This window comes from Copadichromis virginalis, linkage group LG23 (genome assembly GCF_057382275.1).
Source record: "Copadichromis virginalis isolate Kocher_CV1m ecotype Utaka linkage group LG23, C_Virginalis_male_GT1.1, whole genome shotgun sequence".
Taxonomy (NCBI): domain Eukaryota; kingdom Metazoa; phylum Chordata; class Actinopteri; order Cichliformes; family Cichlidae; genus Copadichromis; species Copadichromis virginalis.
The window spans coordinates 33,560,586-33,703,519 of record NC_140639.1 but is presented as its reverse complement, the minus strand read 5'-3'; the positions used below and the strand labels follow the sequence as shown (position 1 = coordinate 33,703,519).

Here is a 142,934-nt window from a genome sequence, read left to right as displayed (position 1 = left end):
TTGTACGCTGTCTATCTTGCGTGCTGCACAATATCGTTTATTATTTAGTATCTACTGATATCTACTGCTAGCTAGTTTATTGTGATGGTGCCGTTTTTTTTATTATGTTGCTCTTTGTTGTTTGCTTTCTCTTCTGTTTTTTTTCTCCATACAGGTGACCCAGGTGTTTTGTTTTTTTTGTTTGTTTTTCTTTCTTTCTTCTCCCCCTTCTCACCGTCTCTTCTCCCCTTTGGTTTTCTTTCTCTCCCTCTCTTTCTTTCATTCTCTCTCCCTGTCCTATCCCCCAGTCATGTCTGTCCCGTTTGTAGCAACTGAAAATAAAATAAATTCATAATTATAATAAAGGTCAATCAAATGGACCAATATGGCAAGGCCATGATGATCCACTTGGTAAAATAAATCCGCTTGGCATCTTTCTTGGCCTTAAGACAACAATTCTGATGGCTAAAGATCCAAACGGGACACAAAAAAAAAAAAAAAAAAAATTAAAGGAATTTGAAATGTACATTGTGCCGGTGGGTTTGTTTAATCAAACTTTGAAATGAAATACGGTCACTGTAGTTCAACACAGAAAACAACATTCAGCTCAACTGCTGTTCATTTGGTTCTTTTATTTTTTATACAGTGAGGTTGAAGTTGTTACCAATTTAGCAATTCCTATTCAATTATTGGTATCACTTTAATTAAATTCCTTATCAATTCTCTTATTGATACTCATTGGATTCTCATTGGCTCCACTTTGAGAGTCACCACCATTGCTAAGCAACATATCAAAGACATTACATGCACGTTACGTTATATGTTGCAAATGATTTGCATGCTGTGTGGTCAAATGTTTGTGCATGTCGGAGGTATTTCCCCTCTCTGTTGTGATCAGTGTTTGGTCATTACTCAGAAAAAGTAGTTATTACACATATTACACAGTACACTTTTTTAAAAACTAATGTAGTATGTTATTTAATTACGCAAGTGAAAGTGGACTTGAGAAGTGGGATTGATAGACAAACAGACTAACAATTCCAAGGGGAACCACTGGGAAACGGTTCTTCACCTCCTTAGTGAGGTGTAATGAGCTGCTCTTTTATGTGTCCTGACCTTATCAAGTAAAGTCAATCAAACATGTGGTGTGTGTATAATAAAACTGTTTGCTATCAGGACTTTGTGTCTGACTCACTGTAGGTTTATGCATCTAGCATATTCTATCTATCATGTTTAAACAGGGTTTCCAAGGAATGCCAGGATACCCAGGGCCTATAGGAGAAAGGGGCCCCCCAGGTCCTGTGGGACCTACGGTAAGACCTAGGAAATAAATATCACATAAAAGTCTGACCTGTCCTTACAGCTGGTTATTTATCTTTACACTCTACACTACAGGGCTTGCCAGGTAATAAAGGGGAAAGAGGAGAAAAGGTGTGTTATATCATCATTATCTTCTTTTTTTCATATAGATCAGCTGTAATGGCATCTGATCTTCTTTTTAAATACCTTCTAAAATGTTTCAGTTTCTTTTCAATTGACTTTATCTGGACAAACAGTTTGTAACTCTGTTTTTTTACAGGGAGAACCTCAGTCCATGGCTATGATCTACCAACTGGTCACACAGGCCTGTGAACAACTAGTACATAGTAAGCACTCTAAAAGCAAGCATGTCAGAAATGCATACTGTCTGCAGTGCTGTTTGCCCTCCTCACTGTGAGGAAGAGTCCAATAAGAGTGCCAAAACATTTTTATTCTTTGCTTTTTCAGAGGAGGTGTTAAAACTCGACATGTTCATTAACGAGATCGGTCGTAAGCCAGTTCCAATTGAAGAGCCAGTGGGGCCTCCAGGGGAACCAGGAATACCAGGGCCCAAGGGCCCACCGGGTGAGAGGGGCTCACAGGGTCGTGTAGGCCCAAGGGGAACACCTGGCAGGCCTGGATATCCAGGAGAGCAAGGTAAGCTTAGTAGATAGTTTGTTGGAAGCAAAACATCACTTACAGTTTGATGTTTAACCAAAGTTATCACATTGATTTGTCTCTTCCCTCTCTGCAGGAAGGAAAGGTGTGCCTGGGGACAAAGGTGATGCAGGGTCCAATGTCCAGGGTCACCCAGGGGTCAAGGGATTAGCAGGTACCTCTGTATAAGTAACATAATAAAAGCACACACACATTCAAAGTTACCAAACTTGAAATGATGTCAATGGTCAATGGTAACTTTATTGTCCCCAGTGGGAAGTTGATTTGCAGTCTGTCCATACACAGAAAGACAAAAACAAACAAAGACAACACACACACAAAAAAATAAATAAATATATATTTTTTAAAAAGCCCAGAGAGAACAGCCCAAATTTTGTCATCAACAAAGTGCAATGTGTAATGGCAACAACCCTTATGTTTAGTATTATTATCCATGACAATAGCAACAGGTACAAAAGACACTCTGTCTCTTGGTCTTTACTCCAAGCACTTTATATTGACGACCTGAGGGAAGCAGCTGAAAATTCTTAAAGAAAGGATGGTCTGAACACAACATGACAGAGGTTGTCTTCGACAGCACTTGCCTGTTATAAAAGTCCACAAGCTGGACCTGAGACTTCCCTGAAATCTGACCAGCCACTTTACCCAGATTACTAAGTCTGGTCTTATTGTTCAAACACACATTACCATACCAAGCAATGATACAGACCATTAAAACAGATTCAATAAAACCTTTATAAAAAAGGGTCATCATTCAGTTAAAACCTCTCAGTCTCCTTAAAAAGTACACTCGTTGTTGATCCTTTTTCACTGTAGCAGCAAGACATGACTCAAAGGACAGAGCCTTATAACGAACAACTCCCAAATACTTGTAACTGTCCACCAGTTCAATGGCTGCACCATTTACTACTGTCAGTGCAGAATGGGGGGAATGGTTCCTGAAGTCAATTACCATGTCCTTAGTTTTCAAAGTGTTGATCTTTAAGAATGACTGATCACACCAAGAAGCAAACTCATCCACAACAGGCCAATGGGAATCCTCTTCACCATGAAGAAGGCTTACAATGACTGTAAGCTGCATATGTAATGAAATGCCTGTTAGCCTGTGTACTGCGACAGTCATTAGTGTACAAAAATATAGTAGAGGAGAGAGACAACAACCCTGTGGTGAACCAGTAGAAGAATTCAGCTGTTTGGAAAAGCAGCCGTTGCTATATGTGCTAATAATGAATAATGATAAACTCCTTGTTTTTGACTGTCTCGTAGCATGAGTGTTTTGATAAGCACCTAAAATAAAATGTAGTATTACTGTTTTAAAATGTGTATCCACAGGACCTCCTGGTGAGTCTAAGCTGGGAATCCCAGGTCCCAAAGGAGAAAATGGTATGCTGGGGCCATCTGGGATCCCGGGAACACCAGGTCAGCCGGGCGAGATTGGACCACCGGGTGTTTGTGACAACAGCGGAGGCTGCCACATGCTTCCTCAGCAAACAGGTTAGCAGCTAGAGAAAGGCTACTAATCATGCAACCCTGTGAATGTAATGAGTATGAAGATCCAGGCCTGTTTTTTGTTTTGTGTTAACTAATGAAGTACATGTGTAAGTACATGCATGTTTGTCTGGTGTAAGAGGAGCGCTACAGTAGGCAGGATTTCTATTCTCACATTCTGGTGTGTGTTTTTTGTTGTTGTTGTTGTGGTGGTGGTGTTTCTTATATAGTAATATGATCATTTTGGCTGAGAGTGCTGAAGTCCCAATCTGCTGTCCACACCTTACGTTTATGAGGTGCAGCCAATCAGAAGACAGATGGTTTAAAGAATGGTTGACTTAAAAGGAGATGAACTAAACCAGCTTGTTTTAGTAGCTGCACGTGACTAAATCACTGTGGACTGTGTTCAGCTGTGAGCCATGCAAAGCTGCAAAGCACTTCTCATTTGACAGAATTGGGTAACTTTGACATCATTTTCACTTATTCGGCATCCTTTTCAAGTTTCTTTCTTCACACAGAAGACTCTTATGATGACTACCAGCCTTGAATGGAGAAAACATGCAGGAGGCAGTGGTAAGGTGACTGACATCTGTAGGAAATGACTGGTTAATTTGGAAGTGAGCAAAAGACTGACACTGGAGCACAGAAGAACTTTGAAGAGGTTTGAAGAGGTTTGCTGCATTGAAAAAGAAAATAGTAAGGGAAGATTGTGTCTCTCTCTTCTCTTATTAAAATCTTCACTCATGTTTCAAATCAGCTAAGAAATTATTCACTTAAGAACAATTAGGGAGCTTTTTCGTACAAAACCTACCAGTTGATGGATAGCTTCATAAGAGATCTTTTCCCAGTGGAATCAGTAAAGTCTTGCCTTAAACAATGTATTCGCACTGAAATCTTTGTTGCCACGTTTCTGTATTCATGCACTGTATCAATGCCAAATAGTTTAGCTGCATATGTTATTTTCTGTGTATTTCATTTGCCATTCTAACCTTAACTGCCTCAAGAAGAATGAAATTGCATAATCCATGGTGGAAAAGCTTCTTTTTCTTCCATGGTATAAATGATGCTGTGAGAACATTTCTTTCCACGTGTATGATAATTGTTATATTGTTAATTATATTAACTGTATCTGGATATCCATGTTTATTTTAAACTGTATGAATTCTAATTGCTTATTTGTGTTTACATTTAATGATTTTCAAAGCTTTGGTGACAAGAATTTGTGTATAAAAGAAAGAGAAATACAGTGTCAGATAATATTTCTTTTGGTGTATCTTTTTTGTTGCTTTTTCTATGTTTTTTTTAATCTTGTTAATAAAATGTATAAAAATGTGTGTAATTAATCACAATGTGTTAGTGTGTAATCACCCTGAGACATGCATGCCTGTCTGCCAGCATCAAATCTAAAGCTGGTTCTGATTTGCAGATGCAGCCTGCGTAATTTGTCCAGATTATCCGAGCTCTGTTCACTACACATCCAGTCTTCACTTATCAAATCTGTAAGATTCAAGGCTGGTCCTTAAAAGCTCCCAACAACGCAAAACTGCAGTTTTGTGTTGTGTCACTGGAACAAAAAGTCATAATGTAATGAAATTCTGTTAGGAGGGTGGAAAAAAATAACATGATAGTGTTATAATTCTTCATTCAACCATCTTGAGGAGATCATTGTTTCCAGTGGCCTCTATTTTGCAGAGCACAGCCAACCTGTAAGTGACAAGCAAAATGTTGTCAAATTGCCTGCAGTAGTAGTCTCGGGCTGGGGGGCTGCAGTAATCCTAGCGTATTTGTCAAAATAAAGGGAGATCATTTGGACCGAAGTGGGGAAATTCTTGTTCCCTTCAAATACTTTGCACAACACTGCAGAAAATAAACTCTCGGTTACTGGTTGTAACAGGGCGGCCCTTAGCGGCTGGAAACACAGTGAGATGGACCAAGGCAAGTGTAGTGGAACCAAAAAACGCATTTATTTGCTATACAGCTCTCCTTACAACAATTAATTTGTTAAGCTTCTTCACAGCACAAAAATCCATCCTCTAATGACAACTGGCAGCCTTAAATATGTTCAGCTGTCACAGACTTAACCATTATTCCACTCTCAGGTAAATTCTTAAATCCCAACCTTCCATCACAGTATACAATATATCAATAAGAATAAATAAATACATTTTCACATTTACATATTAATAAATATTTCACACTTAATGTTACACCAAACCCAATATTATAAAAACCCAAGCACAAAAAGATTCACCACACTCTCTTTACCAATGGTCTCTCCCGGAACCTTTAAATGGTGTCTGGACCCCCAGGGAAACATTTGCCCAAACACCTTGAAAAGGACACAGGCAAGAAAGGTGAGTAATCATTATCTTACACTTATTTGCACCACTTTTATCCCTAGATTTCACACACACATTTGCATTAGTTTTCCTTATTGGTAAACCTTAATCACAATCTCGATCACCATTCTTCTCTCCTGACAGACAACCACCACATTCCTTGATGAGGAGCAGCTGTGCAGGATCTGAAATAAGGCTACCAACTGATTTTAAAATTCCCAATAAATAGTCAATAAATATTTAAACTTCTTGTGTGCAAATCCATGCTTAAAGTGCAATGCTAAATAAAGTGCTTGATAAGGTGCTTTTAATAAAGTGAAAGGTGTGCTCTAAAGTGCTATACAGATAATATAATATAAATAAATGCGGTAAGGGAGTCCTCTTCCTTAAACTGGTCTTACGTTTAAATAGTGAAAGTGCTGAAATATATATATTTAGAAATGTTCCTTTTGACTTTGTCATGTTATTTGATCATTATTGTTATTGCATTCATGTACAAGCAGGATATTGAAGCTGTAGTTCGGTTTTATTGTGGAATATTCTGCTTGCCTTGAATATTTAAATATTCAGCAGACTCGGCAACAATGCAGAAGAGCTGAAGGCCACTATCAGAGCAATCTGGGCTCTCATCACACCTGAGCAGTGCCACAGACTGATTCCATGCCACGCCTTATTGCTGTAGTAATTCAGGCAACAGGAGCCCCAACTAAGGCTACGTTCACATTGCAGGCGAAAGCGCATCAAATCCGATTTTTTTGACGCTATGCGACCCATATCCGATCATGGTATGAAAGTGTGAACGGTACAAATCCGATATTTTCAAATCCGATCTGGGTCACTTTTGTATGTGGTACTGAATCCGATACATATCCAATGTTTCAGAAAGCGACTGCTGTTTGAACGGTCATGTCGCATTAAATCCGTCTTTTACGTCACTGACACAAGACAGACGCCAATTATCAGCGCCCGATAAGACATTGCGAAAGCTTCTTGGCCATCCGGTGAAACTGCTGGGAAGACAACGTTGGAGAAACGTTAACATTTTATTTGTACTGTATAATCTGCAGATTAAGACAGAAATCTGCAACTATCCTTTGAAGCACCGCTCCTCTCTAAAACAGCGATAAGGATAATTATTAGGTTATCTACATTATTATGTAAATAACAAAATAACTTAAAGCAAAAATTGGGAAACGTGAAGTCCGAAGTCTTTATATTAAGGGCCATCAGTCAAACAATATTGTTTGCTCTGGGTCTAAACAGAGCGCGTTGTGTGTGACATCTTCTTTTGCGCATGCGGGCCGCTTTGAGCGTTCACACTAGAGCGCGTTTGCTGTCGCATTTTTTTTGTAGTGTGAACAAGCAGACAAAAAAAATCAGATTTGATCAAAAAATCGGAATTGAGCATTAAGACCTGCAGTGTGAACGTAGCCTACGTATTGAGTGCTGTACATGCTCATACTTTTCGTGTTCATACTTTTCAGTTGGCCAAGAGTTCAAAAAATCCTTTCTTTGTATTGGTCTTACGTAATATTCTAATTTTCTGAGATACTGGATTTGGCGTTTTCATTAGTTGTCAGTTATAATCATCAAAATTTAAAAAAATAAACACTTGAAATATATCAGTGTGGAATGAATGTATTCATTTTACAACTTTCACTTTTTGAATGGAATTAGTGCAGGTGTGGAGATATTTCTAGATGTTCTGGAAGTGTAGTTTTTTTCATTATTTGCTTTTGTGGTATAGTCCTATATTAGCTGTTAAATGGCATTTATTAATATGATTGGATTTGACTTTAAGGTTTGAATTATGGTATTTCAAAGCAGCAAAACATTGGATCCTGGTTAAGTTGTATTTGTTTGTCTGATTGTTGAATTGTTTCTGTATTATTTTGTGTATTTTTCTTATAAGATTCGCAAGGGAAATGGCAGGACCACTGGGTTGCTTCTCAGAAGAAGATAGTCATAATAATACTTGTTTTTGTTGTGGTATAAAACTGTATTGCCTGCTTACAGGGCCATCCTTTTTGTGAAGCAGATCGCTGATTCACATCAAGGTCCAGCATGCTGCAACTTGTCATTTCAACTGCTACAGCAAATGAAGTCTTTTAAAAGTTAGTCGTTCTCCTGTACTTCAGAGAAGAAAACGAACACAGCAAGTACAAAAACCTTAACTCACCACTAGGTAAAGATCACCCTGAGTGGCTTTAACTTGCATTATTCAATATTACAATATTGACCAAATAAATATTATGTTTTATTGCAGCTTGAAAAACTAATGGCCTTGGCTACAAACCACTGCTGCTTTCTGGGAAGAAGAGCAAAAAAGGAGAAATCAGATGTGAAATATTAACCCCTGGCTGCAGACTTACAGCCTTTGTCAAGGAATCCCTTCAGAAGATGTGCTGATGTTATCAGTACTGTTGTGAAGGTAAGATTCAGATCCTGCATTTGTAAAGTTATGATTTATGTTTTTGGTGTAAAAAAAAAAAAAAGTTTCTTATGTTTACCTGTTAGAAGACCATTTTAGTGTAAAACCAGAAATTAAATCATCAATTCTCCCGTTTTCACATAAGCCATCTTTAATGTCCTCTTCTCTGCCACTGTCACCAGAGTATCCAGCTTTATGCCAGCCACCTTGTTGATTAGTTTTTCCAGCCTGGATGAGTCCATCTTTGCTGTGCTGCTCCCCCAGCACACCACAGCATAGAATAGTACTCCAGCAACTGCCAACTGGTAAAACATCCTCAGGAGCTTCCTGCAGATGTTGAAAGACCTCAGTCTCCAGAGGAAGTACAGTCTGCTTTTTTTGCATGACCAGTCCAGTTTGTTGTCCACCCACAGCCCGAGGTATTGTACTAGTTGACCACCTCCATCTCCTCTCCCTCTATCTGAACTGGCAGTGGACCTGGTATGGACCTCCTAAAGTCCACAACCAGTGGTCTTTGAGGTGTTGAGTTGCAGGTGGTTTGTGGGACTCCATGTAACAAAATTCCTCAGAAGCCTCCTGTACTCCTCTACCTGAGCACCCTGTGGTGCTCCTGTGCTGCTGACCACAATGTCAGCCCTGATGTCCTTCAGCCTAATGTACTGTGGTCTGTTGGTGAGATTGTTGGCGATCCAAGCAACCTGGCAGGGGTCCACCTGCATCCTGTTCAGCTTTTCCTGGAGCAGACGGGGCCCTCAAAGGCACTCAAAGTCAAGAAACAGGATCCTGACCGTGCCTTTTCCCTTGTCCAGGCGTGAGCGGGCTGTGCTGCTTTCATCTCCTCTTTCACTTTGCTCCAGAAGGCCTCCTCCTTCATGTTGAGGACAGCTTTGACTTCCTGTGTTACCCACGGTTTTATTAGGATAACACCGTACCACCTTAGCAAGGGCGACCGCATCCACACAAAAGTTGACATAATAAGTATGACAGTGTGTCGCCGCCTCTGTCCTCACCATGTGGGATCAGAAGCACATCCCAGTCTGTGGTGTCATAGCAGTCTCTCAGAGCATCCTCCTTTTCTGGGGTCCATCTCCTAATGGAGCAGGTTGTGACAGGCTGCCTTTGGATGAGGAGTCCAAAGGCAATCTATCTATTGTATTGACATCATACCCTGCAGAATTAGAGACGAAGCAGCCGGGCTATGTAAAAAGCGTAAGGGGGCGTGTTCGCGGTCATGTCCAGAGACGCTCCACCACGAGTTACTACTGAGCAGACTCTGGCTCCAAAAGTGGAACATGGCAGCGCCCACAAGCGGGATATTTTGGCTTCATTTTCCCCCAATGGGAGGAAGTGCTGTCGCATCATTCATCTTTTTATACAGTAATTGGTTAGGACCAATCAGCCAAACAGCAATCTTCTCCTTAAGGAATTTCAAAAATATACAAAACAATATATATAACGTCATAAGTCGACAAAATAAAATCCAGAAAAATCATGTCGCTTTTCAGATTCATGATTCTTTCGGTTGCGTCATGAAGATGTTTTTTTCAAGTTCAAGTTTATACATTTAACCTTAGGTTGAGGTCTTTCATGTTTCTTTAACAAAAAAAATCCGTATTCAGAAATCTCTCTTCTATATGATGGTATGTGTGTGGAAATGTGTATGCGTGTCTGTGTGTGTACAACGGATCACACAGCAAGCATTTGTTTGGCCTGCTAATATGGCGCCTCAAGCAAAAATCCTGGCCACGCCCCATCCCTTAAGATCCCGCTCCAAAGTCCTGTTAACCTACAGATCTACAAAGAAGACGCTGCACTTTTAACTCTGAGGGAGATGGAGAATGAGCCCATTTCCAAAAAAAGTGGAGTGTGTTCCTTTAAGTACTATATTGTCAAAAACTAAAGTGTACACACATACACACACATACCATCGAATGGAAGACAGATTTCTGAATGAGGATTTTGTTTTTGTTAAAGAGACATGAAAGTGTACATAAACAGTTGTATCTTGTTTACTGTATCACTGACAGATAATTAATTTCAAAGTAAAGTTAATGCTACATTATAGTGAGATATTTTGTAATGTGAAATACTGTAAGCAAATGAATAAACAACCTCATTCTTGCTAGACCTTTGACTCAGATGTACATAAAACATTGTTACTTTTATTATTATTGTTATCATTATTATTATTTCACTAAATATATTTTAAATGATACTTTGATATACATTCTACTGTAAGGTTGTAAATGTATTTTCTTCGCCCTAAAATATCTTTTGAAATGTATTTTGGTCTGAAACTAATAAAGATCACACTAAAGTGATGGTTCATCATAGAAAGGAAGGCCTTCTCTGAATGAGACAAACTCAGAATCTGTGTCTTTCTTTTCTGGTTTAGAGACTTCAGGAACTTATTTTTTTCCATATATGATGATGATCATGATGAATGAATGCAGTACTGTAAGTGAAAGGCACTCTTGAGTTAAGAACACAGTATGGTATGTATTCCTCCCTCAGCTCCTTCCTCTCAGCTTGGCACCTATTCAGACACTCTTTGCACAGGAAGCTTTCTTTGACTAGGTAAAAGCTCTCTGAAATACTGACTGGTTTCTCAGTGGGTATCTTCTCAGCAATATTCCTGTCCATCTTGATACTCTCCAGCTACAAGTGGCAGCCGGGGCTGAATCTGTTATCAGAATGGCCAATGTGGCAGAGCTCCTTAATATATCTTAAGTCTATATACTGCAGAAATATACTAACCCTAAAGCTATAAAAACTATTGTTGTATGTGAAAAAAAAAAAAGATCCTTCAATCACTTTACTCTCTGGCTTAATTAGATAAACTCCCCCCCCTCTCTAGCGTATGTGTATTGTATGTTCTGGCTAATGCTTGTTTGTTTGTTTGTTTGTTTCTCGTACACAATTTCTGGAAGTACAAAACCTTTAATGCAATACTGTTTAATTTTACTTTGTATTGTATTTAAAGATTAAATAAAGATCTTTAAAAAAAACTGCACGAGATTAACGTTGCGTTTTTTGACATTTAGGTTCACACTCCACACCAGTTGGTGGCGGTAATGCACCATTTTGCTGTTTGCTAACCACCTATAAATAATATAAGGAAGAAGGAGCACAAGCTCAACGTCGCCATGGCAAGCAGGAAAACTTCCCGGCCAAACCGAGACAGCGGGGACAAATACTCAGTACTATTACCCACCTACAACGAAAGAGAAAACCTGCCTTTAATAGTGTGGCTGCTTGTCAAGTATTTCGGGGAAAGGTGAGTTACTGGGAACTAGCAAAGGCTTTCCGCTTGTGCTAGCTAACGGTGGAAGTCAATGATGAGCTGTCACTAAAGTAGTGTCAGCTGCTCGGCTTCAATGGGTCAGTGTAAGAGTTCAAGAATATAAGAGCTGTAAGGGTAATGTTAAGCTTACTTATTGCTGCCGTATTCTTATATTTCATTTGCCTTTTGTTTTTGTTTTTTTGTTTTTTTTGCAGTGGGTTTAACTACGAGATAATTGTTATTGACGACGGAAGCCCAGATGGGACACTGGAGGTGGCAGAACAGCTTCAGAAAGTCTATGGGGAGGACAAGATCGTAAGTATTAAAGCCGTAAAGATAGATATGTTACTTTAAGAAGTACCAACAGTACATCACGAAAGTTAGATACATTTATGAAATAAGAGCGCATTTTATATGTCATAACGTTGTTTTGCTTGGGAACTATTTGCCATAGTATTTACTGTCCATGCCAAAGGATTTACTTAAACTATTTTGTGTTTCAGCTGCTACGACCAAGAGCAAAAAAATTAGGCCTAGGTAAGTATTAAACTATGTCAAAATGAGTGTGTAAGCTTTAGTACATTTTGTTATCTGCTCATAAGAATGTTTGTCTTGCTTTCAAAGGCACTGCCTACATTCACGGCATGAAGCATGCTTCTGGGAACTTCATCATCATAATGGATGCAGATCTTTCCCATCATGTGAGTGGAGCATGTTTCAGTCATACTGTCTGTGTTCGTCTTTTAATTGCTTGACGACAGTAAGTGGTAAAATTCTACATGTCTAACTTACAGTCTCAACATCAACTCTTAAGGTTATCTTTCTGATTAAGAGGTTAATCGTATATCAGCAGTTACTTCTTTTAGATCGGCTGACAATTCGTTACCATTCCCTAAAGCAGGGGTCTCAAACTCGCAGCCCGGGAGCCACTTGCGTCCAGAGATGGGCAGTAACGCGTTACTTGTAACGTGTTACTGGTACTTCTTACTTGTAACGGGTTACAGTAATCCGATTACTTTTTTCAAGTAATGAGTAAAGGGATTACTATTGCAAAAACGGTCATTAGATTACCGTTACTTTCCCGTAGGAACGCTTCATTACTGCGTTATTAAAACGGTGATTGTTTTGCAAGAATGTCTCATGACAGTGACGTAAGCGAGTGCGACGTTCGTGACAACAGCTGTGTGCAGATCAACAATGGATAACATCGAGTGCGGGAGAGAGTATGAGCATGCAGCGTTTAAAGCGTGGAAGTACTGACCTTACTTTAAGTTTGATTCCATAAAAAGTGACAAAAACATTAGTGTCCATTGTGCGTGGGAAGAAAACTTCTTTTTACAGCGAAAAAAACCCCTAAACTTCCAAGCAAGCACTGAATGCGCTACCATGTAATGGGAAACTCACAGTGGAGATTCTTCCACTGAACGCTGCGGCACACCTGCACCAAGGCAAACCTCCGCCTAACCTACTCCTGCTTTACAGGTGAAAATGGAGCAAAAGGACCGCCAGTCTTTGACTTTATTTATTTTCTGCTGTGTTTTACTTGCATCTATTTGAAAGAATGAGTGTTAACACACAAAAAAAATTATTTTATGTGCTGGAATGTGCAGAAAATAGGTTTAAATATTAAACAAATTTCTTCCAATGTTGCATATAATTACATTTTTGCTTGATGCATAAAGTTAAAAGATTAAAACTAATAAAACAAGTTTTAAAAAGAGACTTTTCCATTTGATTACATTTTGTATGATGGATTATGTAGAAGAAGTTGAATTGGGCTGAAAGATCTATCGCTTTATCACCTATTCAGGTTCGTGTTTTTAAAAAGTAACTAAGTAATTAATTACTTTTGAAGATAAGTAATCAGTAAAGTAACGGGATTACCTTTTTGGGGGAAGTAATCAGTAGTTAGTTACTGAGTACTTTTTTCAAGTAACTTGACCAACACTGCTTGCGTCCCACGTCACCCCTATTTGCGGCCCCGTATATTGACGTGAAGAAATAGAATGCAGTTTGGCTCTTGAAGTTACTGTTTGTTGTTGAGTGTTAATATAATAAGTTTTTTAAAAAGCAAAAAACTATTGGGGCAATCGTGACTCCAGAGTTGGGAGTTCGCCTTGTAAGGTTGCCGGTTCGAGTCCCGGCTTGGACAGTCTTGGTTGTTGTGTCCTTGGGCAAGACACTTCACCCGTTGCCTACTGGTGGTGGTCAGAGGGCCCGGTGGCGCCAGTGTCCGGCAGCCTCGCCTCTGTCAGTGCGCCCCAGGGTGGCTGTGGCTACAATGTAGCTTGCCATCACCAGTGTGTGAATGTGTGTGTGAATGGGTGGATGACTGGTTGTGTAAAGCGCTTTGGGGTCCTTAGGGACTAGTAAAGCGCTATACAAATACAGGCCATTTACCATTTAATATGCAGACAACAAGAGCGAGTATAAACATGTTCAGGGATTGATTGACTGTGTTAGTTCAGTGAGAGAGTTATTTGTAAAGAAAAAATTTTCACCAGCACTGAAGAACTAATGTGTGAACTTATGTCTGCTTATTTGGTAGGTCAATGAAGGGCTAAAAAAATGTGTATTCACATTTGCAGTTTTGTCTTGTTACACAATATTTGAAATTTAAAAAACAAACAAACGAAACACTACATTTTCAGAAATATTTGTGGGTGTTTTCAGGTTTGTTTGTTATTGTACTACTTGAACACTAAAGTGGCCCTCCAATGAAATGACCGTACCAGCAGTGGCCCACAGCTCATTTAAGTTTGAGACCTGCCCTGAAGCCTAAAACGTCAATTGTTCTTACCTACAAACCAGCAAGATACCAGGTTACTGGTATACATTCTGCCATTTCTAATGTGCCTAAAATGTTATGTACAACATGTTCTCTGTCTGCTATTTATTGTCAGCAATAATCTTAATGTTTTTCTTTTCCATTTCAGCCCAAGTTTATCCCAGAGTTTATTCAGTAAGTGTCTCTGAATTCCCATTTCCTATATTTTTATTTCTGTAGAGCCAGACTTACCTGGCTGGATTTTAGGGACCAATGCCAGTGGTGATTTACAGGGAATAAAGAAAGAATCTACAGTTGTGAAACGGGGGGGGGGAAGGCTGGGATATGGTGGACTGAAAATCAGTGGCGACAGAACTGCAAACACTGTGATGAAATATGAGGAAACTTGGATTTTTTTTTATTTTTTATTTTTTTAAATTCTAATCATCATCAACATATGAGAAGTCAAGGTAGCGCTTGAGTGTCTACAGACACCAGTGAATCTGTGCATGGCTGCATGTTGTTGTTTTTTTTGTTTGTTTTTTTAAGAATGCCAATGATTTTTAGGCTACATTTAAGGTGGTTACACCCAAATATTCACTTCTAAACTTCTCAGAATTGTACAAATTATGTTTTGGCACAACTCCAATAGGCACCAACAACACAAGCATGATGGAGAGGTTCAGCTGAATAACTGAAATCCATGTAGGTGTGATGTAGCAGTGAGCTGTGTGATGTAGCTGTGTGCTGCAGCAGCTACAGCATTTTGAATTTCATCACAAATTCTGCTTTAGAGTAATGTGCGCGCTGCCTTTATGTGAAGCCAATGCTCATCTACATTCTTTCTAATGGCCAGCAGGGGGCAGTCCTTTTGGATGCAAAAAGACTTGCTTTTGTACTGGGTCATAGGAAACCAAGCCTCACTGTCTGCATGTTGTGTATGAAAAGAGTAAAGTGTTGGTTCAGGTAACATATGTTGATACATACAGCACAGTCACAGAATAGCAAACAAGTGTTAATGTTAGACATAACCTGAGTAAATAAAAAAATTAATTGTTTGTTGATCTGACGGATGTAGAGAGAAAAACTTTGCACAGCACTGTTTGTCTGTCATAGCTCAGTATCAGCCAAATATTTCAGCTAACAAATACTAAATCAGCTCCAAGAGATTAATATTTGTTCAGTACCTCTGCCTCGGATGACAGTTTTTAGTGTCTTTCCTTTATTTCAAATACCTTTTTGTTTCTGTTATGTCAGGAAGCAGAAGGAAGGCAATTACGACCTGGTTTCTGGTACTCGATACCGAGGGAACGGAGGGGTTTACGGCTGGGACCTTCGCAGGAAACTCATCAGGTCACTACGGGTTAACACTTTGTAATCAGTTTCCACTCACCTAATAGGCAAGAGGCTGACGTTTTATATTTCTTCATTATTTTTTTTTTCTCCTCCCCTTCCTCCTCTTGTTCACAGTCGGGGGGCCAACTTTTTGGCTCAGGTGTTGTTGAGACCTGGTGCTTCAGATCTCACAGGCAGCTTCAGGTAATTGGTGTTACTGTTGTGATGCTGTGAATTAAGTGCTACTGACTCTTACATTAGAGCTGTATTTTCTTTCACTACTGCTGTGTTTATTTTTATTTTTTTTTGTTATTGTTTATTTAATTTATTTATTTTCCTCCACTGACTGACTTCAGACTATACAAGAAAAAGGTGCTGGAGAGTCTTGTTGAGCAGTGTGTGTCCAAAGGCTACGTCTTTCAGATGGAAATGATCGTCCGAGCCAGACAACTAAACTACACAATCGGAGAGGTGAGGTTCTCTCTCTCTCTCTCTCTCTCTCTCTCTCTCTCTCTCTCTCTCTCTCTCTCTCTCTCTCTCTCTCTCTCTCTCTCTCTCTCTCTCTCTCTCTCTCTCTCTCTCTCTCTCTCTCTCTCTCTCTCTCTCTCTCTCTCTCTCTCTCTCTCTCTCTCTCTCTCTCTCTCTCTCTCTCTCTCTCTCTCTCTCTCTCTCTTTCTTTCTTTCTTTCTTTCTTTCTTTCTTTCTTTCTTTCTTTCTTTCTTTCTTTCTTTCTTTCTTTCTTTTTTTTTTTTTTTAATTTTTTTATTAATGTGTTTAATTTTCAGGTAGTTCAGTGTGAGAGAAATCATTTGTGTGTCATTCGTTCTCTTGTTTGTTTGTTTCTTTAAGTTGAGGATTAAAAATTGGGGATTAAAGAAAATGTGGGGTTTTTTTGTTATTCATGTCTTTTGAGTGCTTTTTTCCTCTTGATTTTATGCTAATAGAAAAATGAAAGCCAAGAAAACGATTTGATTCTCATATTTAATCAGTCTGATTTGTGTGAGCAGGAAGCTGCTGACTTGTTTAAAGGAGTAATAAGTATCTCTTCTTTTTTTTTTTTTTTTTTTTTTTTTTTAATGATTTACAGTTTTTGGCTTGCTATTGGGAGCTTTAAAACTGCATTCTGCTTCATTACTCACTTTTAGAAGTGCTGTAATAAATTTTAAAACCAGTTTTTAGGGCAATTTCACAGCTTTGTCTGTGTCCAGACCACATAGCTTCAAAACCAATATGCGTATATGGGTCATATACACACAGAAATAGACTTCATAGCATGTTTGAGACGTGTGTGTGTGTGTGTGTGTGTGTGTGTGTGTGTGTGTTTTTTTTTTTTTTTTAAATATAGGATAGAGGAGCAATTTAAAAAAAATAAAATAAAATCTGCATTAAATATCCTATTAGAGCAGGTGTAGCTTAAAAGCCACTACTCTTGCTAGAAGGTATACAGTGACATTTACGGGTTAGTCAGATGACAGTCGCTCTTTTTCTCTGGCTCGATGACTGTGGTACTCATGCTGAAAACACTGTGTCCTCACTGATTTGTTTTACTTATAATATGCTTTAATTGTGATAGAAAGTCTCTTTATTTTATTTATTTATTTTTAGTCTGTGCTTTTGTTGTTATGTACTTTTGGCTATTTATTATTTCCCTAGGGATTTTCACAGTGGATAGAAGTGCATGAGTTCTACAGCAGAGGGGTATACTATGAAACAAGTTCAACACAGCCAGCTTTCATTGTGTTAAGTAGTGTGAAAAAAATCTAAAACTGCTTTCAGCATGCTCACATAAAACGAGGTGTTTGACACGTCATGTGACTCTTCTGCTTACAAAGATCCCTTTGAATAACATTATTAGACGATGATGATGATGATGATAAATTGGTCATTTAAAATCTATAAAAACATAAGAGTGAAATGCAGCACTGTTGCAGATAATTTATGCTGTAGAAGTTATTAATCTTGGGATTTAGTGCACAGAGCAGTAAAATAAACATTTTAATTTAAGGGAATTATTTTAATGATGAGCGCGCCTTCGGTGCTGCTGTTTACTTCTGTTTTCTAGTAGCTGCAATTCCAGGAGTGTAAAATAGTTAGCAGTAGATCAGAATCAAATATAAAAACATTTAACTCCAAATTAATACATGCATTAATTCATTCCCATAACATGCACATAGGAAATGTGTTCTATATCCATAATAACTACTCTCAGCTCCTCCAATGTCACAAAGAGTCACTGCAGCTTGTAGCTCCGCAATATGTGATTCTGCAGTTTTCTTTCCTAACACAACGAGAGAGGGATTTGAGTCTTTAGTTCAGCCTTTTTCCTGTTGAACAAGTGTGTTAACTGCTACACTGTGAAATCACCCAAGCAGAGGATCCATATTGCACTTAAAACATGACGTGAATAATAGAATCTGTGAAAATTTCTGGCAGTTTTAAACCGAAACCCTGAACACAACTCGCTCCCAAGCAGGTTGTGTGTTCAGCACAAGTTACCATGGTGATTTAGCCAGGTAAAAAGAGATCCACTTTCACCCACAGAAACCTCAGACTTTAAGCTCCAGATAGCTCGCTAAGAACTTGATTTTCCCTCTTATTACACCCCTCAAGAGTGCAGTAACTTGTACACTCCTTGAGGCTGACTTTGTGCCTCCTTCTGGTATCAAACCCATGATGTCCACACTATGGAGTCACTTCCTGTAGTTTAGGTAAAGTTAAATATTATCTCAGTGTTCATGTACCGTAAATCCCAGACTACAGAGCGCAAATGATTAAAAGCCGCATGCTCTAATTTTAGAAAGAGAATCAATTTTGTACTTGTACAGGCCGCACCGGTTTTTAAGCCGTATGCTTATTACACGTGAGAATTTTTAACATTTAATTTAATCTGTAAGGTAACATAAACATGGTAACATAAACGTTATGGTAACATACAAAAATACACACATTTCCTCGAACAGTGCCTGTAACAGTATACGTACGTATCAGTAACGCGCTAATTACGTTGCTTATGGGTTTTTTTTATGGAACAGTGCACATACAACATTACAAAAATGTATACCGTATATATACTACTTATCAATTTTATTGGTCTACTGTTATCAGGCAAAATGTTTTTGGCCTCATGGAAAAAAAAAAAAAAATGCATTAGCCGCACGTCAGTATAAGCCGCAGTGTTCACAGTGTGGGGGGGGGGGAAGTAGCGGCTTATGACCCAAAAACTACGGTAATTTCTTTTCGGAAAGCTTCATTTTTATTTCAGTTAAGATTTTTTTTATTTTTATTTTTTAAATGCTTTTAGTTTTTGGTTCAGTTTTAGCCATCTATATTTACCATGTGCAGAGACAATTTGACACAGTTTCACATTTGTGAAGTTATTATTTTGTTATATTAAACATATAAAACAGGTCTAGGTCAAGTGTGTGTGTGTGTGTGTGTGTGTGTGTATATGTGTATATATGTGTGTGTGTGTGTGTGTGTGTGTGTGTGTATATAAAAATCTTATACAGTTTTTATCTGTCTTGTATGAAAAGCATACAAGAGTGAAAACACATAAGATCCCTTGAAAAATTATATAATGAAACTTGTATGTTTTGTATACTTACTAAAAAACTATATGAAAGTAATGAGAAAGTGGCCACTTTCATGAGTAAATCATATGTTTTTACTATTTCTCTTCCATATGGGCACCTACAGACAGTTTTCTAGATATGAATAAAGTCTGCTTTTTAAGCTAAAGGAAGTGTTCAGAATAAATTAAACTAATGTTAACTCTTCTCTTAACTAGTGAATCCTCTGATTTTTTTTATTTTATTTATTTTTTTATTTTTATTTTTTTCTTGTAAAACAAATCTGTTGTTCTTCCAACAGGTACCCATTTCCTTTGTGGACCGAGTTTATGGAGAGTCCAAACTAGGAGGGAATGAGATCGTATCGTACGCAAAGGGACTGCTCATGCTTTTTGCCACAACATGATCAGTTTGTAAAATCCACAGGCCTGTAGTCTTACTGTGTTTAATACAGTTCTATCAGAATTGTAATGAGGAAGGGGGGAAAAAAACTCCACTTGCCTGTGGTCAGACAGCAAATACCAAGGGAGACGTCTCTCCCTGTTAGGTGTAAATATAAAAGAAGTCCCTGTCAGTAGACCTTCAAGAATACAAAAGAAACATAGTGCTTTACATTCCCATCATCCTCTTTAATCAGTTTCTGGCAAAGCGTCTCATCACTCTGCATTAACAAGCTGTCACATGACTTAAAGTGCACACTGAAGTGCTCCACCTATGCTTGATTGTATAGAATTAAACTGTTTTTTTTATCACTGGCCTTGAGAGATTTTTTTTTCCTTTTGGGATGCAGGCAGCTTCTCTTACTGATGTTCTTTAAGGAGTTTAAAGCCTGAAATAAACATGATTGTTTATTAATATTTTGGACACAGAACCTCCGAGATTTTTTTAGTAAATTGGGTTTTTCCTGATAATTGTTGTAGTAGTGACTCTATACGGCCCTTATGGAAGTTTAACTCTGTCATTCTCAACAAATAAATATTTTTCTTCCCATTTCTTCATTGCATATTAGGGGGGAAAAAAGTTCCATTTGTAGATTGTTTACTGGTTTTCAGATTGCTGTAAATGCATTTAATCACAACACCATTAACCTTTTGGATTCCACTGTTATCACGCGAGTCTACTGACAAGTCTGCGTGTATTAGCAGAATGCTACCATTTAAAGAACAAAATGAGCTTCAGTGTAAGAAAAAGTCAAGGACATAAGTTGTTTCATTATGGAGAATGTCGCCAGTGCCCCCTGCAGGGCCCCCACTGAATTGCGACCAATTCCTGAACAACGGAGTTAACGGGAGGTGGAGTAACTACATCCAAACTTTTGGACCACCCTACAGTAACTCCGACCGTGTTCTCTTCAGAGGGTTAGGCTGATGAGGAGTTGATCAGTGATGGTGTTTGGCCACTGAGTAACCTTTTCCCTTGTGTTATTTAAATTTCAAGTAAAGGAATAATTTTGTGTTTTATTATTTTGTGTTGGTTTCTTTGTTTTACAAACATAACACTCATCATCCATATTTCTGTATACAGTTGGTCCTGTTAAAGAGGGACTATTAAAAAAAACCAAAACCTTTACCAAGTCTCTTCGAAAGTGTAGGCTTTTTTTTTTATTAGTTAAAAACTCGAGTTGGGTTTCACATGCATAAAATCAAGAACTGTGTACACTGATCACAGCTCTGTGAGTGGTTCAATACTGTTGATCGCACATGTGGCTTTATTTTGAATCCGATATATAAAGAGAAGTAATTCTGGACTTCACTGATGTTTGAACCCCAGCTCTAAAACTACTTATTTAAACTGAAAACAGAAGCCAGATGTTGTGTCTCACCAGAGGCTTACCCAGACATATGGTAAGTAATAAGGTAATATGGTAAGGTTCATTGCTGGCCTTGAAACAGGAGTTTGGGGCATTCAATTATATCTCATAGTTCTCCCCCACTACGCTTTTACATACTGCTCCTGAGACTTTAATGGTCAAGCCTCTACAGCTCTGATATGCTACATGGTATAAATGTGCTTTAACTGGAAGAACACATTATTATTATTGCGTCTGCCCCTTGAAAACTAGCTCATAATGAACAACCCATTCCACAGCCTCAGCCAGTCAGGAGACTGAACATCAACACTTGACATTAAATATCACATGCAAGGCTGGCAAGCAGCTGCTGTATTGCATTGCCCTCCACAGCAAACCTGAATACAATAGAGTGGCATGAGTGTGAGTGACAGCGATGATGGGGTGAAAAGGTAGGATGTGCAAAAATCCACCCGACCTGATGGAGAACTTTTGCCTCACTTTATCCATGTGAATGCAGTGACACTCTGGACGAGTGCTGATAACAGAACTATTCTTTGGAGCAGCCTTTCTCCTGGCACTGTACAGGAAAGTAGTCCCGGCCACTTCGGTAGGCTCGGGCAGCTATAGTACAGCGCCACCTAACGTTGCCTCAGTCGTTCATGGCACTCCAGCTGAGTGCTGAGGCACTGTGTTCATCCGTCCCTCCACAAGGGAGGGGATGGGGTGGGGGACGCCAGATGTAGCCAGAATGCGCGTGCGCACTACTCCGGTGGAAACCTACTCCGGTAGGACGCCCGCTATCGGTGAGTTCCCGCAAATACTGTGTTGGGTTGTTTACCCCACACAGTCAGACACCAACACCAAATGCCTGCCGCAGGGTCTGATAGACGACACGGGTTTTCCTTTGAACATACATTTGGTTAATTGGTTAAGTTGATTGACAGACCAATCAAGAGTTTCTAATGAGCCGGCCTCGCGAGGTTCTCACAATTTATGCTAATCAAGTCGATGTCACTTCCGCCCCTTTTATTTGCGCCATTTTGGATAGGGCAGTTTCTAGGCTGAATGTGTATTGTCTGTCAGAGAAGAGAATGGGCAAAGCGTTATCGGCTAACAGGCACTCGTAGGTAGAGTTAAATGCGATTTATTTGAACGAGTAGTTGTTCCTCAAAAACAAGGCATGTGCCCACCCTCACCACTCCAGGGAATGGAGCTTTTAATTGTCTAATGAAGCTGCAAGGCTTTTCGCTCCCGTTGGCCGACCGGAGGGAAGAGGATAGCCCTTGTCGGCGAGGGACAGTCGGGTTTGGAGGATAGACTCGCTCTTCTGGCGAAGCAAGCTGTCACCTTAAAGGATATTGGCGGAGATATCCGAGCAAGTGAAAGTGTCTCTACATCGCCTCAGCCATCCTGAGGTGACACATTTCACTGAGACGGGAGCGCTGGATGTGAACGCAGGTAAACTTGTCTGTCTTAGTGTTCGGCGTTACCCTGAGGGAGTGAGAGTTTGCTGTTAGCCGTAGCTACCTGCGCTGATGCGGTGGGTGGCGATGAACTACAGCTAAGGTAACTTGGCTGTCGATATTCTGTTACTCCCTGTAAGGGGCGCAAGCTCAAGTTGAATTACTTGTCCAGTAGGTTTGTTTATAGCAGCCAACAAAAACTAAATGCAGATAGGTGTTGTTTGTGGTTAAATAAGGGCACAGAAGGTGGAACTATTATTATTGTTATTATTTCAGCCAGTGTTGTTAGTGCGAGTTTGGCTAGCCTAGCATGCTAACTTAGCGCGGTGTGTCCCCATTCTTTGTCAGTGACAGCATCTCCCTGCCAAATCGATTTGGATTTTGCCAGATGTTTATCACTGACACCAGCGTGGACCCAGCGCACGATTTATTTGTCTCCGTCGCTCATGACGCCGGGCTTGCTGGTCTTTGATGCGAAGAAGGCTCCTGGTGTCGAAAGTGTAGCTGTATTACTGGACACAGAGTTGTCTTCAACCCGGTATAGGCTGTGCATTTTACTTGTCTACAGCCGTACCCGAGATCATGCGGGTTTGCATTTGAAGCCTCAGAGATGATTAAAGCGTGATCAGAGGTCAGCCAGGTGAGAAGAGGGTTGTGATGCACTAGTAACGCTGAGAGGATGGCTGTCACTTGACTGGGACAAGAGTCAGGTTATGATCAGGAAATATCAGCCTCATATACATCTGTAATAGCAAGTGCTGCAGGCAAGCATCAAGTTCAATGATACAACTGTGCATTGAAAGCTTGAAAGCATCTCAAACTTTTTCTGGTGTCAGAGTGGACATGGATGTCACCAGAAGCTTCTGCCCTCATCCCTACATTGAATGTAGAAGTGTAAACAGCAGTTGGGAGACAGGTTTTTGTGTCCTGGTGAAGGACTGAGTGAGGAATTCTGTGGTTGAAGGCTTGAAGGCCTCCTGTTTTCTTCTCTTTTTTTTTTACACCACCATGATTGGGTAGGGGGGCCTTTTTCTTCTCCCTGATCTGAGAAAAGCAGAGAGCTGCCTCCTATTGCCTTTCCTTCCTTTCCTCTTCCTTCTCTCCCTCCCTTCCCTCCTACTCAGCCTCTCCTGTTTCTTTCTTTTTTTTTTTTTGTTGCTCCTTTTCTTACCCCCTTCACTTCTATCCATTGCCCACTCTCTCACCCTCTTCCATTTTCTCTCTCCCCTTTCAGCCTCTTCCCCGCCTTTCCTCACCCTCCCCTCTGAGCCTGTCTGTCCAACCTCCCTGCCTCCCCATCCCTTCCCCCTCTCCACTTCCGTCGCTCACTCTGTCCTCTCTGCTTTCCTATCATCTCTCTCCTCACACTCCTTCTACCCTCACTCACTCCCCCACCCTGCCTCTCACTCTCCCTCCTCCTTCTCCCTGCTCCCTCACCCACCACCACCTCATCCTCTCACACTCGCCCTCCCCCTTCCCTGATTTCTCTCGCTCCTTCTGTCCCTCCCCTTCCTCCCTTTCTACCCCCACCCCCCACTCCCCTTCTCCCACTGCAGACATATTGTAGAGGCTGCTGCTGACTCAATAGGAGGCGCCATTCTGTGATGGTATTGCGAGGCAGGGAGGAGAAAAAAGGGGGCAGGCAGAATATAGGGAGGCTTACATAATGGAATTCCTCTCTAGCGCCATCTACAAGTAATGGGCGGAAGCAGGATAGAGACACATAGAGGGGAAGTGGGCAGGGGTGTGTGAGGTTTGCATTCCCTTTTGCTCAGTTCCCACTGTAAGACCAATGTGAGGCAAGTAGAACTGCGGGGCTGCTGGGCGGATTGACAGAAAGGTCTCCTCACTGGACCAACAGATGGTAGAATCCACAGCCCCACTCAACTTGCGTTTTCTAGAAGGGGAAATAAGCTGAGGTGTTCACAGGAATTGTTTGGGAGTGTACTGTTTATTGTCGCTGAGCTGCCTTCATGCTGTTGTACATCAGTGACCTTTGACCTCAGTAGTTTGGAGCTTTGATTTGAGTAGATGCATCAGACTGTTTGGTAAATACATTAACAACACTTGTGTCCTTTGGCTGCCTCACTTTATTGATAAGTGATATTGATAATAACAGCTGGGAGGATCTGTGTGCTTCTGTCTTTGCATTAGCAATGACACTTCTAACTCGTTGAGCTCTGGCTCGCCTTGTGTAAGTTGTATCCTGGCATCCATGTGCATTCTTGTGCAAATGAATGAGATAAAGCAGGAACCCTGTTATGAAAAATCCCACAACTCGATGTCATTAGCTCTGCAGGGTAACATTTACATTTTGTTATTCTGGGGTAGAGCTGGGCGATATGAGATTTTTTCATATCACGATATGTTTTTTTCATTTCAGGCGATAACGATATCTATCACGATATAAGCCAAATAACTATATTTGTAAGATTTAAATGTGCCGTTGCTCACAAGTAAAATGTGAAATAATCAGCAGCTTGTTTTTAAATATTTTTTTCCCATGATAAGTTCAACAGGGTAGATGTACTTAAGGAACATGAGACTTTTTCAGATAAATAAAGGCAAATATTGCAAACTACACAAAAGACAGCCGCTAAAGCGTTTAAGTTTCAAAATAGAACAAATGAAACAGACTAAATTGTCAATTCCACTTAGAAACAAAATATTAATTCTAAAAATAAATCTTAGTTTGTTTTACAGAAGAACAGACAAAACTGACTAACTTTTGTCAGTATCAAATAAACTGAGAACTAAAAGGAAATTCTCAATCTCTCCTTGTTGTATAGCTGAGCTTTTCAAACAGTTTTAACAGTTACTTTAGTCTGACAAAAGCCGAATGACGAATTAGCGCTTCCAGTCAGAGACTGAGGCTACGTCCACACGTACACGGGTATTTTTGAAAACTGAGATTTTCCGTTTTCGTTTTAAAAAATAATCCCGTCCACACATAAAGGCAGAAATGAAGGAAAACGCTGCTATGAACATGCCAAAGCAGCAGGTGGCGCTAGATTCCTAACCGTGCAGAAATGTTGGCCAATCAGAAGTCTAGAAGCCTCGGTGGGAAAAAGTAAACAAAGCTGGGGCATAGAAGCAGAACCGAGTCGTATGTGTGGAGGGACAGTAACTGTGTGTATATGTAAGCATTTAAACACTGCAGAGAGTAGAATTAACAGTATTGTAGAAATTCATTTCACCGAAACAATAACGTGGCGCACAGTGTGACGCATGCACCAGTTTATTGTATTTCCAGACTTGCTTTCGGCACAATTTACAGTGCACGCTACTCTGTTTTTTGTCAGACTTGAAATAGCTTCAAACTACGGAACTTCTATGGCTCTTCCGTTCGGCAATCTCTCCGGCATTGGAACCATCATCTGTTTTCTCTTCGGTCACGCTCGGTTGATTTTTCTAGTCGGCACACTCATTTCCTCCATTATGCGCTGGCTCCATTACCCGCTGGCTGCTTCCCAAACAAACACACGTGCGGCTTGGCACTTGTGCTGTACGTAACAAGTCACGCGACGTGACGCTGCGGCTGTGATTGGTTCGGCTCTGCGCTACTGAATTTGGATCGGCTGACCTTTTTTTTTTTTTTTTTTAAGAGAACAAGAGCGGCGAGGTCTATCGCGATAGCTTAATTTCTCTATCGAGTAAAAGTTATATCGCGATACATATCGTTATCGTTCTATCGCCCAGCTCTATTCTGGGGTCTGAAAAGGTTTTCTGGAAACATGTTTGCATCACCCTATTAACCTCTGTGAGAGAATAAAAGCTTTGCTGCTAGCTATTTCTGACAGAACTTGGTGGCATGTGTCAACGTAGAGAAAGCCCAAGTGTGAGTTATGAAAAAAAAAAAAAAAATCATTACAGCCGAATTCCATTTACCTGCTCCAGTTGTGTGGTTCTTGTATTGTTTGCCCTGGCCTACTGGGGTATTTTAATAAAGCAGAGCTATTGCTCAGAGTATTGCTAACACCTCATGTGTTTTCTGCCCTGTCAAGATGAGTGTCCTCTGTGGAAACTGCCTTTGTAATTAAGACAGGGGTTAGTCTTAACTGAGTGACGAACATGCAGAAATTCCACAGGAAAAGTGAATCTTTTTAAGGACACAGGTTTAGTTGGGTCATTGAATTGTAGTGTCTTGCAGATGAGTCCATATAGTCACAATAAATCATATGAACATCTGCACAAAACTTTGCAGTCACAACTCGTTACCATGTCTCAGTAAAGTGATAATAAAGTCAAAATACAAAAAAAGACATTACTTTAACAGTTGAAAGCTGTGTTCTTCGTGTCTGAAAAGAAGTTTTGAACCCACAATCTTTTTTTAGGATTTATGAAAGGCAGGTTACATCACGTAAACTGTGCATTTCAGCTAACTGTTTATTCCCTGACCTTTGGCTTCAGTTACCAGACACCTGTCCAAAATCTGACCTGCACCTGTTGATAGCATGGATGTGTTTGTGTTTTCTGTTCAGGCAGGCAGAATGTTCCAGCTCCCCGTCAATAACCTGGGCAGTCTGCGGAAAGCAAGGAAAAATGTCAAAAAGGTCCTCGGAGACATTGGCCTGGAGTTCTGTAGAGATCACCTAGAGGTGAGTGTGCAGGCTTTGGTGTTTTTTACAGTTACGCATGCAGCATCTATGTAGATAATTTCTTGAAGTATTAACTGGATTCTTAAAATAGTATTTGAAATATTATGATGGTAAGATTAGTTTACTCATTTTTTTTGACATGTCATTTCATTTAGGAGAAAGATGATCCTCGTCATTAAAAAAACAGTGCAGTGGTCAGAAAAACATCTCAAACTCCACATGCCTCAGTCAGTATGTTAAAGTTCATAACACTACAACTAGGAAACGATTGAGAAAGCTATGAGAAAGTCTCTTCTCTCTAAAGCAAATGCCTCACAACAGCTGTCTAGCACGGTGGTGGAGGGTTGATGATTTTGGCTTTTTTGCAACAATAGGACGTGGGCATCTTTAAGTCCCTTAGTCAGCCTTCAACTCCTCAATATACACCAACGTATTCTAGAGTCAAATCTGAGGCCTTCTGTCCAACTGTTAAAGCTAGGCAAAAACTGTGTCTTGATTCCTAGCAGATCAGGAAATCTACAGCAGAATGACTTAAAAATAATAGAATCAAGGTTCTGCAATGGCCCACTCAAAGTTTCGAGCTTAACCCAGTTTGAAATGCAGCAGTGTGACTTTTAAGAGAGCTGTGCATAAATGAATACCCACTAACTTCAGTGAATTGAAGCAACAGTGTAAAGAAGGGTGGGCGAAATTCTTCTACAAATATGTAAAGGAATGAAAAAGTCACAATGAAAACAATAAATAAAAGTGTGTGCAAACGATATCAAAAGCATCACCAACTGAGTTCTTTAGACACAGTTTGCAGTTACGTCACTAACTGCTGCATGCAGCTTGTAAGTTTAGGTGTAGGAAGCATAAAAAAACCTGCAAACTGTTGACCCTTGATTTTTTGTTTACTTTGTTTGTTAGTTCCCCCTCTAGCTACTGATGCAATACTGAGCAAGCTTTTTTCAGTCTGTACTGGACTAATATTGGGTCCAAATATCTGATTGGTAGATGATGATGATGATGAGAGACCTTAAAGTAAGTGTTTTTCAGATAACTGTAAAAGGGTGCAGTCACAGGTGTGAGTTACTTCAAATAAAATGGAAAACTCAAATCCTTCATCTAGTTAGTGTCTGATTGACATGCAAGAAGGCAAAAATAACTTCTCCATATATACGTATGTTTCATTCTTTGTCTTGTGACAGTTTCAAGTATTGTTCTGCTGAGTGATTGAATCTTTTCACTTATTTATGTTAAATTCTTTGTTTGCTAGGACTATAAAGACTTCACTCCTCCTGAGGTGTATATAAAGCACACTAGCTGGGAGGATGTCTGTATGTGGGAACCATCGCATACCAAAGCCCAGGTGTGTGACATGTAATCACAACTTCTTTTGCACATATTGTAATATATTACTGTGATTTTTTTTTTCCTCCATTTTAAACACATGTATAATATATAATTATAATGATATGTTTAAATCACAAAAACAACCTTTTTTTTTTTTTTTTTTTTGGTCTCCTACCATCTCTCTCTCCAGGACTACCGCTCAAAACCTTTCTGCTGTTCTGGCTGCCTCTTCTCATCCAAGTACTTCTCTGCGTACAAAAGCCATTTCCGCAATGTACACAGCGAGGACTTTGAAAACAACATTCTGCTCAACTGCCCCTACTGCACTTACAATGGCAACAAAAAGACTCTGGAAACACACATTAAACTTTTCCACATGCCCAATAACACTGTGCGGCAGGGCCCCGGTGGTATGGCGGGAGCTGGTGGGATCATGATGAAGGACGGGCTGCTGAAGAGAAGCGGGGACAGTGTGGAACAGGCGGTGTACTACTGCAAAAAGTGCACCTACAGGGACCCTTTGTACAATGTAGTGCGAAAGCACATCTATCGGGAACACTTTCAGCAGGTGGCCCAGCCCTACATTGTGAAACCAGGAGACAAGGCTAATGCTCACAACGGTGGCACAGACGGTACTAACACGAACAACGTGAGCAGCAACCAGATTCACTGCAAGAAGTGTCTGTTTGTTCCACGGACCTATGAGGCACTAGTCCAACATGTCATTGAGGACCACGAGAGGATTGGTTACCAGGTCACTGCAATGATTGGACACACCAGCGTGATCGTCCCCCGTCCCAAACCCATCATCATGATGCCCCCAAAAACCCAAGGAGACAAAACCATCATTGGGATGGGCCCTAAAGGTGCAGTAATGGCTTCTACCAGGTCTCCTAGCTCACAGCAGCTGGGTCGACTTGTCATGGCATCAAAGACTGGTTTCAACTCTCAGAGTCTTCTGTCGGGATTGAAACACGATGCTATAGGATTAAAGGCTGGTACCACGCAGCCGTTCTCTATTGGCAGCCAGCAAGTTCGAGTTACTTTGCCTGGTAACGCCCAGGTTTCTGTGCCACAGCAGTCACACGCAGCAAAGCAGCTTATTTCTGGTGGCAGCCTACGGAGCCCAGTTATGCTCGGTGCTTCTTCCTCACTCAAATCAAACCCTCTTGGTTCACGTGTTCAAGCAGCAGCTACTACTGTAGCCTCTGTTACGGCTAAGAAAGGTGGCTCATCTGTCCTTGGCACATCCTATACCCAGAAGTGGAAAATCTGCACCATCTGCAATGAGCTCTTCCCGGAGAATGTATACAGTTCTCATTTTGAGAAGGAGCACAAAGCAGAGAAGGTGCCTGCTGTGGCCAACTACATCATGAAAATTCACAATTTCACCAGCAAGTGTCTGTACTGTAACCGCTATCTCCCCAGTGACACATTGTTAAACCACATGTTGATCCACGGTCTGTCTTGTCCACACTGCCGTGCAACCTTCAATGACGTTGAGAAGATGGTGGCCCACATGCGGCTGTCGCACCCAGATGAGAGAGTTGGCCCACGCACAGATTCTCCTCTGACTTTTGACCTCACTTTGCAGCAGGGTAATCCCAAAAACGTTCAGTTGATTGTTACTACATACAACATGAGAGATGCCCCTGAGGAGTCAGTGGCATTTCATGCTCAAAATAGCTCCTCTGTATCATCAGCCTTGTCTGCCTCGCTAATATCAGGTAAGAGGTTAATGCCTCCGCACCCACCCAAAACACCTTCAGGGGCTGCTGACAGTGTACCAGCAAAGATTGCCCCACAGGCATCTGTACCATACAAGAGGGATGTGGGCAAGACTTTATGTCCTCTTTGCTTCTCTATCCTTAAGGGCCCAATCTCAGACTCACTGGCCCACCATCTGAGAGAGAGGCATCAGGTCATACAAACAGTTCACCCAGTAGAAAAGAAACTGACTTACAAGTGTATTCACTGCTTGGGAGTTTATACAAGTAACATGACTGCCTCCACCATCACACTACATTTGGTGCACTGTCGAGGTGTAGGGAAGTCCCAGAATGGGCAAGATAGCCGGGCAGCCCATTCTTCTCGGGTCAGTCCGGCTCAGAGCAGTGCCCTCAAACGGGCCAGCTTTGATAGCTCTGAGGCTAGTGCACCAAAACGAAGGAGGCCAGGACCGCCTGGGGAAAGGGCCCACCCCAGGGATATCAATGGTCCGTCTGGATTTGTAGAAAACCCGGATGAACCTGTAGTCCTGGCACTTGACCCCAAAGGACACGAAAACCTGTCATACGAATCCAAGAAGGCATTTCTAACGCAGTATTTCAGTCGAGCACCATATCCTACACAAAGGGAGGTGGAGAAGCTGGCAGCCAGCCTGTGGCTGTGGAAGTCTGACATTGCCAGCCACTTTGTCAACACAAGGAGGAAGTGCGTACAGGAATGTGAAACCCAGGGCGCCAGCGTGTTGCTTGGGTTCAGTATGCATGAGCTCAGCAAAGTTAGCCACGAGCTGGCATTCGGTCAGGATGGCGTGTGCGAGGGCAGACGTGGCAAACGGCGGACATCTAGGATGCATATGGGACTATCGGAGCAGGCTCTGCAGAGACACAGGGAGCTTATAGCTGCTAATGGTGGCATAACTCCACTACCAAAAAGAAAGCCAGCTGCGAATGTGGAAGATACTAAAGCAAAGCCATCTGCCCCAAATCCCAACAGTGCCAGCAAAGACCAACCCAAGACAATCAACAGCACCTTACCACAGAAAATGCCTCTAGACCTCTCCGAACCTATAGCTATCGACTCTGACAGTGAGGAGGAAGAGCAGCAGGAGGATAACAAGGAAGCAGAGGGAGAGGTACATCTCCATGGTAACCAGCAGCTTACTGGAGCTAAGGAAAGAATGGAGCCAAGGACAAGGGCCAAGACTGTTTCAGATCTAGATGATCTCTCAGACGACGACGACGACGATGATGATGACGATGAGGATGACGACGATGAAGACGAAGGGGCGCACGTCGAGAATGGTTTTGGACCCACAGAGGGCTCAGGAAGACAGAGTGCTAAAGCAAGAGACACTCTACCCATCATCATTCCCAAGTTTGTCCCATCATCAGCAAGAAGCAGGAGAGACGCAGCCCAGCTGGGCAAGCAGCAGGTGTGACTGATAAAAAATCAAAAGACTCGCACACTCAAGAGAGGCACTTAAGATTTGATCGCCTCGCCTGAACTGAAGGACACTGCACAGCAACACTAGGCATCTGTGAAGGAGGGAGCGACAAGGAAACTCAAACACAAGCCATCCAATGACTTCTAAGGGCAGCAGCTAGGACTCATGTAAAGATTTGTGAACAAAGTTTAAATGTTGTTTTTTTTTTTTTTGTTTGTTTTGTTTTCCCCCCAGAGCAGGGGAGGGAAGGTGTAAAGATACTGACGTTACACCAAACAAAGTTTTTTGCCTTCTATATACTTTAGTACTTTGGGGTGGAGTCCTAACGGTGATGTAGCCATTGAGCTTGGCTTAAAATACTGAGATGTTTTGAGGTCAGGCTTTGAAGCTGACCAACTAATCCATCATTTTTCATGTAGTTCTCCTCACATAGGTAGTGTAAATTTGTACAGTCTTTTAGACATGTTTGGACACATGATGCTGTACATGTACTCTTAAATATTTGCTATTACCTGTGTGTAAGGTAGCCTCATATGTTCTACATTGGTATGCTTAACATACAATAGGTGTTGCTTTGGTGGCTGGTATTTTCTGGTATGTTTATTTTTTAACCAAAACTAGTTTCTTTGCAAAATAATATATCTATAAATAAACGAACAGTTTTTTTGTTTGGATTTTAGATATTATTTTAATTTTTAATGAATTCTTTTGTGGAATGATAGTGGAAAGCAGCATTTCAGCCACTTTTTGCAGCCTCTTGCTCCTTATCCCTGACTGTACTGTACTTGCCTTCTATTTTCACAATTTTCACTCGATGTTTTGCTCCCCCTTCAAGACTGGACAGTAATCAGCAAATTGACATCCACAATAGTGAAAGCATTTTTTTTCCAAAAAAGATATTGTGTTTTATATGTGTTCTTTGAATTGTGTGTATTTGTTTTCATTTTCCACTTTAGCATTTATGAACAATAAAGTGCTGTAATTGTGCTTCTCAGACAGTCAAAGCGACACTGGTTTCTTTTTTCACATACTCGAGACTTTGAAGCTTTGAATGCATTTCTTCTTAAAAGGGATTTATTAAGCTTTATTTTCTGCCATATAATCTGACTGATGTAGAATTTTTAAGACCGATACCAGTATTTGTTACCAGAGGATATATGATTTTTCTTTAAGACAAATAATGTATCAAGTCTTACTGCATTGCATTTGTGTTATTTAGGAGTCCTTACCAAGGACTTGTGGCAAGAAGGATTGATTGTTGTGTTCCAAATATGTGTTACCAATGGAGAATTTGCTGAATGCCCTCTGCTGGACAAATTATGCAGTCACTAATAACATGGGTGAAGGGTGTTTCTCCCATCTTTATTTTTTAATTTTTTAATTCTTATTTATTGGTCAATTTAAAATTTCCAATAATGACACACTGGCACATGGCTAATATCAGCACGGCTGATGTATCAGTCAGGCTCTAAAATATACTGTTACAGTGGTGGAGCCTCATATTTAACATTGTTAAATTTTGAAATAATGGAGTCAGTGAGGCACAAGTGATCCCTGTGTTTCAGTATTTTTTTCTGCTGTTGGCTTAGTATGTCAGAGGGGATCTACCTGCTGTTCAAAGCTTTTGTTTTACAGGGGGCTTAAAGGGAGGAGATCCTAAGAGCTTGCATCAGTGCCTGCTATAACATAAGTAAGGCTTGTTTGAAACGGAAACTACTCCATGAATGAAAGTATGACGCTTCACTTCCTGTCTGATTTCTTAAAACTGACACAGGTGCTTCTTCCCGTGTGCTGTACTCTGCAATGTTTGGTGAGTTAGGGGGAAGAACTGGAGACACATCTTATTTTACTCAAGTTTCTGAACTTCCTTTGACAAATAGTTGGTATTTAACTCATGTAGCGGTCAAATCTTTGATTTAAAAAGGTGCTGTAGATGGACCATTATCAATACTAGCTAAAGGTCTGATGGTTAATGATGGATAAAATACTGTTAATGGTGCATTGATGGCTGTTTAGAAAAGCTGTTATGGGTATGGAACCCAGCAGGTTCAGCTGACATCAATCTGAATGGCCACTGGATTATTAGAGATAGAGAAAATTGTTCATTTTGTTTTCTTTTACCACTTCAGCCTGTCCATAAATGCAGTCTGGAAAAAAAATCGCTGCCAGTTCCCACAGTAAAACTGTAAGCTGGCATAAGTATCACTCTATTCACTTGTACAGGCCACAAGCCACATATTACCCACTACTGAAATATATTGGCCACACTGGACCAGGATTTAGGTCTCAATAAGAAATGTGAACTTGTGGTACATTTATAACGCACCAACATTTATGTACATTGCTCTATTGCTCTTTGGGTCGCTGTAACTTAATCAGATTTTCAATTGATTTGATTATGTTGTTATAATTCAGTGTTCTTCAAGGAAACTCCGGGTCATGACCACCTACTTAAAGGTTGCAGACAAAGCATACCTACTCAGCAGGGCACTGTGCCCCAAAATGGTTCGGAGCCAGCGGCTCTGTGTCTATGCCTCAGTGGGCCAGAGCAGCTTTGGTGTGAACATGCTCAATAAATATACCAGTTTCCGGATGATTTTGGATATGAAGCACACGTACATATCACCTATGGTTGTGAGTTTCCTGATAAAGTAAGGTAACGGCAGACAATATATTCAGGCTAGCAGCTAAAGAAAAAAAATCCTTATTACACTAGCACAAAATATGACTGCCATGTTTTTATCCATTTCTAAATTTGTGGGTTACTGTCATGTGCTGACATCCTCTACATTAAGTTATCTAAAAAATAAATAAAGTGTGCAAGCTCCAGTGATAACAGTGAGACATCTGTCCACATAAACTGGATCTTATTTCAAAACATTTATCCAGTAAATATTTCTTTAGTCAGATCTTAAATATCTTAGTATATCCATTATCTTAATGAGGTTTGAAATCTGCTGTAATTTGAGAAAACAGTGGGGGTAATGTCATCCTAAAATAAAATCTTGTGGAAGAAACAGATTTATCCTCTGCATAGCATAAAGGGTGAGCACCTTGAAGTTAAGACAGGCTTTTTTTCTGGTGTGTTGCCAGAAATAGTTCCAGGAATATCCAGCATTGCTTGGTAACCATAAAATAATAATACAAAAAAATAAAATCACCAACAGAACCAGAGCTTTTTCTCTGGTGTCATAGGTGCAGTCAAACAATGATGTCATCAGTATGTTGTTGATTATAAAAACAAAACTGGGGCAGTTAGTGGTGTCATATCAAAGGATTTAACTGTGTTTTGATGGTAGGGTGACCCGGGGTGATGCCTCGTCACACAACTTAAGGGTATTGAATGTTCACCACTGGAAGAAAAAGATGAAACACAGTTCTCCATGTGAGGTGTTTGACAGCTACAATATACCTGTGTGCTCAGGCTGTACCAAGTAGATCCAGTCTGCATGTTACCATTAACTTGTTGTGGAAAAGCACTGGGAGCATTGCATTATTAACCCTCTGCACATTGGATGAGAGTTCTGCCAAAGCAGGGATCAATCAGATGGGACTTATTTAAATGTAGTGGGTCACAGTGCTCTACCAGTGCAGGCGAACTGAGGGAGATCAGATACATATATTCCCCCTCCCAAGTATTTCATTAAAATCCTATCCTTGATGCCCTGGGATGAGGAATCTAAAATGGAGGGAAATTACCCCAGTGCAAGAGGGAGAGAGAGACAAGACTCTCCTTGGCTGGCTAGTCAGTGTTGCTATGCTGTTGTAAGGAGTGAGGGAGAGGGAGGGAAGGAGAGGTGGTGGTGGGTTGGGGGGGGTCTGAAGGAGAGAGTAGAGAGAGAGGCCTAGCAGACTGTGGGGGAGGCGGAGGCCTCATCTGCAGTGCTGTGTGCAGAAGGAGCGTTTAACAGCCTTTCAGAGGGGGGAAGGGGAGGGGAAGGGAGGCGAGAGGGAGAAGAAGGGAATGGAAGGGGTGGGTGAAGGAGCTGGGGGGAGGGGATGTGAAGAAGAAAAAGAGAGTCACAGAGGGAGGAGAGGAAGGGCGAGGGTGATGGAGAAGTGGGAAGTAGAAACAGGGTAGGAAGTACTACGGGGGACGGGGGGGTAGCAAGGCAAGGTTATGCTGGTGGTGGTGGCGGTGTAGTGACTGGCGCCCCCTACAGCTGGAAGAGAAAGAGAGGGAGACCCTGTCTCTCTTCTCCAGCTGTCAGACACAAAGAGGTACTGGCTTCTGAGACAAAAAGAGCCCATCTACTTAACAGGAGGGAGGCGAATTGGCTGAACTGGCCACAGGTCAGTGGAACATTTTGCTCCTACCTGACCTGCTGCCCACATCCACCTGAGCGGTGAGAGCATGAGAGACAGGAGAGAGAAGGAGGGAAAGGTGGGACAGGTTAGAGGTGGTGAGGTGAGGAGCAGAGGAGAAGGAACACGTGGGCAGGTTGGACTATAACAATAACTGCAATGAAGTTGTTAATGGCGCACCCTGTGGGAAACCTGCAGGAGCCAGTATGAGTTTCCCGACAATGAAAACAACATAGAAAAAGAAAAAGAGGTGGGCTGCTAAATAAGAGCAAAATATGTGAATATGCCAGTGGAAGTGATGCTCTTGATGTCGTGGGTGCAAGGTTTCATCTCGTTCATCCTCTGAATATTGCATGTCGCTAGAGGTCATCTGGAGCAAGGTGCCACACAAACTGGGACAATAACATCAGCAGATACAGAAAGAGAAAGAGAGAGAGGAGGCGGTGGAGTTGTGTAGATGGGAGGGAGGGCAGGCTCAAGAAAGGCCTTGCAGACTGCGGGGGAGACAAGAGGCCTCTTCTGCAGTGCTGGGTGATGGAGGCAGGGATGCGGGTGGGGGCTGGGGGGAGGACTGTGGGGTGTGAGAGACACAGAGAGATGCTTGCAGACTTGGCCCACGACTAGCGCCTCCTGCAGTCAGAACAGTTGTGCTACACACACACACACACACACACACACACACACACACACACACACACACACACACACACACACACACACACACACACACACACACACACACACGTGTACTGTAAGAGATTCAGGGAAAGAATACAGTGAAGTTATTGAGTAAGCAATGAGAAAAAAAATCAGACGAAAGCTCCCTGTTAATGAGGGAGAGAGGTCATCTACGCTGAGGCTGAGATCTGGAGTGACACGGATACAGGTGGCAAAAGAACAGCGAGTCAGCTTATATCTCATCTTGTTTTCCACTCTCTCTGTTGGATTTTCTCTCTTCTACGGTGGCCCTGAAAGGTCAAAGGTACTCTAACTTAAAAAAAAACACCCAGCAAACAGAAAAACATTGAAAAAAGGGACACAAAACACAGTGGAAGTGAATTTGGGGAGACAGCTGTGGTAAACAGCTAATAGCGTGCATCTACAGTAAAATATCAATGGTGCAATTAAAACAGATTATTTTGCGTCGTCTTCTCCCTCCCAACACTTCTTCTTCTGTAATCCTTCATGTGTTTCACCTCCATAGCTTTTCCATCATGTTAAAATCACTTCCATTGTGTTTTGCATACTTTTGTGGTGTTTTTCTGTTTGCCAGTGTTTCATCCCTGTCACAGCTACAGTACTTTCCCCTGTTGTGTCCCCTTGTGTCTTGTCCCTTTAAATCAGATATGTCAAAAGCACTTCACACACTTTGATCTTAAATGGACTGAACCAGAGACACTTCCCTTTCTGTTAGTGGAAATGCTTTTAACTACGCATTTAACACCAATTAATAAAGTAAAAATCCAACAGTACTTCTCAGTTTTTTCTACACAATAAAGAAATGTTGCTGTAGTAAATGAAAGAAATATTTTAGCAAAAATAAAGGTTTAGAATTACGTTTCTCATTGCTCAAACTCCTGGAATATCAAAAGAGAACATTTTTGTTAGTTCACAGTCTCTTTGTTTTTCTACTGTGGACACATTGTAAAAAACTGAAATTTATATAGTCCATCACGGTGTCGTATGAATGGCTGTGGGGAGGTTCTTACTGAAATCTATGCAGTCTTTCACATATTCCAAATCCATCAAGTGGGACATAATGGTGTCCTTCCCAGGCCGATTCTGGCCCATGGGCCTCATGTTTGACACCCCTGCTTCAAATGAACCTTTTGATAATAAAAGTTCACCATCGTTTTTTCCCCCATGGAGTTACTCTTGTCTCCTTTTGGCTTCTCTTTTAACCTTATGAATAGTACTTTACAAAGCCTGCACCACTGAAGGCCCAAGGATATTTAATCATTAGTTATGTATAACTTTAAGGATTTATAGAAGGCTGAAGAGGTGAAAAATCTATATCACATAAAAATGAGAAAACAGAAATCTTTTTTTCCTCATACCTTTAATCACCTGTAACAAACTGAAGTTGATGCTCTATGACATCACAGTTGTTTGTATGAAGAGAGTGAAGAAAAATGTGCAAAACAGTGATTGTTTTTTTCTTCATAATTTCACCTCTGCCCAATAATAATGGTTATCAACAGTCCACAGTGGGCATATCAGGATTTTACATGTTTACATGACTCGTAGACACAAAGCAATCATAAATTCCATTCCCACTCAGAGTAAATGAATCCAAACTGTTCCTATATTAAGGAAGAAGGAATGTTCCTGGAGTGTTGGGCAGATTATTGCAGTATATTGCAAACAGCCTCCAATTTGCCTGTCAAAACATGAATGAAACTTTGCAGGATGTTGCATGAATGCGGCTGCAGAAACTCAGCGGATGACATCATCATCTCCCCTGAGAGAGGGAGAGAGAATCAGAGAAACCCAGCAGGCTGAGGGTCTACTGCTCTGCGGTGGCGTGTGCACTGAAGAGACTGAGAATGCCCTTGCTCGTCTGTGGGCCTCCTGCACAGTAAGACTTAAGTGGAGGAGCGGTGAGGAGCTTTTCTGCTCAGCGACAATGAGGCAGCTGCTGGTGCTGCTCGGTGGTGTAAAAAGGATGTCGGCTGCATCGCATGGCACATGTAGGTGCATGGGAGGGAGATGGTCTTTTGGGAGGTCTGACACAAAGATCTGTACACAGCTGGCAGGGGAGAGGGAGGTCCAAAAGGAGAGGGGTGATAAATAGGGCAACAGTCTACTGCTGAGTGTCTAGGGATTGAATTTTCTTAGCAAATGGGCAAGAAAATGCCTCCTTTTTTTTAATTGTAAAGATGACATTGATTTCTTTGTTTGGTAACCAACAGTAAAAAGGTCAGAGGTCACAGCTTCCGGTCCTTATAGCAAGCAGCAGCAGAGTACAAAAAAGGGACAGGGTTAGAAATCTGTAGGTCAGCTCAGGTTTGGAGAAAAAATTAAGATAGGAACGTGAGCAGAGGATAGAAAGTGGTTATATGAAACAATAAAAGCTGAACATGGAGCTGCCAGGCATGAGGAGAAGAGGAAGAGCTCAGAGTAAAAGAGGATATGGAGAGAGTTGGTGTGACAGAGGATGACGTTAGGGGTCAGGGTGAGATGGAGACAAATAATCTGCTGTGGCAAACCCTAAAGGGATCGTCTGATCGAAGAAGAAAAAGAAGAAGCCTGTCAACGTTACTATCAGCTGTATGAATATTTTTTAACATCTTTTTTCTACTACTCAGTAGTAGGCCAATCGCTTGGTAATTTGCCTTTGTATTTATGAACCTTTGTATTTATGAACCTTTGTATTTATGAAAAGATTAATCATTAAATTACATTAAGAAAGGCCATTTAAAAATGAGGTTTAAATGAAAATTAAATTAAATGGAAAAGTTTGTCAAGAGTTTGGGCTAGACCGCAGAGATATACCACAGTTAACATACTGCCACAGCAGGCGAAGAGCTTGTTCCTAGCAGCAGGCTGTAATCCGTTGTTTGCATCCTTAAGAGCGATCCTGTGGTGCCTTTGAAGAGTCAGATCTTTTTTGTTGATGGCATTATGTGCTGTAGATGATAACATATTAAAAGTCTTCACAATTTTACATTGAGGAGCATTATTCTGAAACTGTTTCACAGTTTGTACAATTTTTGTTTGTTTGTTTGATGAACCTGTGCCCAGCTTCAATTTGAGTTGTTTTTTCATTGATATTAACGATAAGCTAATAATGGCACATCTTGTTAGCTCAAGATGATATGTTTTCTGTTCTATTATGAATTAAATCGGAAATTATTACTGTAAATCAGTGTGTTCTGTTTTATTTACATTTTTAACTATTAATTTTAACTAAATGTTAACCAAATAAATAACTCAATAAGGTAAAACTAATCCAAACCAAAACAAATACAGTAAAATACAATAAGCCCAGTACTGTGCAAAAGATCTGAGCCACCCCTCATTTCCCCACTTGTTTGGAAAGCCAGAAATATCAGTATTGACTCTACTGAAGCGTCAAAACCTCACAAACAACTGTATGTGTCAAATATGATACTGTAGGCGACAAAGGCATTACGAGATGAAATAACAGATTCTATGTTATGGGTTGCAATGTAGAGAGTTATTGCACAAGGTATAGAAATTTTCCTGTATCTGTCCTTGTTGCAGTCAGTCAGTTAGAGAAAGTGCAGCACTAACTGTCCAGTATAGGTGCAGAGGGTGGCCAGGATTGTCCATTATGGACAGTTTGTTTGCTGACTGCCTCTGCACCATACCTGTCCAGTTTGCAGAAATAAACAGTGGCTGAAATACACGTTGATTTTTTTTTTTTATTCTTTACAGTTAACAGTAAATTCTGAATTGCTTTTCTCTTTGTTTAGCAGTAATTTAACTGATCTCTTCTTGGTTTGACCTTTTTAGCAGGTCAGAGCTAAAACCCTAACAGGGAGTGATTCCCTGGTTGCTCATTCCTCCTGATCTCCAACAATAAAGTCAATGTTGAACTGGTATCAGCAGGTGTACGATGGGTCAGGCAGTGAAACTCCTGCTGTCCTCCTCTCTGTCCCAACACGCACACGGGTTGACCTGTCCCCTCATAGCCTGCAGATGTCGCTGTTGAGACTACTTTCCAAAAAACAGAGAAATATTATTTAATAAATTAAATATTTAGTATTCCTCTTGTCTCTTCAAAGATAGCAGAATAGTAACTTCCTGCACCTTGTTGGACCCATCAAAGTGTTACATCATTTACTGTTTATTGGCTAAAAACGAGATATTTTGACCTAATAGCTATGCTAATATCAGCTAATATGATATTGTGGAGGTATGTAACAACGACAGGAGAGCACAAACCAGACACAAACAGACCACAAACTCATGTAAGCTAAGAACAGGTAATGGAGGCTACAGTTCGCATGTTTTCATTGTTAAAAAACAAACATTATCTGGTCTAATGAACCATGATTTCTGGTGAAAGGTTCAGATGATAGGATCACAAATGTGGTGTAAATGACACGAAAGCATGGATCCATCGTGATGTGGATCAGTCAGTCTGCTAACTGAGCATTGTTTAAATACCACAGCCTCACTGAGGGTTGTTGATGACCATCCCTTCACGACCACAGTGTACCCATCTTCTGGTGACTGGTTCCAGAAGGATAGTGGTCCACATCACAAAGTTTAAGTCATATCAAACTGGCTTGTTGAACCTGGCAGTGAGTTCACTGTACTCAAATGGCCTCGGCAGTCACCAGTTCCCAGTCCAATAGACCACATTAAACTGGGATGTGCTGAGTTTAATGTGGACCAATATCTCTGAGGAATTTTTCTGGACCTTTTTGAACCAAAGACACAAAGAATTAAGGCAAAATGAGGCTGCAGCACTACTAACAAGATATACAGACAATGTGGGAGTAAAACTTAGGTAGCTGCTCTCTGTTGTGTGGGAATATGTATATGGTTAAACCTATGATGGGTCCAATGAGGTTACAAGTGTGTAAAAGAAGAAAACCCATGTTTCAATAATTTTGATTTACAATTTTTTGTTGTTTTTAGTGGAACACCATCTGTACTGAAAAGCACATGACTGTATCAACACAAGCTACCCTGTATTTGCCTTCTGTTTTCCAGTCATGTGAAGAATCCTTTACCTACATGAAGCAGGTATTATACAGAAGGAGGAACTCCAACTATTTCTTACACACATATAAGCCTTGAAAAAAAAGTTGTGTTTTGTGTCTTTCGGAGGACGATAAATCATTGCTGCTTTTTCCACTTAGTCAAATATGTGTATATTTCAGCTTCAAATCGAGACATTTGTAGTTTTAAAAACAAGGACATGCATCTCCCTTCGCAGTCTCTGTCTCCCTCTAGTGTCTACATGTAATATAGGAGCAAACGTCGAGATGCAAGTTTGTTATATGCTTAGTACAACTGTGCAAGTTATCATTTTTTTAATTTTCTGAACTAAAGTGAGTGCTTTTAGCTGAAAGCAGAATAGCAGAGGGAGGCATTTTTTCTTGTTATTTGATCAAGTACATGTGACTTCTAAAGTTGTTGTTGCTTTTTTGTTTGTTTGTTTGTTTTGAAATAGAGATGGATTTTAGGATTTTATTCATAGTCAAAATGTTACTCTGTAAAGTAACTTTAAAGGAATACTTTAGTCGTTTTCACTCACTGATAATAATCCTGCTAAGAATCATTTTGCTGTATTCAGCTAAAATAGTTCTTTAACTGTTTATACAATAAATTCCAAAAGTTCCAGAATGCCAGTTTCACTTTCAATTAAATATTTATTTCTAATACGTTTTTATGTCTTATGTAAAAAAAAAAAAAAAGGGTGATGGCATTGCGTGATAATAGATGTCCTTCTCCAAAGATGAATGTTGTATAATGTAAAAGCTATGCTTTGTCTCGGAAACAATAATTAAGCATCACTAAGCCATGTAATAACGTCAGATGGGCTGTTTATACATTGTAAATTAATATGTCTACAACAACAAAACCTTGTAGACATTTATTATGATGGAATTCTTGGTCTGGGTCAAAACGGACCCGAAACATACCAGGCATGTATTTGCATTTACCGGGCAGGTAGCCAGCAGCTGCAGCAGGTACATATTGCTTTTGGCCATAAGATGTCACTATAAAATTAAAACAATCACAAGCCAGTGGCAGGAACTACAGTTTATTTTTTGTACCCATACTAATTTTACATACGCAGGTAACACTTCATTCAACTATCATAAAATCTCTGTTACACACTATCTATTAGTTTTTACCGAGTATAGTATAACTGTTTAAATGATTAATGCACACGATTTTAATTTAGGGTTTTTAGAGATATGGTCATCATTACGTTAATAGAGTGAGAAAGTGCAACATCAGTGCTTCAGTTAACATGATGGCAAAAAACCACGTAAAATGGGTATTTTGTTTATGAATGACATTAAAAACAAAAAATGAGGCATTACTGTTCATTATTGTTCGAGCTATTTGGAGCATGGTTGGCACACCGTGCCAGGACAGAGTGGGCTATTCCTGGTGAGGTGGAAGGTGCTCTTATTTTGAAGCCACAGAGTATTATAGAAACCATGCCTTTTATTTTGAAGTTCCGTATCTCCGGCTCTCCGGGCACGGGCAGGGAGAGAGAGTCGCAGGCAGAGGTAAGCCAGAGACGGTACGGTGTGGGGCTGTAGCTACGGTGTCAGCGGCAAGTATGAGAGGAGACAAGTTTACGAGCTGAAGCTGGCTGATTGACAGCCTCTGTCGCATTCTGTGGAGGGACCACTTGTACCGGCGGACGTCGAGAAGACGCGGTGTAGCCTGTGCGACTAAAAAAACCTAAACTAAACCTTTAAAAACAACTGGTGGACACACGGGGTTTGTAGATAGACGTTGGCAGCGGCGGCGGCAGGAGCAGGGAGAGAGTGTGAGTGCTTTGGCGGCGTTCCCGCTGCTAGAGAAACATGAACAAAAACCACCGAGTGCCGAGCAGCCGTTCTCTGAATGCAGTGGAGGTGAAGAGCAAGGTGGGTACGGACACTTATTTGTCAGGTATCCTTCCAGTGTTTGTACTCCAGACAACCTTCGTCCTCATTAAATCCACTCTTGCTAATTTAGCCTGCTAAAGAGGCTTGATAGCGGGTTATTATGAAGCAAGGCTTATAAACTTTAAGAGGAGCTAACAGTTTTGGTTTTTTTCCACTGTGACCACCCGAGAATTTGGTTACAATTCTTAAAACTTTATTGGTAACCGTGGCGTAGTTTTTTGGTCGTTTTACGTCTAAAGGCTAGCTAGTTTGTGACAAGGTGGAAGGTTTTTGTCAGCTGACTGCGCAGTGAGCCAGTGTCACCTGTCACAGCCTTCTCCGCCGTACTCTCCTGCTCGTTTACCGAGTACTGACTTCAAGTTTGACCCAACTCTTTAACTTAATCAAATCTGCGTGAAAAGTTTACTCAAATTACCAAAAGTTTATGTCAAATTACCTCGGTTAAAGGTGATAGTCGTTGCCTGTCGCGTTATTTGCCTGCGGTTACAGGTGTCACACGGCCTGCGTCAGGCTCGTGGCTCCATCCGCGCCCTGCTGAGGCTTGACCACACATAAGTGTAATGAATAATGACTATATTGTTCTAGAAGTTTTTGCACGCGTCGACACAAGCTGTCAAATATTTTCAGCTACAGCACTAATTTTGCCTCCCTACAGTAGTGCAATAACTATTGTTATTATTTACTCAGCTATCCCGGGTTATTTAAATTCTTTTGACTCTTCTGAGTTAAGATTGTCTTCCTTATGTCCCCAACCACTTATTAAATTAACTCTGCTTTGCACTGATGCATAAAATAACTGATTAAGCTGGGAGATCATCTTTTGTCAGCGCTGAGCAACAGTAACCACAACAGCTGGTACCTCTCACTAACGCTACCAATGAGGCATTGTGCTCTGTCTCAGCTACAGAGCTGCCTAAAGATTAGGCGTCCAGAGCCATTGATCCAGTCAGTCCACAGGCTTAAACAGGTAAACCAGCAACATGTTTGTGGGGATTGCTGAAAGCACACTGTCTTTGTAATAGCTGCAGGATAAATATTCTGTGAGGTAGCTTGATAAAAGCTTTATCTGCAAACCTAGAGATACACAAAACACGTGAATAATTTACCACACGTGGTGTGCTTTGGCTTACGCATCAGTACAAAGTAGGCTTATCAGGCACTGTTTCATACCCTGGTTTCGGCCATACGTCACACCTGTGTGTGTATTTGTGTGTTCATTTGCAATCACATGTGAACGCCTTTCTGCCCCATCCCAGTTTGGTGCAGAGTTTCGTCGGTTCTCTCTGGAACGGTCCAAGCCAGGCCGCTTCGATGAGTTCTACGGTCTCCTGCAGCACGTGCATCGCATCCCCAATGTGGAGCTGTTGGTGGGCTACGCTGACGTGCACGGTGACCTACTGCCCATCAACAATGACGACAATTACCACAAGGCCATCTCCACAGCCAACCCTCTACTCAGGCTGTTCCTCCAGAGGAAAGGTATGCACAGAGGAAGTGTTTGGACAAAGTGTCCCAAGTTTTCATTTGTTTGCTTGGTTACACCTGCTTTGCATTGGAAATGCAAATACAGTCATTAGCATTGAAAAGCACAGCTTAGAAATATGTGATAGGCTATTGACTATAGCTGTGACAGAGTTATAAAAACTTAAGTGTCACTTTACATTGTCAGTTTTTAGGCTACTTGTTGTATGTTTCCATGTTCAGCTAAACAAACTACTAAACCGCTGGCCTCTATTTTTTTCCTTATTGATTTCTAGTTAACTAAGGTTAGGGGCCTTTTCAATTCAATTCAATTTTATTTATATAGCGCCAAATCACAACAAAAGTTGAGAGGAAGAATGCACTTGAAATGAGGAGCTGAGCAAAACAACAAGAGTAGACGAATGGAGTTCACTTTGAGTTTGTCCAGTAGACTGTTCTGTATTGCAGCTTGGTAGCTGCATGGCAATTATTTTTTTACGTGTCTGACTGTTTTGGAAATACGGGTTTCAAGTATTTCGAGCAGTGTTTCTGTAAACACTGCTGCTGTAGTTTCTAACTTCCTTTGCTGGCTCTGGTGTAATCATTGCCAATATTTCTGCCATAATTGCTCTGCTTTTGCAGTTCCCCTTGTAGATAAGTTTTTTATCTTTTAGCTAATAAAGGAAGAAGTTGTGGCTGCTCTAAATTCATGCTCTCAAGTATGGCTTACCTTTATTTCATGTGTATGATTACTGCAGGTCTTACTATATCAACCTTGGTGTCTGATATTGGCATATTGCCAATTAACATGGCATTTACTGATGTCAGTGGTCGACATTAATATGTTCTGTCTCCAAGATTTCACACGAGCTAAGTGATTGTGTTACAAAAAACTGAAAGGGTCAGGGTTTTTTTTTTTGTTGTTATCATGGAGTAAATGAGGTATAAGCAAGAGCAAAAGTAAAGTAAATAGATTTGAAAACAAAATGCTGCTGTTGGCCCATAATTTCACAATCAGTGTATCCATAGTGATTACATAAACATGTTTCTGTCAGAGTATGCGTACAAAGGTTTAACCTCTCCTTTGATTTTGGAGTGTATTTTCCTAATCACTAAGTTGCTAAATGTGACCTGTTGAATGTGGGGAGGACCACAGGGTCTGCCTGTGCCTGTTGTGTTTAAGCCTGTGCCATATGACCCTATAGAAGCTAAGCCACTTTGTCAGAAGAAGATTAGTGGGGTCAGTGTGTATCGCTGCATGGGACTGTGTTTCAATTACATGCTCCAGACACTAGCCCCACACTGGGCTCACTGCTGCTCACATGAAAAACGCATGAAAACACCGCCTCGGCAGGAATCCCAGCCAGAACAAAAACAGAAGACAGACGCATTAATGCAGTCATAACCCCCTGCAGACCCCCTGACCTGAAACCCTGGTTTCCCTCCTGATTTGTCAGCAGGGAAACCCCCTTACTTTACCGTTAAGCACCAGTTGGTCTGAACATATAAAGCCGTGCATTGTGTGGAAGCAGCAAATTCGCAGCTTATAGATAATTTATTAAATCATATATCTGCAGGCACTGGATCTCATCTCTGATGATGGCTCTATAACAGGTTAATGGCTTGTCCATGTTGGGGCCAATGCGGAAGCTTTTTAACACTCAGTGCTTGTTTATCTGGAAAGCTTCTTACATCTTTTAGAACCCCGATCTTTTTGAAATGAGATGTCTTGTGTTCCATTTTGGATAAATAGTATTACTGAACTTAATGATCTTGTTACCATATCTGCATGTGACCCAACAGCCAAATGAAAAATCTTCATATGAACAGGTAGTTATAAATAGCATAAGGATCATGAGGTCATGATCCCTACCACAGTGTTTAGTTGTGTTTGTGTTTAGTGTACCTCACTGCATCAGTTCAGAAGTTTAGCAGTCCAGTCATCAGTTCAATTCGAATGCTATTAGACTTCCGTGTCCTTTAAGACTGCAACTGAGTAATTATGTAAATGTCTCAGTCAGATGTGATGTGATTGGTCATTATTGCATAAGAGCAAGGCTTCAGACAAAGTAGCAGTGGGGGCCAAATTATGTTCCAACTAGGCTGGTGTGGAATAGTGCAGTGAAATCCTGCTGAACTTGGACTGGGAAAGAAAACTTGGAGCTAAAAGAACAAAAAACTGCCCACAATCTCCACATTCAGGGATTTGGATGATTTGTGTGTTTATTTTAAAAGTGTGTCTAGTCTGTGCACTGTAGAGCTCATGCGTATAATGAGGGTTATTTTTGGCACTGAATTTTATTTGTCTCAGAGACTAAATCTAGGCTGTGTATACCCTAGGCTGGGCGCTTTAGGTTTCATCCACTCGTCAGCGTGCAGATGGTTCGATGGATACTAGGCTGCAACTGTATGTAGTTGTCTGGTTGTTAAATAATGGCTACATTGTTGTTTTTCTGCCTCTGTGCTATTCAGCCATTAATGTCTTATTGTTCACTGCTGAGAAATGGCTGAAATGTTTGTGCCTCTGTTTTTGACTACTGGTCATTTTTGAAATCGCTTCAACGCACAACAAATACAACCCAGCAGCACTGGGTATTCCCTGACACCCTCCACCCCCACCCCTCCATCTGTGAACAATGTGTTGATGACTGTTGGGCTGGCAGTGAGTTGTCCACTGTTTACTGGTTGTCATGGCACCCCTAAAGAGGCCTGCTCATAGGTGGATTAATGCTGCAAAGCATGCTGGGAGCATGATTGCTAGCATTTGCAAAGACTGTCTTTGTTGAGGTTTTTTGACGACTTCACTTGTTATTAATATATCTCATGCAGTTGTAACTACTTAGAGGTGTGTCTCTCTCTCTCAGAGACTATGTATAAATGATAATGGGTAAAGTTGGGTTAAAGTGAGTGAGTTAGTGATTAATGCTATTAGTTGTTCTCATGTAAGCACTTTCTGTCTTGGTTGCTGACAAAGTGCAGCTTTTGGTTTCATTTAGGCTTTTTGTAGCATGTGCAGCCATGTAGGATGGTGCACTGTTCTGCTGGAGGAGACAGCTGCCATCAAGGAGTGTTGCTGCCATAAACAGGTGTGCCTGGTATGCACAATAATTAGATGGGTTGTATGTGCCAAATTAACAGTTTTATGAATGCCAGATTTCCCAGCAGAAACATTACACTCCAACCAGATAAGCAACAAGATAATCAGCCTGTTTCACATCACCTCTTAGTGGTTTTAATTCAGTGTGTAGCCTAGCCTGTACTACATTATTAACCTAATACCACCACTCTTATAAAGTAGTAAAACAAATTGTGCACTGATGTAGGTGTATTTGCAGTAAGACCGTTTTAGCCAGTACATCTACCTGGATGCCTCATTATTGTAGCTCTGTTTTACATTTTCAGAAGCCCCAGGATGTTTCAGTCTTGAACTGCTCCAGTTTATAGTTGGGTTGCAACTTGCTCAACAAAATGATGTGCTATTTCAGTGGTTTTGTTGGCCTGTGTATATTGAGTTAGCATTATTATTAAATACTTCTTTTCAGGGAAACAGGAAAATGAGACACACGTTCAGCCTTGTGTTTAATTGTCTTTAAACATGGCTGACAGAAGAAGTTCTCCCTCAGTTTGACAACATGTTTGTCTGTATCAGTCATCCAGAACGCCTTTTGTGCTTGTATGCACACAACTTTCAGAGTGTCCAGGTCGTCATCCATGTAGCAGTAGCAGCTTTCAGGCAATCCCAGGGTGTGTGTTTGTTCAGTGATGTTGCTCACTGCTCTCACAGTTTCAGCTCCTAACTCTTATCCATTAACGTAAAGGGGAAAGGTATAGGGAGGGACAGAAATGACTGTATTTGTGTTTCCCAGCAGGGATTGCCTTTTAATTAGTAACCAGTGAATGAGTCACCCAGCCAGAGATGGAATATGTTCAGTGTGAAAGTACACCTAGCCTGCAAAACATGCAAAGTCTCTGAATATGATAAGAACTTGAACCTGAATCTGCTCGGCACTGACAGGGAGTGATAATGAAAGTGCACTGAGACAGACATGGAGTGGGAATCTGACATTCACAGAAGAAGAAAGGAGAGATAGACTAAGCATAGGATTTCAGATTAAGTAAGGACACCACAACTAAAGAGATGCACTTTTACTGTGGGTTTGAATAGAAAGGATATGCTGAAGAGAGATATGGTGGCAGGTGTGAAGGATGCCATTTCCCTGAGGAGCTCTTTCTGTAAAAATAACAGAAATTAGCCACCCTTGATCTGGATGTGAGGTTTTCTACAGTGCATGATGTATTCCCCAGGATGCTGTCTGTGATGAGTGAGGGGATGATGAATTTGTAGATCTTAAGGAAGAATGTGTGGAGGAGGAGCAGAACTTGAGCTTAATAAGAGATTGGAGGATGAAAGAGAGAGGGACAGTAAACAGTACTAAAGAGGGAGTAATGTATAAGGCTTTGTTTGGGCAATGCATGTAATTAGAGATGTGGGGAGATGAGAGGGAGTAGTGTTAGTGCGATCGGAATGCAACAAGAGGTAGCAAGAGAGGGAATAAGTGAGTGAGGGAAGAGGATAGCGGGAATAGTATTAGTGAGGGAGGAATGTAGAGTGAGGCCCACGCTGGGGAGGGTGGGCGAGAGAGAAAGAAATGGAAAGGAAGAAGGGAGGAAGATTGAACGGAGGGGGGTTTGGTGGAATGTGGCCAGCTTCTGATCACGTCTGCTGGCTAGATTAGACAGGACAGCAGGCCAGGCTGGACCCTCAGCTCCACAGCTCAGCTCAGTCAACAAGGTAGACAGAGGAAGAGCAGAGAAAGGATAAGGAGATCAAATAAAAGTAAGCAGGGACATGGAGGACAGAAATGAGAGAGGTGAGCCAGATCCCTGCTCGGTCTCTCCTTTGAAACCTGACTGAATGAGACTATGCAGGCTGCAAGCAGATGGAGGAAGAGCAGTGGTGACAGCAGGAGGCCAGGCTCTGTTATATAGAGGCTGTCAGAATTCTCAGCTTAGGGTTGGTTAAGGAAGATGAATGAATAAATGAATGGGTAGAAGGAGGGAAGGAAATGTGTTGACTGCATGAGAAATATGAAGAAGGGAGAAACCGCACATTCAATTAGGAGAAGGAGTTGGATGACGGGGAGGGTGAGGGTTGGGGAATTGGGAAAAGTGGACTGTTTACTGTTACAAACCACAAAGAGTAAACTGATATGGAGAGGTTATAACTGAACTGTACTAGTCGGAGAAAAGATCAGGGAGATACGCACACTGTGTTATGAGATGTGATTGAACTTTGTCGGCTTGGCACATTTTAGAAGTACGTGATGATATGTTGTAGTTGTTCTCATGAGTTGAAACAGAAACTTCAGACACGCGTGTTTGTTTATGGTTTTCAAATAATTTACACAAAGAGAGAGCAGTTATTTTTGTTATAATGTGAATACCATGGATGTACTATGAAATATGTTGTTTTCCACTCAATGTCAAGATAATTTCCCGGATAATTTATGATCTTTAGACTTTTAGTTTCACTTGCAAGCAGAAAGATGTGCTTTCCCGATTTTTAATTAAGCCATGTGTCCCCCTGGGCTTTAAACTACAGAGATATTGATCTGAAGCGTGATAACCAATATGCTTATCTGTGATTATTATTATTATTTAAAATCTCACCATTGTAGCATATTTACCCTGGCTATGTTCTGACATGCAGCTCCCAAAAGCTGTTGCCTAACCACCTTCACTGTTTGTATTCTTTCTTTCTTTCTTTCTTTCTTTCTTTCTTTCTTTCTTTCTTTCTTTCTTTCTTTCTTTCTTTCTTTCTTTCTTTCTTTCTTTCTTTCTTTCTTTCTTTCTTTCTTTCTTTCTAACAGAGTTATATGGAAGTGTTGATATTATAGGATAGGTATGAGTTAGGGGTGGGCGATATAAACGATATACGATAGAAACGATATAAATTTGGCCAACGATAGAGATTTTGACTATATCGCTCTATCGCGATAGCGCATGTTGATGACGTCATCAAGCTTCGCCTGTTTTGGCCGAAAGCATCGCAGCGGCTACAACCATTATCATCTGCAAATTATGGCGGGCGACAGTCATAGCAAAGAGATGAAGCACTTTTGAAATATGGGGAAAGCCAAAAACTGCGCTTCCTCCACTTCCGTAACATTGATTCATTAATGTTGAATTCTCTCGCAGCTGTTCTATTTCCATGTTTTTGCAGTATATTAATAACTAACCTCGTATTGTGGATGAATAATCTCAGTTGTTCTCCTGACTGAAGTTTGGCCCGTGTATAGCATCCTGCTATGCGATTGCATTTGTCCCTAACCACCAGAATCCCTCACGTTAACTTTTATGGAGTGGAAAAAAAGTTGGCGTTCATCCTCCAGCTTCACTGTGCTAATGTTATACTAACATAGCTGTGTCGCAAGCAATCACGTAGCACAACATTATATACCAGGTAGTCCAACTTCAGTAACCCTGCAAACGCCACTGCTGTTTAGTTTTCTGTCTTCATTTATGTTGGAAGTGGTAGCAGAGCTGTACGTTTTATTTAGGTTCAAAAATCTCTCAGTCAGAACATGGTATGTCATGTTTAGGTGTAAACTAGCGAGCTAACTTCCTGTTAACTTTAACTCCGTTAAATGTAATAAATTCTGTTTTCATGGATGACTGGATGTTAAACTTAATTGTTACACCCGATAAAGCAGCAACACTGATCATTTTATTAAAGATGAAAGACTTTAGACCGTTTTTAACTCTCGGTGTTCGTTTGACTTTGGGACCTGAAGATGACGGAGTTTTGGACCCAGATTACTCCGCGAAGCTCCTCACTACGGCAGCCGTAATGCTCTGACAATCCATCAAAACATTTTTAACAGATTTCTGCACGCCAAAATCGGTTCGAGGTCAGTAAGCACAACCAGAATTCATACATAAGGCACACTCTCGATTTTTGAGGTTTTAAGTGTGCCTTATAGTGTGGAAAATACGTTATACAGAAGAAAAGAATATATCGTGATATATATATCGTTACCGCACATGCTTCAAATTATATCGCGATATGAATTTTAGGTAATATCGCCCAGCCCTAGTATGAGTCTATCCTAAAATAACACTTGAATGACCATAACATAATGGAAGATTACATGTCATTTTTTCCCTGCACATGCTGACTGTAATGAGATCCCTTTGTAACATGATTCCAGCACAAACAATATTTCCCACAGATTGACTTTGAAAGGAGGTAGACTCACTTTTTTTATGTTATGAAATCATTCCATTTTTAAGTTTCTCTTTTAAGTAAATAGTCGCTAGATAACACTTTGTGAAACAACGAGCAGTGCAATCATCTGCTTCTCCAGTGAGTCTCTGACAAGCAAATTCCAAATCTCCACGTTTTGTCCTTGAAATGGTTTGTACTTTGTCACAGCATAGATTTTTGGCTTGTCATAGTAGAGAAAGTCAAATCATGACTAAAATTATTTGTGATTGGTCCCTTATTTTCATTTGAGCCAGCATAAACAGTCCCCAGACTCTGAAAGTGAATCAGCTGAATTCGTCACTTGTATTTTTCCTACAGTGAGATCTAAAACAGTCATCTGTAGAAAAAAGTCCCGTTTGAGGCCCTTATCTAATTTGATTCTAAGAATATATCCTGTTTATATATTTATATATCCGGAACAGTCTGGACCTCCTCCACCCCACACCATTGAGGAACGCCGGTGGGGGAGGCGGCGGTGTCGGTCAGGACCGTATCCCAGCTGCCAGCTTCTCAATATGACGCTCAGTCTGGTCCTGCTTTTCTTCCCGCCGGCGACGTGACACCACCGCCTGCTCCTGTTGTGTGGCCGCGAGTTCAGCCACCATTCAGGCCAGCGCCTTCCCTGGCTGACCCAGTCCTGGGTCTGCCGTGCCCCCTTTCTATGTTTCGGCACCACTGTAACAATCACACGGCAGACATATCCATAGTTTCATGCTTTTCAGTGTCTTGCTTTTATTATCACTCACGGTTGCTTGTTTACACACTGGCTGTAGCTTTTTAGCTCACAGCCACACACTCCAACAACAACAATAACCAGACCTTTTATGCTGGTGAGGCACGTTTGCAGATGCCGTGCAGGTGTGTCCATCGCCCCTGCAGCAGCACCATGGCCCGCCACAGAGACAAAGAAGGACTCAAGCTGAGAGATGGGCCGCAGTGACTAAGAGACATGTTGAGTGAGGGTAACAGGAATAACATCTGGAGGACAAGGTCAGGAGGTATTACAGGAAAGAGAGAGGCATCTGTGCCAGCACAAAATAAATTGATGGAATTGCTGAATGCTGCAGGAACAAGACCAAAGCACGCATACATGCATACTGAGAGTGTGTGAGCTGGCAAATAAAGTGTGTTAATTCTGCATTAAACCTATTAGTTGTACAGGGTGTGGGCCATTTATATGGATACACCGTAATAACATGGGAATGGTTGGTGATATTAAAGTCCTGTTTGTGGCACATTAGTATATGTGAGGGGGCAAACTCCTCAAGATGGGCGGTGACCATGGTGGCCATTTAGAAGTCGGCCATCTTGGATACAACTTTTGTTTTTTTCAATAGGAAGAGGGCCATGTGACACATCAAACTTACTGGTAATGTCACAAGACAAACAATGGTGTGCTTGGTTTCAATGTAACTTTATTCTTTCATGAGTTATTTACAAGTTTATAAAATGTGTTCAATGTGCTGCCCATTGTGTTGGATTGTCAATGCAACCCTCTTCTCCCACTCTTCACACACTGATAGCAACACTGCAGGAGAAATGCCAGCACAGGCCATTCCCATTTTATTACGGTGTATCCATATAAATGGCCCACCCTGTACATTGCTTCATTACAGCTGATTCCCCCTCCAGTTTTGGTCTTTTTGATAAATGGCTGCTGTCAAGACAGGGTAATAAAGCAGGGCTGATGTGTGTAATGGAGAATTCATGACAGATCGTATGAAAAGGCTTAGGAGCAGGCAGTCATGTTCATGACCGGAGTCTTTTAAATAATGGATCTAATAAGCAATTACTCAAATTGACAACTCAATTCTACATGAAGACTTCCTTTGCTCAAGCTCGCCTCATACCTCTACAAGTCTGCACAGCCTCCCTCCTTCTATTTCTTTCTCCTTCCCTATCAGCAGAATTAAGGCACTTTTTATCTGAGCTGTGCCAGGAAGGTATGCTCACCACACCAGGAATAGCAACCCTCTGGGAATTTACTCCTTTGAAAGTATTTTTTTTATCACCTCCTGTCCTCTTTGTGTTTTTTCTTCTCTTTTTCTGCATTTTGTGTCTCTCCTTCCTGCTTCTTTTTTCTGTTTTTGGCACCATCCCTGTTTTTTCTCATCTGTCCAAGTTCACACTGACACACACATCATGTACTCCCCCTCTCCTCCCCCTCTCTTGTATCGTTCTGTGTCGGGAACAACGCAGCACCAGCTGTGTGGTGAACATCCAGGCTTGTCATCAACAAACCTGACTGTTTCCAGAACACCACAACCTTCACCTGCTCGTCTTTTTCTTTGCGCTATTCTTACTCCTATCCTTGAGACATGCCATACGTTTTATATGGAGGGTTGGCTTGATGGACAGCACTTGTTAAACAGTTTTACTCTCATCTGAACCACTGATGAGTGCACAATTATCCTTTTAAAAGAATATAAACATAGAGCCAAAAGTGTTGGCTACAGTAACTGGACTGATGATGGCAGCTCTTGTAGCTCCTTCCTGATCTTGTTCTTCCACCCGAACATGGTGTCAGGTTTCCCTGACGCTGCACCTGGGACAACTAATACAAGGAAGTAATGGATTTAATGTCACTGTTGTAGCAGGGAAAGCCTCTTGTCCTCCAATAATGCTGGATAATCATAAGTATAGTCACTACTGAACAGGTCAGCATCATTAGAATAAATGCAGTAATGCTTTACTAAAGACAGAAGTACATTAATGTCCATAGAAAAAGGTGCAGCTCAACAGATGCACCGATGCATAATTGTGTAATATAGCCTATTGTTTTTCACCTGTTAGAGTCTATAATAACAATAATAATAAAGCTGGAAATTCTGGTGTGAGCGGATATGGCATGTTGTGATTGCCCACACATATCACTTCTGTGCGAGTAATACGGTCAATTTGAGAGTACAAAGGTGGAGCATGATAGATCCAGGGCATTTAAAAGTAGAGTGTTAGGGCAATGATGCAGTTGACCTGTGCGTGCCATTTGAAATGAGTGACCTCCTTTCCGTAGGCAGAGATGTCATAGTTCTTTCATGTCAGGATGAAGATGCATTCGTTGTTCACCCTGTGCGTGCTTGTGTGCGTTAGTTACATGCTACGGAGAGGGGTGACTGAGCATCACTGCATGTGTCCTCACTTGTGGCTATGTGCTGCTGGGTTGTCATTTTCTCCTCCACTGCTTCGCTTCCTTTGCTCCTCACTAACTCCATTCAGAGTGTGGGAAATCAAAGCAGCCACTGCATATTTGAAATACCTAACCTGTTCAGAGCCATGCCAAGTGTGGGGATAGTGATTATGCTTTCTATTCAGAGTTTGTGAATCATATCTCAAATATGAGCGCTGATACCAGTTAAACTGCATGATTACTGAGCAAGGAATACTGAGCTAGGATAGCACCGGTTTGAAATTCTGGACCGATACTTGTCATACATTTCTAGTTTTGAGCCAGGGGAAGCAAAGAAGCTAGTAAAGAGCTGTTTTAAAATCTTGAACTTGTCTATTTATTGTTTTTTGTTTTTGTTTTTTTTAATCATGTGTGACGAACCCAACTGTTACCTTATGTTATGGAGAGAAGCAAAAAGGACTTGGGAGGACATTAAAAGAAACATTTTGATAGCTTAGCGTTAGGGACTCAGTGATGACTTAACTGGAAGTCGACAAGCCTTCACAAAGCTTTGAGCTGATATTTTTCATAATGGAACCATAAGCAGCTATAACTGACATCTTCCAAACATTTTCCCAGTATGGTTAGTGTTGGAGTCTGTCTGTGTAGTTCTTTGGCTGAGAATAGGAGATTGTGGGAAACCAACCAGTGCAGAGGCTACAGAAGCCCATTTACACACAAAATCTTCCAAAATCTAATGGTGCAGCTCAGTGGCCATAATGTTAAGTGGAATGTTGATTGGTTTAAATGGCTGGCTTGAACAGAAAGTGGAGTTTACCACAAAAATGAAGAGTGTCCTCTCTGCCTACAGGACCACCAAATCACAAACATCCGAGTAGCTCACATTACTGGTTGTTCCATGTATTTGTCACACGGCCACAGATGACAGCACACAGCTGCGCATGTTGATGTGGGTCTGTATGGCTTTGTGTTGCACTATGTTGCAAGGACCTCAACTTGATGCAAAAAAGAGTGTAGTGCCTAGAATATCCTCGTAGTTGAAAGATCATTCAGTAAAAAGCTAATATTCCTAGAGCATGACTGATATCAAAGATTTTTATGCTCCATAATGATATCTGACGATTTAATAATCACCAAAATCCAATATGTCAGCCAATGTTTTTTTTTCCCCCTTCTTCTTTCAAACATACCACAAAATCCCAAAACAAATTTCACTAACATTTTTTGTGTTTACTTTTTTAAGCCATATTAAGATAATATGAGGAGTTGCAATAGAGGGTGGCTCAAGAGTTGGGCAGGTCTACTTATCCGTGGCTCCTCCAACATCCATGCTGAAATGTCTTTGGGCAAAGTACTGAACCCTGAGTTGTCCCTGATGCATCTGTCAGAGCGTTTGAACGTTAAGTTAAAGGTGCTTAGTGTTGTATGAATGCGTGTGAATAGATGAAATTTGAAATCTAAGGCTCAAACCAAGAACCCAAATATTCAAAGTTTTGACTGCCAAATCATCTTTTCTCATCATTTTAAAAATGCATACCCGTGGTATGTGAAGACTGAAAACTTGATCAACTTGGCAATGAATATACTAGCATGTGTTTCTCATTCCTGGCTGCACTGATTTATTGCCAATGTGTCCATAAATTTTATGAGTTTAAACAGCAGCCTTGTGATAAATATCTTCAGAAATCTGAACATTATAAAATATTTCTGTTTCCTGCCCTTATAGTCCACCTCCAATGGTTTAATCATTAGCCAAATCAGTCACATACCTCTACGCACTGGACCACTGTCAAGCTCAAAGTGTTTACCAAGGACTGAGGGAATAAAAGTGATGTATGCTCAACATATGCAAACACGCTCAACATATGCAAACACACTCAACAGCAAACACAGAACTACCCTTCTGAATTTCTTAAATAAAGGAAGGAATGGAGAACTTTGGGATATGGGTGACAGACCCAAAATAGACCCAAACCCTTTGAAGCAGCTGTTCTAGACGTTGTCCTTCTTTAGGTATGCTCTAAATATTTAACTATACACTATTCCCCAAGCTCTGTGGTGAGTTGTTCTGGGCTAGCCAGTTGTAATTGTCGCTCAAGCTAATTATTATTATTTAAATTATTTCAACAGACATAAATATGATAATGCATTAGATTTTTAGATTTTTAATATACACCATATAACCCACTTAATATATGTATATACATAACATAATTTATTTTTTTTAAAAGTGTGGACATTTTGTAAAAAATGATTATTATGTTGACGTTATATCGGTATCTATGAGCTTATTTCCGAAGAATGCTCATTACCAGCTTTTTTTTCTTGAGCTCACAGTTAAAAACTATTCTTATATTTCTTATATGAGGGGAGTTATTATTTCATGTCAGTGCAAGCCTTAAAACATCAAACCCATCTGAGCCTAAACAGTAACACAGGAAATCACACACAATATTTTTTAAATACTTTTTAATAGTATTTTTTAATACTAATATCTGTACTTCTACTTAAGTACAGAATCTCTGTACTTTTTCCACCTCCGGTGACCTAATAATTTTAAAACTTGGTCATGTTTATTATAAACATCCACCTAATTGCTCGATTGAACAGTCTAAAACATGTTTTACCAAATCCTGATTTCTTGTTTTTTTTGCATATTTGTCACAATGAAACTTTCATGAAACTTAATTTTTTTTTTTATATTAGATAGAGAACCTAAATAATACAAAATATGTTTTTTAAATGATGATTTCATTTTCATTTAAGTCGACAGGTTCTTTTTAAGTGATTTCTTGATACAGCAGGTCTGGCAGTAATCAGGCCTAGATCTAGCTAGTGAAATTGGTGGATAAGCTTTCCAAAAATATAGTTAATGACAGGTAATTCATCATTTAATAAAAGGGGGGAAATTACTTCTTTCACACAGAGCCATGTAGGTTTGGATAAAAACAAAATAGGACCTCCTTTTACCCCCATTACCTTATATATTATTGGTTTAGCAATACTCTATTAAAATTTGTTTTGATACCATCCATGTGGCATCAGGAAGTTTGTTCTTTTGAGTATTAAATTAGACTAATCTGGGAGTTTTACTCTAAAAATAAAAAGAACAATAGAAGATAAATTCCGTAAACATGAAATGCTGTGTAGTATATTGTCTTGCCTTTTGTGCCTGCTTGTGTTTTTGCAGATTCTTGCATATGTTGCATACTGGTGATCTCAGAAAGCGGTATGAGTGTCCACCATTTGATACCAAAATAGCGTTTCTTAGTTGTTCTGAGGGCCTGTGAGTGGCCCCGAGGGACCGCCATATTCTTTTTACTCAAATATAACTCTATTGTCAGGTCTGGTCCTTTCATATGGTGCAGATGGAGAGATGGTTTAGATGAAAAGAAGTCTAGAGAGAGTGAAATGAGATGTGGAGCTGCGCATGACTGCACTGCAAGAACAACCTCTGTGTCGGCTGTGCAGGGACGTGCATATATGCGCATGTGCAAGTGTTTCAAAACATCCATCTGTGCACTATTTGCATATTGCTCTTTGGAACAAGAACCTAGCACGCATGATGAAATGTGTTTTAGCATTTACCTAGTTCTTCGAAGAAAGCTGTATTTCTTCTTCATGTGGAAATGAGCCATAAGATCAAGCCTGGCAAAGATATAGTAAAAGTGTATACACTAACTCTTGCCTCATGGGAACTGAAACATAAGACAGCCACTCTTTCTCGGGACAGTCGATCCTTTGTTTTGGCTTTCGGGATGGAGAGGGGAGTGGTGAGGTGTGTACCTGTCAGAACCTGAGAAGCTGAATCCTTATCAGACACCCGAGTGGATTTTTTTCCCAGATTACTCAAATACATGTTCAGAGGGAGAAACAAACTGTGAGGGGAGAGGTATTCAGTGTAAGACTGACAGTTTTTTTTCCCTTTTTTTTCTTTTCTTTTATTAATAGCGCTCTTTTATCTAAAAGCAGAGTTTACAAAGTGCTGTCAAAACAGGAAAAAATTATGAATTTGGAAAAGGTGGGCAAGTTAAAGACTCATTCAAAATAGAGATGATAAAAATATCACCAGAAACAGACAAAAATAGGGACTGGAGAAGAGGCGAAAGAAGAGTATGAAAGATGTTAATGTTTAGCTTCTTGTATACTGGTTAACTATTCGAGAGCCAAGGGTCATATTTTTCCCTCTGTTACCTTGGCCAGCCTTGGGCCTTGTTGTAATGCCACCCATGTCGGGACTTTTACGAAAAGGCAAGCATAATAGTGCCATTAATGTTATTGTTTGTATTGTTTTTATTTTAAAAAATAAAGCCTAAAATATTTTTTTGCCATCTTTTGCTCCCCACGGCATTCAAAATGGTACTGAGTATTTTACTGGTTATCAAGTTTGAAATTATAGTACTGTTAAAAAAAACCCTACTCCACAGATGCCAAACTTATTTTACATAGAGGTTCACATACAACCCACTTTGATCTTAAGTGGGCCAGACCTTTTAGTCTGTCACAAAGTTTAACCATGCATTTAACTCATTCACTGCCAGGGTTTTTGAGCATTTTTACTCATTTTTGAAGAGCCACAGAAAACTGTGTGTTATGATCACATAAACGCTGAACCTACCAAAATGAAGAACAGACTCTCTTCTTCCATCCAAAAAAAAAAAGCTTGTTTCTACCATTTTCCGTTCTTTAGTAATCAGCTGTAGAAAAGAGGTGGGTTCCACCAAAAATGCCTGTTTTGACCAAAAAAAAGGGAGAAAACGAGCTTTTTGTGAAAAATACATTTCAAGCAGTCTGATGTTCACTGACAAGCTGCCCGAGGTTGTATTCTAGCCCCTCCCATTGAAAACGTAATTGACGTCTATAGACGTCAATGGCAGTCAACGTAAGTTTTTCAATTGACGTCTATAGACGTCAATGGCAGTGAATGAGTTAACTACCCATTGTAAAAAATAAAACGACAACAAAAAAACAAACCTGAAATTTCTATTTCTTAATTGTTTTCTGTTATATAATATATTATTTACTTTTTAATTACTTTGGTGATTCTGGCCCCTGGGTCTTGTATTTAGCATCCCTGCCCTACTCATTCCTGGTTGTGAAATTTAAAAGTGATAACTTACCAAATTGTATCAAAAGAAAAAAATAATTAATCTAGAGCTTGTCTAACATGCTAGTCTCCCATCAGTGTCCTTTCAAAGATCACAAGCATTTGCAGACAACCAGAAAAAGCTGCTGGCCTCAAAGCAAAGTTAAGCCTTCTTCCAAAGATAGTAGCTGACTGCAGTTACAGAATGGCAGTAGTTTAATGGATGGCACAAACAGGCAGAAAGGGAAGCTTATAGGTTGTAATGCTGTTTGCAATGCAAGGACAGTGATTGCTTTCACTTTGGTTTTAATTGAGCTCTGTTTTTAGATTTCATGAGGCAAGCAGTGCCTGTCTTGCTTGCCGTGGTGGAATTGTACTGCATTGTATGATGGTGACAGCCAAAACACAACAGTGTTTTTGTTTCAAATGTGACCTTTGTGTGATGTAAAAAGTTAGACGGTCAGCATTTGCTTTTTTGTAAGTGACATGATAACATTGATATCATTTAAGCCAGGAGATGCTTAGCTCGTCTTAGCTCAGCCTTGCTTAGCTTAATAGTTAAATATGCAACCTAACAAAAATTTGCCTACTAGCACTTTTAAAGTTTGTTAATTAAGATGTAATATTTTTTAAATTTATTTTTTGAACTTTGGTATGGATTGGATGGAGTCCAGGAAGTCACCACAGCAAGTAATCCATAGTGTAGCACCCCATACAAATGTGTACTACAACTTTAAGTCCCCAGCCTTTGTTCTAAACTCGCTGTGGATCAGGGCCTAGCCTACTGCAGTGCACTGACAGGGTCATGGCTGCTATGACTCCTAAAGCATCTTTATCATAGCAGTGGTGTGTGCATAATGAAATTAATGCATCCATGAATATTATAATTATAATTTAGAATTGCATGTTCTCTTTGCTAATTAATACAATAATTATTACATTACTATGAAAATTAAATTTCTTCCCTCCAGTGGTGATAACAGCATAACTGAATGTAATGCTTTGTTGTATGCCTGTACTCTTCTTTGCTCATTTTAATAAGGGCACTCTATTTATTTATTTATTTTCAATGAAGATGCATATCCAAGGCTGAGAAAACAGATGCATGTTGACGATCTGATACCAAGAATATGCCGATTAAAATCTTGTGTGTAATATATTTTATCTACTCGGTTCATGAGATTGTATGCAGCATAAGTAAGCTCATTTGTGGGTGGCTGTGTGTCACAGAGAGCTGATGGGAGTTGACTTGAGGTAGCTGGTGTGCCATTTTGCATCAGTACAACCTGAGGGGAGCTATAGGGATCAGTGTCTTGTGTATGTTTAGCACAGACGCCCTGCAGGTATGCCTCAGGCTGAGAGCAAATCATTATTCATTCTTCTAAACTGCATGATGCAACACTGTGTCAGCTTGAATAACAATTTGATGTGTAATGAGCCTAGTGTGGTATTACTGAAAAAATTAACCAGCTTTTATTAACATCCTCTTTGTTTCTCTGTTCCTCTTCTATTTCTCTACTTCCTGTCTTCTACTTAACAGAGGAAGCTGATCATGGAACATTTGGTACCGATTCCCTGACCAGGAAGAAGAACACTGTGCTTTCTGCGGTTCTTCTGCGGCCTGATCACAACAAGAAAAAACCTCCAGTGATAATCAGCCTCCCTAAAGACTTCCGGCCTGTATCGTCCATCATCGACGTCGACATCCTCCCAGAGACGCACCGACGTGTTCGTCTGTACAAGCACGGCCAGGAAAAACCACTGGGTTTCTACATCCGCGATGGTTCCAGTGTACGGGTCACCCCACAGGGCTTGGAGAAAGTCCCAGGAATATTCATCTCTCGCTTGGTGCCAGGCGGGCTTGCGGAGAGCACCGGCCTACTGGCGGTTAATGACGAAGTGCTGGAAGTGAATGGTATCGAGGTTGCTGGGAAGTCGCTGGATCAGGTGACAGACATGATGATCGCCAACAGCCACAACCTCATCATCACCGTAAAGCCTGCCAACCAGCGGAACAATATCGTTCGTAGTGGAGTAGGCGGAGGAGGGGGTGCAGCATCTGGTAGTTCAGGACGCTCATCAGACAGCGGCGCCAGTTACTACGGCTACTCGTCACACAGTGCTGCAGCCTCCATACCACCACACATCATCCAGAACTTCCCTGTTGGGGAGTTGGAGAGCGATGAAGATGAAGAGGACTTGGTAATCGAGGCTGGAGGCGAGGCTGAGCCAATCAGACATGTGGCCTCCAACCACAGCATGAGCTCACTGCCTCGTTACGAACCACACCTCAACCTCCGCACCGCCACCACTTCCACCTTCTCCATTAACACCAATGGGACCCTGCCCACCAGCGGCAGCAGTAGTTCCCTAAGCAACATCAAGGCTACAACGCCGTCCCCAGACAGAGCCATGGAGAGGGGGAGTTTGGAGGAGGACGGTACTGTTATAACGCTGTAGACTGGACATTCTGGACATTTTACACACTACACACTGGAGACCAGAGAAATAAACACTCTTGTACTTTAACACACATGGAGGGTTGATGGAGAAATCAAATAAAACCCAGGAACGTACAGTTCCATCTCACAGTGACTAAACCTGAGAAGCACAAACATACGTCTGCGTATTACATCTCGACCTACTAAATTTGTCCTTTCACATCAAACACTACACCCCCATACTTTGCTCTTCTGAATGCCAATGACCACATATTTGTGCCATAGCAGTGACAGCCCCCATTCCTGGTTCTGCAGCCACAAAAACAACAACAGAAAACCCCCCTGAAAATGTCCACTGTTTCTGTTTATTCTAAACGCACCTGTTTTTAATCCCATAACTGTTATTCCGCCGAACTTCCTTTAGCGGGCAGAGATAGGAAGCCCATCCATACCCATTACATATTTCCTCTTTTTAAGTCGTGCTAACAAGCTAATATCACCCGTAAAGCAAAAACACTGTTTTTTCTTTTTCTCTTGTCACTCTGAAGCATGCTTTGATCGCCTGCCTTCTCCCAGGTAACCACAGCATGAGTGCAGAATTTTCCCTCACAAGGCACAGCAAACAACTATGCTGAGCTCTGGAAAAAAAAATACACACACACACACACACACACACACACACACACATATATATATATATATATATATATATATATATATATATATATATATATATATAATTATTTTTTTTGGGAGGAGAATCCCATATAGAAGAAGTATTGTTTTCTTTGTGCTGGCTCAGATGGCATTAAACACTGCTGTCTATACTTGATGTGACAATGACTGATAATGAAAGATTGGTGATTTTGATAAATATTTGCACATCTTGTCCTTGGGCTTTTCCTATCCTGTCTTTATTATTATTATTATTATTATTAATACTTGGATCCCGCAAGTGACAGTGCTGTTTTTTATTTGACCAGTTAGAAGTTGTTGGACTAGGAAATCTTCTAGTTAATTTCCCTGTTGTATTTCATTCATATTGAACTTTTGCTTATCACGACAAGGGCTATTTCCCCTGCTGCATGTATACAGAAGAAACGATGTGAATGGGATTTTTAATTTAGTTTGCAATAGTGTTCCCCTCTTCCTTCTTTTTGGACCATAACTCAGTACATCTAATCTCAGTGCCGTCTCATTGCAACATGTCTTGCTTTTCATTGTATTATTATTGAATTCAGTTAATCACTTAAGATAATGTAACTTAACAACTGTCTTTACAGTGGCTACTAAGGACCCCAAAGCACTTTACACAACCAGTCATCCACCCATTCACACACACATTCACACACTGGTGATGGCAAGCTACATTGTAGCCGCAGCTGCCCTGGGGCGCACTGACAGAGGCTGACATGAAGGAGTGGGTTAAAATGAATGGCTCACATAGTCAGAAGTGAAAAACTTCCTGGTTCCAAAGTACGCCCTTGTAGGACTGAGTCACGGTGAAACAAACACACACGCAAGGCAAAAGCTGATTCACTCTCTGTATTTGATAAAGGTGAGGCAGGGCTGGCTTGTGTACAGAATATCTTGGCCCTGACCTGCATTTTTGTGGTTTCAGTAGGATGATTTCTTGTCTGTAATGAACGTCCGTTTACTTTGATTTTTTTCTACCATTCAGTTTGAATTCACTCAGACATTTCACAATGTCTGAGTGAAGAAGTAACTCTCACAGTTCCTGTTCATAAAGCAGATCCACAACATTTATTGAAAGCACACTATAGATCCACCATTACCATTACAAGCTGCTGCCTCCCTGAAGTGAGAGCAGATGGTCTATTATTTCTTTCATTGATTTTTTTTTTCCTGTTAAAAGTTTTAACCCTGACTTTAGCATGGATTTTATCTCACCCACAATATCATGGCTGGCACACACTGCACTTCCAGTGAAACACCACTGCACTAATGTTTATCATTTATAGCTCTGTTTATTGTTTATTACACAGTGAATCATTGACTAGAAACCTTCACACAGGTTGTGTATAACCACCCACTTGTTTATTGTAACTTATATGTGTAAGGTACTGTGTTTTGGGCCTTTTTATGGTACAGCACATGCTGGTGGGACTTGTCTTCTTTCATTCCCGATCTTAAAGCACAGCGATGAGTCGTACTTTGGATGGAAGGCTTTTAGAAGTCACTGTTAATTTATTTCCTCTACTTTTACCACAGGACACTGGGATTGTAACCACAGCAACATTTTTATTTATTCTCTAATCAGATGTCGGCATATTTTTCTTTCTTTGTACACATTTTATGACTTTATTTTTATAACTGATATATTGTTTATCTGTGATTGTTGTTTTTGGTCATAAATCTCACAGTACAGTAGATTTTTATTGTCCATTAGAGATGATTTCAGTAGGTGATTTTATGGTTCTGGCTGAAGCAACAGGAGAGTCTGTGCAAGACATGACACCATTATTGTTTTTGTTTTTTTTCATACTGTGAATTATGATTTCTGTGGAATAAAAACATGTATTAAAGCAACCTTGAAACAGGCTAAATGTTTTACTCTGTCAGAAATTTTTTAAGTGATCGAGCAATGATTGTTGCTTGCCAGATAAATTCTGTTTTAGACTTGTAATGAAGATTGTCTGTCAGTATTTTCATATTGATGCTTTTATTTATCTATATATATACCTGTAACTGCTGATTGGAGGAACTGGATAAAATATAAAATAAACTAATATGTAGCAATAGTCAGTGGTTGGATTTTGTTGCGGCCTAAATCAAGGTTATGGAAGCTGGGGGTCTGTCTACAAATAAAAACTGTTACAAGTGGCTGAATTTTTAACCAATTTGCAAGCAGGTCTTATTAAAAATTCAGTTGCTGTTACATCCTGCTTGGTTCTTGTTCCCTCCTGTGCTGCTCCAATTAAAAAAAAAAAAAAAAAAAAAAAAAAAAAATCCTGAAGATGCCACTGACCTGCTTTTCAGGTAGTATGTGCGGTAGATGAACTGAGTAGCATTCATATAAATACTTTGTGGAGTTTGGGCGCCATCTGCAGGATATTCCAGGACGTGAGCGAGCTTAATATTCAACATTAAAATGAGTATTTTAACTTAAGTTACAGAACTTGAAGTCTTTGAAAACGGAATGTTTATCATTTATTATGTCTGATTCGAACAATATACATTTTTCTTCCATTGATATAACTCTATTTAACTAGGTTTGAGCGATTACCTGAGGTGCCGTTGTCAAAATCCACACAGCTGAGAATCACGTGATGTGACATGACGTGTACCCAGCATGGCGGCGCTGAGTTGAGGTAGCAGCTCTACTGGACGTACTGTGATAGCCTGGTTTTCATTAGCTTTTCCTTGTCACCTGCTAATTCGCAGGACCAGGCCGAAGATGACGGCCTGAGAGAGGAGCGGCAACAAGATCGAGAGATGCAACAACACCGGCCACCGCAGCAGCAGCAGTACTCGCAGTCGAAGGCAGAAAACAGCAAAACCAAGAGCATGTTTCTGTCCAGGGCGCTGGAGAAAATCCTCTCGGATAAGGAGGTGAAGAGGAGCCAGCACAGCCAGCTGCGTAAAGCCTGCCAGGTGGCGCTAGGTAAGTGGGTTTGTTATGAACATTGGCTCGCCGAGCCTTATGTTTCTGTCGCGTTTCATTGAAACATTTCGCTCTGAGGTCTGCCTTTATGGTAGAGATACCCAGTTAGCTAGCGTTAGCAACTGAATGGCCTTTATCGCCTGTTTGGTTCCCCGTTGATGTTTACAGACATATAATTATGTGTTGACACCATTCTCACTCCCAATTATAACCTTTGTTATGTTGATATCCGGCCACAGCCGCATTCTAAACGGGCATCGGCAGGGTAACATGCTAACGTAGCTAACTGACGTTAGCTAGTTGTAGCTAGGTTAGCTAGTTAAACAGACCAATCCCTGTGTTGTACGTAGCACTGTCAACTAGCCAGACAGCCTGGTCCGGCTCTACACGCACACACGCTACCTAACTCCAGGATATTCTGACGTTCGTTCTTTTCCATTCAACCCAGTCACAGATAGTGTTGCACACGCCGAGCTGTTTACTTAATTACGGCACTGCTGTGTGTATTTCAGCTCAGACTGCTCTGCCTGTTTGTGTGACAGTCAGCGACCAGTGTCTTATTGGACTTAAAGACATTAAAAGCTGCCCGGAGTGTGGTGTTGCTTTCTAAGGTGCTTGTCTCTGTCGGGTTTTTTTTTTGTTAGATCATTGAGAAATTGGGGAAACAACTTGTGCCACAATATTAGGGTGCAGGCAGTTTAAGAACGTGTTTGAGTGGTGGTGGGCGAGGCGGGGCTGCTCTGTGTGCTCTCTGTCCGTGTTTGACTCTCATATGTGACACTTGAACACAACACGTGTTCCCTCAACGCCTCACGGCTGTGTTTAGTGTGTTCCCGATATTCAGTCAATGTGGCCTTAGGCAAGTCTCATGAATACCTCAGTTTTTTCTCCCTCACTGCCACAAATACCTTGTTCAGAAAGCTAAGCTGTCTTGCATTAGTTTATACAGTACTGTGCAAAAGTCTCGAGCCACCCCTCATTTCTTTATGTTTTGCATGGGAAATGGGTGCAGCAATTTATTTAAACTTACACAAACATAAATAAAAACTACAGGATATAAGGTGGAAACAGAGTTTGTGCAACTCTCATGAGCTTAAAAGTCACTATTTGCTATGACCATCTTTATTTTTCCACGCTCTCTCAACTCTCTTAGACGAGCTTTCTTGGCATTTCTCTAACCAGTCTTTGGGAATAATTGTCCAGGCTTCTTGAAGCGTATTCCTAAGCTCTTCTTTGGATGTTGGCTGCCTTTTGATCTCTTCTCTGTCAAGATCATCCCACATTCTGAAAATAATGTTTAGGTCGGGTTTTGTGGAGGCCAGTCTGTGACTGATAGTGTTCCATTGTTTGTTTTTCTGTCCTGATATGGGTAATTTGGCAGCCTTTTCCACTTAAACCAATTCTAATGAGGCTTCAGCAAACAGTAGGTGGATTAACTGAAGGGTTGGGGTCAGGTGTATCTCTCAGGTCTTGTGTCAGGTCTGTGCTGCAATTTCTCATTTTCTTAAGGACATTATTGTCAGATACTGTTTATTTTTTAGCCCTCCCACTTCTTTTGTCCTCTACTTGTCAACTTTCCTCAAATCCTTTAAGGACACAATGCACAACATGGTGAAATATGCAAAGTATGCAAAGTTTTTGGGTTATAGTTCTGTGGGAATTCCATTGTTGGTGCAATAATTCTTTATGTCTGTCAAACTGTGGTATCATTGGCATTTTTCATAGATTCCCCTAAAGAAATGAAAACAAATTGTGTTTTTGGTCCAATTTAAAACCGGTTCTTTGCTAAGTTGTCATGTGTAGACAAAAAGCTAGTTCATCCCTTGAGTTAGGTGCCTTCTTATGCTTGAGTAAGTCACTGGTCAGTGTTAAGTGTCTTAACAAACAAAGGGTTCAGTGGTGGCTCAAAACTTTTGCACGGTACTGTATTTAATGATGAACTAGGTATGCTGAAAGAGACTAACGTTGTCAGCAGCAGCCACGTGACTAAAAAAGCGTGTGAGTATTATTCATACCTTTTTATATATTTATGTGTAGTACTAATTTATACACTTTGGAGGAATGAACTGGCCTCACATCACATTCTTACTGTGTGAAAAGGAAGGAGAATCACATGTTTTTGTCACCATTTAAAGTATATTAGTCTAGAATAGTGATTATGACATTTGTAGTGAGTGTTGCACATACTAATTTCCTGTGTGTAGCATATAATGCTACTACAATTTATGCTCAACTTAGTAACCCCTGGATCAAGAGTCACACTTATGTGCTGCGGCACGCAGCGGTGTGGTGTGGTGTGGCAGCAGTGTGCTGCAGAGCGTTCAGACCTCAGTAACATTTAATCTCCTGTGCTTTCCTCTAACAGATGAAATCAAGGAAGAATTGGAGAAACAAAAGTGAGTATTCCTAAATACAAAGCTTTCTTTTTCTCTGAAAGTTTTTTTCCTTCTTCTTGGTATTTTGGGTAAGAACTTGAAATAAGGATTGCTTGTGAATTTCATTGTGATTTGACTGCAATAGTAGGACTGCTTGTAAACAATGTATTTAAAAAATCTATTCCTTATGGTAAAAAGGCAACATATCAAATGTTAAAAGATGACATTTTATTGAAAGAAATATGGGAAGTGACCAGTTGTTTTCCAGTTTTTGCTTGGTACAGACTTTCAGCTCCTCAGTTGTTCAGGATTAATCCAACTGCACTCCATCATTTTGAAAAACAACCTCCACATTGATTGATCAGATCACAGGATGGTTTACTATTTTGTCCTGTTTGTCTCAAAGTAGCTCAGCCAACATTTCTGTTTTACTTTCTGGAAAAGCCTGCAGCCATGTTCATTTTCAAAAAGAGTCCATGTTGTGATTTCCACTGCAGGATTTCTGACCTACAAGGTCACAGCAATTTAATATTGTTGCTAACAGACTTCTTTGGATTCTTTGAATCTGTTGTTAATATTTTGCACTGTAGACGAGAAAATCCATAAAGAAACGTTTACTTTAATTTAGCAGTAAATACGTGGAGCATTGGATCTCCCTCTGTATTTACTTTTAAATGAATCAGCCTTTGTGGGATCCTGTCTTTATACCTAATCAGTTTACTTATTGCAGTTAACACAATTACTCCATCAGGGAAGTTTTTTTCTAAAGATCTGTGGAACTTGTCCAGTCCTTTAATGGCTCCGTCTCAGTTTATTGAAACATATTGCTGACATGAAATTCAGAGCAAGGGTGTGTTGGGACAACAAATAAAATCCTTGTTGTGTGTTTGATATGATGTCTTTTTTGCAGCTTTTTTTAAATATAGAGTTTGAATGATTTAGAAATCATTGCATTCTATTTTTATTTAGATTATGGGATAGTGTTTGCAATGCAATGTGCCTTCTGCCGTAGACAAGCCACCTGTTCGACTGAATGTCGTTGTGCTGTGAGAGTTCTGGACTATGATAATAGGACTGCAGAATAAGAGATTTGACATAACATTTGAATTATTCACATAATCTGTGTCATTATCATGAAGTTGAGGATCTCCAGCTTACACAGCTTACACTCTATACATTGCGTGTATAGAAATCTGCTCTTGATGCAGCTTTGCCAGGTCTCTCAGCTGTTTGCTCTCCTTTCCTTCCTCCAGGGATGGTACCGTGGTCCCGCCCAGAGCCAACTACATCGAGGCTGATAAATATGTGCTGCCTTTTGAGTTGGCGTGTCAGTCTAAGTCCCCCCGGATAGTTAGCACCTCTTTGGATTGTCTGCAGGTTAAAGTTCACTCTCTCTCGCACACTCACACACACAAACACCTGTCACTCTCACTCTTCTTGTGCTTATGCATTCAGTAAGTAAAACACAGCAAGGTTTTTTTAATGATTATATAACCCAACTGGAGGTTGCAAGGTAAAATCTTGAAACACCTGTCTGACATTTACGCAGAACAATGGCTCTGCATTCCACGCACACATGCACATGTGCCACGGAGATGGCATGGTATTTGTATAGCGCTTTTACTAGTCTCTAAGGACCCCAAAGCGCTTTACAGAACCAGTCATCCACCCATTCACACATACATTCACACACTGGTGATGGCAAGCTACATTGTAGCCACAGCCACCCTGGCTACAATGGCGAGGCTGCCGGACACTGGCGCCACCGGGCCCTCTGACCACCAGTAGGCAACGGGTGAAGTGTCTCGCCCAAGGACACAACGACCGAGACTGTCCAAGCCGGGGCTCGAACCGGCAACCTTCCGATTACAAGGCGAACTCCCAACTCTTGAGCCACAATCGGAGATGTCAGGAGATTTTCATAGTAGCTACACTTGTATTGTTGTGCCAGCTGTAACCTGTGAAGTACGTTTACTCTGCTTTTGTGGAACAAAGGTACTGACTTGCAACAGCCTAAGCAAGCAAACACAGACTTCCTTTCTTTTTCTTTTTCTTTAAACTTGTTATGTGCTCTGAGTTATTGAGGTGCTAACATCATGTGAGGTATTTGGGCTCATGGTTGTGTCCAAAATATGACCCTTCACTCGTACAGTGCTCGTACATACTGAGGTTTACTGCTTATTGATCAGTAACACAGGTTCTTAATTGCTACATTCAAATTAAATTGTGGACAGTAACGTGTAGATATAGAAGTGCTTAATGAACACAGACAGATTTTGAGAGAGAAAGGCATTTTGCTAGATAAACTGGTACTTTATTGATCCCAGGGGAAATTCCAGATTCTCCACAGCTCACATTTGACACAGGATCTCTGATCTATATTTATATATAGTTTAGAGTTCAAAGTGTGTGTAGATCTCTTTCAGTTGTAAACATTCATAGCTTCAGTCATTTTCAAATGTATTTGGAGCGTTACTGAGGAAAGGATGAACAGACCTGGGTTGATGTCTGTTCATCCGTCCATATACCAGTGGTTTGTATAAAGAGGTGGCTACATAAAGGTCCATATAGGGATCGAACTGTTCAATTCATGATAAATTAATGGTTAAATGAGAGATGGATAGATGGATATGTCTGCATTACAGAGCGACGCGCTATATCTACCTATTGGCAACCCAATTGATGGGGTAACGTTGTAGTTTTGGTGTTTTTGGTATTTAGAAAAAAAAGACAGTAGGAAAAAAGTAGATTTTGAAAACAAATAATTATCATTTCTAGCACAACTGCACTTCGTGCTTTCATAATAAATGATTAAATCCGTTTGTGAATATTTTAATCATTTAGCAAAAGAAAAACTACATTCGTTTGTGCCCCGCTGTCAGGATAGATTTTTAAATTCCACAATTTTCTTTTTTTTTTCTTTTATTTGTCTTTAGTTCAGTTTTGGTCAAAAGTCCCACATATAACTTTTCATTTATATTTGCATACTATTTCAATGAGTCCTTGCACCCATTTCCCAATGAGGGGTGGCTCAAGACTTTTGGACAACACTGTATCCAAAAGGGGAATAACACTAACTCTAGCATTCCACACCCTGCCGCCCTGACCCACACACTCTCTCTCGCCACTGCAGAAGCTGATTGCTTACGGCCACATCACAGGCAACGCTCCGGACAGCAGAACTCCTGGGAAGAGGCTGATCGACCGACTGGTGGAAACCATCTGCAACTGCTTCCAGGGACCACAAACCGATGAGGGAGTCCAGCTACAGATCATCAAGGTATACCCAGTGCTTCACCTCACATCTGGCAGCCTTCAGATCATCCAGCTGTCGTTGTTGTTGTTTACTAACATGTCAGAGCCCAGACCGCCAAGCTCAAAGGCTTCTTTCTCTATCCTGTGTCTCTAATGTGAGTTAGGAGTAAGAGAGGATTGGTTATTGGGGTAAAACTGCAGACACATTTGTGTCTTCATCATTTCAGGATCAAAGAAAAGACAAAGATGAATAGAATACCTGCTGTTCCAAGTTTCCCCTAGCTTATTTAAACACTGTCAGATGTCTGTCATTATATTTTTTAAACTTATGTATCTGGACCGTTGTTATAGGAAAGATGATGTCAGCTCACCCATGATATGTCACACATCATTTTATATTTTCTCATCTTTCTTAATATTTGCGTTTTAGATGGTAGGTTATCATTGCTGCTGCTTGTTGAGGTTCCGCCCACCTCCTGAAATAAACATCCTGGTTGGTCATAAAGGACAAAGTCTACTGTAAGAAGGAATCTGTTTCATCACTGTTGACAAAAGGTTTATAGGACAGATTATCAGCATCTGTTTGCATAAACTGTAGAAGGAGCCTTGACCGTCATTACAGCCCATTTACACTGATCAAGTGAAACTGCCTTTAAAGATTTTAATTCTGCACCAAATATGGAGGAGACGAGTAGAGAAGCTGTAGTAGGGAAGTCCAGCGATGATTCAGCAGCATGGTCTGAATAAGACATCCTGTGTGATAAGTCTCAACTTCCTCTTCTGTCTGTGCAGGCCCTGCTGACAACGGTCACCTCCCCGCACATTGAGATCCACGAGGGCACAGTCCTCCTCACCGTCAGGACCTGCTACAACATCTACCTGGCCAGCCGCAACCTCATCAACCAGACCACGGCCAAGGCCACCCTCACCCAGATGCTCAACGTTATCTTCACCCGCATGGAAAACCAGGCTGTCAGTCTAACACTGTTACAAAGCGCTGCTGCTCATCATAAAACAGTTGCAGCCTGAAGTTCTAATCTTATTGTTCAAAAAGTAAAGTCTCTGTTAAACAGTGTAGGGCACTGTGTGCTTGCTTAAAGGATCACTGTACTGATTAGTGTTGGATTCACTGAAAATACGTCGCCATCACAGTTTTAATTATAGAAGCCTCAGCCTTACCTGCAGTAGTAACCAGAGTCCGTACAGTTAAGCCATGTGTACCTAATGAGCTGTAAACAGCTGTAACCTTGTCCTGTCTCAGGCAGGAACAGTAATTAGTCTGTAATAATTAGCTTCCAATTAGCTGCTCATTGGACAGGAAATTATATAGCACTTTTCTGGCCTTATTGACCACTCAAAGCACTTCAGACTACAAGCCACAGTGTAGAGTATTTTATTTATCCACTTTAACTACCTCAGATCCATTAAACTGCAGTCACAGGGAGAACATGAAAACTGAGCCAGGAGATTTGAACATGGTCGCTGTGAGGGGACGGTGCAAACCGCTACACCACTGTACTGGCCAGAAAAACACGACCAAGACTTATACCATTACCCAAGCATTCATTTGTCCTACTTGTGGCAGACAGACAAAATAAACAATAAATATGAATATTAAATATATATATAAATAAATAATATGTCACATCTACTTTGATAACACTACATTCAATGCATTTAGACTCGACCACCTGAGACTGTTGCAACAGTTACTCTGTGTCAAAATGTCTAAATGTCTTAGCTTATCCAACCCGAGGATTGATAAGCTTGTGTCACTGTAGGGAGTCCCTTCATCGTCTCCCTCCTCCACAGGCTTTGGAGGCTCAGGAGCAGGAGAAGGAGCGCCTACGTTTGCCCCAGCAAAATCCATCTCCTGTCCCAAGCAGCCGGAGGTCTGGCTCCCCCCGGTCTGACCATACGTCAACTCCTGAGCCACAGAACTCCCCATCCCCGGCAGCGAGTACTCCAGATCTCACCACCAATACCAGCAGCTCCACACACCCATCTCCAGCCCCTGATCTGGACCAGGACCAAGAGCCAGACACACCGTCAGTCAATGGAGAAGTCGAGAGTGAAAATACTCCACCTAATGGAGAAGCAGAGCAGGTCACACCATCAACAGGTTTGTGTAATAAAAGTCAAATCTAAGAAGCACTTCAAGAAAATCCTCAATGATTCAAACAGATTAGCTTCTTGAACCTTTGAATCTATAAATTCAGTTATCTCTTTATGTCAGATTCAGTGTTTGAGGAGGAGGGTGCTGAGACTTCTCCCACAGCAGCTCAGCAAGGTGACGAAGGGGACAAACCAGAGAGCAACTCGAACCCAGCAGAGAAGGGAGAGCAACAGCCAACACAGACCCATGTTGGAGCAGGTGGGATACTCCTCTAATATTCCTATTCTCTTTTTAGTGTATCCTGCATCTTCTGTTCTTCACAGTCTGCTCAGTTGTCATTGCAATGACCTGAAAACGTCTGTTCTGGCTTCTTCTCCAGGAGGCGAGCACCCACCGCACCCTGCCACCGAGCAGACAGAGGTGGCTCCCCCCAGAGTCAGAACAGAAGGTCAGCAGATGAATGGTATCATCGAGGACCGGTCTTCACTGTCCTCCACAGACATGCTGGTGAGCAGTGTCAGTGTCATCAGATGTTCATTAGTAGTGTGCAGTCTCGCTTAAAATCCGAGTGAATAGCATATTTCTTAATTCAGGGAAAAAAGTTAAGCAGTGTGACTGAAACAAACTAAATCGGAACCTCCATGTGTGCATTTACATCTTCTTAAAGCTTCTTGGGCCCTTTTCTCGACTTTGGGATTTTATTATGTTTCAGTTCGATTCTGCTTTTGGAGTTTTGTTTTAAAGTTGTTCCCTAAATGAAGCTATCATTTAAAACATTAATGTAGCATCTTGTGCTCTGCTTTGAGCCTCTTTTAGTATATAAAGGCTTGAGGCTAGACCAATTAGAGATTTTGTTGCCTTTAAGGTATGGTATAGAGTGTGATTAACTCTCTTCATCTGTCTCAGGATGCTGAGGGCCTGCAGGGACCCCACAACGCTGCTCGCTTCTCTCACATCCTGCAAAAAGATGCATTTCTGGTGTTCCGCTCTCTGTGTAAGCTTTCCATGAAGCCCCTTGCTGATGGCCCTCCAGACCCAAAGTGAGTCATTTTTATGACTTGACTGACATTGTCACATAATATTTTAACTTAACCTGGATGCTTGATTATGAATTTTAAGTTTATGTAATCCCCATGATGATATCATTAGATCCCCTGCCCTGACACTTTATTTAGCATCTACTTGCCACACTGTAGTTTGCCCAGAAAAATATTACCGCCTCTGGCTTCTGCAGAGTGAACTTACCCTTTTCCATCCTGCTGTGACCCTGTCTTCTCTAATTACTGTAACATTAGTTGCTGGGCCAGTCAGTGTGAATAGGGCAGAGTAAAATGAGCCCAGGTAGATTAAAGAGAAGGCGTCCTAGCCTTTATCAAATACCAGGTTGAGATGAACCCCTAAACTATACATCGTTTACGTGTATGAACTTGTGTCTTTACCCTTCCTCTAATCTGCAGGTCTCATGAGTTGCGGTCCAAGATTGTCTCCTTGCAGCTGCTGCTCTCCGTGCTGCAGGGCGCCGGGCCAGTGTTTCGCACCCACGAGATGTTTGTGAATGCCATCAAGCAGTATCTGTGTGTGGCACTGTCCAAAAATGGCGTCTCCTCTGTACCTGAGGTCTTCGAACTCTCATTGGCCATCTTCCTCACCCTGCTTTCCCACTTCAAAGTCCACTTGAAGATGCAGATTGAGGTAAAACACTTGGATAGTAATATGCATTGTCTCCTGGATTGAGTCGATTGGCACAAAAAAATCTTCATTTAAAAGTTAATTTAATCACCTTGAAGGACATTTGTCCACAGCAGGTGCTATATCTTTAAAGCCTGAGTATCTCATTCTCCTCGATTCAGGTGTTTTTCCGAGAGATCTTTTTGACCATCCTGGAGACGTCGACCAGCTCCTTTGAGCACAAGTGGATGGTTATCCAGACGCTAACACGCATCTGTGCAGGTACAGGTCCACTGATACAAGTTCATTATACTTAAGTTCTATGACTAAGATGTAGTTGAAAGTCGCTTATTAACAAGAGCACAGGCTTGACATTTCTGTAACTGCAGAGAGCAGTAGGAAGTGGTAGCAGAAATGCAAGTCTCAAAATAGCCTTGATAAATGATGATTTGCCATTCTCTGGGTTTTTGTTACCTTTTCATCAAATGCAGAAATTTAGCTGCTATTTCAGTTGGCACTAATGAATTTAGCACAGCATTAGTTTAAGCATTTTATTGTAGCGAGGGGTTGCTCAAGGCAGTCCAGAATTTTTCAAGACATATGACATAAAAACCTTTTTGAAATGTTTTTCTTAATTCGTTTTGCCTTTCTCCCAGATGCTCAGTGTGTTGTTGACATATATGTAAACTACGACTGTGACCTGAATGCTGCCAACATTTTTGAGCGTCTTGTCAATGATCTGTCCAAGATCGCTCAGGGCAGGAGTGGTCAGGAGCTCGGGATGACACCCCTGCAGGTATGTGTGCACTGTGTTGCATTTCATTAGGATAATCTGTGCCAAAGTAGGATCTCTCTGCTTAGCAACACCTGAGTGTTTCAGAGTTATGTTTAACAGCCTAGTTATTAAAAATTGTAGTTGTAAGGAGGCAGAGCCATAGTGTTATTAGAGAAGAAGGATGTAGCCCATAGATGGCACCCATGGCGATGTAATGGATCAAGTGAAAAGTAGGGTCAGTTTCTCAAAGACTGTATTCACAGCTTGATTTGTCCCCTGCTGGCCATTAGTAAAATTGCAGGTATTTCAGACCCAGAAGCTTTATCCTCTGGACTTGGGTGTGTCCGGTCTATAGGATTTAGCTATAGCATTGCAGGCCATATTATATGAGCGTGTGACCATAATCATGAGCTTGTATTGTTCCACAGGAGCTGAGTCTACGTAAAAAGGGTTTGGAGTGTCTGGTGTCCATCCTTAAATGTATGGTGGAGTGGAGCAAAGACATGTATGTCAATCCAAACCTTCAAGCTAACTTGGGTAAGTGTTTTTTCCAAAGTGAATGTAGTAATAATGAAAATCAGAGTGGGTAGTTTAGATGCATTTATTCTTGTGCGTTGGGTTTGCAGGTCAGGAGCATCCGTCTGATAGCGAGGGGGCCGAGCTGAAGCTCCCAGAGCAGCTGGCGGGACGTCGGGACAGCATCAGCTCGCTGGATTCTACCATCTCTTCCAGTGTTGCTGTATCCCAGGCAGACCACCCAGAGCAGTACGAGGTCATAAAACAGCAGAAGGACATCATTGAGCACGGCATTGAACTGTGAGCTCTTTTTCTCAGCCTGCTTGTGGTTTAACATGCGAATGGACCTGCGTGCAATGTTTGCACTTCCCCTTGTTCTTGTCCACTCAAAAGTTTTGTTGATTTTTTTTATTTTATTTTCCTGCAGCTTCAACAAGAAGCCAAAGCGTGGTATCCAGTACCTGCAGGATCAGGGCATGCTGGGTCCTAAAGCTGAGGATATCGCCCAGTTCCTCCACCAGGAAGACAGACTGGACACAGTGAGGGTTACACAGATTTACAGACTTGCACACTTATTGCTGCATTCTTAATTCAAGTTAGTAAATCCCCATCGTCTGTGCATCCACAGACGCAGGTAGGCGAGTTCCTGGGAGAGAACATCAAGTTCAACAAAGAAGTGATGTACTGCTACGTGGACCAGCTGGATTTCTGTGGCCGGGACTTTGTCTCTGCACTTAGGATGTTCTTGGAAGGCTTCAGGCTGCCAGGGGAGGCCCAGAAGATCGACAGGCTGATGGAGAAGTTTGCTGCTCGGTACCTGGAGTGTAACCAGGGGTAAGAGCCACTGTTTCCTACTACTGTCACGGGTTGCTGTCAATATATTTGTGCTTGAAAGATTTACTTCTGTTTATTTCTGGAGTTTGCATTTAAATAGAACAGAGCAACCACTAAATGTTGGTATGCGTCCTCCTTTGCAGACAAACTCTGTTTGCCAGTGCCGACACTGCGTACGTGCTGGCATACTCAATCATTATGCTCACCACAGACCTGCATAGTCCTCAGGTGAGAACTGTTGATTCTTTTTGTGTCCTTGCACTCATATTATCACCAGTCATTGTCACACAGTCAATTTAACTGCTTGTGGTAAATGTTCATTAAGGACTTGGATCCCTTGTGTAGGCACTGAGGAGTAAGAGACAGTTTTGTGTTGTTGTTTATTGAAGGACAGCAAGGTTATCTGTGGAGAAAATGGAAGAAAAGAAGCATTACTCAACATTTTAACATGTTATCAGGATTCAAAGCACAGAGGATCATGACCAGATTTTAAAACTCAAGCAAGCTGTCACTGTGAGCTGTCCCATCAAGCAGAGCCCAATCCTTTAGCTCGCAGAGCTCCGTTGTGTCATTGTAGTAGCATCATTCAAATGAATGTGGGTGCTGTGCCAGGCAGTGTCTGGTTTAATGCTGCCTTCATTAAATAGCTACCGCCCCAAATTATTGCTGCTGACAGACCGCCGTAACAGAGGAAACTAGGTTTGAAATTTAAACTCTGAGAGAAGCAGGCGAGAAATATGGTGTGCAGTGATGCATGCAGACTGAAGACTGAGAGCCAGAGACTGTAATACAGCATCAGACAAAGAAAACAAAGGTGTATTGTGTTTCCTGCAGAATCTGCTATAACTTACTCTTTTTTTTTTAAATACCCTAATTGCAGACGAAAAAGTTATTTTTTTTCCACCACAGTGTAATCACTAAAACGTAATATTGTTTAAAATATACAATAAGGTTCTATTATTTCGAGTTTCAAGTTTTTCAGTCACTCTGTTGATCTGACATTCTGACTATTTAATGTTTTCTTATAGATATTCTCTAACTGGATGATCATTCTTAAAGTATCTTTTGCACTAATATTCAGACTGAATCTTTAGAAAGCACTTCCTCTAAGGTCACTGCTTCCAGATATGTATATGATGAAACTTGTTCATTTACATGAAAATTATTTTTGATGTTACATTTTAGTAACCGGTGACAGGCTTTGCAAATGTTCCCTGAAAAGTAGAAATAGTCTATGTTGTTGTTAAGTTCTGTTTATATGCAATTAGATGTTCCTTTTAATGAATCCCTTCCTACTGTCTGCCCTGATCTTCTTTGTTTACATAGGTGAAGAACAAAATGACAAAAGAGCAGTACATTAAGATGAACCGAGGTATTAATGACAGTAAGGACCTGCCAGAGGAGTATCTGTCCTCCATATATGATGAAATTGCAGGCAAGAAGATAGCCATGAAGGAGAGCAAAGAGTTTTCAATCACTCCAAAGTCCACCAAGCAGAGTAAGTACTCCAGGATTACTCACCAAAATAGTAGAAACAGTAGTGACGCTTTATTGTTGTGCATTTTTAATCAGTCAGAAACATTAAAGTCGACCTTCCATCAGGTGTGGCCAGTGAGAAGCAGCGTCGTTTGCTCTACAACATGGAGATGGAACAGATGGCGAAGACCGCCAAAGCTCTAATGGAGGCGGTCAGCCATGCTCAGGCGCCCTTCTTCAGTGCTACACACCTGGAGCACGTCAGGCCCATGTTTAAGGTATTTCTAATTGATTCCTCATTTGCATAACCAAGGAAAAGTTGTCGTGTTGTTCTTGCTCAGTGGGAATATTCATTCAAGCATTCACATGCTGAGTTAGGAAATGAAATGTGGAACAGTTGACTTATAACATCAGCCAAAGCCAATCTAATCAATAAAGAATGAAGTTCCATGATTGCACTGAAAGTGTGCACACAGCGAAGGTAGCACCGGTGGTACAATGCAAAATGCTCAGTGAGGTGAAAGGCCTAATTAACAAAAATGAAGCTTTAATGAAAACATCAGTCATCTGGACTGAGAATGTTCAATAAAGACACAAAAATTGTTTGTTGAAGCGCATTGTCATTACTGTGACCTAGCAGAAAACCAGATTTCAACCATCTTTCCGTGCTGATTCTTGCCAGATTTATATTTAACACCTTAAATTATATCAGACGATGCCCTGGAGCATTGGCACTAATATTGCAACTAGGATGAGGATTGTGAAATTAATAACAAGTAAGAAACTGATACAACTTGTAAAATGAGATGATACTTTGTGTGTGTTCCAGCTGGCATGGACCCCACTGCTGGCTGCATTCAGCGTGGGCCTGCAGGACTGCGACGACCCTGAGGTAGCATCACTGTGTCTGGAGGGCATTCGGTGTGCCATCAGGATCGCATGCATCTTCAGTATGCAGGTCTGCTCATGTTTACACACAGTTTGTAGAAAACTGTTCCAACTGGTTATATTTCACGTATGATCATATCTCTAATATTTCCTTTGGAAGCAATTCAGTGCAGGCAGCGTGAAAACACGAGTATGTGTTCACTCCCTTTCTGTCTGCAGTTGGAGCGAGATGCGTACGTTCAGGCTTTGGCCAGATTCACCCTCCTGACAGCCAGTTCCAGCATCACAGAGATGAAGCAGAAGAACATTGACACTATTAAGACTCTGATCACTGTGGCCCACACTGATGGAAACTACCTGGGCAACTCCTGGCATGAGGTGCGAATTAAAATTTCTTAACAAGCGACAGATGTAATTTAATGTCTGCATGTAGGCTGTTTCTTCGTAAATGTCTCTATAATGGTGTATTTTTATTGTTTTAATGCCTGTTTTGTAGATCTTGAGGTGTATTAGTCAGCTGGAGCTTGCCCAGTTGATTGGGACAGGGGTGAAGACGCGCTACATCTCAGGGGTGGTCCGGGACAGGGAAGGTGGCATCAAAGGCTTACCCTCCGGCACAGAGGAGTTCATGCCCCTGGGCCTGGGTAGGATACAATGGATTATGTAGAACATATGCTGCATTCAAACTGGGTCTTTAAAACATATTTTGGTGTGTCTATGGGCTGCCTGTGCCTGCGTGTGTGTGTATATATAAGTATGTGTTAAATGTCTTTGTTGTTGCAGGTAACCTGGTGGGAAGTCAAGATAAGAGACAAATGGCTCATATTCAGGAGTCAGTAGGAGAGACCAGCTCTCAGAGTGTGGTGGTAGCTGTAGACAGGTGAGTCAGAGTCTTCAGACACTGCACACACACATCATTTGTCCATTATAACGATTGAATGTTAAAACTACTTTGATGTTTGCAGGATCTTTACTGGTTCCACCAGGTTAGATGGAAATGCCATCGGTGAGTGTGTCTTACTTTGCTGTGTAAATGATCCCCGTTTGGTTTTTCATGTTTGATGTAAAGAAAATAATTCAAAGCACCTTCCCATTTAATTGTTTCCAGTGGACTTTGTGCGGTGGCTGTGTGCGGTGTCCATGGACGAGCTGGCCTCGGCACACCAGCCAAGGATGTTCAGCCTGCAGAAGATTGTGGAAATCTCCTACTACAACATGAACCGCATCAGGCTGCAGTGGTCCAGAATTTGGCAGGTCATAGGTGACCACTTCAACAAGGTCAGTGTCGCAAAGCATCCACAGAGCTGGAATTTCAAAATGTTTATCAAGTGCAGAGCCTTAAGGCTTGTCTTGAAGTGTCCTTTGGGTGGTGCTGCCATCATTCTGTGCACCGCCTTTTGTCCTGTATTGAACCCTTGATGACACAAATTTATTACCGCCACAGTTCTTGTTGTTTGCCTGCAAATTTTGTGTATCTACAGAATGTGCCGACAATGACGTTGTCTTTCGGTAGGACGGTTTTCAAGACTGACATTTGTCATTAATGACACTATGCACTGATATTACCCCCTAATCTCAGTCATTATATTAAGATCTGTTGCTTCAGAGTTGCACTCACAGCCACTTTATTAGGTACACCTGTTCAGTTGCTCGTTAATGCAAATAGCTAGGCAATCTCATGGCAGCAACTCAGTGGATTTAGATAACCCGCCGACATTCACAGCATCAGAATGGGAAGAAAGGTGATTTTAAGTGGCTTTCAGCAGGGCATTGTTGATGATGCCAGACAGCGTGGTCTCTAGGGTTTACGCTGAAAAAGAGGAAAATGTCCAGTGAGCGGTAGTTCTCTGGGTAAAAATGCCTTGATGATGATGATGATGTCAACGGTCAGAAAATGACCAGAGTAACTCAAACGTAACCACTTGCTACAGCCAAGGTTTGCAGCAGAGCATCTCTAAATGCTCAACACATGAGACCTTGAAGTAGGTGGGTTCAGCAGCAGGTGCCAGTCCTGTCGTGTTTGCCACCATCAGTATTTTTGTAAAACAGAACTGAACTGATAGCTATCTATGGTGTGTCCTTGTAGGTGGGCTGTAACCCTAATGAGGATGTTGCCATCTTTGCTGTGGACTCACTAAGACAGCTGTCCATGAAGTTCTTGGAGAAGGGAGAGCTGGCTAACTTCCGTTTCCAGAAAGATTTCCTGAGGCCTTTTGAGCACATCATGAAGAAAAACAGGTAGCGAATGCTTCTATGGAGTCATGTGAAACTGTACTTTCTCGTTTTCATAAAAGGTTATTGAAGTAAGAAGGGTTCAGAGTGGCTTACATGAACCTCTTATATTCATCAGATATTATGGATAAAAGAGGAGTAGCAGTTTGCTTACTGGCTGTGAGGCTAACAGCTCTAACCCCCCCCCCCCCCCCCCCCCTCAGATCCCCCACTATCAGAGACATGGTGATCAGGTGTGTGGCTCAGATGGTAAACTCCCAGGCGGCAAACATCCGTTCAGGCTGGAAGAACATCTTCTCAGTGTTTCATCAGGCAGCGTCGGACCATGATGAGACTATAGTGGAGTTGGCCTTCCAGACCACTGGCCACATTGTCTGTGAGTATGTTTACTCAATAATAATAACAAGGTAGCAGGATGTTAACCATCCAAGTGCTCATCTGACAGAGACATGAGGTGTAAGTGCTGCTTTGACTTTAGTTGGAGAAGAGGGATTTCAGATCAGGACCTTATCATTCTTACTTTGCATGCTTTTGTCTTTTATCAGTGAACACCTTCCGGGAGCACTTTGCAGCTGCTATCGACTCCTTCCAGGATGCAGTGAAGTGCCTGTCAGAGTTTGTGTGCAATGCGGCTTTTCCTGACACCAGCATGGAGGCCATCAGACTCATCCGACACTGTGCTAAATACGTCTCTGACAGACCACAGGTGCTCACCGCCCGAGCTGGGAAAACACCAGTTTTGGTTCTTGACTCTGTTGTTTTATTTTTCCTTTTTTCCCCTCATTTCTTGACTTCCTGCTGTGTCCATGTGCAGGCCCTGAGGGAATACACGAGTGACGACATGAATGTTGCCCCTGGCGACCGGGTTTGGGTTCGCGGCTGGTTCCCTATCCTGTTTGAACTTTCTTGCATCATCAACCGCTGCAAGCTGGATGTCCGCACCAGGTCGTAGAGTTTGACCCAACTATAAAACGCACCCATAAATCTGTGCAGAGATCATGAAGATAAAATGCTCACTTTAACTCGACACCGAGCCCAGTCATACAAAAAAGAAAAAGAAAAAATTAATATAGCTGGCTGTTTTTCAGTGGTTACAATGCAATACTCTGTGTGCTAGTTGCTAAGGAAACAAGGCTTTTCACAGTCATACATTTTCCAAATGGTAAACAAATATAGACTAAAAATACAGTGCTCAGGGTGTAACGCACAGCTAACAGATCCACCCCAAACCTCCAGGAGTCAGAGCTGAATACTCGCTCTTTGGGCTTACAAAAACACACAAGACACTGCCAGGATTGTCACATGAATACAGACAAACCTTGAAGTCTATCGGGTACTTTTCTTTCTTTTTTAAATAACCAAATAAACATAGAGCCTCATTCCACCAGTGACTTCTATTCTTTCGATAACTTGAGCCTACCAGTGAACAATACCCACACAGTTTTCAAGTAATGTGATGAAACATGAAGGAACACATGTGACTGTCAGACTGTCCATCAGATGGAGGTCATATATTTGCAAAGTACTTTAGATGTATAAATAAATGCTAAATTGAACAAACCAAGCCAAGTATTATTCTTTCTGTCACACTGCAGACCTTTACATAAAGACTCACAATGTTGGATCAGCTGTTTTAATGCATCTTTTGCACTTTATAGACAGTAACAGTTCTGTTCTGGTTGCGCCATGATGCAGTAAAACTGACGTTTACCGTTTCTCCCGACAGAGGTCTCACAGTCATGTTTGAGATTATGAAGAGTTACGGTCACACCTTTGAGAAGCACTGGTGGCACGACCTCTTCCGAATTGTCTTTCGCATCTTCGACAACATGAAGCTTCCCGAACAGCAGACAGAGGTCAGTGCTGTGTGTGATTTCAGCTGTTCAGCTATTTATGTACAGAGGAATTAAAGCAATAAAAAAAGTAAAAAAACAAAAACCCCTGCTCCTCTATTGTTTGCTTCCAGAAAACTGAGTGGATGACGACAACGTGTAACCATGCCCTGTATGCCATCTGTGACGTGTTCACACAGTTTTATGAGCCTCTCAGTGAAATCCTACTGGCTGACATTTTCACCCAACTCCAGTGGTGTGTCAGGCAAGGTAGGTGTTCATCATAGTCATCGCTCATTACACGCCTCTGTCCTGACAAACAACCTTTAAATGAGGCAGAGCGCTAACACCTGTTCTATTTTAGGTGTACAGGCTGGTGTCCTGATGATATATCTCACATGTTGGAAGAATACTAAGCGGTCAGAACATCTCTGCCCTCTGAAACAACATTTATTTTCTTTGGATTATTTTATTGATGAGGAAAAAAACTCTCCTAAAGCATACAAATACCAATCCATCTTCCAAGTTTTATCAACCATTTAAGAGTCACAAGGGGGCTGCAGCTTATCCCAGCTGTCATAGAGCGGCAGGGGGAACATTAATGAGTTGAACCTGTTTGGTTTGTCAGTATTATCCCCACCCTAAACTCCAACTAACTGAGAGTTCTGGGACTACACCCATAAAAATATAAAATTTTCAAGCTCTTCTACTCATGTACCTCTGCAAACGTTTCCAATAAGCTACCATCTCTGTCCAATTGATAGTTAGTAAACATCATCTGTTTCTGACCTGACCTTCAGGTCAACAGTGGTTACTTGTGATCAGAGCCAGGTCCAGCTGCAACCAGTAATGAGTTCTACTGTTAAAGTTCTGAGTTCTCCTGAACAGTAGAAAAGACACAAGGTGTATTTTGGCCACACCAACACAATCTCCATTCACTATGTGCCACTTGTTCATCAGATTAGGTTCCCTGTCTCTGTTCTCTTCCCTATGATTAAAATTTACCTTGAAGGGATTGCTGCTTTTTGGGAAATAGTGTTGGGATAGTGGTTAGCACTGTGGACACATAACAAAGTCAGTGGTTCAAGTCAGGGCAGTGGAGTTTGCATGTTCTCCCTGTGTCTCTGTGGGGGGTTCAGTGACATGCAGTTAGCGAGGACTGTCAAGACTGTCAAGACTGTAGCCTGCTTCTCACCCTACAGCAGCTGGGATAGACTCTCCAGAAATCCCGCGACCCAGAATTGGATAAGTGGAAGAGGATGGCTAGCAGTTTCAACTTAACAGGGATACAGTAGACTTTACAGAGGCATAAAGTGTAAAGGGTCAGAGTAGGACTTGCAGAAAGATGCCTGAAAACTAGCAGAGCTGCTGAAAGGCATCCATAGGTGCCAAAGAGAGTCTGCAAATCACATGGTTTTGAATTAATATAGTTTTGCGTTTTTTTTCTCTCTAATGGACAGAGACTCAGAATTTTATGTTCACAGCCCAGAGTTAGAGCAGGTGATATTTCAGTTATGTGTATGAACATGAATAAATGAAATAAAAGTGAGTCTTCTTTTTTGTATTTTGGGATTTTTTTATTTATTTATTTATTTTTTATTAAAGAAAACTCATAAAAATGGTGGCACATAAAGAGGTGAGATGCAAACAAAGCTCCCCAGCCAGGCTCAAACTACAGTTGTCAACCTCTTAGGCCGCACAGGTTCACCTTGGAGCGGGCAGAATTTTCTCCTCAGTTTTTACTTCATGCACAGCTTTAAGGTTTTGACAGGCAGCGCACCAGTGTGTGTGTGAAGCACATGCGTTCTGAAGTTGTTCTGTCTTTTCTGCAGACAACGAGCAGCTGGCTCGGTCCGGGACAAACTGCCTGGAGAACCTGGTGATCCTGAATGGGGAGAAGTTCAGCCCTGAGGTGTGGGACATCACATGCTCCTGTATGCTGGAGATCTTCCAAAACACCAGCCCTCAAGCGTGAGTGCTGGTCCTCTATACTCAAGTTCAGTTGAAGTGTCAAAGATGGCATCACTGAGTTAATGGGGATTCACAACTTGGTGTATGTAAAAGTTACTCTTGTGTTTATGCTGTCACATGTTTGTGGTTTTTTGTTTTGCTTTCCAAACCAGTTTGTTGACTTGGCGACCGGCTGGACAGGATGAGGAAGCAGCTGACGCAAAACACTTTGTAAGAGGAAACAAAAAACCTCATCAAGTTCACCCTGTGACTAAACGATGACTATGCACAGCAGCAGCTCTGCGCATGCTTCATACAGTTTACTTTTAACCAATGAAAAGAACTCTCCTTTACACACAGTTTCCACTATATCAGACACTAACCTGTGTCTGTGTTCATGGTGTATTTTGTCGCTCCTGTACATTTCCAGGATGCTGATTTCGACACTCAGTCACAGAGCAGCTACGACCGAGCGCTCTCCGAGAGAGGACACAGCCAGATGTCCAGTGACGACACCTGGAAAGGCAGAAGCAATGCCAGTGAGCACACGAGCGCATGCTTTTTTTATTCAATCTGTAAAATGAATAATCGCAGCATGAATTCCAGTGCTCATATCTCCACACCTTTATACTTTTCTCTGCTGCAGGAGTTTCAGACCAGAGGCTGTTTGCAGGCCTGCTGATCAAATGTGTCGTGCAGCTTGAATTAATACAGACCGTGGACAACATTGTCTTCTACCCAGCCACCAGCAAGAAGGAGGATGCTGATAATATGGCTGCTGCGCAGGTAAAGCTTGGCACCTCACCCACTCTATCAATGTGTCACTTTTTGGCGTAATCACAAAATCATAACCCGGAATGAGCTGAAGAGGTGAACCAAAGAAAAGAGAGTGAAAATGTATTCCTGCTCTTCACCTTTACAATTTTAATATAAGGTGGAGCAGCCACAGACAAATGTTTCAGGAAAAAAATTGTTTTGTTAAAAATTTGTAGTTAGCTCGAATTCATCCAATTAAGTGTCTACGTAGTCCCAGATGGTTTCAGTAGGCCGCCAGTGGCCTAGGGACAAGAAATGACCAGTGTCCCCTTGTACAGCCTTATTTTTAAAACTATTATAAAATCATATATGGTAAAGTCTTTTCCTCCTGCCAGCGGGATGCTCTGGAGGAGTCGGAGACTGAGTCGGGTCCAGATCAGGGCATGTACAGACACATGACGTCCGCACACCTCTTCAAGCTGCTGGACTGCCTGCTGGAGTCACACACCTTTGCTAAGGACTTCAACTCCAATAACGAACAGAGGACGGCACTCTGGAGGGCAGGTAAAAACCAAGGGAAAGCCCCCAGGATTCTCTGTCCTGTGCACGTTAGAGTTCAGAAGGTTCTTTGTTTATAGCTTTACATTAAATAGAGGAGAACTATCAGTAAATTATGGGAAGAGTAATGTTATATCCAGCCCAGTGTTATTTTCACTTCCTTTGTTTTTTTTGATAAACAATAGATATACAGAAAGGAAAGGCAGTGTGGAGGAAACCGTGATATGCAGTGAACACGTCTTAACTACAAGCCTCTGTTACTGCTTTAACAGCTGTCATCTCTCTGGTGACCTTTCAGGGTTTAAAGGGAAATCTAAGCCCAATTTACTGAAGCAGGAGACCAGCAGTCTGGCCTGCAGCCTCAGGATCTTGTTCAGGATGTACTCGGACCCTCAGCTGCAGGACTCGTGGCCTGACATCCAGACACGCCTGCTGCTGTGAGTGAAGCACTCTCCTGCACTTTCTCACAGTGTTTCCTGTGTGTCATCACCGGTTAAATGTTAAACCTTGGATAAATAAGCACCGAGTGTGTCACTGGCAGAAAGGGCAGCGCTGCTGTTTGTTCCTGTGTTTTGACACACAGCTCATACCTCATTATAAATTTATGAATGTACTCTGCGTGCGCATTTCGTGTAATATATTGGCACGCTAAAGCCGGGCACATATCACCTCGTCGTGTTTGTCGCTGTAAGAGATGACTCATGTATTGCATCAAGAACACACATGTGAGACGTTTATCATCATGATATAGCTGCTTCTACGATAAAGATGATGCGGATTGATAATCAGTTTCGTGTAGCAACGCTGATACTGACAGCTTTGTGTTTGTCATAATCGTCTATGTGCGTCTGTGTTGTGTCATCTCTCTCAGGGTGTGTAATGAAGCTCTGGGCTACTTCATCAGTCTGACCTCAGAGAGCCACAGAGAGGCTTGGAACAGCCTGCTGATGCTGCTGCTCACCAGGACTCTGCGGCTGCCCGATGACAAGGCAGGAACGAGCGCGCGCGCACACACACACACACACACACACACACACACACACAGTACACCTCCAAATACACAATAGTAACAACTTGGGGAAAGAGTATTAGTAGTAGTTTAGTGTTAGATAAAGTATTTGTTCAGTAAAGCTTTACCTGTGCTACACTCCAACTCGCGCTGCGTCCTCCCCACTGAATTGAATAACAATAAAAGTACAAAAAAAAGATCAGTTCTTCCCAAGCAAAAATATGTTATTAGTTCAATCCTTTTGAATTCATGTCATTTTTGTGAGTACATATGAATTATGTATTTAGAGAATGTGCACAACGATTCATGGCAGTGCATGACTTGAGGTGCCTTTCCAGGTCATTTTAGACCAAAACCAGAACCGTGCAGCCACAAGTAGTAGGAAATGTTGGCGCCGTGCAGCCAGCCAACAAACCACTGCATCAACAAAAACTAGACCAGTATTGTTACAGTGGATTGGCCGGCACCGCTTTCTTATGCAATCCCTACTTTGCGTTTTGGGAAAGTTTCATAATTCCGTGAAATTGTTGTTAAAGGCAGGAAAAAACCAGGAACAAACATGCATCACTGTCGACATATTAATTAAACAGCCTGCTGTGAACGTAGTGGTCAGCAACCACCCCTCCTTTTGTATATTTTTCCAAATACACTTTTTTTTGGTTGGTTTTTTTGGTCATTTAGTCTTTAGTTAAATGTTCTCCTGTTTGTTCCAGTTCAAGCCTCACGCTTCCTGCTACTACCCCCACCTGTGTGAGATGATGCAGTTTGACCTGATCCCTGAGCTGCGGGCCGTCCTCAGGCGCTTCTTCCTGCGCATCGGCTCCGTCTTCCACATCGCTGCTGCTCATCCAGAGGGCGCGCCGGCCCGGACTCCCGCATCCTAAGAAGGCAGGTGAATAGGGAAACGGCGAGTGCTGGTGAGAAGGTGGACACAGCTCCCGAGAGACACTATACCTCTGATTGGATCGGATCACAGATGGCTGATAAAGACAAGCTTTCCTGCTGGGACTCTGCATTGAGTGTTCCTGTTTTTGGCTGCGCTCGGCAGCCAGAAACGCCTTCACCCGGACCCCTGGCCGTCCTCTTTATCTCGGAAATGAACAGCACTGTGACCGGCACTCTCTGCTGACTGTAGTCATTTATCATCCCCCTGACTCTCATCTCGAAAAAACTGTAAACAAATAATTTATTGATATTATTGCAAACCCTTTCACAGATTTTGAGCGTTTTTTTTTCCTGCCTAATTTTTTAAATACTTTAAAACAAAAAGAAAAATGTCTATATGCTGAAAGGAAATGAAAAATCTCATTGAATTTGATTTCCTTGCATTTGTTCTAGTAAAAGATGAAATCTGGCCACCTGTGCCTGTTTGGGGAAAAGAAAAAAAGGTGATCTAATCAAAATAAGTTCCTTGTGTTAATGTCAATCCTGAAGCATTATTGAACTCTCATATCTGTGTTAATATCAAGGAGGTTGTTGAAAAGGCTGAACCTCACAGCTGCAGGAAAAACCCATCTGCGCCTCTTATAACACTATCAGCGTTCTTTAATTGGGAGATCTGTGTGACACGGCCATCCCGTCACGTTTGTCACCTCTTGCCTATCAATGAGATTTTACATATTTATTTGGCTCACTTTCTTTAGTTATTGTTTGGATAATTGCTGGTTTACAGTGTACGGATGGTTGATATACTGGCTGCTTCCCTCTGCTGTGCATTCCCTCGTGTGTTGACCCAGTCAGCCTTACACTGGGGTCGACTTCTCCTGGCTGTACAGTGGACTCATAAAACCTCCACACATCCATCAGTTGGACTAGAATACTAGAGTTGTCCATATCTTTATTTTTTACAGTGTGTTCAGGTATTAACATGACACAGTGTAACGACTTGCACTGGATGCCTAGAACTCCCTTTAGTGTTGACCCTCTTCCACATTAGTTTGACAGAGCAAAACCAAAACTTGCATCCACAGAGGCTCCAGCATCTCTGCATCCTGGATCATTTCGAGTTTGTTCCATGCCTTGTTTTTTAAAAGAAGGATGTATGTAATTATTTAAAGTGCATTTAAATATTTTTTGAAAAGCATTCCTTCCCTCGCAACTATGGATGTCTACTTCCCTAAATCTAGGGAATATATAAATATATATAAATATATACAGTAAATGAAAAAAAAAATACAGACTGTAAAGTTTTCAATGTAAGATACATAGAAATGAAAGTGATCTACGGTTCTATACATAATATTGTGATGTAATCTTCTAAGCATTTGGTGACGTAATCAATAAACCTGAGTTCTGATCTACTCCAGTGTCTGTTGCTGCAGTTTTAAAGCTGTTTAGAGGGTGACCAACACAGGTGGTACCACCTAACATTAAGCGCTGAGTTTGCTGACCTCCAGTTCTAATGGTAAGGGAAGCTGGTAATGCGGTGTGGAATGGAGTCGTCATTAAATTTGCTGTTATTGCACGTGCTTTTTATGATATGACCAAATAAAGCCAATTTAAACACTAAATGTTTTAAAACGTAGAAGTGTGTGGGTATATCAAGATGTCCACAGGGTGGCACTGCAATCAAACTGGTAGTCACCTTGAAGCCTGCTAGGCTTTGGGGTAACAAAGGTTACTATGGAGACCTCTCACGTCTTTTGTTATCTAAAGTGTAAAGATGCCTAACAGCTGCTACATGGGCCCTTTTATGAAAAACAAAAAACAAAGTAAAAAGAAATGAACCTTAAAGTTAATATGTAAACAATGAAATGTGTGATAGTTGCCATAAATAGTCGACTTAAATAATTTATGTCTGTGTGTCAGATGTGACGCTTCAGCAATACAACTAGCGCAGTTTTAGCAAGTTAGCGCTAATATTAGCCGGCTAGCGTTAGCTGATGCTTCCTACAAGCTAGCCTTGGCTAGCTCGTAGTTCACGCTGGGAAGCACTCGAAAATCTCAGCGACACTGGCACGGCTCAGTTAATGCATTTGTGGCGGAGTGTTGACGTTAGAAAAAAGCAATGATCCCGCTAGTTGTAGTGAGGCTTGACTGGCACCGGTTACGTAGAAAGCGTAGCTGTGGGCGGATCTGCGGTAACCAGTAGCTGAGCTGGACCTCCTCCGCAAGACGGGCCAGCAATGACGGATAGGGTTGATCCAGCCGGGGTTTGGATTCTGAGCCACCAGACATGATTTTATGAAGACCACCCTACAAGTAAGAGTTCCTGCTCGATGTACAAGTGTAATTCTGATCCCTCTGCTGATGGCGTCGGTGAAATAACGTGAGGAGGAATGGCAGAGGGTGGATTTTCCTATCTGAATCCTGCGAGAGGAAAGAGGTCGACAGATTAGGGAAAAAACGCGCAGCGATACTTTCGTTCCCTCCACAAAGCTTTCGGGGTCAAATGTAATTCTGCTTTGTGCAAACTATACGTGTTCATTGTAGTAAAAGGGTTTGCCTCGGAAAATATATGTTTTTCAATCTTGCAGTCTGCGAATGTGCGACTACATGTATATGACAGTGACAGCCATGTTCACAAGCTGGCTACAGCCGCGTTAGTACAGGCGGAGCAGTCTCTGTCATAATGGCTTACTTAGGAATTTTAGTGTTGCAATGCTAATTGCGGGGGTGGTGTCGTCTATATAAAGCAGGGTGTTGTCGCAAAGTGGCATTTTTTCTAACGAGACGCGATTAAAGGTCTTGGAATGGAATTGTGTTGCGTTCACGGGATCCCCTACAGTTTTCATTAGAAACATCAAAATGTATGCGGAATACAGAGACAGAGTGGAGTTTATTTAAACTACGGTGAAAACCGGTACTTCAGGTTTGTTATTTATATGTAATTTATTGTGCTAAACGCGTTAAGGCAGATACATGAACAACTAGTGACAGTGCAAAGAAACGTCCCTTTCAATTGAATCGAATTGAAAAATGTAATAAATTGCATCGATCTTTCTAACGTGTTGTTAGCTGTTAACATTTAAAATATCTAACGCCTGGATTATCTCTAAGAGGTTACTGGAGCGAGTAATAGCATACGTGTACTGTTTTTAAGTCGTGCACGTACGAGAATTTTCGACACGATCGTGAACAGGCATCCATAAAAGCGTCGGTGTTACGCAATCGGGGGAGGGCTGTCCATGCAAAGAGAGGAGGGGGACGTAGGAGGATACGTGCAAATACAGTCCTGAGCACAAAGTACCTATCTTGTGTTCTGACAGCTTTTGTACACGTAAAGCGACAGACGGGCTTGTCTGACTGATTCGGGACGTTTTCACCGAGAGGATCCGTGTACGGAGAAGAGCACTCCCCCCGGGTTTGATATCAAGAGTTGCTGGTAAGACGCTCGGGAATGATCTTTAATTATTATATTTACATCTTTGACGGTGTTAAAACGCCACTTAATAATAAAAATGTAAATAATAATCAATATCCTGACGGTGGGGGAATTGACACAAGCTTTAAGTGCGCCACCAGAGGGAGTAGCATGTTTCAACACTGCTCTGACTGGTTAATGTGTAAAAGGACAGTTTAAATTCCACCGTAAAAACATCAGCAGTTTAACTGAAACAAGTTAATGTTTGAGTTAATGTCGCGTTCGGGCGCTACATTTGGTCACGACTCGCTGGTATTCCTTGAGGAGCTGTGTGGTGTTTACATCAGTGCTGGCCCATTAAAACCCGAGCCACGTGTAGGTAGCTGGGGACCATGTGGCCATTGTAAACACTGCTGCCTTGTGGGTCTTTATGTGCTGTAACGGGCTCTTTCTGTTACTTTTACCACCCAAATGCGGACTAAGTAGTCAGCTGGGTGTATTTCAGTGAGGTTTTTTTTGTGTATGTGTGTGTGGGGGGGCAGTTTCTGCCATAGCTCGGAGCCAGCTGACACTGTATCGTGCTTCTATTGTGCTGTTAGGAGTATATTGTATTATGTAATGACACCAGCGCTATTTGGAACTACATGGAACTCCTTCCCAGCGGTCGGCCACCCTGATTATTAGGTTCCGCCACGTATCAACGTAAATGTCAGTATTGCTACAGGAAAGGTCAGACTCCCTCACGATAAGCAGACAGTTTGGGATCACCGGCGGGTCACGTCCCTCCCACGTCTTTTTGTGTGTACCAGTGAGTGTGGTACGGTGACAGCAGAATACAGAAGGGGCTGACCAGTCAACTGCTCTCAGAGTCTTTGTTTCAGGGACCTAAACTCAATTTAAAGGCTTCAGGACGGGAACGGAAATAATTAATAAAGCAGTTTGTATTACTGAACATCGCTAATGTTATTAGGCTGCTGTCAGGGATGTGAAAGTAATAACTGAGGCTGCAGGAGCTTTTCTCCACGGACTTTCTTATTCACATATGAATTGTGATTTATTTATTTATTTCTGTTAATGTAACCTGACAAAAAAGCTGATATATCCTTGCCAGACTGTATTTTCCACAACCCAAATGTTTTTATTTGGAACAACTCCAGATATATTCAAATTTCTGTTATACATGTGAATAATAAAACATTCATTCCCCACATTATTGTTGCTGGAAATCGGTTTTGCCTAAAATGTTAACTGGAGAAGATTTGATTTGATAGAAACGGATGTTCATTTCCTCCTAACTTGGATATATTTCTAATCAAAGCTGCTTCTTCTTTTTTCTTTTTTTTTGGGGGGGGGGCTGTTACTCTTTAATATGGCTGATACTAATGTTTGAAATAAAATTTTGGCTGATAGCTAATACAAATATTTTGTTATTATTATTGTAACTTTTTGTTTGCATTTTGTTCCAGAAACACAAATTAATTTATCTTAATTTTTAAACTTAACGTTAACATAAAAAAACAACAACAAAACGCATGTTTTAAGGTTTGTCAGCTAAAGATAAGTATCGATATTGATATTTGTAAACTGATATGAGTCAACAAGGCCAATTCAAATATGAAGCTGATCTGTGGGTGCGTACCTGTTCGGTATGCTGACCTTTCTCCTCGGTGGTAGTTCACATGTTTTAAAAATTCCTTCGCTGACAAAGTAACCAAACATGTGTTTGACCTGTGCGTAACCTATCTGAGCAGAATGTTTTAAGTAAGAGCAGTTTGATACATCACTGCTTAAAATAACCAAATTACTGAGGTTATTGCTGCATGTGTTTGCTAATAGTTTCCCAGAATTTGAGTTCAGAGGAAGTTTATGACATTTTGTATATTTAACAACGCTCAGGCAGTTTTTAATCAGCCGCTGAAACATAAACGTAAGTTAACTTGATGAGAACAAACCTGCCGGCGGAGAGTGGCAGCACGGCATCTCCCATACAGTTTTTATTACCACATTTTATTTTGCAGTTCAACACTGTCACCACACCTTCATGCTAAAGCTGTCAGAAGAGCCCATGCAAGCTCATATACATGCATCGTTAATGCTTTCTGCAACCTCCAATGCCAGTAATGAGGAGGAGGCTGGAAATATGACAGAGTCAGTTTTGTGTGAAGATTTAAGGGCACGTGTGTGAGCGAGAGAATAACGGAGTACTTGGAGATGGGATAAACAAGATGTGTGAAAGCTTCCCTCAGAGGTCAGAGGTCACTGATTAGGATGTCTACGTGGAGCTTCAAGCCAGACTGTCGTTCTGATCTCGCTTCACCTTCCTCACACCTCCTTTAACTTTGTCTCTCTCTGACACACGCGCACACACACACACACACATGTGTGTGTACACACACATTCTCTCTGCTGTCGTCTCATTAATATCATCGCCATCTGCTTCATATGTAACAGCCCAATTAGAGAGACGCACTTTGACCCTACCTGTCCAAATTTAATTTGAAGGTTCACAGTCGTCCCTACGCTCTCCACTCTCCTTACACGGTCTCACACACACACACACACGCGCGCACGCACACGTAATCCTGGATATAAGCAATCCAGACTTTGACCTTTCATCGTTGTGTCTCTGCAGGGCCTGAGCTGTGCAGCCTTGTATAGGTTTGGTTTTCACCCCCCAAGTGTCCCGTGGATATCAGCTGACCATGGTGGTCTGAGCAGAGAAAACGGGAGGAAAAAAAAAAAGCCTGGCGCAGTGTGTGTACACTCTAACACAGCGAGGCTTGACCAGCAGAGAGAAGAGCCGGAGCAAAGAGGAGGGGAAAACAAAAAAAGCACATTTAAATACAAAATGTCTCAAAACAGAGAACTTGTGCTTTTCTACATAAGGTATAAACTCTCCCAGAGAAACTATCCTCTCAACCACATAGTACTCAACGAGCCTTCGAACAGGACTGATGGGGGGGCAGCGGGGTTGGATGAGGAACAGCGAATAGACACACACGCCAATGGGACTTTTAATGGCACGAGTCCCGGGACCCCACCGGCATCCCCGCAGCGGCGGCAGCAGCAGCCGCCATCAACGACGGACCTCGACGCAGTGAAGGAGGCGCTCCGGGACACGGCCAATGAGTTCGAGCTGCGATACGCTCGTGCCTTCAGCGACCTTCACAGCCAGCTGCACATCACGCCGGCCACGGCCTACCAAAGCTTCGAGAACGTGATGGACGAGGTGTTCCGGGACGGCGTTAACTGGGGCCGCATCGTAGGGCTTTTCGCGTTCGGCGGGGCACTGTGTGTCGAGTGTGTCGAGAAGGAGATGAGCCCCTTGGTGGGCAGGATCGTAGAGTGGATGACGGTCTACCTAGACAACCACATTCAGCCCTGGATCCAGAGCCAAGGAGGATGGGTGAGTCACACACACAGAAGCGCGCATGCCATTTGCTTGTATAGCCTCTTTCATATAAGGGCTCTTTAACATTGCGGCCTTTAATTACACAGGGAAGGTAAGCTCAGGTCGCCAGCATGGAAAATTTCCTTGCTGCCACTTTTACTATGCAGTCAGGTGGAAAATAAGGTTAAAACCTGCCCTTACTTTTCCCATCTACGCCTGCTTTTGTTGCTATAGTGATAGCGGTGTTTTTGATCATATGTGCCGTTTCCCTGTCAAGAGCAGATTTGCTCCATTGTGCTAGTTGTAAGGCTTTCCTGCCTGTGTGGCTTGACCTCTAGAGGATCGTTTTGTTGTGTCTCGGTAATCTAACAAGTCGACATGAGACAGTGGCTGGCTCCATAACCTGCCAAGAAGAGACTTGAGATTGGATCTGATGAAGATGGAAATTGGAACACACGTGGCTTCAAGAAACATCTGTCTTTAAAAGCAGTAAAAACAAGCGTGCCTGTGTGGTCAGCAGCTAGTGCAGCTGTTTTCTAATTGATCAGCATCACGCTGCTCAATGAGCTGAATCGAAGTGGGAGATTAACAGCCTAAGTCAGGGTTCTGGGAGTCTCCTGCTGCCTGCCTGGGGATCGAAGTTCTGTCATCACAGGGCAGGATAAAGTCCAAGGCTTTTACAGATAGCCCTTTTGTTTTGCTCTGGTCAGTTTATCGGCTCTGTGCTTTGTTTTTTTTTTGTTTTCTTTTTCGTTCTTCCACTCTCTGATCATTTTATCTGTGCAATTTTTTTTTTTTCTTCAGTTGTCTTTCACCGAGGCAGCTGCATGCAGATGAAAGCTCAGGTTCCCCCCCCTCCCTCCTCCTCGGGTTAGTTTTAAAGTCAGCCACACTGGTACGGACAGTACCAGCGTGTGTTTGTGTGTGCTCGTGCACACTTTGAGGACAGATAAGGTCAGCTCTTTCCCTTTGTCTCAGCTATTTGATGGTATGTAATAGAGCGGGAGAAGAGGGGCTGATTATATTTATACCAGTGCTCTATAACACCAGGTCAAAGGTCGACTCTATAAAAACCAACATCCCTGTGGCTGAAAAGCTTCCAAAAAAAACAACATGAAAGATCATTGCTCTGCTGTTTATACTGTAGATGTTAAAATATGCATTTCTTTCACCACCTTATCAAGTGGTGTCAGGTTATGGAAGCGACTGACAAGGATCTGATTTGTAAGAGCTTTGCTGCTTTTAAATGCTAATAATGCAATTATTTGACTATCTGCTGAGAGATCCAATGACAAAGCACCTGTAGGTCTGAGCTCAAAATGACACCTTTTTTTGTTTTGTTTTTTGTTTGTAGCCACGTGGTGTGGCACAATATCTCATTAGCTTCTTGATTGAGTGCTATGAAGTTTTCCGCACTCACTTCTTGCTCCCTGTCAAACTGCAATAATGTCGCAATATCCGATTTTATTTGACAGTTATAGCCAAACTCAGTCATGGAAACATTACTGTTTTTGTATCTATAGCTGAATGACACAGTGACCACTTGGACATTACGGTAGTTAATGACTACTGTCTCCTAAACTTATACAACGTCTAAGTGCGATCACTATTAACAACTGTTTTTCTCCAAATATGTAATCAAGTGTTAGTGGCTACTCGGTACGTGTTAGACGTTTATGGTGACGATAGATGAGCCGAGAGCTTACAGGTTAATCTGATGCTTCATCCGATTTTCACATCCTGACCGCAAATGGATGTTTTCAGTGTTGTCATCGCAGTCTTATCAACACATATGTCATGATCTCCATGATCTCATAGTCGAAATGATCCAGGCACCCCACGCTCACACTCTCAAACACGAAGGCATTTTGCTTAGCAACAAGTTAGACTAATTAGTTAAGATGCTGAAGATAGAAGCTTGCGGTTAGTGGCCTGCGTGTCAGTGTAACCTAGACTCGGAGATATGAATGACTTCATCTGAAATGTTCAATGGATGTCATCTGCCAGCACGGTTTCACTTCTGCCTGATGTTGAGCACATGATGCCACTTCCTTCCCTCTGTTCCCCCTTCTCTTCCATTTCTATAAGTCACTTTCATAATGGTGCTCCACTGGCTCGTTTAAGGGGGAAAAGAGCTGCTTTTGACATGTGTCCTGTGTAAGTTGCTTGTGAGCTGACACACTTTGAGTCGAGGTATTCATACTAAAACAAACTTCAGGAGGTGGTTTACCACTGCAGTTCTATCTTTTATGCCTCCCCCCTCCCTTTGTCACAGTGTCATTGCCTTCTTTTTGTGGGTTTGTCTGTTCAAAGACAGCCTACACTTTCCCTGAAACGCACCAGAGTCTCTGAGTAAAACCCACATGAGACTTTGTTTTTTTTTGTTTTTTTTTTTGGTCTTTCATTTCCCTCTTTTCTTCCTTTCCTCCCCTGACGCCTCCTCACAGGGATGAAGCACAAAACCGTTGGCAGATGTGGGTATAGCTGTGAGGCAGGTGTGCCCTTAGTGTTAGCTGATGAAATATTAGTCCGCCCTAAGCAGCAGCAAGGTCACTGTTTCAGTTTCACTCAGCAATCACTCTTTCTCATTATCTTATTATCGCACGTTTTTACTGTTTGGGAAGAACCAAACGGCTCAGGGTAGTTTCCCAAAAGTTGGGAATTTACAGCAGGTTTTAAAGCTTCAGAAACAGTCTCGCATTCATAAGACTAAACACTTATTATCAAAGCAGCTTGTTTTCCAGTAGTACTGTGCAGAAATGCAGCACAGTTTTGTGGATGGTCTATGATTTACACAGATTGTTTCAGTTTTTTTCCAAGAAAAATACTCAGTGACTTAAATATCAGTAGGGCTACTACAAAGAAAGTTCAGTATAGCCCGTCTCTTATCAGTGATAAGGTTTGTTTTTTGTTTGTTTTTATCACCCAGGATTTCTTTATCAGGCAACGTGTGCACTCCCATGAAAGGGGATTTCTGATCAGTAGTTTGACTCTTCTGCATAAAATAAAAAGCCAGCTAATTCAGACAGGTGACAGAGAGCTGTTAAGCAGGGTTTTTACTGCATATAAAAATTTAGTGACAACAAACCCAGGAGTGTTTTTAAAGTACTGTGAATTTCAAGTTGGATTTTAGTCACTCGAGCTTTAATGCATTTAAAAAAAAATCCATCTATGTAATGTCCAGTTTTGTGCTACGTTAGGTAACAGAAGTTATGTGCAGACTAATCCTGGCTATGACCACAGTCACCGTGTCGAGCCCATTTTGAGCCGGACAAACCAAGTTGGTGTGCAAACCAGGATCGCTCTCAGAAAATTGTAAAAGCACAAGTTAATATATAAACCTGACACATTTTGAAATAAACGAGATGTCACGCATGTCACACTGAGTGAAAATTAAACACTCCACCATCATTAGAGAGAAATCTTAGCAAGAATTGTTCTTTTTGCTTAAAAAAGTGAATAAATAAAATAATATCTTCAGCTTTGGTTCTGTGAAATAAGAAGTAGTAATTTTATAGACTGAAGTGTGAGAGTTGGAATCTGAATCGCTGCTTTTTAAAACGTTGATGCGAAGAAAACCTGTGACATTGTTTTGACCTGGTGGAATCAGCCGAGGTGCCAGTTTAAATATTGTAAAGTGAACGGTGTTTTGATCAAGTGTCGCTGTCATAAAAGCTGATAAAGCCTCAGCCTAAATGATCCCGCCGGAGCTTATTTTGGAGCCTCCTGTGTCCAGGACGCCGCGATATTTAATGGTAGCTCGGTGTGCGAGATAAATCCGTTCAGCCACAGCTTGTGGTTTTTAAAGAACAACAGGAGCAGAGCCATATATTGTCTGATAATAAACCTCCTTGGCAGACAGCAGCAGTAGAGACAGTGCTATCGACCTAATATTGCTGTTTCCAGCAGAGCAGGCAGTGGCAGTGATTACTCAGTGGAGATTGAGCCGCCTCAGGGTGGGGGTACAGGGTTATTACCAATTATAGATGAATAATATTTCAACCTGCTACTGGGGGAAACAATGTTTTTTTTTTTTTCTTTCTTTTTTTTTCCCTCCCTGACAGACTAATAAAGCCTAAACTCATTTAGAAGAACCATGTTGCCACAGTCTGGGGATGCTTGGCTGGAGCTGGATGGGTCGAGTGGGGGTGTATGCAGAGAAACTAAGGAAGCCCATTAGTCCAGTTGTTGTGCTTTGTACTTTTGACGTTTTTGCTAAGGTGAAGGAAAAGTTAACTACAAGAAAAATGAGCAGTGAAATCCTTACTTCAGCTTTGCTTTTTCTTTTTTTTAATCAGCCACTTATGGCTGTGCACACTATATGCCACGTTTTTCACTCGCACTTAAATGAAAGTCTGGCTTTTCTTATTGTGAACAAACCTCATCAGATCCTACTAACAAGAACCTAGTTTGTATCTACAGCCTGATGTAACGTGTAACCTCAGTGTTGTAAAGCTCTGTAACTGGACAAAAACAGTTATACACTGTTACAATTCTTACAGCTACTGTAGAAGTTCTTTGCCACAAATGTGTAGTGTTACACTCAGTATATCACTCCCTCCACAATGAGCTGATGGTAAGTGACTTTTGTTAGAAACGTCAGCAGTCTTTTGTTTTAGAAATTTTTCTGGTAGCTATATATTTATTTATTTTAAGCAGCACAGAGACAGCAAAAAAACCCAGAACATAAAATGTAATAAATGTCGACCTTTGGAAGCAAAGGACAGATAATAAACTGCATGTTTTATGACAAAAAACTATTCTGAACTATCTCTTTTCTCAATTTTCTGTCAGAGCTGCCCGAATTATTCAGAAAAGGTCCTCAAGTAATTTCAGTCAGCTTTTCTTTGTCCTGAAGTGTTTATGTAATTATTTCTAGTTGTAGGGTTAGAATTTCTATTAGTTTTTTGGCACTAAAACAAACAAACTGACTTTCTTACAGTTTGTTTCTTTGTTATCATAAAAGTGGCCTTCTGAATACAAAAGCAGAAATAGCAGGGAGTTACAGGAAGGATATTCCTGTGCAGAAGTTCCTCTGTACCTGGTGGGATTGTCCCGAAACCTACAGACAGTCAAGACGTTGTTGTGTTTTTCTTTATTTTTCAGCCTCTTGATGAGAGATTGTTAATCACACACACAGTGTTGATGTATGTGATTATGAATGTAGGCTGTTGTAGAGTGGTTAGACACCGAGGCTGTAATTAAGGGTCCACAGAAGGTAAGCGCATTGACTTGTTTTGACTAGGGAAACACCTGAGTTGCCTTTGTGCTGCTCTCTCCTCTGCAGACTTACTTAACCCTCGGTCTCTCTCTCTGTAATTAACATGCACATAGGATACACAGTTACATCCACAGAGTCGTCTGTCAGACTGTCCTAATGTATTGGAGCAGGAAATCGCACCCTTGGGACCTAAGCTGGCTGCTTCAAAACCCCCAACCCCTCATCCACCCCCACCGCCACCCCCCCCCTTCCAACCTTGAGTATCTGTACCCTCCCTCTGTTTCCCTCCCGTGTCCTTCGTTCTCCTTTAAATGCACAGCTCCTTACGACAATTGAAATTTTTTTTTGTCCCATATTTTTCCATCTGTGCCCTTCCTCCCCTTTTTGTCCTCCTTTTCACTCCTTTCCCTCCTCCTCGGCACCCAGCTACGTCCAGTCCAAAGACCACAGCAGCTAAACGTGTTCCAGCTCGCACATTGCCGCAAACCTCGTCAATCTCGCCATTAACCCTGTGCACCTGTGTTCCCGTGCTCGTCCTCCACATCACCCATAACATCATCATCAACACTATCGATTCCCTCCCACTTGATCCCGACTCACTCCCACCCCCTCCCACGCAGCTGCCACCGTTCCTTCATCTTCCTTCTTCTTTAACATCTCCCTCCACATCATCCTCCTCCTCCTCTCCGCTTTATCACTAATAGCTCACATGCGGCCAATTAAGAGACACGTTTTTATATTTTCGTGGCGCTTTCTTTGTTTTTTTGCATTAAGGATGGCATTCTGCTCACGAAGCAAAGTTTCCAGGGACTGATGGGGTGTTTGTTTGTAAGCACACGTGTAGCGTGGGTGGTTGTTGTCTCATATATCGTATCGTTTTTATTGTATGGTGGCGCACTGCAGAGGGGAGGGGACGGCGCCAAGTCAGACTGGTCATGTGACTACCTCAGACAAAGAACCTGTGGCCACATAGACACAAACACAGAGGAAAATGGGCTATACTGGCTTTTTAGTTGTGCCCACAGGTACAGCGTTGCATCGCAGACAAAGCCTTCGCTGATATGAAAGCAACTTTGTCATTGTCACATTCTTTGACTTGTGACACACACAGAGACACCCCCCCCCCTCCTTTTTTTGGATCAATGGCGGGCACTTTTGTTGGACCGGCATCAATAACTGGCTTTTTGCAGTGGGCGGCTTTATGCAGATTGATCTCTGAATGTAGCTGCTCACCCGTGGACATGTCTCTATTGTTTCTGTGTGCATACGTTAAAGCTCGCGCATTAGTTTTTCATGATCTGTGACACCGGACGTGTGTGTTAGCGCGCGTGCTCGTAGTCAGTGGTGGGTGTCAGAATCACAGCTTGAGGATGGCAGCAAACAGATTGTATGATTCAGGCGCCACCAGCTCCATGACAGGAACATCAGACAGGGACCAGTTGTGTGTTTTTTGTTTTTTTTTAAAGTTGTCTGGCGCTTATGTTCGTGTGTGTATATTTAGAGGACAATGGGGGAGCCGAAGCCAACAATCAGCCAACACCTCAGTGAAGCAGTAAAAAACACTCCCCGGGTTCAACTATGGAAAGACTTTTACTTCTTCTAGAACATAAGTGTCAAACTCTGGCCCGCGGGCTAAATTTGGCCTGCAGCCTAATTACATTTGGCCCGCGAAGCCATTATAACTGGCCTGATGGTATTATACAGCTAATATATATATTGTCTAGTATTAAGCTTTGCTTGTTCCATATTCAGTTTTTCAGCAAAACTTGTTTCAATTCAATTCAATTTTATTTATATAGCGCCAAATCACAACATAAGTCGCCTCAAGGCGCTTCATAGATACAGAGAAAAAAACCCAACAATCATATGACCCCCTATGAGCAAGCACTTTGGCAACAGTGGGAAGGAAAAACTCCCTTTTAACAGGAAGAAACCTCCGGCAGAACCAGGCTCAGAGAGGGGCGGCCATCTGCTGCGACCGGGTCCATAAGAAAAGATTCATTCTTATATCTGGAGGAAGATTTTGTTTTTTCAATAAATATTAATGTTAGACCGCGACTTTGTTCCAGTTTTGAATTTTGGCCCACTGTGTATTTTCAATCCTGCTCTGGAAGGTTCTTGTTGACCAAAAGCTCTTTTTTTTTTCTTTTTTTTTTTCATCAGCTTAAAATGTGAGATTCACAAAAAGAACTTCATACGAGCAATAAATCATTCAAAAAGTCATCTTTTATGGACGTTTTCTTGCTTTGCTTTGCTTTATTGTTGAAATCCAAGCCTGGGCTGTACCGTTGCTAATGCTTTTTGTGTTAGCTATCGTGTCTGAGTATTGATGGATATTTACCTCAGTTTGTGGAAGAGTGATAATTTCAGGCTTTCTACTTTCTCATCGTCTAACTAAGGAAAGAGAAAATATTTGAAAATTCTTCTTTGATTATTTTTATATAAACACACAGTGGCTATTTCATTAGCTACTCCTTGCTAGTACTAAGCTTTCAGAACTGCTTTAATCCTTCATGCAGAGATTCAACAAGGTGCTGAAAACATTGCTCAGATATTTTGCTCAATGTTGACGTGATAGTGCCACAGAGTTGCTGCAGATAGGTCAGCTGCACATCTTCGATTCCACCACATCCGAGAGGTGCTCAGTAAAGCCTAGAGACGGTTGAGTGGGAAAATCCTGGTAGATTGGGAGTTTCTAAAAAGCTCAGAGCAGCCTGCTTTGAGCTTCAGTAGATCCTCTTTACCATATCTACATCACAGCCCTCAAATTTCCAGAGTCACATTAACAATCTGCTACCACTGCAGTGGTTGTTTATTTATTTATTCATTTATTTTGCTGGGGAAAAAAATCAAAATAGAACAGAAAACCTAGTCAACAGCCACCAATCAAGGATTCTGGTTTAGATTCTTAAAAGCTATCTGATTGGTGGTTTAAGTATTTGCTTTAACAAGCAGTTGAACAGATATACCTAATGAAATGGCTTTATAATAGCTGAAAGAGCTAGTCTTTAAGTGTGTGTGTGTGTGTGTGTGTGTGTGTGTGTGTGTGTGTGTGTGTGTGTGTGTGTGTGTGTGTGTGTAACATCGGTTGGTCATGTGAGAGACGAGACCTGTGGCCCCGAAGCGTCTCACACACACAGGAAAACACAGCAGTGAGATATCAATACATGCTCCTAATGAATACACGTGCTGCATCTAGACTGCATCTGATTCTCTTTATCAGCGTCTTCTCTCTCTGATTTCGAAACCCAGACTGGTGTCACAGCAGCGAGGCATCTGTGCGTTCCATATCCAGACGCTGTTTATGTACACAGGACGGATATCCAGCTGTGTAATAGACGTGTGTGTGCGTGCGTCTATACTGCCAGCACTCTGCGGCACGCCGGGCTGTTAGAGCGGTTTTGCCAGACTGGTAGACATCAGACTGCCACTGTAGTGTGTCTCCAACTACCCACGCACCCCCCACGCACCCCCCACCCACCCAAAACGCTGGCAGAATGAAGAAGCATGGACTTCTAGAGAGGCAAATGCAGACAGAGAGGAACATGAGGCTTGTGACTCAGCAAGACAAGGATGCGCATGAGATGCATGTAGGTCAGTAAGTTAAACGGGCTTTGTGGTGCAGTCTGTGCGCACCGTGATGGTTCTACACATGCACTTCGAGTGCATACGAGCAGAACAGCTGGATGTTTGCAGCGCTCGGTGGAGATGCTACATTCAGTTGCTCTACGTGCTGCTCCACTTCTGAGTGGCTTAGTGGGGAAATCAGGTCACAAGCAAACCCCCCCCCCCCTTCTCCCTACATCTTTCTCTCCAGTCTCCCCTCTCCTGCTGTCTGCTTGCCCCCTCAATTTGTAGGCCACTCTTCGTCTTATGTCAAACATATGTATATGAGAGAGAGAGACAGAGAGAGATGCATGGATGTATCTTATGTCTTTACATAGATCTAATATCTGCCTGCCTCTCTTCTCTCATTGCATTTCATCCCTCACCACCCTCCTCTCTTACTGCCTTTTTCCCCATTTCTCCCTCTCTCCGCTCATATCTGTGATGAGATTATGAGGCATATCATGGGATTAGCGAGACTCGTGGCATGTATTAAAGTGGGAGAGCTGAGGGACAGATAGCGAGGGTTGATGACTATTTCATGGTAATGTGGCACCCAATCTCATATAAGGCTAAATGATGATAAAGAGCATCAAGGCCATCGTCATTGTATTCATCACAGGTTTGTTTGAATGGCCTCAGGGGCTTAAAGCAATAGAGACGAAACCGTATCTGCATCAGCTCCGAAATATTAAAGAAAAAGGAGGAAAAAAATAAGAGGGAACAAAAACTTGGAGGCTTGGAGATATTCATCTCCAGGTTTCTTTCATGTAGGCAAACTTTCTGAAAGTGAGCAGTAAGTGATAGGAAGTGTGGTTTAAAGGAAAGCTGCCTCTGCCGCCACTTTCTCCTCTCTCCACATTCTTTTCTCATCATGGGTTTCCCATTTTTCTGTTTCCAATCATTTTCATCAGCCTTTTTTCCCCCTGCAGCCTGCTTCACCCTTGTTCGTGTGTTCTACTTTCCTGTTCTCTTATTTAGTTCTCTCCCACCCCCTGACTCCCTTTTTTGTCTTTTTGTTCCGTCTCAGTCTGTTACCTCCCTCGATTTCTGTCTCTTCCAGCTCTTCCGGACAGATGGCAGGTCTCAGGGTTACGGTGTGTTGTCTGGGTGGGGTGACGGCCTACAGGGCAGTGGGTTATATCAGCGAAGACATCCTGCCACGCCGTCTTTGCTTCCCTTACATCCTCTATCTCTGCCTTTACACTCTGCCAACCTTGCGTTCTCTCTGTCAGATGTACACACAAACGTTCTCGAGTCCTTGGCCTTCCTGTTGGGTCTCAGCGGTGTATACGTACAGTATGTGTATGCGTCTGCTGACAGAATGAGGTTTTGTGGAGAGAGACGGCCCCCAGAGTGGGGCAGGGAACAGATTGGAGTCTGAGCCTGCATGTCCTGACTCATTAATCTCTTCTTTAATTCATGGTCTCACCGCCGGCTCAACACGTGCGCACACATTTACAGACACGCACACACAGTGTCAGCTCCAAGGACCAAAAGAAGAAGGAAAAGTACATACAAGCACACTGGAGCTGGCACAACACCAGCGAGTGTCACGGCTAAAGGGTGCTTTAATGATTTAATTTCCTCATTTTTCTTGCTTGCTTCCTTTTTTGCTTGGAAATAATCCAGTACACCCCCCTCTCCCCAATTTAAACACTGCCACTGATGTCACATTGCAGCCAAGAACTTGAAGTTCAGTGGCTGAATCACTTCAGGAAGCTAAACATCCGTGCAGGTTACTCTCACTCTGGGACTGCTTTGTGTAAGCTGAGCATCAGTTTTCCGTAAGGCAGTGAAGAAAGAGTTTCTCTGTTAAACCTGACTTGCTTCAGAGCCTCGACAGTCAATTCCTGTCAAGCCATTGTTAAAAATGTTTCATTGCCTCAGAAAACAGAGTAGAGGGGAAACCACATCCAGAGCTGCTTAAGAAATCAAGAACAGATCCAGCCATATGAAACATCACGATTCGAATGGATGCGCCATTCCTCAGGAATCAGCAAGTGCAGCATATATTTTTCATATTTTCCTCTCACAGTGGGTCCATTTTCACGGTCTTGACTGTTAGCTCGAGAGGTCTATCTTTTTGGATTAAGATTGATTCCCTATTTCCTTGAATTATGCCTGTACTTTTTAGTATTATCCAGCTTCCTTGCTTGTGGAAACTGTGAGCTTCTGGCACCAGGCGTGAACTAAATCCCTAAGATCTAAATGCGTTTGGCTCTACAATAAAGCTTCCTGGTCATGTGGAATTTTTGGCAGCTGACCTGACTTTCTTATTCCTTGAAATGCCTTAGCAACTGTGATAAGGATGAAAACGGGAACGGAAGGCCTTGAGGAGGAGCAGGAACTCATCGTGAGATGATGAAGACATTGATAAGGAGAAAGGAACAAGCAGTCACGTTGTTGACTTTTTTCCCCTTAACTGGACTCTCATTGCTGAGTATAAAGGTTCAAACTGACGGGATAAAAGTAGTATTCGCAATAATAAATGAACAGTCTAATCATATGATGATGATGACGACAGATTAGGACCAAAGTTGGGATGTTATGCTGAGTTTTAACTGTGAGATAATTTTTTATTTTGATAATACTGATAATGAATTGTAGATTTGTTGAAAGTGACGTAAGCACTGTGTGAAAAAGGACAGCACCCTCACTCTTTTCAATGGGCCACTGTGCTGATACAGAGGGGTCATAAAGGCAGCAGCCTACGAGAAAGAGGGAGATTTTCTGTTTGAGCACTACGCTTCCGTTCGCAGTACAAAATTGTAGCCAACAGGCTGTGAAAATCGGTGCTTTCAGTCCTTCACTGGTGAAATCATTTGCAAAACACTGTGTTATGGGTCTGCTTCCTGATAGGCTCAAAATGTCAGCACACAAAGTGCTGCACACGCCTTGAACGTCAGAGATTTGCCAATACAGAGTACTGATCCAATAACAAGGGTTATTCTGTATTTGTAACTCAGAGGAATAAAAAGTCAAATCTGTTCAGTTTTGTCCATATGACTCCAAATCACAACAATATTTGGCTCAAGGTGCTTTTTATTGTAAGGCAAAGACCCTACAATAATAGGGAGAAAAAACCCAATAATCACATGACCCCCTATGAGCAGGCACTTGGCGACAGTGGGAAGGAAAACCTCCCTTTTAACAGGAAGAAACTTCCAGCAGAACCAGGCTCAGGGAGGGGCAGCCATCTGCCATGACTAATTACGGGGTGAGGGGAGGGAGATGAGTGTATACACACAGAGAGTGAACAGAGGTGAGTGAGGAAGCATAACTAAGAGGAGGTTCAGGTCACCTGATCCAGTTCTGAGTAGATGCTTTATCAAAAAGGAAAGTTTGAAACCTAATCTTAAAAATAGAGAGATGGTCTTTCTACTGAATCCGAACTGGGAGGCGGTTCCTAGGAAGAGTGTCCTGAAATCTGAAGACTCTGCCTCCCATTCTACTTTTAGAAACTCTAGGAACAGCAGGTAAGATACCATTCTGAGAGCCAAGGGCTGTATTGGGGTGATACAGTACTACAAGGTCTTTTGGATAAGATGGGGCCTGGTTAGCAGGATTTTAAGTTTTATTCTGAGTTTAACAGGGAGCAAATGAAAAGCGGCCAATATGGGCCAAATCCATTCTCACTTTCTGCAGTGGAGCTTTTCAGTCATGTCACACTTGGCATCATTATGCTTAACTTTTGCAAACATACAAAGAAAAGCTGTAAGCATCACAGCTGTGAAATCCCTCCAAACTGCTGACCCTTTCCTGTTAGCCTTTTGCATGTAAGCTGTGGTTGTAACAGTCCGTGGACTAGTGCGAGCACAGCACAGAGCTGAGAACTGAATTGTTAAACTAGTTGTCCCTGTAGTATAGTTAGCTAAATCCATTTACTGGATTGGTGCATCCCTTTTTTAAACATCATTTGAAATGAGGACCTGGCAGAGGTCGATCCTGATACTATATCTTTAACCTTTGGTCTGGTCACTGCTGCACAAACTGGTGAGCAGCTTTGAACACTTCATTTCTGAGAATTTGTATTGTTCATCTTTTCAGTGGTTAAAAGAGCCAGCGTGTCACACTGTAGTCCAGCACTTTTTGACTTAATAATTCGAACACAAAAATGTTCCATCTTAAGTTAGCTCAGTTCCAAAATGTTTTAGGCTTTCCTTAATAGAGCCATTCAGAGCAAAGTCACTCTAGTGTTATCTTACCTGTATGCTTAAGCATGCGTTTTTCGCATGTGCTACGTAGATGATAAGCAGGTGGTGTAGATTTCTCTTACTCTACACCTTTTAATCAAGAATATTGGGAATGGGCACTGCTTGTGTCATGTTCTTCCATCTCTGCAGAGGACTGTTTAAAATCTTTTTGCACATAGGTTTTTCTAGGAGAATGTCCTGGCAAAGGCCCCTTCCTAGCTGCTCTCTGAGCCTTTGCCCTGTGATGAAACGGATGTTTCAAAGGTTTTAGTTGCCAGAATAATGGACTGTGCTCTGGCAAACATTCACAGCTTAGAAGTACATTGAATTCAGGAGGTTTATCTGGCTCTTAGTTAATTTAGTGCTCTTTTTGATCTTGCCCAGTCACAGTGATTCTCTGATCCGCTCTGGGACGGTTTGTCACTAAGGCAGAGGTCCACTTTCACTTCCTGTACGTCAATCTGATGTAAACAATGTTAATGACATCATTCTGTTTCATCAGTACGAACAGCATGTCAGATTTTAGTTGCCCTGTAAACAGCATTTCATCAGTCAGATCTGTCCAACAGTGACTTTACTCAATAAACAAAAACACATGAAAAAATGTGTTGCTGTACTCTGAGCCCAGAGAAATTGCAGTGTGTGTGTGTGTGTGTGTGTGTGTGTGTGTGTGTGTGTGTGTGTGTGTGTGTGCGTGTGCGTGTGCGCGCACGCATGTGCGCTCAAGGCCACACATTCGCGTGTCCACATTCCAACTTTTGCAACTTACAGGATGTGTTGCTCAGCTACAGCCAAGACCAGATGACTTCTTAAAGAGCATTAAGAGGCAGCTCTGCCTGTCTGTGACTCAGAGAGATCACCAGTCTGTTGCTCTGTAAGCTCTAAACAATAATCCGGCTTTTGTTTTTCCCTTTTCAGCATATTCAGTCACCACTCACTTGTCACTTTTACATTTCTCAGCTTTTCTGTTTTATGAATCACGTGATTCACTCATTAATGTTTCACGTGGAAACACGCCTCTTAAAGATGCGTCAGCCTCTGATTTAATGCAGCCTTTAAAAAAAGAACTGGTCTCTGTTTCCTTAACTTTCAATCTGCCTATTCATGTAAAGACTTCTGTTGATGTGCCCAGGAAGTAGGGCTGTGCGATATGACCAAAGTCTCATATCCCGAATTCTATCGTCCCAATAACGATATAAATCACAAAAATGTAACATTTTTTGTAAATTCTGTGAATCTCGGGCAGCTCGTCTTGCGGGAAGTGTTTCCAGCTGCGCGTCATGTAGCTGGAGTCGAGTGTTTTAACCGATGCATGAAACTATACATTTTTAGACATAAGTTGTAACAGCCGCCGTTTTCTTTGTGAGTATTTATTACACAGCGTGCTGCGGGGAAAAGCCTGTTCTAACGTTTGAGTCTAAGGTTTATTTTTTAGCACCTGGCGGTTCTTTTTTAATTCTCATCCGTAAATAATCTGCTCTTTCACGTGATTCAGTTTATTTTGAAAAGTCTCAACAAGATCTTGAGCTTTATTGTGAAAGGTTTATGTGGAACATAAGCAAGCGGACACGTGATGCTGTTACCGTCGTTGTTGCTAACACAACGCATAAAAACAGGCGCTTGTCCGTCCATAGTGTGGTTATATAAGAGAAAGAGAGAACTTTGAGAAATGAATATAGCCACTACAGTGACCATCAAAACGATGAAAATATATTGCCGTAAACAGTTTATTGTGCGACACCACGAAACAAACGATAGCGTAAAATGAAACATAGACGTTTTTATATCGTCATCCGATATATATCGTCATATCGAACAGCCCTACCAGGAAGCACTCCTCACTTTTATTCTCACACTGACAAGCCTTTCTTAACACATGCTTGAAGAATTCTAAACATGCTCAGAGCAGTGCATAGTTATGTGTGTATGTATATCAGATATGTTTCTCAGGGTTTTGTTTTGAAGATGAGACTTGAATCCCAAATATTTTACATCAGGATTTTTAACAAACAAAACCAAAAAAACAATAAAAAAAAAAAATCTACCCACATGTTCAGTCTCAAAAATGTTGCTGCGACAGGTTTTTCTCTTTTGCTATGATGCCCGGTTCCCCACAGAGTATGACCTTCTACAGATCCTGTAACTTTCCACTTTGGCTTATGTGCTTGTTTGTTCCATATCTCTGGGTGCTGCAAAGCTGGCTAATCTGAACTGTTTTTGTCCACACATTGCTTTCACAAACACTGCAACAGCACATATTTGTGTTTGTGTCTTTGTCAGCTTTCTGTCATAATAGAGAATTTTCCAGTTTGGCAAAGTGCACTCCGTGGATTCCTCAATGCATGTGAATTGCACCTTCAGTCTTTTCTAGCGTCAGCATACTTTCGTCACAGTGGCCTTCTGTTCGTGCGTCAACCAATTGTGGTCAGTGTGGCGTGGATATCATGTGCTCTGTAGGTTACTAGAAAGTGCACCTTGCCAGATGAGTGAGCTGTCTAGATCAGAGGTTTAATCCACACTCACAGATGACCTGCTTGTTGTATTGAGATTGAACACATGGAGTTACAGGGTTATATTTATAAAACCAATAGTAGTATATAGTAATTAGGATAGTGATTTATAAAGTGTCAAAGAAGGTTCAGAATAGCATCACAGCAGTAATTTCCATGATATAGCAACACTGCACAATGGGTTCTCTGCATTTCCACTTCCAAACCATTAAAGCTCCATATATCCCAACACTTTCTACTGGGATTCATCTTCTTTTACTTCCTGAACCTGATAAAGTAACCGCACTCAGAAATAATTAATCTTTTTGGCTGTATCGCTATTCATTAACAGCCCTATTCTTTAAAAGCAGATTGCAGTTAACCGAAGTCTGTTTTCTTACTCCTCCTGATTCAAGTGCGTAATCCTAGCTACCATGGCCACTGTAAGACAAACAACTTTGGGTGCCATTGATCTGTAGTGAGTGTAGGCTGTCAGTCCATTCTTTACCCCAGCTGTCAATATGTGTCCACATCTATTTAGTCTGAAGGAGGCTGTAAAACTTTGCGATAGGAGTCCGATATGAGTCAATGAGTCTGTGAAGCTCACTTCTATTTGATGATATCGACACTGAGGAGAGAGAATGGTGGAGGAGAGCAGGTAAAATGAGAATGAGATGATAAAAATATACATGTGATGATGTTAGATGATCATATATGGCTTGAAAGAGCTATTTTATGATCTTTAGGTTAAAAGTAACTTATAAGACATACTATGCACGTGGTCGGTTTCTAGCCACAAATATAAAACGGTGATGGGCAAAACAGAAATGTCCATCTTGGCCACTGTATCAAGATGCTGGGGCAACATGGGGGGCTTCCACAAACCAGCGCCCACTCTGTGTATTTTGAATGCATTAATCCTAAATTAATGCGAATTAGTTTGTTAAAAGACATAATTACATACCAATCAATGTATATAGTTATTAATACATAATCTTTTTTGCTATTAAATAATCTAAAAAAATACTTACTTTACCTATAAATTAGGATCCCTTATTATATTTTGCATAGCACAAGATTTTCTTTTAGTGACTGGACTGCACTTTGTATTGGGAAATATCAGAAAAAGTTTGAGAACCACTGCTTTCAGGCAGCTTTCTTATGATTGATCACCCCTTGCAAACAGAAGTCAACAAGTCGGTGGGGCTGCAGTTCTTCCCTGTGCTTGAGTTAACATGTAAGAGAATCTGCTTCTTATGACATCATTAAGATATCTTTTCCTGTAGTTTAAGCATTTATAAATACCTTCTATTACTGTAAATAGTTGAGGTTTTAACACTTTCTGATAATATAACTTTGATATGGATATGAATGTATCACACAGTGATGCTATCGGCATTCAGTGTGACAGAATGATTAAACACGGGTCTGCTGATATTAAAACTAGATTTTTTTTTTTCCCAGTCCCCCCCAAGTTATTGTATTTCCATCTGTCTTCCGCCCTATTTTGTATAAAAAGGAAGTGAGTGTGAGGTGTTAATGTGCATCTGGTGTGTGTATGTTTATGCATGTGTGTCATGGTCAGGAGGTTTCGCCATCAGGGGATTTGAGCGTTGCAACTTGTTATGGTGCAACATCAGAGCAACCGACAAGTCAGAGCTGATGAATGGGAAGCTACTGCTAATGATCGGTAAAATGCTCCTTTCTCCACATGTAGTATTGGACCATTTATCAACTACAGAAGTGGACCTGCAGGTCCAGACACACTCACATATCACACACACTAATCAGCTGCTTCCCAGTAGCCTTGGTAACCAACTGCAGAATCTCCCTGTGATTCTTCACTTTGCCCTCCTTTTCTCTCTCTTATATCCAACCTTTTTTGCTTTCATGAGCTAATCCCCCCCATCCTTTTTTCCCAGCTAACGAAGAAAGGCAAAGTTAAAGACACAGGAAAAAGAAAGGGGGGGGGAAACACAGACGAGGCCTGAAAGTACTCTGCAGGCCGCTGCCTAGCACCTGATTTCCTCCGGGAGCCACACAGAGATAAAGAAATAAAGGCGTGACCGTGTGAAAAGGAAAAAGGGGAGAGCAGATAAAGACAGGGTTTACCTGCCAGGTGGGACTTTAGGAGATTGAGTGTATCAAACCAGCAGCCCTGTCTTGACATGTGCACAGTAAATTGCATGATAATTCTGGTATAGAGATAAATCTGGACCCCCTCAGGCATTCAGTTGATGGCGTTTTAAAAGTAAAACGAGGATCTGCTCGCAGATGGAGCTAATGGAAAAGTCATGCTTTGAATTATGTGTTTGAATGCAAAAGTGTAGAGCAGCATCCAGGTCCCTCTGATACCACTGCCACCCGTAGTAAGGCTGTGTTGTTGCTTGTGATTTATAGCATCACAGTCACTGTCTACAGTGGTTGGCCCGTACCCAGTGGTCCAGTGTCAGAGCACTAGTAGCTTGTTTTTTGTGTCAGTGTCAATGTATAAAAAAGGCATGTTTGGACCCACTTTTAAGAGTTTTTACAGGTACAGCAAGGATCACAAATTCTGAATTTACACTGCTACAGTAGAAAAATAAGAAGGGTTTTTATGTGTCTGTCCGTGTCCTTGTTTATCGCTTCTGAATCACTGATGGCCAACCTGTCACCATCACTTCGAGAACACGTAAAGGTTTTTTTCTCTGGAAATGCAAATTACAGCTAAAGATCATCTGTACCACTTGATCTGACTCTTTTCCCAAGCCTGTAAGCACATCTCCCTGCATGCTGAACATGGTAGATTCAATTAGAGCCACCCCCGCGCTTGTTTTCCTCTGCTTTTGTGCTACGTCTGGTTATGATCTACATTTCTTTTATTGTCAGCAACTTCCATAAAAAGCAAACAACTGGCAATGAAATGATCTTGCTCCTCTGTCCCACAGGGGCCCATTGTTGTCCAAAAACTATAAAAATCATATCAGTCAGTGACACACGGTTGTACTGGCTGACATGTTCCTTCATTACTATGAACACACACATTGTGTTTTATTTTGGGTGAGTTTCACATGTGCAGCACATAACTTCTCAACTGAAAATAGTCCCCAACAATTGTGCTATTTTATTTTAAAAATAGCCAATTGCTTTTAGTACTGTTGCTGTATGTTTGCAGCAACAGTACCCATGCATTTTGGATTTTTAAATTCATGCCATTGCATTGTGTAGTCTTTAAACTAAGAGTTTTGTATGACATCCAGATATTGGCAACTTATGTTAGTGAAGACAAAGAGACAAAGGGAGGAGTTTAAATTTCTAGAGATGTGAAGATGGGACGAATATTTCCAAGTGATATGAGATGTATTATTAAAAAGTGGGCCAAAGACTGAGGCGTGGCACATATGATTGGAGTTGGCCATGCGTTTGTCATGCGTTTGGTGTGGTTTACGTAGACGGTGGTTTACGACACCAACTCTCTGCCATCTATAATCCAGTTTTGAGATCCCTTCCCAGACGCCTTAATGCCCACTCACATCCTGGGCCATCTGATCTCAGGAATTCGCATGATAAGGTGGGGCCAGGTTTCACAATGAACTCACCCGAAACTCTGGCTGATTGGGACCCACACCCAGTTTCACACCTTGGCTCAGGTGATTAGAGGATCATCAGGGGGTCCTTTTGTCCCTCTGTGGGGGGTTACTCCCACTAGGTTTATATCTGGGACTCTCCACCATTTGACCTTAGAACTGAAGAAGCTTCTCGGATGAGAGGTGAAACGTCTTCAAGCAACTTAAAGAAGTCCAGACGCTTTTCTTTGCAAGCTCCTTTGAGTACTGAAAGGTTGTTGGTTTGATCCCTGGCTGGCTGTATAAAAAGGTACTTGCATGTAGAAAAAAGTGTTTGTATGAATGTGTCAATGAGACATGTTTAAGTGCTAAAGTAGAGTAGAAAAGCACTATACAAGAACCTATCCATTTACCATCTTCCACTTTGATGTTTTACATAGCCTTTGTCAATGAAGCAAAGTCCAATTTAGCCCATCTGCAACTTTTTCTACCCATTATTGATCAGTGAAACAGTTTTTAAAAAAAATATTGAACATCAATGTCCGACTGGAGTGAAACAGCTGCAGTAGAACAATCAACCATAACTGAAGAAAAAACTGTAAATGTACTAATGCTGAGTGTAAGGCTGAATGTAACTAATGCTGAGTAATACTGAGAGAAACTACACAATCAGTCCAGGTTATTTCGTCAGGCACTCCCTGCACAGTGACTGGCATGTCTTGATGGCAGCTGTCATCAAAAGGTACAGCATTGTTCTCTACACCCACATTCTTCTCATTGTTCTGAGAGGCTTGACAGTAAGGGATGTGAAATGGCCAGACTGACCCATTCTTAAGAACGAATGAAAAGGCTCCAATAAAACTCTTGCACATATTACATGATGTATCCCACTGTAATTACACTACGTCATTATTGACCCAAGTAGCATATATCACTCCCTCGTGGCCACTTTGCTTTACTTTTAAAGTAGCTCAGAGTGCTGAAGATCAACTTTGCTCGAGTGCACATTTTAGCCCAGCCCCTTGTATCTGTCCATGCTGTTATCTGTGGTTTGCGTTCTTGCTAACAGAAGGTCAGTTTTTTTTTGTTTTTTTTTTTTAAATCTTTTCTAAAAATGCGTCATATCAAGGCCTGTAGGAAGTCCTGGGTGAGGTCAGAAACAAGTATTTCATTCTTCTTGGCATGTTTTTCCGTCCCTAAAGAAGGTAGAGAGGGTGATACTGTTGGTATGCAGAGCTGTTTCAGTTGGTAACACATGACGAATGAGGCAGGTAGGATTCCAGTGAGCCTTTTAAACCTGCTTCTATTACAAATAGTTACACTTTTTATTTTTCAAATTCCACACATCATAGATCATTGTAACTGTGGTTCTATGCTGTGTGTTTATTTAGAGCAAAAGTATCAATGAAAATAGCTAACGTGAGCTGGGAATCGCACTCTCAGAGACCACAAACCACAGTGGTCCAATGTAAATAAATAGCACTGGTTACTTTCTGTACTGTTCAGATTTGTAACCCCAAAAAAAGTTTGTCTAGAATGTTTAAATTTGTGGAATAATTTTGTTGTTTACCTGGTCAGTTTAAGCAGTTAGCCTGCACAGCGTCATACTCCACCATATTGTACTCTGACTAATTCGGGAGTTTAATCTAGTTCGACTTGCTCTCTGAAAAGCTTTTTTTTATGGTATCTGGCCTGCTGCTTTACTTCACTTTTGTTATTGTTAACAAATCCTATCTAAAAGAGCAAAACAAACAATGTGTTAGTAGGTAATGCTTTGACTCTTTATCATGCTTTCTGGGTTCTCCCTCAAGCCTGTTTAATGAATAGACTTTAAGTACTTCACACCCAGATATACAATGATGAGTCATTTATCGTGAAAACTGTGCCCTGCAGGTTTTTTTTTCTTTTTTTAGCAAATATTGAGAAACATATCTTTTTTTACTGGACTCGCTTTTTAAATTGTTATTTGTAGCAAACTTGTTTACATGTGCTTTTGATGTTATAATACAACCTGTAGAAATCTACCAGTTATGCACACTTTTCCTATGGGATCAGTTTCAGGTCCACTAGTTTATTATACATCTCCTTTCCCTTGGACATATTGTCCATCTCATTTGAGAATACACTTTGATTGCTAATGATGATGATGCCAAACATTTACATTTTTAGACAGATTTGATTTCATCCACTTGTACTCCAACAATATCTGGACAAAGGCTTTCCAAAGATCTTGTAAATACCAAACATCTCAAATAGAGCATTCACTTTGTAGCATCCAGCCTCAGGATGCTCAGCTATGGTCAACTGCCACTTCAACACAGTTTGACCACTGTTTATAGAATTTATATCACTGGCTGATCGAAAGTGATGCTGTGCCTTTCAATGAATGTGTTAAGGTAGAGTAGTTAAAATGAAGTGTCTCAATTATGAAGTTTACATAAGGTTTGGAGCCAAAATGGAGAAAGCACTTAATACATGTCAATAGTAAAACATATAAATATTATCTATTGTCACACTGCATACTGTTGGAAATGGCTGCAAACCAGATTTTTTTCCTCCTGGAAACCTTCTGTTACATTTGTAGCAGACAGGACAAAGTCCCCGCTCCAGTGAATGACTTCATCGTAGAAACGTTTGGGCTATTTCAATAATGTGATTTCCTTGTTAATGTTACTTAAAACTTTTGGACCTCTGAGTTCCTTTTTTTGTTTGTTTGTAATGGTTCATCAGTGATGCATCATACACCAGACAGCAGTCCACGGGGCTCGCGATCAAACAGAATAGAAACTCAATGAATGACTCAGGATCTCTTCCTTCCCCTCCACTGCTCTCCATCACTCTCTACATTAGCCCATCCCTTCCTGGTTTCACTCTGATCCATATGATCTCTGATCCAGAAAGTGAAAGGGCTTCGGGGCATCAGCCTTAAAGGATTAAGGAGCTTTCAGACATGCATCTTCATTACCTTTATTGATCCAGTTGATATCAGATTTAATGAATTAACTTTGGTAGAGAGAGCTCTAAATCCCAGCTGATATCAACTCACTGCCCGAGAATAGTCTTTACTATTACCTGTTCACTGAACCGCCTCTTCAAATAATGATCTGTTCGTTCACATTCAAACGTCACGAATTGAGATTAAAATACAACATTTTCCATATAACACAACATATAACCTTCTTCTGTTCTTGTTTAGATTTGTTGTTTCTATTTGGGGTTTTTTGTGGTGGTTTAGCAGTGCTACACCAGGACATGCCATTTTACTGAAAGGTTTACTGAAGATGAATAATAAATGGCTCAATGCTCAGCTTTATACACATAACCGCACTGTTAATGAATGTGTAGTGATCTCATATAGTGTAATCAGTGCACTGATATAATGGTCCTGTCATAGATGCATTATAGTGGAGATTAAATGAAAATACCTTTGCTTTGAGCACGCCCAGTGTGGCTATGTTGCCTCTTAAAAACAGAAGGCACAAACAAAAGCTGTAGTAAATGTAAAGCAGGTGGTTTTAATATTGGCTTGAGCATTGAGCAGTCCTTTTTATAGCATTAGTCTTAGTGACATTTTGTCTGTAATTTAGACTAAGTAGCAAAGAAACAATTGTCCAACAAGCAGCCTGACTCTATGAATATCCAGTTTACTGTTAACTACTTTGATTGCTGCTTTTCTTTTATATTTATCTGCAATCAGATATGATCATTAAACGCTGTCCAGCTAAAAGTTATTCTATAAACAGAGTGAATCAAATCTGGTGAATGATGCAGGTTTTTTTTTTTTATCTTAAAGTCACACTTTACTGTGTGTGTGTGAACACCGTTCCGCTTATATTACATGTACAATACTGATAATAAATAAATGAATAAATAAAAATATACATATATAATCAAAGATACAATTTTGTTTTTGTAGGTTTTAAATTACTTTGATGCATTTCTCCATGCCTATGTGCATTTTATGCACATAAATTAGGCCATGTATAAGTCAAGGACTTTTATTATGAAAGGAAGTAACAGGAAGAAGTCCTTTCCAAGTATGTGTGGAACAAATCAGGTTTCCAGTACAGCTCAGGCAACGATGGGCATCTCATCAATCAGCCTGGAAAATGTTTGGCTTTAGAGCAGTCTGGCTCTGCAAGCTTCACTTTTTATCCTTCTTGGATTTGTTTGTACTGGTATGTAAATACCTTATAGGTGCAGTACTGCCACCTCCTGGAAGTAGTGGTGGGTTACATCAAGTCAGGCACTGATAAATAAGAGAGAAACTATATATTTTATAGCCTCTTAAATCCTGCATTCTGGTCCTCTTAGGTGTAAACTCATCTCGTCACTCCCTCTGAGGATTCCGTTTGTTTTAGAGATTTGTAAATTACTTTTCTACGTGCCACCGTGTGCCTGGCGTGTTCAGAAATTCAGAGAGTTGCTCTTTCAGTATGGTACAAAAACACCCTCCGTTTCCAGTGACAACACAAACTCTCTTATTTCACCTTAATAGTCTTTGTGTGTCACTGACTACATACAGAGTTTCCAGTAACAGCACCCCACACGCCACCCACCCAACCAACCACTCGCTGAATAGAGACCCCGTGTGCTGCCTTTCGTATTTACCTCTGACTAAGAATCAGACATATGAATGAGTCATTTTCACTTTTTCTCATTGAGTGCTCGCAATTTGGTCTTTGGCCTCTCATATCGTGCTTATTGAGGTGAAACACTGATGCTTCTGAACTGTGAACAACATGTAGCATCATCACCAGTGAGTCAGCTGAGAGGGATGAGGAATACTGATGGCTGTTATGGTTTGGATTAGAGCCTGACTGGCGCCTCCCTGTGGCAAGAAACCAGAAATTGTATGCTCCGGAGCAGCTCAATTCCAGGAAATGATTTCAGTGGGCGGCAATGTAGGCATGGCAGTCTGAGGACAACAGTGGGAAAGAATGTCAGTAACAACAACAGTGGTTCTGAGGGGATGCCAGAAAAGAGTGGACGACTTTGGGGGGAGGGGGGTTGTGGTTTATTTCCTTTTTTTTTTTTTTTTTTTTAAATGTGGCATTACAGGTGTCTTTTAGGGGTTTTTTTTTCTGTTGACCTACCTGTATGGAAATTTCCACATATGAGCGTGTGGGTGGTGATAGTCATAGCCAGCATTGGATGTCTCTGCAGCTTTTTGAGGCTGAGGGACCTTTATCAAAGGGAATTCACCTGATACTGTAGGGGTTTTTTTGTTTTGTTTTGTTTTTTAAATGGGGCATTTTTAGGAAGTGTGCATACTTGTCGGTTTTTCCACATGCATGTCACAGAGTGCATCAGATGCCCTGCCATTAACCCTTTACACTCCGTCTTTGTCTCTCTTTCCAGGAGCACTTCGCTGAAATCTTCGGGCAGGATGCGGCGGCTGAAAGCCGGAGGTCTCAGGAGAGTTTCAAGAAGTGGCTGCTGGTGGGGATGACGGTGGTGACAGGCGTTGTGGCGGGTGCGCTTATCGCGCAAAAACGCCTGTGAGCCCTCTCGCTCTCCAGTCGTCTCCTTCACAACCCTCAACATTTAGATGAAGGTCCAGTTCGTCTGATCATAGCTGCTGACGATGTTTACTCCCCTAACCCCTACCATCCTGCATCCCTCCCCCCCATCCGCTCCCACAGTGGACTAAGAATCCTCAAATGTTGAGAAGAAGAAAGAAGACAGATATTGAAAGACGTTTCGTTTTCCATTCTCCGAAACCAGTTGTTCCTTTCATTCCATTCTTCACTCGTTCCTACACCTTGTTTATATGTAATAGTTTTAACAAATTTGTTTCTCCATTTTCATCAACAGAACAAGCTGAAACCGATTCTAGTCTTACAGTTTAACCCAGACTTATCTAATGGCTCCAGATGTGTTGCTGTTGAAGCTTGTTTTTCCTACAGACGCCACAATCACAGCTCTGTAAAGCTCTGTATGTGCCATATGGAGAGCAAAGTCAGGGGAAAGTTTACTGTAAGTCTTTCGTAGTTTCCTGCAAGCCATCCTGATCACCGTCACATACAGCAACATAACCCATCACTTCACACATTGGGTTTTTTGGGGGGGGTTTCCCCCTTACCCTATCTTTCATGCCGGTTGGCTTGTGTATGAGCGCTAGATTAAACTGACTCATGCAGATTAGCGTCCACTAGTTTGTTGATGCGTGGTTTTTTGTTTTTGTGTGTTTTGTTTGTTTTGTTTTTTCTTTATTTCTCAACTATTAAAATCCCACCCCGACTGGTCTGTGCTTTATGGTCATAGTTGGCCTCAGTTCGACCATCGCGTGTGGCAGGTTGTCAGAATCAGTTCAACCACAGTTCATAGGAGCAGGGTGCCATGGCTCAGACGCTCAATGTTCACCATACAGTAGCTGAAGAATGCAGCCATTACTGTAGCAATTCATGCAATAGCTAGAGCTTCATTGTTTCCAGGCATGCTTTGGCTACACTGAAAGAAGTGTCTTTAATCTCACAGGGGACCTATCATGCATATGTCCTGTGGTGGTGCTCATATTAAATGGGGCTTCAAATTTAAGTGTGCGGAGTTTCAGAACATTTCGTCATCAGCTGACGCGATCAACATCTGTGCTCCTCCCACCATGAAAAATCAAAACACCAACATCTTTGCTATGATAGAGAAGTGGCCGACACCGCACAGTGAAAATGTTTCGAAACTCTTTCTCTCTGACGCGTGTAAACACATGATTGGCTAATAATTCTCCAGTTTCAGCTGCTGATTGGCTTTTTGGCGAGAGAGCCAGGGAAACAACATTAGCATCTCAGAATTCTCCCACAGATTTTTATCTGGGAATCTTTGAGTGCCATATCTCCTCCTCCATATAATGTTGCTGCTATTAGCACAGCAGCCACTCACATTCGCTGTTTAAACCTTGTGTTTACAAGAGGCAGCCAATCATAAAACTTCCCTGAAAGGAAGTGTAAGGGGGCTAAAATGGCATCAAAGCCCAGTATACGATCTAAAGACTGTGAGTCATGCCCTTAATAGGTCCACTTCAAGATTGTCATTGGGTGATATGTTTGGTACTACTTTGTTTGAACACCCCCTCCTCTATAAACAGTATAAAAAACGTCATATATTCTAACACTGCTGCAGTGTAATTCCTATGAGGCATCAGTAACAGGTGTATGAACAGTTAATCAGTAACTGACAATGTAACAGCTCACATGAACAAATCCTGTATGAATGAGTGCGACTGGCCTCATTCATACATGATCAAGATCCACTTACAAGGTTTCAACTACACTTCATGGCCGTCATCACATAGAGCAAAGATGGATTCGGCAGTTCAAAAATAATCATGTGGTAAGAGCTTAAATAATAAAAGTGTTGATATAAATGACCAAAAGCTCTGTATTTGACTTAATGACCCCTGCACAACACTGCTGGAGGTCTACCAGAATTGTTGACGCAGTTATCAGCGTGGCTCTAATAGCAGTCGTCTATTGCCTGTTCATACTCCAGGATTTACAGCTACTTTATATTACTATAAAATTATGAATCAATTAAGGTGCAACTGGTTTGATGATTGTTACTGATCTAAAAGTCATTGGGTCCAACTTCTATAATGCTGCTTTTAATTAACTGACAATGAAAACAGCCCCTAGATGCAGCCATAACTTCTTAAAAATAGACCATTCGTTTAAGATTTATTTTTTTGGGAGGGCTGTAGATGAAAGTGTTCGAGTCATTTTCACAGATTATTTTGCAATAAAATCCTAATCATGAGCTGCACTGTTCAAACACACAGCTGTTTGTTTTTTTCCTCCCTATAGTTTATTTTCCCCACTGTGTCCTAATCAATTTTTATTTTTGAGCCTTTAGTCACATCTGACACTGATCGGTGACACACTTCATGCTTCGTGTTATCGTCACTGGAGCAAGCAGATTTATGTAGCAAACTGATGAAGCAGCTGTCCTTCAGGAGACGATGCGGTTCTGCTTCGCGTCGTCTGCGAGCTAAAGAAATGTGTCTCACTTCGTGTTTGTGTACCATCTTGAGCAAATCAGCAGCTGTCAGCGGCTGTAGGAGCATGAAACTCAAAATCTAAACATTCATATCTCATCTCGCTCAATTCCAGTTATCCACAAACCCCTCCCACCCCTCTTTTTCCACCTCCTTCGTCCTCCCCAGACGCTTCAGAGCTGTCAAACCGCCATCCGTCTCTTCTCTTCCCCTCGCCATCCAGCTCCACCTCTTCCTCCCGCGGTCCCCCAGCTGTCACTGCACTTAGTCACGTGTGTCAGTCACAGCTGGCCCACCTGCTGCTTCGCAGACACATGCACGCACGTGCCAATCAGAGCCGGTCCACAGGAGATGGAGGAAGGGAAGGAGACACCTATCCATCTTTAATTTGAAGCTGAAGTCAGAAGAGTGTTTGTCGCCTGGCGTGTTGTGCACTAACAACTGCTCGATTAATTTACTGGGAAGGATGGGGTTGGGGTGGTGGTGGAGAAGGGAGTACACTCATTCCCGTTCCCAGAATCTTCCCACTGCTTCCAAATTTGATCTTATTCCAAACAGCCTCTCCCTCTCTCTGCTGAACAGTATGTCCTACAGCACAATAAAGCACTGTGGAGCTTTACAGGCGAGTGCTGTTTTCTCATCGAGGCACTACACTCAGCCACACCTAGTAAACATTAAAGGAACAGAGTGTAATGCAAACAAGAGGAAAAAAGGATTTGTGGTTGAGACATCCATCATGGTGTCCAGCTACCAGCTTTGCCTCCATGTTCAAAACAAGGACTCATCACTCACGTCACATATTGGCTCCTTTATGTTACCGTCCACATATTTTTCCTGTTAATGCCCTGATTTTTGACCTGGTTATGAATATTTCACCAAAATCACACAAAACGCATAGCCTGAATAATCAGTATCGTTTGGTTTGCTCGTGTTCTCCTCACCGCCTTGTTAGCCAGGGTATGTTCTCAAACATTCCAGTACAGTATATATCTATTTTTTTAGCCCCATCAAAAGCTCCTCACAGGCTTGTCCCTGCTGTCCGGGCCCCTGACTCTAACGAGCTCTTTTCTTACCCATTTATAGATGTGTGTGCGTGTGTGCGTGCGTGTGTGTGTGCGGGAGCATGTGTGTGAATTTCTTTCTGGCAGAAGGGAGGCACAAATGAAGGAAGTGTGACAGCATTGGCACGACCCCCCCACATATATATGCTAGTTATTTAAGCTGATTAGAATAGTATTAGCTTAGTGAAATATTTAAAACAGACCTGATGGCTTTCAACTTTATTTATATTTGGTGTCAAAAAATAGAAAAAGGAAAAAAAAAAGCATAACTGTGCTCCTTCAAATGGCCTTAAATTCCATCGTTGCATCCATGTGCACTGTCAGTCGTGTTTTTTTTTTCTTTTCTTTAGGACTGTTGGACTGCTAGTAGATGAAAAGAAATGCAAACAAATCAAGAAAACATTTTCAAAAAAAGTTATCCGGTGTGTTCCTGTTGGGTCTAAATTAAAGTTTGCTGTCATGTCCAATGGTCACTTTGTATGTCTTTAGAATGCCAATGTAAAATTTGAAATGACACTGAACCTAATAAAGCCCGTTGTTGGAAGATATGCCGAGTCTCTTTTTCTGATGTCTTGGATAGTGGTGGGGAGTGTTGGAGCAGAGATGCCCGTGAACATATGCTGTTAAATATTCAGGGTATTTGCCAGAAGCTGAAATCAGCCAGAAGAAAGTTAATTTTATGCCACAAAAGACTGCTTAGTGGATGGGAGGAAATGGGAGTTGCGAAAATAAAGGTCAACCATGATGTACTGAGGCAATGGAGATTTCAGTCAAGCTTTTAGATCAACAGTGCTAAACTTCTAATATTAACTTTATTCACTAGCTAAATAGAAAGCTATGGTTTCAAATGAGTCATTGCAATAGAAGAGTATAATAATATATATGTGTAGTCATCAGAGGGGCTGATGGCGCGATATGGCAGCCCCGCTTCTGTCAGTCTGCGCCAGGGCAGCTGTGACTACAACTGTAGCTTGCCTCCACCAGTGTGTGAATGTGACAGTGAATTGTAAAGCGCTTTGAGGGTCTTGAAAAGCGCTATATAAATGTAATCCATTATTATTATTATTATTATTATCAGTTGAGTTAAATAGTAAAACTTGGTATTTTGCCTGTGGACACTGACATGAGTCACGTTGTTCTCTCAGAGCCTGCAGGTGGATGCTGGGGTGGTGAAGGGGCTGACACAGCAGGCAGTGATAATATCTCAGATAAGAGATGCAAACTTCTGCTGCATAAATAGACAGCCGAGTCAGGGGAGTGCGTTGGTTATCTAATAAAACAAATATTACTGTTATTACTGTTATATTACTGTGTTAACCCCAAAGTTGTGAAACTCCTGTGTTACAGGTGCCGAAACATTAACCCTGTAATGCCATGTGTATCATATTTGCTACATTAGTTTCTGAGACTTCTGTCTCATCAACATGATACTTGCCTTAAAAACCTTAAAAAACATTTTGTCTAAAATTAACACTGTTGTTAACAAAAAGTTGCCAACAAAAACAAAACACCCAATGTATCAAATGCGATACAAAAAATATGTCATACATAACATGATATAGCAAAAAAAGAGGATTTTGTTACAAGGGTTAATAAACATTTCAGTTCCAAAAAAATAGAATTTTCTTGCTATGTTTTGATGGGTTGGGTCTTAGAGGGGTAAAGACAATCTGTAATAGAGTATAGCTCAATAAAATACATTACGAAATAGTTCAACAAAATCACATAAACTACAAATGTTAAAAGGGAAAAATATAAAAGAGTTTAGTGAGCCTGCTTGAACAAGGACAAACACGAACAGACAGCGCGTGATTAACACAGGTGAGAACAATCAGGGAATCAGGGGAAAACAGACAGACAGGAAGTAAAACTAATACCAGCCGTGAAAAAAAAGTAACCTTCCATAACAGGCACCATCACAAAGAGCAGACAGAGGGAGGAAGAAACAGAACAAACTGAAGGAACTAAAGGTACTAAAAATCAAAAGACAGAATTGCAAAACTGAACGCATCACTAGAATAACCGTACAGCAAAATCAGGCATCATGACTCATTCATGAACTAAAACTCACCACAGGGAAATGATCTGAAAGTCAAACACGAGAAACCAAATTTCAAACAGAACAGCAATGAGCACGCACACAGTCAACTATCCAATAATTCAAACATGAACCACACAAAACCAGAAGACTCTGACAAGTCTGCTGTCAGGAAAAGCATATTGTGTTATTTCCTTAAACTGTAGCATCATGCCCAACATCCATGTATTCTTCAAGTATTGTTTTTGTTATGCAGAATCTCCATAGAAGAACTTACTAAAAGTACTTTTACCATATTTTAAACTGATGTGCAGTCTACATTTGCGAACGCAGCCTTCTAGAGCATTTTCTTAGCCAGCCTGATTGCCTGCATCTTTACAAGTTAGACAAAAGGCTCTCAAATACTGAGAATTTAGGCTTTTTGTTTTCATATTTGTCAAAATAAGTGAGTCTGCCAGTAGTCTTGCCTTATAAAAACAATCCTTTAAAACAATTATTGGACCCAGATTTACTTAGTCATTTCCTTTTAAAATGATTTCCACTGCTGGCAAAAACTGAAATCAGTCCATACCTTTAAGAATCTATTCATATCCCATAACCTCCGTGGTGGAGGTAAATATTCTTAGATGTTAATGGCACAGTTAAGTACTTACTATACACAGGACTCCACAATAAACACACCTGACACATGACAGACAAAAGCCAAGCTTTATTTTGTTACATCAGGACGGACAGAGTTATCCCTGTGACTGAAGGCTAAAGTGGCTTTAGAGGAAGATACTGTTTGGAAAGCTAGAGGTAACAGAGTACAATTCCCTAGAGAGGCTCCATCTTTCTAGTGGTTTTGACAGTTGTAACAGCATTCAAAAGCAATAGCAGCTTCCTATAGTCAAACTGAGCCACACTCAGGTAAAAGGTCCAGACTGTGCTACCTCAGCCCCCTGCCTAGCCCTCTTTATTTCCACTGGCCTTTTTCATAGTCCCACTTGGCAGAGATGCCCTGGATGGGGTTGATCTTCATGTCCAACATCCTCTTCAGCTGCTGGGACTTCCATTCGTCATCAAAGGTCCTGGGACGTGGAGGGTAGACTACAAGGACAAAAGAATGCAACTCACATGATGCTCCACACTCCAGTATCACCTGTAATTAACTTGCCAAACAAACTTGCCAACTAAACAGTTGCATTATTAAAGCCTGATGTTCATCTAGCTGTGCCAGGCTCTGTTCAGGTCCTTTCTGGCCCAGCTGGTTTGACTCACTGGGAGATTAGAAAAGAGCCAGAGCCATCTTTAATGCTATTAGTTATTTCCTTAATGAAAGTCTGCTGAGAGAGAAAAAAAAAAAAATGACACTGAAGTGTGTGATGTTGACAAGAAAGGTTTGGTGTTCTCAGCCACAGGCATTGCTTGTGTTACGTTGCGAGAGAGACTGGTTTAACTTTTTCAGACCACAAAAGTCAGATTTTACCGTAGACACTCTGCCACCAGATCACTATGCCTGTGAAGCCCAGGAAGAAGAAAATGCCCCCAATGACCGTCTTCCACTCTGCTGTCTGCTGCTTCATCTCTGGGTAGGTCTTGCAGAACGTCAGCCGATACACTGCAGCAGGGGAGGAGGGGGGTAAGATGAGTGCATCAATAACACAGCACCCCCCCTTCTACTGAGCATAATGAGCTAAACTAAAGAACCTACAGGCAATCTTTTCTTCTTTAGTCAGCTGACCCCAGGGTCCTTTCTCCTTCTGCTTCAGGCTCTTGTCAGCATCAGTCAGGACATCTTTGTAGGGTTTGTCAGGCAGTGGGATGTCCACACGGTCCCAGTACATTGGCTGAGACATGTCCACTGACTCGGACACCTCTGGAGGCACAGATACAAAGATACTCAGCAGTGTACATTTGTCCCCCCTCACAACCCACTCCATCATTGATAAGCCCAGGTACCATCTTGTCTGGATGAGTGTGTAGTTATGAAAGTACATAAGCGCCATCTGCTGTTTAACTCAGTATACTGCATGATGGGAAACCCCCCACTAACAAATCACATTACTTGACTTAAATCCATAATTCCTTTGGATCACGTCTTTTCTATGGTGGCGATCTTCGTCAGTTTCGGCCATTACTAATATTAACAATATAAACTGCAGCCATTTTAGCATGAAATTTGTAAATTTTTGTAAATTTTTGTAGTAAATTGTAAATATTGTAAAACTTTTCTTCTGTCATTTAATGGTCGGGCATTGTACAGCTACAAGCATTTCACCCCCATGTCATACTGTGTGTGTGTGTGTGTGACAAATAAAATTTGAATTTGAATTTGAAATTATTGGTAAACACTTCAGTTTTTATCAATAACTCTAAGCCTTAATTTACACCCGTGTTTGCCTACTTTTCAAATTCCACATCTCTGCCGTGATAGAAACTTCATATCTCCATGTTAGCTTAATATGTCTGAAATTGTTCTTTTTAAGTTTATGCTCTGAAAATTTAAGGTCTTGTCAGTATTTACCGTTTTTTGTGAGACAGAAAAAACTTTAGAGATGCCATTTTACTTATACTATTAAATAAAAGTAAGATTAAAATATTTATAGTGGACCTATAAATCCCCTTTGAACGATCTTCACCTTTGCTCGCCATCCTCGTGCTGCTGGTAGTCACGGCAGCTGTCGCGCGCCTGGCCAGGAGGCATCCCACGCGCCCAGTAGTCAAACGCAGCATCTAGAAACAGGTAAATGTACATTAACATCATTATGACTTTACCGGCATATAGTCATAGACACCGTAGAGACAAACCTCAGCGGTAACTTGAGTTACAGGTCAGTGACGGTTAAACACTGGAGTCTTTAGAGAGAAGAAAACACTCAGCAGGAGCCGTACAAACGCTGCTAGCAGGGTGAACACGGGTGTAATTGATAAATACAATTAGGCGCTGCACTGTGTAGTGTCACCGTCACTGCAGTGAGCCACGATGCACAGCACTAATACAATAAGGCCAGAATTAGTGTTCTTAATTATGTTTACTCTGCAATGTCGCATTAACATCACTGCTATAAAACCTGGAAAAGAAACAGTTTCATCTCTCTTTCCGACACAATATTTTTAACATTCGAGGGTACTAGTTAGCCTTACCCCCCAGCACCTGTCTAAACTAACCTATCTACCTACATAAAAACGTTTTTCTTAGAAGACATAATAACAATAAATATTTTTAAAGTGCTTTTGTGGATATTTTGTTGAGTCCATTTACATATAGGGGATTTTCACATACTTCACTGAGTTGACTGACTTGCCCCCCCAATGTAAAATTTTCTAGATCTGATACTAGAGTAATAGTAAGAAGCAGTATTAATTGTCATATAAGATAAGATAGCCTTTACTAGTCCCAGAGATGGGAAATTCACATTGTTACAGCAGCAGTGGTGGACGTGGCAGGAATAAATAAATAGATGCAGTATACCTAAGAACAACTATACTATGCAAACATAGAAGAAACTATACACTATACAAGGCAGAAGAAATATAATTTAGATATAAATAAATGTATTTATATGTATATATGATACAATAGTACAGTATGCTAATAGCAGCGGAACAGAATGTTTCACAGTGCGGTGGTTGGATGTCAGTGGCAGCAGGTATTGAATATTGCACACTCTGGGTTTCCACTACTACCAGGGTGGCTCTCTTCTTACCTGGGAACATCACTGTGGTAACTGGGTTTTCAGTACTACCAAAGTGGTTCACTTGGGAACATCGCTATAGTAACGTAGGGTGCAAACCCAACCTGCTCCAGAGCATGTTAGGTTCTAGATCAGAGATTGGCAGATAAGAAATCAGTCTATTGACTAATCACTTCTCTTGTCATGGATGATCCCTCTGACCTATGTGCATTGATGATAGGAGAGTTTAAGCTTTTCAAGAGCATATAAAATCTTTGTGCATGCCTGATGAACAGTGGTATTGTAGATTATTAGATGCAGCTTTATTCCTTTATCTTGTCTGCATCAAACAATTTTACATCAGTTTTATTGTTCTGTAAGTATTTATGCATGATTCCTCATGACCGTTATTCAATAAAGACAGTGAAAAAACACCCTGACAGTCGATACACCTGGACATATGAATAGCAATATCTAAATTGAATACAGACTGCTGCTGTCCATTGATGGGCAACATTTTTTTCACTTGCTGTTACCTGGCACTAGAGCTGTACCATAAACAAATAATGAAGCCCAATTTTCCAGAACAGGGACAGAACTTTTAACTAACTAAAATAATAAAGTACATCCAACTTAGCTAATAATCTCTAGTGATCTAGCCTACATTAGCTAACATTTCTGACACTGTTTAGAAAGCAAAAATACACAGACACAGCAATGTCCCCACATTATCAGAGCACTTTGAAATGTTTGCTGTATTTCATGTAAAGTGTGTTTTAAATCTGCACCAGTGATTTAGGTCATGAAATTACCTCATCATCTTCTTTTTGCCACTGCAACAGAAGTCTTATTTATTAATGACAAGCCACACTGTTGAAGCAACAACACCTGTGTGACTGTGTGACTGCACTGTAACATCATGACAACAAGAACACAGAAGGGTTAAATCTGTTTTCATTCTATCCTGTACCATCTCTAGGAATGCAAAATGTCATAAAATATCAAAATAACACTTTGTTGTTAGTACTTTTACTATATCCCAAAAGGTTGATTTTTTTTCATCTGGATGTAGCATTTTCAGTGGGAGAAACATTTCGTCAGTCGTTCACCTGCAGGTTGGGGAAGCCTGTGTAAAAGGTTAACATATGTTAACCTCTGGATTACACTAATAGTTAAAAAGTTAAGAGATAAAAAGACTTATGGGGATGTTAGTTCAGTTTATGTCTTCATACAAGGAAAAAGGGAACACCCCAGTTATATTTTGGTCTTTGTTATATCGTTCAGTGTTAAATCAGTATTTTCTAATTACACTTTACATCTTCCATGGCATTACTTGATAGTTAAAGTTTACCTAAACAAACTGTTACCTGGTATTATTTGCAGGGTCCATACCAGTGGCCTAGTTCATTTCAGATAATAACTACCTTTTAGAAGTATCTGTCCAATGAATTACATGTTTCTAAAATCTCTGTTAGGTGGCAAAGTCCCTACAAAGTATGTACCAAGTATGTCTGCACAGCATACACCCTCAATTTACACGTTTATCTTTTTGAGGATTTTCACAGAGGAAATTCATTCCATAGCCCCTTATCATAACCATCACAATTACATCCCTACCCCTTACCCCAGCCTTTTCTCATTTCTAAACTGAACTCTAAACCAAATTGTAACACTCAAATAATGCATTGAAAGTCCGTGCCAAAGTGAGGTCGTGCCGCACTTTCCTAAAAACGCCCTCACTCTAATGGTATGTAATTTAAACTGGTCCTCACTCATATTGGCAAACCACTACTCAGCACCCACCCCCATACACAGCAAGTGAAAATGGTGGAAATTGGCCATGAGTCAGTTGAAGTGTCTGAGCTGACCTTCTGCAAGGGCAGAGGTAAATGGAAACATTTAAACCGTGTTACAAACACATATTTGGAAAGAAATAAGAGACTCGGTTTTGCCTTTACAACACCGTTTCTTTCTGCAGAATAAAACTGACTCAAAGACCCACTGGCAAACAAAAAATTATACAGTTGCATCAACAAATCTTGAAGTTCAGTTTTTATTCTGCAAAAATAACCAGTAGTGCTGACTTACTTTAATTTGCATTAAAAGTGTGGGTTTTTTAGGCTGTTCATTTTGACACACTTCTAGAAATCTCTCAGCTCAATCTATGTTGCTTTTCTGCACGTCCGCCTCCTCTCCCTTGCAGTTTGGGGTTGTGTGAGCAGGGAGACTCGTCTATTATTTCATCTATTTCCTAAAGTGTTCCTTGCCAAACAACACTACAGCCTGTTTATTGGATCGGGCAAAGAAAGATACTCACAGTAGATGAATTAAAGCTGCAGCAGCAAAAAGCCAAATCTTGAGAGAAAAGGTCTCTTTAGAGCTTTCTTTCCCGTTTCGTCTCTGCCCTTATCGCCACATAACACTAAGCAGGAATCAGCTGGTGTGTGGGTGAGAGAGGCTGGATGGAAAGAAGAGTGTAGAGAGAAAGAGAGGGAGGGAGCTTAGACTGAGAGTGACCAAACTAGTGCAAGTAAACAATCGAGCAAAGCATGTGATAGCAAAGAAGGGAGCCAGGCAGAGTTTAGACTGCAGAACAAAGCCAATACAAGGGCACATTACACTTCTGTTACTGACCCATCTCCATGTGCTTTCTTCACTGCTTACATTCAGCCAGAGTGGAGACTTTGGGCTCACATTTGTGGAGGTTACATTAGGACACACAGTGGGCTATCTTTTACAGTACAAAATGAGAGATGAGTGCTTGTATATGAACAGTCAGACAGAGATTTCGGGAAATAAAGGGTAAAGTTTCCACGATTTACCCCTAATTCATGCACAAGTGCATGCTGGCACCAGGTCCTCATTAATCTCATAGCTGTGACCAACTGCTACTGGGTTATATGTGGTGCACAAGCTGGTCAACAGTCTCCTATGTGCAGGCAGGAGGACAGGGGTCAAATAAGGACAGACTTTTCATAGTAACCTCACACTGCTCAGTTGTGTGAGTCTGCCAAAATACCTAGAACCCAAAATTCAGTTAAGGTGGTATTAACCTTTTAAACATTTCTTCATGAGGGGGTGGGGACATAAAAAGCACTTTTCAGTTAAACTCGACTTAAAAAAAGGAAAATAAAGCAGACATGTTGTTATTAAAAAGCAAGGGAGCTAGTCGGGAATGTTTCTTTCACTCATGTTGTTTTATATAACCCTAAGATTATACGCTTTGGTTCACTGACACTATCTGAGTTTATAGTCTGGGAAATGCAGGAAAAGCTGGCTGATAATGTAAGCCAGCCAGCATGGGTCAAAGTACAGCTAGAGTTATTTGCTAAGAAAGGAAATCTTGTCATAAATTATTATCCCATCTTTGTTTAGTGTTCCATCTAAGTAGATAAAGAATTTTAAATGCACTTTCCAGAGCGAAATCAAAAAGATAAACAAAGTAAAAAAGTGCCATTTTTCTCCTAAGTTTTGGAATTCAGCCAGGTGGTAGTGTGAGGCAGGAATGCAGAGTTGGGGGAACGTCCTGCCCATGCTGCTTCCTTCCCTACCATCTGTAGTCATAATCAAAGTACACTCTCTGTCAGTTCTAGAGTTTTGCATATCTGGACACAATAAAAAAGATCTAGTCGTTATCAAGTCTTAAAATTAGATAAATACAACATGAGATGAACAACAGCACATGCCACATTACACTGTGTCATCACTTAACAATAACTGAGCCAAAATGACAAAGCAGTGTGTGGAAAACCTGAGCACACTTAGTACAATAACTTTTAGAACAATAATTTTATGTAATTGTCTTTTGTATGACACTATCAGTCACTCAATTGAGTTAACTGAGTTATGCTCCACTTTCTTTAAGCCTCGCCACAATCAATGGCGGTCTGGACTTTCACTTGGCCACTGCAAGAAAAAAAGAAAGAAAAAAAAATATACTGCTACCTTTTCTACTGCTACCTTTTCAGTAGCAGTAGTTGCCTTCACAAGCAAATTTCAACACACAGTGTGGTTCCTAACATTCATCAACAAAACAGTTTAAAACATAAATAGAAAAGTCATATATTATTAAAGTGGGTGGCATTGTGGTTAGCACTGTTCTTTGCAGAAAGAAGATCCTGAGTTCAATTCCACCATCAGGCCGGGCTCTTTCTGTGTGGAGTTTGCATGTTCTCCCCGTGTTTGTGTGGGTTCTGTCGGGGTACTCTGGCTTCCTCCCACAGTTCAAAGATATGCAGTTAGTTTAACTGGAAATCTAAATTGCCCTTAGGTGTGAGTGATTGTCTATGTGTTAGCCCTGTGACAGACTGGCGACCTGTCCAGGATGTAGTCTAAGGAGTTTGGAAAGAAAAGCCTCTGGACTTCTTTAAGTTGCTTGAAGACGTTTTACCTCTCATCCGAGAAGTTTCTTCAGTTCTAGGGTCCAATGGTGAAGAGTCCCAGTTGGGATAGGCTCCCACCCGCGACCCTGAAAAAGGATTAGCGGCAGAGAATGGATAGATGGATATTATTGAAGTAATCAGTATAGAACCTTAAAAACAAGAAGAGACTTTAAAGGGTTTTATTCTTAAAAAAAATGATAATGGTAAATAAAAAACTGTAATTGCAAATGATGGACTAACCTTTTACCCTTTTTGCTTTTAGGGGTAATACCAGATACACCCACTAGACAGCAGTACCACACAAACATCCTTAGACTAACGAACTGATCTCTTTATTTGTAACCATAGGTGAGTTTGAGCACCCATAAAAAGAGTCTAAACACCCCTAGGTTTCTTCATAGCACCACTAAAAACATAATAATCATAATAATGCATGTAGTATTAGTTTATGCCATTGTTTTTAACGGATTCATTATTGAATAAGACTTTTGTTGCTGTTGTTGTTTGCTATGTTTCATCAACTGAAACATAGCAAAAGTGCAAACTGTTCTGAACGTGGAGGTATTGCTGTGACTTATAAAGTGTCTACTTGTTTATATTTGACTTTAGCTAGATCACTAGACATTAGTAGCATATTCTGTTTCATTGTTACATTAAACTTTTGGGTGGCAACACAAAGACTGAGAGGAGGATAGAGAGGGAGCAAAAAGAAACGAATGGACATGTCACATTCAAGAAATTATGTTTGTCCACATTCATGTGACAGACTACAATCTATTCTCCACTCTTGAAATTTTGAATACACAATGCTCTGTGTTGAGTCTGGACAATACAGGTTTGTATGAATTACAAAACATTTGTGTAAAACCGACTCTGTTACCAGTTCGCTCCTTGTCCAGCTGTGTGGAGAGGCAGGGTGATTTCCCACTGTCTTTGCTGAATAATGGTGCTGTAAGTGCTTAATGATTTGGTGGACTGCCTCTGCTGTATGTGGTTAAGAGACTGAAACAATGCTGTGTATGTTTGTCCTCTTTTCTTTCCTTGTTCTTCTTACTTTGGAAAATTCTAAAGGGCCCATCCTAAATCTAGTGAATAATATTGATTACTTACTATGAATTATTCTAAGACACTACAGTAGACCATCCAGCTAATTGGGTTGCTTCTAAATTTTGTATTTTGGGGCTTCGCCTTAAAATATAAAGTGCAACTGTTGTTGTAATATCAATCTATATAAATAAAATTGAATGGCGTTGAAGCCAACAATGTAATCTGTATGCAACTGAATCGAGATCTAAAGAGATTTGCAAACATAGTCTGTTAATATTAAGTTCAAAGCACTGTATGTGCAACATTATGGTTGATCCTAGAATCGACCCTGCTTGCATCATAATTACAAAATGAAAGCATTAAAAAAAGGCACGTTTGTCAGTTAGAGTTGAAACAAAGCCAAGTATTTATCTTGCTGGAACTGATCCAGGCCGTATTTCACTGGTGTATATAAGTTCCTTTTCAACCATTTAAAGCATTCAGCATTTGAGAATTCAGTCACAGCGTTTCGAGTTTCTGATTTAGCTGAATAAAAACAGGAATACTATTTTTAGAACTGGATGTGACAGAGATGAAGATGTTGACTGAAACATTTACGCCTGTAGCATAACTACAAGAAAAACCATCTGCACAGTCGTTCAGAACACCACATATGTAACCAGTTAAGTTCTCTTAAAGTAACTTTTGAATGCGTGACAAAACCTTTATTTTATGGTTTCATAATTCATGAACTCCAACGCAGCTTAAAAATACTGCTTATTTCCCTGAAGCTCATTGCCTGTCCTGTTTTTCTACATCAGTGTAATAGCTAACGCAGATGCGCCTGTGAGCGTTCAAGCTTCTCGTGTTGTCTGTCAGTGTCATTAAGCAGCCACATGCTGCCCGACCAGTAGGTTTCAGCTTTCAGTTCTCGAGAAGTATTTGAATCAAAGAAACGCATAAGTTTCAGATTTTCCATTTTTCAGCCAAAGCAACCTCACGGATGATAAAACTCTCGAAAATCAAGCTTGTGAGATGCATTTATCTCAGCAGACACAAAGCAGCTCTCTCAGTGACATTTAGCGAGGGTGCTGCGTCTGTCAAACGAAGGCAGCAGCTGGCAGTACAACACAAACACAGTAGGGCACGCGTCCCTGATTTAGTTATGGAAATGAGATGAGGACCGTGACGGGGCAGATATCCCCAAGCCTACCCCTTCGTTCCTACTCAAACACTTGTGCTTTATTTCCTTTGGGGTTTCACCTTGTTTTGACCCCCCCAACCCCACCCAGCCACCCTCTGCTGTCCCATTAGAATTGGAGATGTTGCTCCATCTCTCATGAGAAGCATTTGCCATCAGTCATTTCTTCTCTCCCCTTTGTCCACCACTAAGCCATCGTGCCTTTTTAGGACAATAAAGCAGCAGAAATCAGGGCTGAAGGGAGGGAATCAGCTTGGAGTCAATCTGGCACATTAACACACACAGACATCAACACGCCTCCTTAAAAATGGGCCTAACGGCAGATCTCTCAGCTGCCTACTCAAACATGTTTCCCATCTGATGTCCTGACAAAAGCCACACTCAGCACACTGATCTCAGACGGTAGCACTGACGCTCTTTGGAATTGATGGCAAGTGCCTTGTCATCAGTTATCATCTCCGTTTGTCAAGATGAGGGCTTCATCACATCTTTTTAATCAACTGAGTTTGCCCTGCAGGAAAGTGATTCTGGGAGTCACTCGCACCCTGTGATTCCTGCACTCTGTAAGTTATTTTGTTATTTTGACTTTTTTTCTTTCATTTCCTCATGTGCTATTGATCATATGTTATTGTGGGGAGCCGCAGGGCAGAGACCCACAAGGATCGAGGACTGAGCGTCTGCTCGTCAGTCACGAGCCACAAATGCGTCTACAACAAACTCTTAATTCCTTTAACACGGTGTATGTAGGTCACAGAAAGCAAGAACTCATTCTGATTCCGTGTGGCCTCAGATCTTTCTGCCGCTGCCTGCCCTCGTGCTCTGTGTGTGTGCGAAAGCCTCAGACTCGTGCCTGGCTCTGTCTGTCACAGCTTACCCTCAGCGTGTCTCAACGTGTTTTATTTGGCCTTGTTCTTCCTGTATAACTTGTCTGGACCTTGGCAAAATATCACAGCGTGCGTTGGCACGTGAGTCTGCACGACTGTCCCCTCCACTTCTGCCCTTGCAACATTGTACATAACTGGGGCATACTCCCAATTGCCCCCACACTAGCAATATTGCTCGTGCTCGCTTTCACTTCCCAGTCCCTTCTGTAATATTGAGCCTTGCTGCTTTGGGTTGTATCGGTGAGCAGTGTGCCATCGCCCCCTCGTTGGCATCCCCTCAAAGAGAACACCAAAGCATGACTAAGGATGAAAGGGACTGGGATCAAGTGCTCGTTCTGCATGCATAATCCACATTAGTAGCCAAACATACGAGCTACATTTGATTTTTGGATCATTTACTGCAGTGCGTGCTGAGCTTAATTCTATATATTGCATCTGTTCATTTGCTACTCTTTAATTGGGTTGGAGTAAGCAAAATGGCCCTTTAGTCCTTCTCTCTCGCCGGATGTCTCAGCTCAGCCCTGCGGGAATGCATATGTTTCCAGACTAAATGGGGTATATAATCCCTCCACATTCTGGGTGTTGGACATGCTTAGAATATATCAACATTAGGCATCCAGCCAGCATGCCCGAACCACCTCAACTGACCCCTTTCAACACAAAGAAATAGACCCATTCTGAGTTACCTTATGACATGAGCTCCTCACACTCACATCTCTCCTGGTAAATAGGATGCAGCATCATGAAAATCTGTTATTATGACCTATATTTATATTTTGGAGTTAAATCAGCTCTAGCAGCAGTATGAATAATTGCAGGCAAAATTCTGTGAAATACATTTGACTGCTTGATTGATTATCTGTCCCCATCAGTCACTTGTCAGCTACAGTGGGGCAAAAAAGTATTTAGTCAGCCACCGATTGTGCAAGTTCCCCCACCTAAAATGATGACAGAGGTCAGTAATTTGCACCAGAGGTACACTTCAACTGTGAGAGACAGAATGTGAAAAAAAAATCCATGAATCCACATGGTAGGATTTGTAAAGAATTTATTCGTAAATTAGGGTGGAAAATAAGTATTTGGTCACCTCAAACAAGGAAAATCTCTGGCTCTCACAGACCTGTAACGTCTTCTGTAAGAAGCTTTTCTGTCCCCCACTCGTTACCTGTATGAATGGCACCTGTTTGAACTCATCATCTGTATAAAAGACACCTGTCCACAGCCTCAAACAGTCAGACTCCAAACTCCGCCATGGCCAAGACCAAAGAGCTTTCGAAGGACACCAGGAAAAGTATTGTAGACCTGCACCAGACTGGGAAGAGTGAATCTACAATAGGCAAGCAGCTTGGTGTGAAAAAATCAACTGTGGGAGCAATCATCAGAAAATGGAAGACATACAAGACCACTGATAATCTCCCTCGATCTGGGGCTCCACGCAAGATCTCATCCCGTGGGGTCAAAATGATCATGAGAACGGTGAGCAAAGATCCCAGAACCACACGGGGGAACCTGGTGAATGACCTGCAGAGAGCTGGGACCAAAGTAACAAAGGTCACCATCAGTAACACACTACAACGGCAGGAAATCAAATCCCGCAGTGCCAGACGTGTTCCGCTGCTGAAGCCAGTGCACGTCCAGGCCCGTCTGAAGTTTGCCAGAGAGCACATGGATGATACAGCAGAGGATTGGGAGAATGTCATGTGGTCAGATGAAACCAAAGTAGAACTTTTTGGTATAAACTCAACTCGTCGTGTTTGGAGGAAGGAGAATACTGAGTTGCATCCCAAGAACACCATACCTACTGTGAAGCATGGGGGTGGAAACATCATGCTATGGGGCTGTTTTCCTGCCAAGGGGACAGGACGACTGATCCGTGTTAAGGACAGAATGAATGGGGCCATGTATCGTGAGATTTTGAGCCAAAACCTCCTTCCATCAGTGAGAACTTTGAAGATGAAACAAGGCTGGGTCTTCCAACATGACAATGATCCAAAACACACCGCCCGGGCAACAAAGGAGTGGCTCCGTAAGAAGCATTTGAAAGTCCTGGAGTGGCCTAGCCAGTCTCCAGACCTCAACCCCATAGAAAATCTGTGGCGGGAGTTGAAAGTCCGTGTTGCTCGGCGACAGCCCCAAAACATCACTGCTCTCGAGAAGAACTGCATGGAGGAATGGGCCAAAATACCAGCTACTGTGTGTGCAAACCTGGTAAAGACCTATAGTAAACGTTATTGCCAACAAAGGTTATGTTACAAAGTATTGAGTTGTATTTTTGTTATTGACCAAATACTTATTTTCCACCCTGATTTACGAATAAATTCTTTACAAATCCTACCATGTGGATTCATGGATTTTTTTTTCACATTCTGTCTCTCACAGTTGAAGTGTACCTCTGGTGCAAATTACTGACCTCTGTCATCATTTTAAGTGGGGGAACTTGCACAATCGGTGGCTGACTAAATACTTTTTTGCCCCACTGTATATATATGCATTAATTAGGTAGCAATGGATACAGACTTTGGCTTTAGGAAAAGGTCATATATTTAGCTTAGTCTAAGAAGCTTGACATATTTAGTTTAGCCTCACTGAGCTCAGAACTCAATAAGAATTCTAGTCTTTCAGTTTCTACACTTCTCTCTGTGCTTTTATAAGGCAGATTCACATAAAACCTGCCTTTTCACTGACCTTGTACACAATTGTGCCTCCTCTAAAGTTTGGTCTTTTGTTGCCTGAAACTTTGTAAATCCTCTCAGGGAAACTAGACTCCTTCTGTGTGTATTGTATCCTCTCGGCCTTGTCATAACGTTTCATCATAGATGAACATGTACACTGACAAATATCTTTGCTTCAGGGTCAGATTCCTCCTCAGGGCCATAGATTCGGAGGCCCCTGACCTCATCTCTTCTGCTTCCCAATGAACTGCAAAGCTTCACATTGGAAACAGCAGCAACATCTGAAAATAAAATGATCCTGAGGTCACTTTGCTCTTCATGTATACATTTCATACTTTGGCTGTATTCTTCAGTCCATAAAGAATAGACTTGACTTCCAGCTCAATGTCACCACATTCCCTGCTTACACTTTATCTCCTAAAATACATTGGCGACATGATCATGAGTTGTCTTACAGCCCGTACAGCATGATGACCCAGGACAGATTCTACATTTGACCCTGAGAGTTTCTTGTCCCTCTCAGTCCTAGGGAGGAGTTTCATTTTAACAGCATGTTTTAGTTTGAAATGAAAAAGATAATTTGATTCGTTTTAACTTAGAAATCAAACTCATCAGTAGCTTGTTCAGTAATGTGCTCCTCTCAGTTCGCTCCCAAATTTCTAAAGTTAGTTCTGGTGTAGTGCGATAACATTGTTTCTGCAGGCTTTGTGCTGTCTTGATTTCATTGGGCAAGATCTCTCACCCACATTTTGTGGTTTGGCTATTTTCTCTCATCCAGGAAAGCTGATCCAGATTTGCTGTTTGTTTGTCCAAAAGGAAATCACACTGAGAGAATTCAAGTTACAGGAGCACATTCAAGTCGCCTTGAAATATATTTAAGTTACTACAAAACTCATCAAATGGAGGTGTTCAGTGAGTGTTCAGTCCCCAAGATATTACTGCCTGATGATAATTAATTTAATTAAACATGCTCATTGCGATTAGTTCAAATGCAACCAAAGCAACAGGGTTAATGGAATGCTAATATTCAGCACAATGCTTTAAACTCATAAGCATAGATTCATTCTTCTTTATAGGAAGTTTCTTAGAAGACTTTTATAAGAAGTACAGGTATGGAAAAATGCCAAATCTTCCCATAACTATTTATACTTTTACTGAGGCATACTCAACGTGCTCCAGTCCTCTGGTAGTCCCAGCTCAGAAAAAAATCACATTTGGAACATGAATACAAACCAAAACAGGAAACAAAGCAATTGCTGAGGTTTTTCACATTTTTTTGCAAAACCAACCGAGGCAGCAGTCTCCCTCGCTCAGCAGTCATGACCTCATGTTAGCATGTATGTGCAAGGACGATCATATGAACTGGTGTTTAAGTCTGGCCAAACAAGCAACCTTGCTCTCTTGACTTTCTTTGTGTGATACATAAAGGGTTGTCTACACTCCAAGACACTCATTCATCGTGCATCTCTGATGGTTGGTTGTTAGCAGACATTTTGGTATGAAGTTGCCTACAATGTAATATTTATCACCTTGCCAAAAGGCTGATTCTGTTCATCTGGGCGTAGCGTTTTCAGTGGAAAAACTCTTCAGTCTCAGCTGACTGCAGGTTTCCCCAACCTTATAAACGGTACATTGCACAGTGACTGAAACTAGCAGCACTGGGCTTTGATCGGTAGTTGTTGATCAATGGTCATGAGAATTTGCATATTAATGATTAAGGAACTGACCTCACAGCCCATTGTTCAGTCAGTTGTGCTAGTTTACTTACCTGGATGACTGAGCATGCATCACGACATTTATCACGGGGGCAGCACGGTGGCACGGTGGTTAGCACTGTTGCCGCACAGCAAGAAGGTCCTGAGTTCAATTCCAACATCAGGCCGGGGTCTTTCTGTGTGGAGTTTGCATGTTCTCCCCGTGTTTGCGTGGGTTCTCTCCGGGTACTCCGGCTTCCTCCCACCGTCCAAAGACATGCAGCTTGTGGGGATAGGTTAATTGGATAATCCAAATTGCCACTAGGTGTGAATGTGCGAATGAATGTGAGTGCGAATGATTGTCTGTCCCTGTGTGTTGGCCCTGCGACAGACTGGCGACCTGTCCAGGGTGTACCCCGCCTCTCGCCCTATGACAGCTGGGATAGGCTCCAGCGCCCCCCGCGACCCTGAAAAGGACAAGCGGAAGCGAATGGATGGATGGATGGATATAAGTCAGTGACCGTTATCCTTTGGTCTCAAATTAGTAGTTCCTCTTTCCTCAGAGTTGATTAAGTTTAACTCAGGACCTGACCACTTTGTCACCACTTGTTGTTTCTCCTGTCGCTGCTTGAAGTCGCGGAATTGCTTTCCTTACTCGATTAGGTAATCCAAATTGGCATTATTTTAATTTATGTTACTATATTACTATCTGATAGTTTAGCATGACTGATAGATCATACCACTAGAACATTTGATTAATTAGCTAAGAGTCTCGCTGTGTTGAGCAGTTTTTAAAAATACTGGCGGTGGCCAGGAGCAACCCTCAGTAGATGCACCTGCAGTATAAATGTCAAAATCCTACATGGCTTTGTTCTCAAGTTATCGCATT

General features: G+C 41.4%; 7 protein-coding genes across 9 annotated transcripts in view; 6 read left to right on the top strand and 1 right to left on the bottom strand.

Annotated features, from left to right (window-relative positions):
* LOC146681435 (collagen alpha-1(XX) chain-like) overlaps positions 1-4,777 on the top strand; it is a 46,368-nt gene extending 41,591 nt beyond the window's left edge. Inside the window, exons 36-42 of the mRNA XM_085447686.1 lie at positions 1,221-1,292; positions 1,375-1,410; positions 1,559-1,625; positions 1,747-1,935; positions 2,033-2,110; positions 3,289-3,450; positions 3,963-4,777. Coding sequence (XP_085303812.1) covers positions 1,221-1,292; positions 1,375-1,410; positions 1,559-1,625; positions 1,747-1,935; positions 2,033-2,110; positions 3,289-3,450; positions 3,963-3,991 — 633 coding nt within the window. The 3' untranslated portion in view covers positions 3,992-4,777. The remainder of the gene's footprint in view (positions 1-1,220; positions 1,293-1,374; positions 1,411-1,558; positions 1,626-1,746; positions 1,936-2,032; positions 2,111-3,288; positions 3,451-3,962) is intronic.
* A 6,530-nt stretch (positions 4,778-11,307) lies between these two features.
* dpm1 (dolichyl-phosphate mannosyltransferase subunit 1, catalytic) lies at positions 11,308-19,925 on the top strand. The gene is made up of 9 exons (XM_085448960.1): positions 11,308-11,491; positions 11,713-11,812; positions 12,001-12,034; positions 12,122-12,198; positions 14,434-14,459; positions 15,522-15,617; positions 15,735-15,803; positions 15,956-16,070; positions 19,470-19,925. Exons 1-9 carry the CDS (start codon positions 11,361-11,363, stop codon positions 19,572-19,574), a joined length of 753 nt encoding a protein of 250 aa, XP_085305086.1. The 5' UTR covers positions 11,308-11,360; the 3' UTR covers positions 19,575-19,925.
* A 1,761-nt stretch (positions 19,926-21,686) lies between these two features.
* adnpb (activity-dependent neuroprotector homeobox b) lies at positions 21,687-32,522 on the top strand. 2 transcript variants are annotated; one of them, XM_085448931.1, is made up of 4 exons: positions 21,687-21,763; positions 26,905-27,021; positions 28,280-28,372; positions 28,547-32,522. In XM_085448931.1, the coding sequence occupies exons 2-4, from the start codon at positions 26,914-26,916 to the stop codon at positions 31,520-31,522; spliced, it is 3,177 nt and encodes a 1,058-aa protein (XP_085305057.1). In that variant the 5' UTR covers positions 21,687-21,763; positions 26,905-26,913; the 3' UTR covers positions 31,523-32,522. The 2 variants fall into 2 exon arrangements, with proteins under 2 accessions (XP_085305057.1, XP_085305056.1); XM_085448930.1 differs by lacking the exon at positions 21,687-21,763 and adding an exon at positions 22,283-22,418.
* A 10,511-nt stretch (positions 32,523-43,033) lies between these two features.
* On the top strand, positions 43,034-63,506 carry pard6b (par-6 partitioning defective 6 homolog beta (C. elegans)). Its single transcript, XM_085448580.1, has 3 exons — positions 43,034-43,422; positions 44,700-44,922; positions 61,925-63,506. Exons 1-3 carry the CDS (start codon positions 43,360-43,362, stop codon positions 62,842-62,844), a joined length of 1,206 nt encoding a protein of 401 aa, XP_085304706.1. The 5' UTR covers positions 43,034-43,359; the 3' UTR covers positions 62,845-63,506.
* A 2,592-nt stretch (positions 63,507-66,098) lies between these two features.
* Positions 66,099-90,990, top strand: arfgef2 (ADP-ribosylation factor guanine nucleotide-exchange factor 2 (brefeldin A-inhibited)). 2 transcript variants are annotated; one of them, XM_085447464.1, is made up of 39 exons: positions 66,099-66,450; positions 68,816-68,846; positions 70,079-70,202; positions 71,959-72,105; positions 72,873-73,052; positions 73,893-74,202; positions 74,317-74,454; positions 74,576-74,703; positions 75,103-75,236; positions 75,654-75,888; positions 76,047-76,146; positions 76,521-76,660; positions 77,068-77,176; positions 77,266-77,455; positions 77,583-77,694; positions 77,784-77,989; positions 78,133-78,217; positions 79,316-79,487; positions 79,592-79,743; positions 80,295-80,423; positions 80,573-80,731; positions 80,850-80,997; positions 81,137-81,233; positions 81,319-81,359; positions 81,462-81,631; positions 82,440-82,591; positions 82,789-82,961; positions 83,131-83,291; positions 83,400-83,530; positions 84,312-84,441; positions 84,552-84,687; positions 86,250-86,388; positions 86,541-86,598; positions 86,798-86,906; positions 87,014-87,153; positions 87,519-87,687; positions 87,980-88,118; positions 88,553-88,670; positions 89,404-90,990. In XM_085447464.1, the coding sequence occupies exons 1-39, from the start codon at positions 66,282-66,284 to the stop codon at positions 89,572-89,574; spliced, it is 5,532 nt and encodes a 1,843-aa protein (XP_085303590.1). In that variant the 5' UTR covers positions 66,099-66,281; the 3' UTR covers positions 89,575-90,990. The 2 variants fall into 2 exon arrangements, with proteins under 2 accessions (XP_085303590.1, XP_085303589.1); XM_085447463.1 differs by having other exon boundaries at positions 79,562-79,743.
* A 393-nt stretch (positions 90,991-91,383) lies between these two features.
* Positions 91,384-125,040, top strand: bcl2l1 (BCL2 like 1). The gene is made up of 3 exons (XM_085447465.1): positions 91,384-91,891; positions 95,626-96,399; positions 120,803-125,040. The coding sequence occupies exons 1-3, from the start codon at positions 91,874-91,876 to the stop codon at positions 120,944-120,946; spliced, it is 936 nt and encodes a 311-aa protein (XP_085303591.1). The 5' UTR covers positions 91,384-91,873; the 3' UTR covers positions 120,947-125,040.
* A 2,179-nt stretch (positions 125,041-127,219) lies between these two features.
* cox4i2 (cytochrome c oxidase subunit 4I2) lies at positions 127,220-132,665 on the bottom strand. The gene is made up of 5 exons (XM_085447466.1): positions 132,504-132,665; positions 129,152-129,245; positions 128,224-128,388; positions 127,999-128,130; positions 127,220-127,619 (listed from the first exon to the last, which is right to left on the bottom strand). Exons 2-5 carry the CDS (start codon positions 129,243-129,245, stop codon positions 127,486-127,488), a joined length of 525 nt encoding a protein of 174 aa, XP_085303592.1. The 5' UTR covers positions 132,504-132,665; the 3' UTR covers positions 127,220-127,485.
* Between the last annotated feature and the right edge of the window lie 10,269 nt (positions 132,666-142,934).

Bases quoted from the DNA above. Each gene is read 5' to 3' on its own strand.
- dpm1 (XM_085448960.1), top strand. From the start codon at position 11,361: ATGGCAAGCAGGAAAACTTCCCGGCCAAACCGAGACAGCGGGGACAAA. The intron at 11,492-11,712 runs GTGAGTTACTGG...TTTTTTTTGCAG, and splicing joins GTCAAGTATTTCGGGGAAAG to TGGGTTTAACTACGAGATAA. The intron at 12,035-12,121 runs GTAAGTATTAAA...TTGCTTTCAAAG, and splicing joins AGCAAAAAAATTAGGCCTAG to GCACTGCCTACATTCACGGC.
- pard6b (XM_085448580.1), top strand. From the start codon at position 43,360: ATGAACAAAAACCACCGAGTGCCGAGCAGCCGTTCTCTGAATGCAGTG. The intron at 43,423-44,699 runs GTGGGTACGGAC...GCCCCATCCCAG, and splicing joins CAGTGGAGGTGAAGAGCAAG to TTTGGTGCAGAGTTTCGTCG. The intron at 44,923-61,924 runs GTATGCACAGAG...TCTACTTAACAG, and splicing joins GCTGTTCCTCCAGAGGAAAG to AGGAAGCTGATCATGGAACA.
- arfgef2 (XM_085447463.1), top strand. From the start codon at position 66,282: ATGCAACAACACCGGCCACCGCAGCAGCAGCAGTACTCGCAGTCGAAG. The intron at 79,488-79,561 runs GTAAGTACTCCA...ATTTTTAATCAG, and splicing joins TCCAAAGTCCACCAAGCAGA to TCAGAAACATTAAAGTCGAC. The intron at 83,292-83,399 runs GTGCTCACCGCC...GTCCATGTGCAG, and splicing joins ACGTCTCTGACAGACCACAG to GCCCTGAGGGAATACACGAG.
- bcl2l1 (XM_085447465.1), top strand. The intron at 96,400-120,802 runs GTGAGTCACACA...CTCTCTTTCCAG, and splicing joins TCCAGAGCCAAGGAGGATGG to GAGCACTTCGCTGAAATCTT.
- adnpb (XM_085448931.1), top strand. From the start codon at position 26,914: ATGTTCCAGCTCCCCGTCAATAACCTGGGCAGTCTGCGGAAAGCAAGG. The intron at 27,022-28,279 runs GTGAGTGTGCAG...TTTGTTTGCTAG, and splicing joins TCTGTAGAGATCACCTAGAG to GACTATAAAGACTTCACTCC. The intron at 28,373-28,546 runs GTGTGTGACATG...CTCTCTCTCCAG, and splicing joins CATCGCATACCAAAGCCCAG to GACTACCGCTCAAAACCTTT.
- cox4i2 (XM_085447466.1), bottom strand. From the start codon at position 129,245: ATGCTGCGTTTGACTACTGGGCGCGTGGGATGCCTCCTGGCCAGGCGC. The intron at 128,389-129,151 runs GTGAAGATCGTT...CTGTGCCTCCAG, and splicing joins CACGAGGATGGCGAGCAAAG to AGGTGTCCGAGTCAGTGGAC. The intron at 128,131-128,223 runs GTAGGTTCTTTA...CCCCTGCTGCAG, and splicing joins TAAAGAAGAAAAGATTGCCT to TGTATCGGCTGACGTTCTGC.